Genomic DNA, 144,179 nt, shown 5'->3' with positions numbered 1-144,179 from the left:
GAGAGAAGTACTAGAAAATTCTGAAACAGAAAACCATTCCCCTTTGCTTGAAATGATAGTTTTTTTTTCTTTAACATCATTAGTTCTTACAAAAATTAACTTGTTTTCCCAAATAAAACCTTTGTTAAATCTAAGTTTTTTCAACAGACCTTTGAGACTCTCAATGAATGAAAATGTAGGGCACAGTTATGCCGAATCTAATACTTTCACAGCTCTTTTTCCATTTTTCCTTCAACTTTTAAGCTCAGGGGTACATGTTCAGGATGTGTGGGTTTGTTACATAGGTATACGTGTGCTGTGGTGGTTTGTTGCACCTATCAACCCATAACCTAGGTATTAAGCCCAGCATCCCTTGGCTATTCCTCCTGATGATCTCCTTCCCACTACCCCCACCTCTGATAGGCCCCAGTGTGTGTTGTTCCCCCCATGTGCCCATGTGTTCTCTTCATTCAGTTCCCACTTATAAGTGAGAACATGCAGTGTTTGGTTTTCTGTTCCTGTGTTAGTTTGCTGAAGATAAAGGCTTCCAGCTCCATCCATGTGCTGGCAAAGGACATTTTCTCTTCCTTTTCTTGGCTTTTTATGGCTGCATAATATTACACGGTGTATATGTACTAGTCTATCATTGGTGGCCATTTGAGTTGATTCCATGTCTTTGGTATTGTGAATAGTGTTGCAATAAATATACACATGCAGGTATCTTTATAATAGAATGATTTATATTCATTTGGGTATATGACTGTCATGGGATTGCTGGGTCAAATGGCATTTCTGCCTTTAGATCTTTGAGAAATCACCACACTGTCTTCCACAATGGTTGAACTAATTTACACCTCCACCAACAGTGTAAAAGTGTTCCTTTTTCCCAGCAACCTCGCCAGCATGTGTTGTTTCTGGACTTTGTAATAATTGCCATTCTGACTGGCATGAGATGGTATCTCATTGTGATTTCTATTTGCATTTCTCCAATGATCACTGATGTTGAGCTTTTTTTTGTTCGTTGGCCACATGAATGTCTTCTTTCAAGAAGTGTTTGTTCATGTCCTTTGCCCAGTTTGTAATAGAGTTGTTTGTTTTTTTCTTGTAAATTTGTTTAAGTTCCTTGCAGACTCTGGATATTATACCTTTGTCAGATGGATAGATTGAAAAAAAAAAAAAAACATTTCTGCCATTCTGTAGGTTGTCTGTTCACTCTGATGATAGTTTTTTGCTTTGTTTTTGTTTTTGGGTTTTTTTTGGTTTTTTGCTATGCAGAAACTCTTTAGTTTAATTAGATCTCATTTGAAATGAAAAAAACGCCAAAAGCAATTGCAACAAAAGCAAAATTTAGTCATGAAATCTTTGCCTGGGCCTATGTCCTGAATGGCATATAGCCTAGGTTGTCTTCCAGAGTTTTTATGGTTTTGGATTTTACATTTAAGTCTCTAATCCATCTTAAGTTAATTTTTGTATATGTGAGGAAGGTGTCCAGTTTTAATTTTCTGCATATGTCTAACCAGTTCTCCCAGCACCATTTGTTAAATAGGGAATCCTTTCCCCATACCTTCTTTTTGTCAGATTTGTCAAAGATCAGATGGTTGTAGGTGTGTGGTCTTAATTCTGAGTTCTCTATTCTGTTCCATTGGTCTCTGTGTCTGTTTTTGTACAAGTATCATACTATTTTGGTTACTGTAGCCTTGCAGTATAGTGTAAAGTTGGGTAGTGTAATGCCTCCAGCTTTGTTCTTTTTGCTTAGGATTGTCTTGTCTATAGGAGTTTGTTGTTGTTGTTGTTCCATATGAATTTTAAAATAGTTTCTTCTAATTCCATGAAGAGTGTCAATGGTAATTTAATAAGAATAGCATTGAATCTACAAATTACTTTTAGCAGTATGGACATTTTCACGATATTGATTCTTCCCATCCAAGTGCATGAAATATTTTTCCATTTGTTTGTGTCCTCTCTGATTTCCTTGAGCAGTGGTTTATATTTCTCATTGAAGAGGTTCTTTACTTGCCTTGTTAGCTGTATTCCTAGGTATTTTATTCTTTTTGTAGTGACTGTGAATGGGAGTTTATTCATGATTTGGCTCCCTGCTTGCCTGTTGTTGGTATATAGGAATGCTAGCAATTTTTGAGCATTGATTTTGTATCCTGAGAGTTTGCTTATCAGCTTAAGAAGCTTTTGGGCTGAGACAATGGGATTTTCTAAAAACAAGATTATGTCATCTGCAAACAAAGACAATTTGACTTCCTCTCTCCCTATTTGAATATGCTTTATTTCTTTCCATTGCCTGATTGCCCTGGCCATGACTTCCAGTACTATGTTGAATAGGAGTAGTGAGAGAGGGCATCCTTGTCTTATGCCAGTTTTCAAGGGGAATGCTTCCAGCTTTTTTCCATTCAGTATGATATTGGCTGTGGGCTTGTCCTATATGGCCCTTATTATTTTGAGGTGTGTTCCTTCAATACCTAATTTATTGAGAGTTTTTAACATGAAAGGATGTTGAATTTTATCAAAGGCCTTTTCTGCTTCTATTGAGATAATCACGTGGTTTTTGTCTTTAGTTCTGTTCATGTGACGAATCACATTTATTGATTTGCATATGTTGAGGTAACCTTGCATCCCAGGGATGAAGCCAACTTGATTGTGATGGATAAGCTTTTTGATGTGCTGCTGGATTTGGTTTGCCAGTATTTTATTGAAGATTTTGGCATCAATGTTTATCAGGGATGTTGGCCTGAAGTTTTCTTTCTTCGTTGCATCTCTGCCGGGTTTTGGTATCAGGATGACGCTGGCCTCATAAAATGAGTTAGGAACGAGTCCCTTCTTTTCCAGTTTTTGGAATAGTTTTAGTAGAAATGGTACCAGTTCTCAGTTCTTCTTTTTTTCCTCTGGTATAATTCAGCTGTGAATCTGTCTGGTCCTGGGCTTTTTTTTTTTTTTTTTTTTTTTTGGTTGTTAGGCTATTTATTACTACCTCAATTTCAGAACTTGTTATTGGTCTATTCAGGGATTCATTTTCTTCCCGGTTCAGTGTTGGGAGGGTGTATGTATTCAGGAATTTATCAGTTTCTTCTTGATTTTCTAGTTTATGTGCAGAGAGGTATTTATAGTATTCTCTGATGGTTGTATGTCTGTGGCAACAATAGTGATATCTCGTTTATCATTTCTGACTGTGTCTGTTTCATTTTTCTCTTTTTCTTATTAGTCTAGTGAGTGGTCATTTTTTTTTTCTTCAAAAAAAGCAGCTTCGGGATTCATTGATTTTTGAAGGGGTTTTCATGTCTATCTCCTTCAGTTCTGCTCTGATCTTGGTTATTTCTTGTCTTCTGCTATCTTTGAGGTTTGTTTGCTCCTGGTCCTCTAGTTCTTTTAGTTGTATTGTTAGGTTAATTTAAGATCTTCCTAGCTTTTTGATGTGGGCATTTAGTGCTATAAATTTACCTCTTAACACTGATTTAGCTGCATCCCAGATATTACAGTACATTTTCTCTGTTCGCATTAGTTTCAAAGAACTTCTTGATTTCTACCTTAATTTCATTATTTACCCAAGAGTCATTCAGGAGCAAGTTGTTCAATTTCCATGTAGTTTTGTGGTTTTGAGTGAATTTCTTAGTCTTGAGTTCTAATTTGATTGCACTGTAGTCTGTGAAACTGTTTGCTATAATTTCAGTCCTTTTGCATTTGCTGAGGAGTGTTTTATTTCTAATTATGTGACCAGTTTTACAGTAAGTGCCACGTGATGATGAGAAGAATGTATATTCTGTTGTTTAGGGGTAGGGAGTTCTGTAGATATCTATCAGGTCTGCTTGATCCAGAGCTAAGTTCAGGTCCTGAATATCTTTGTTAATTTTCTGTCTCAATAATCTGTCTAACATTGTCAGTGGGGTGTTAAAGTCTCTCACCATTATTGGGTGTGAGTCTAAGTCTCTTTGTAGGTCTCTAAGATCTTGTTTTATGAATCTGGGTGCTCCTGTATTAGGTGCTTATATATTTAGGATACTTAATTCTTCTTGTTGCATTCAACCTTTTGCCATTGTGTAATGTCCTTCTTTGTGTTTTTTTAATCTTTGTTGGTTTAAAGTCTGTTTTTTTTCAGAAACTAGCATTGTAATCTCTGCTTTTTTCTGTTTTTCATTTGCTTAGTAAGTTTTCCTTTATCTCTTTATTTTGAACCTATGTGTGTCTTTGCACATGAGATGGGTCTCTTGAAGACAGCATACCTATGGGTCTTAACTCTTTATGCAGCTTGCCATACTGTGTCTTTTAACTGGGGCATTTAGCCAATTTACATTTAAGGTTAGTAGTGTTATGTGTGAGTTTGATCCTGTCATCATGATGCTAGTTGGTTGTTTTGCAGACTTGTTTATGTGGTTGCTTCATACTGTCCCTTGTCTGTGTACTTCAGTGTGTTTTTGTAGTGCCTAGTAACAGTTTTTTCTTTCCATATTTAGTGCTTCCTTCAGGAGCTCTTGCAAGGCAGGCCTGGTGGTGATGAACTCTCTCAACATTTGCTTGTCTGAAAAGAATCTTATTTCTCCTTCATTTGTGAAGTTTAGTTTGACTAGATATGAAATTTAGCCCCCAGTCTTCTCTGGTTTGTAGGGTTTCCACTGAGAGGTCCACTCCTAGTCTGATGGGTTTCCTTTTGTAAGTGACCTGGTCTTTCTCTCTTTTTCTTTCATTTCAACCTTGGAGAATCTGATGATTATGTGTCTTGGGGTTCATCTTCTTGTGGATTATCTTATGGGGGTTGTCTGCATTTCCTGAATTTGAGTGTTGGCCTGTCTTGCTAGGTTGGAGAATTTCTCCTGGATGATATCCTGAAGTATGTTTTCTAATTTGGCCCATTTTCCCCATCTCTCTAAACTGGCTATTCTGATTAGCAGCTCCTGTCATGATTCTTAACTTCTTTGCATTAGGTTACAACCTGATCCTTTAGCTCAGTGAAGTTCACTATTACCCGCCTTCTGATGCCTAATCCTGTCAATTCAGCCATCTCAGCCTCACACCAATTCTGTGCCCTTCCTGGAGAGGTGTTGTAGTCATCTGGAGAAGAACCATTCTGGCTTTTTGAGTTTTCAACATTTTTGTGTTGATTCTTTCTTGTCTTTGTGGGCTTATCTACCTTAGATTTTTGAGGTTGCTGACCTTTGAATGGGGTTTTTGTGGGGTCTTTTTTGATGTTGTTGTTGTTTCCTGTTTATTTGTTTGTTTCTCTTTTAATAGTCAAGCCACTCTTCTGTAGGGCTGCTGTGGTTTGCTGGGGGATTGTTTCAAACCCTAGTTGCCTCAGTTTACCCTTACCTGGAGGTATTACCAGTGAAGACTGTGAAACAGTAAAGATAGCAGCCTGCTCCTTTCTCTTGGAGCTCCATCCCAGGGAGGGACTGACCTATTGCGGGCTTAGACACTTCTGTAGGAGGTGTCTGGAGACTCCTATTTGGAGGTCTCACTCAGCCAGGAGGGACGGGATTAGGAAACCGCTTAAAGAAGCAGCCTGCCTGATTATTGGTAGAGTAGGTGTGCTGCGTTGTGGAGAACCCTTTCTAATATAGATTGCCTGGACTCTCAACAGCCAGCAGGCTGGAAAGGTTGAGTCAATTGAACTGCATGGACCTCAACCACCCCTCCTCCCAGGACCTCCATCCCAAGGAGATACCAAAATTCTGTCCATATAACCCTGACTGGACTTGCTGAAATTCCCACAGGGAGGCCCCACCCAGTGAGGAGGGATGGATTGGGGTCCCACTTAAAGAAGTCTGGCCACAATCTGGCACAGCAGCTGTGCTGCATTGTGGGGGATTTCTCATCATCAGGACCACCTGGACTCCCCAGACCCAGCAGGCTAGAATAGCTGAGTTGGCCTAACCACAAAAATGGTGGCCACCCCTTCCCCCTGGAACTGATTCATCTCAAGGAATCTCCAGTCTGCTGCACTGGTGGGCTGGAATTTCAAGCCAGTGGATCCTAACTTGTGGGGTGCCATAGAAGTAGGGCCTGCAGAACAAGGCTGCTTGGCTCCCTGGATTCAGCCCTCTTCTTAGGAGAATGTACAGGTGGAACTCTGGCCTTGCCAGGATCCCTGGGGCTGGAGTCTATAACACTCTTGGGTCTCTGTTTGAGCCCAAGTGACTGATCTGCTAAGACTCCACACAGCTCTGTGTATCAGACCCAAGGCCCTGGTGGTGAGGGCTCACAAGGGGATCTTCTAACCTGTGGGATTGCAAAGATCTATTGGTTTCTGCATGGTTTCTGAGTTTGAAAACATAGAACCTAAGAGAAAAAAAAGAAGGATGGGGAAGACAAGGTATAACACAATGGTTCAGACAAAGTCAGAATTTTTTTTTTAAATCCAATCCAATGAGAACAGATAGCCCCAAATTAATCAAATTTAGACAGATATTAAAGCATTGAGAACTTTAAAGTTATCAAATTTAGATAGGTATTAGAGCATCAAATACAGTCCCATGAAGCCCCAGCTGAGTGGTAGATGCAGGCTCCTGGAGAGGATTTATAGAAAGAGGTAGTTGGGGAGTGGCTGATGGGTTTGCTCTGCAATTCTTTCTTAGGTTTCCCAATTCATTACCCTCCCCACTCTGATCCCCATTTAGGAACTCTCTGTGAAGAGCTTGGGCAGGAAAGATAACCCATGGTTTTCATTTCACCTTTGGGGACATTGGAAATATGTTGCAATGAAAAAAAAAAAAAAAAACAGAACAGCTAATCAGGGGACCTGGTCCTAGACCCACATCTGCAATTGACCAGCTCGATGATCCTTAGCAAGGTACTAACCTCACTGTCCTAATGTTCTATAAAAGGTACTAACCTGAGACAGGGGCACACTGTCCCCACTTGTGAAATGATGGGATTGAACTAGCTGACCTTTAAGGTCAGTTTTTGCCCTGACCTTCAATAAATCAAACCTGATAAAAAGAAAATAGTTAAGTCCCTAGGTTTAACCAAGATCTCTAGAATCTAGCTTTTCTTTTCTCCTTTTTTTGTCTAGACAGTTTATTTTTATAAAACAGGATAGAATCTGATTCCATAATGTGTACTTTGGTGGAAAGCTTTTTATGCCAACCTGCTGTCTCCCATTATATTTATAGAGCAAGCCTTGAAGTCTACATTTATCCTGATGAATGGAGTTTCTGCCAAAGCTAAGAGTAGCGACTTGATGTACAACAGCAGAGGCACAAGAACTACCTTTTAGCTCTTGCTAAGACTTGCCCTGTGGGTAACCTGACTGGGATCATTTCAGAAAGTCTGTGGGGCTAGGTCAAAAGAGGAAATGTGGAGGGAAGGATTGCCGCCTCTCTAATTCCCTGCCATTTCTCTTGTCTATTAACCCCATTCCTTCTGAAAGGGAGGCCTGGGAGGATAGGAAGTGTGGGAAGAGTTCTGAGAACCAGGATGTGAGAAGAATCTTCTTGCCATTGGAGCCTGAACCTGCAAAGTATATCATCCTTGATGTCCACACATCTAAGGGACTCTGCCTTTCTAAAATGCAGGAGCTAGGCTAGTGTAGAATGCATTATTGCAAGCAAAAATAAATTTTTGCAATGTAATTTTGATGTACAATATCTAAGGATTATTTTGGCTTCACAATAGCTAGGAATAAGGGTGTGCTCATTTTTTGGATTCCCACTTTGCTGGTGCCCTGGTTTCTTCTGTGGACAGTTTGCCTACTCTTTTGCGTGATTTAATTCTAGTATCTCACTCACACGCACTTCTACATCTGCAAACACACTTGGGGGATTTAACGCCTTGCCGCAGGATTTTCCTTCTCTTGAAAGTCTGCTTCTCAGGCTCCATGAGATTTTCCAGGTTCTTCCCTGGACTGCCAAGTCCTACCTCTCACACACCCAAGTCCCCAGAACCCTGTCCATACGTCTTTCCTGTTGATCCTCTTACCTAAAGACTGAAAACCATCTAAGTTAGGTTCTCTGCCACCAGCACAGTGACTGTGGGCTTTGACCAGTAAGTAAATGAAAAGGAAATAACAAAACTCGAGGGAGTGAGAGAAGGGAAATTGCAAACATTTGGAATGCAGAGTGTTTATCTTCTCTGATTCTTCTAAGACCATTGTACTTATCCTCATTTTATTTTATGGCTGTCATTTTTCTTCAGCAAACGATGACTGAAAGTTAATGGAAGAAATCTTATAATCCCAACACTTTGGGAGGCTGAGGTGGTGGGTGGATCACCTGAGGTCAGGAGTTCAAGACAAGCCTGACCAACATGGTGAAACCTCATCTCTACTAAAAATACAAAAATCAGCCAGGTGTGGTCATATGCCCCTGTAATCCCAGCTACTCAGGAGGCCGAGACAGGAGAATCGCCTGAACCTGGGAGGTTGCAATGAGCCAAGGTCACGCCACTGAACTCCAGCCTGGGTGACAGAATGAGATTCCATAAAAAAAAAAAAAAAAAAAAAAAGAAAGAAAGAAAGAAAGAGGAAGGAAGGAAGGAAGGAAGGAAGGAAGGAAGGAAGGAAGGAAGGAAGGAAGGAAGGAAGGAGAAATCTATAAATCAAAAACACACAAATAAGTGTCAAGAGCATGCAACTGAGACTGCATCTCTAGAATCTGATGATTCCTTTGAAAACTGTTCCTAGCAGATGCTTTTTAGATGCAGTGGCTCAGCCAGACCGTGGCACTTAAAGCACCTCTCTTTGTGCATGAAATGTCCATCCACATGGGTCAGCAAGGTATCTCTGAAGAAGAGAGGCACAGGTCCACAGACCAGATCAACGTAAATTAATCTGCAGGAAAACCGCAAAGTCAGAAGAAAAAGAAAGAAGCTGGAATTTCAGGAAGAGGTTTCTTCACTAAGGAGGTAAGTCACTGAGTCTAGAAGTCCGTTATTCTGTATCATTTTGAGACCTGCAACTGTGAATATGTCTAAGGACTCTGGAGGTTGTAATTAGCATAAGTGTTTACATAAACAGCAAACAGGACTTCCTCTTGCTGGAAATAGAATATTCTGTGTATCCACCCTTATGTCAGGAGTGAGAGGAAAAAAAGAGAAAAGAGAGGTAGAAAAAGTAAATATCCAAGAAACACAGCCACATGCTGTGATGCTTGAAAATAAAGCAAAAATATTGACTCCATATTAATCAACTGGAGGGACAGCCACGTATGTGTGTGTATGTTATGGTTGCTGCACTTTGAAAAGCAGGAGTGGAGGGGAAGTGTCACTTTAGATAACTGCAATTTAAGCAAAACAACAGCTTAATAAAGTGTCAGCAGCTCCCTCACAGTTTAAAATCAGATGGGCTTTGCTACCCAGGAAAAAGGAGAATTGTTAGACCCACTGTGATTTGGAGAGACTGTCCTCACCCTTTACTGAATCATTAAAACTCTGAAAAGCATAAATAATTATAAAGTCCATAAACTGCAGTGCTGTATGTCTCATTTGGTCAGCAGTACAAAACTATCATCAGTTTTAAATTATAATACATGTTTTTATATATGGGCAAACTTTGAACAAGGTTTTAGCCGGACTTTTGCAATCTTTTCACAATAGAGTATCCCTGAGGCTAACAAGGTGGCTCACTTTTCAAGGTCAGACTGTGAATCATATATACGTGTTTTAACCGCTCTCCTTTAAATAGAGATACCTCAAGTATTTTTATCTTAATGTTGTGTACTTCTTTCCGTTAACATGTGATTGTTACTGCATCCTAGCATTTTATTTCAAAAGTAAGCTCTTATCAGACGATTGCAGAAATAACATAATAAAACAACATTGTGTCCATCGTGGCTAATTAACAAAGTTGCAGATCCTAACACACCAAAGCTCTGTTTCAAATTGAAAGAGCAAATTCATCTCCCTTATCTTCACTTTTTACTCTGGAAGGTACTGCCAGCAAAGCCCAATTCTTTATATGCCCACACCCTTTATGTCAAAGGAGGAGTAGGTCAGTAAAAATTAATTAAAAGAGTTACTTAAGCAGAAAAGAGAACGTTACCAGTCAATTTCCCACTTCTTGGAGAAAGCCTCATCTCAGGCCATGGTGTCTCCTGAACAAGCGGCTCTATTTTGTGATTTAACAGTAGGGTATTTCTTAGCTTATTCCATCTGCATCCATTTTCACAATGACTGAACAAATGCAATTAGCTTGCAGTGAGCCAAGTAATGGTTTTCTTAAAGGATTAGGAGCACTTTCTTAGACTTTAATGTGTACAGATGTCTGCGGCAGCTTCTTCCCACCAGGCTGTCGTAAGCAGCGGGCACATGTCTTTTCCAGAGTACCAAAGCAAAAGTCTTGCCACAAGAACACAGTACCCTGGGCTTGAAGAACCAGTTGAGAATATAGATGGGGAGAAGCTGGTTTCCCTGCTATTTTCAGCTTGGAAACTCTATCTGGAACAAAGAAACTAACACCCATGACGTACCTACTGAATGGTGAGCATTGCACTGGTGTGTTTGCATACATTATGCCAACATTCTAGGACTGCACTTCCACCAGAACACAGACCTCACCTGTCTTGCTCACCACTGTATCCCAATGCACATGAGAGGCACACAAAAGGTGTTTTGTTTTGTTTTGTTTTGAGGGCTAACTGAACACCCCTAGGAGTCATCTCCATCCTAGGTAGACTTCAGGTATCTTCTCACTGTCAGCTGATCCTAAAAATCAGCTGACTTCTCAGGAATCATCATACCTAGAATGCTCTGAAGACCCAAAAGTAATATCTCTAAGACTTTCAGATTTAAGGGAAGTGGAAAACGTTTTAATGGGTATATTTAATTCACTGACCAAAGCAGAGACCACAAGTTGGTACCACATAGATGGATTCAAAAGTATTCAAATGAGACTATTAACCTAACCTAGACAAACAGTCCTCCATTCTAACTAATTAAATTAGCTAGCACCATTCTCTAAAGTTATTAATAATTCAGTATTATTCACCTATATTTTATCAATATTTGCCTTCAGTGACAAATATTTGAGAATCTACCACGTGTGTGTTAGGCAATATACTAGAGATGGTGGAGATTCCAAGCTGAAACAGGCATCATCACAATTAACCAATCAACAAGCAGTAAGATTCCTACTTTCCAGTCCACTGATAACTATATTTCATCAGATCTAAGACACGTCCCGTCAATTGTAAGACACTTTCTGATTTCAGATATGGTAGAATGTGAATTATGCTACAGACATCCCTCTGAGATATTGCAGGTTCAATTCCAGACCACTACAGTAAAGTGAATATTGTAATAAACCAGGTTACACAAAAGATTTCACTTCCCAGTGAATATAAAAGTTATAATTACACTGTACTGTAGTCTATTAAGTATATAATAGCATTATGTCTTTAAAAAAATGAACACACCTTTTTTTTTTTTTTTTTTTTTTTTTTGAGATGGAGTCTCACTCTGTCACCCAGGATGGAGTGTAGTGGCATGATCTCCGCTCACTGCAACCTCTGCCTCCCGGTTTCATGCCATTCTCCTTCCTCAGCCTCCCAAGTAGCTGGGACTACAGGCGCCTGCCACCACGCCTGGCTAATTTTTTGTATTTTTAGTAGAGACGGGATTTCAGCGTGTTAGCCAGGGTGGTCTCGATCTCCTGACCTCGTGATCCACCCACCTCGGCCTCCCAAAGTGCTAGGATAACAGGCATGAGCCCAGCCGCACATACCTTAATTTAAAATACTTTATTGCTAAAAATGCTAACGATTATTTGAGCCTCCAGCAAGTCAAAATCATTTTGCTGGTGGAGGGCTTTGCCTCCATGTTGATGACTGCTGACTGATCAGGGTGGTGGTTTCTGAAGGTTCAGGTGGTTGTGGCAATTTCTGAAAATAAGACAACAATGAAGTTTTCTGCAATGATTGATTCTTCCTTTCATGGAAGAGTTCTCTGTAGCATGCAATTTACCCACAGTAGAACTTTCAAAATTGGAGTCAATTGTCTCAAGCTCCTGCTTTATCAACTAAGTTTGTTTAATATTCTAAATACTCTGTTGTCATTTCAACAGAACTGAAGGCATCTTCACCAGGAGCAGATTTCATCTCAAGAGAACACTTTATTTGCAAATCCATACGAAGCAACTCCACATCCATTCAAGTTTTATCAGCAGATTGTAGCAATTCAATCCCATCTTCAGGGTCCACTTCTAATTCTAATTCTCTTGCTGTTTCCACCACATCTGCAGTTTCTTCCTCCACTGCAGTCTTGAACCCCTCCAAGTCATCCGTGAGGGTTGGAATCAACTTCTTCCAAACTCCTACTAATGTTGATATTTGGACCACCTCCCATAAATCACAAATGATCTTAATGGCATCTAGAAGGTGAATCCTTTCCAGAAGGCTTTTCAATTTACTTTGCCCAGATCCATCAGTAGAATCACTATCCATAGCACTTATAATTTTATGAAATGTATTTCTTAAATAATAATACTCAAAAGGCAAAGTTACTCCTTGATCCATGGGCTGCAGAATGAATATTATCTTCACGGGCATGAAAACAACATTAATCTTCTTCTATATCACCATCAGAGCTCTTGGGTGACCAGGTGCATTGTAAATCTGCAGTAATATTTTGAAAGAAATCTTTGTTTCTGAGAAGTAGGTCTCAACAGTGGGTGTAGATCTCAACAGTAAATCATGCTATAAACAGATGAGTTGTCATCCAGGCTTTCTTGTTCCCTTTATGAAGCACAGGCAGAATAGGTTTAGCACAATTCTTAAGGGCTCTACAATGTTCCAAATGGTAAATAAACATTGGCTTCAACCTAAAGTCACCAGCTGCATTAGCCCCTAACAAAAAAGTCAGCCTGTCCTTTGAAGGTTTGAAACCAGGCACTGACTTCTCTAGTTGTGAAAATCCAAGATGGCATCTTCCTCCAATAGAAGGCTGTTTCATCTACATTGAAAATCTGTTGTTTAGTGTAACCACCTTCACCAATTGTCTTAGCTAGATCTAGATAACTTGCTGCAGCTTTTCCATCAGCTCTTCCTTCTTCACCTTGCACGTTTCTGTTCTGGGGATGGTTTCTTTCCTTAAACCTCATAAGCCAATCTCTGCCACCTTTCAACTTTTGTTCTGCAGCTTCCTCAACTGTCTCAGACTTCATAGAACTGAAGAGAGTTATGGCCTTGCTCTGGATTAGATTCTGGCTTAAGGGAACATGGTGGCTGCTGGGATCTTCTATCCAGACCACTCAAACTTTCTCCATCTCAGCAATAAGGCTGTTTCATTTTCTTGTCATTCATGTGCTCACTGCAGTAGCACTTTCAATTTCCTCCGAGAACTCTTCCTTTGCATTCACTACTTGGCTATTTGGTGCAAGAGGCCCAGTTTTTGGCCTGAGTTTCTGACATGCCTTCCTCACTAAGCATAATCATTTCTGGCTTTTGATTGAAAGTGACAGATGTGCAACTCTCCCTTTCATTTGAACACTTATAGGCCATTGTAGAGTTATTAACTGACCTAATTTCAATATTTTTGTGTCTTAGGGAATAGGGAGGCTCAAAGAAAGGGAGAGAGATAGGGGAACAGCCAGTGAATGGAGCAGTCAGAACACACAAGAGTTATTTTTTTTGAGTTATTGATTTTGAGTTATTAAATTTACTGTCATATGGGTATGGTTTATGGTAATCCAACAGAATTGCAATAGTAACATCAAAATCAATGATGACAGATCACCATAACAGGTATAATGATAATGAAAAAGCTTGAAATACTGGAAGAATTACCAAAATGTGATACAGAGACACATGTTGTTGGAAAAAAATGTTACCAAGAGAGTTGCTTCATGCCTGGTTACCACCAACCTTCCATTTGCAAAAAACACACTATCTAAAAGCACACTGAGGTGAAGGAGAACAAGTATGCCTGTATTGTTAACACTCCTTGCATTTAGTTCTGCTCTGCTCTTACTTCTGTCATCACTACACTGCTGCTGAGTCACACATGGGAAAGAAAGAAGAAATCTGAAAGTGCCTGATGGTTTAGGATAGAAGTGGGACAGTTTCCATCAGAAGAAATGTGGTAGTCTAGACTACCCATTAAACTCTCCATCCCAAGCCTCAGTATCCTTCTCCTACCACAATATACTGTATCACCTTCACTTGAATACATGCTTCACACACATGCACAATTTAATTTAAATGGAATTGACAGTAAAAATACATTTTTAATGACAAAGTGAAATGATATGAGAATTGACTGCAAAATGTTTATGCTTATATGTGATTTGGCAGACACATAAGTAAATTCAATTGTTACACATGAAAAAGAATGATGCTTTTTTCATAATCACTATTGTTTATGATTTTGTAGCTCAGAAGAACTTGACCAAACAACTTATTTTTTTTAAAAAAATGGAATTAAGGCTGGGCACAATGCCTCATGCCTATAATCCCAGCACTTTGGGAGGCCAAGGCGGGCAGATCACGTGAAGTAGGGAGTTCAAGACCAGCCTGACCAACATGGAGAAACCCCGTCTCTACTAAAAATACAAAAATAACCAGGTGTGGTGGCACATGCCTGTAATCCCAGCTACTCAGGAGGCTGAGGCAGGAGAATCGCTTGAACCCAGGAAGCAGAGGTGGTAGTGAGCCGAGATCATGCCATTGCACTCCAGCCTGGGCAACAAGAGTAAAACTCCGTCACCACAACAACAACAACAACAAAACGAAATTAAAAGTAATCTTTCTTTAAATCATTTTTATCATTTTTGGTACTTTGGGGATAAAAAAAAAAAAGTTCACCATTGCTAAGTAGATTTTTCCATACAAATAAATGAAGAATTTGTAATAACTTCTAATATTGAACCTTGAAGAATTTTTAAGGTATAGAAACTTGATCAGTAAAAAAACAAACAAAAAAAAAAGTTGTATTTCTCTGAAAGTTGTCTTTTTTTGTAAAGTTATCACAAAAAGATACTCAAATAGGAATAGATACTCAAATAGGCATTACAGGTTTATATATATATGCCTATTCCTGTGATACTCAAATAGTATCTATTTGATAGGAAGATATTCAAATAGGAAAGATACTCGACTAGCATATATATAAACCCCAGAACCATCAGCCTCCCAAAAGAGGCAGGGTGGATGCTGGGTTTCATAGCACCTGGCATGTAATAAACTCTTAATAAACGTATTAATTGAATAAATGAATCAATAAGTGACTTGCACAGCCATGTAAGGAGAAGCTGTGGATAACAGTCATAAGCAAAGGATAACAAGTCCAGGATATAGAATGTTGAGGGTAGCTATACAAAACCACAGCTTAGTCCTAATTATACTCCAATGTTCCTACCAAAGGAAAATAAACAAATGCATATGAAGACAAAAAAAAAAAAAAAAAAAAGGAGGCTCGAAAGGATGTATTAGCTGAGAACAAAGTGGCTAAGATGAAAGTCGTTGTGTATTTCTGGGAAGGGTCATGAGCGGGTTTATTCTAATCTGGAGAGCCAGACAGAGTTTGCATGTTCACACAGAAAAGGAAGGCAAACCCAAGCAGAATACGGATGTGCTTTCTCATGTGGGAATTTTCAGAGCTGCAAAGGCCAGGTATGATTCTGTTGGCCTCCCCCTGGGGATTCTGCAAGACGCAAACAAAGCTCATGTCGGGTACAGGGACTTAGAGGCCTTCATGGTGTACTCCTTGAAGAGTGTGCAGTCCACAGGCAGATGGTGCCAGAGGCAGATCTGAAGCCCATGTGTCCTGAATCCTTATCCAGGGCTGTTGTCCTAAAATGTGTTGCTTGCCTGAGTCTTCTGCAGGAAAACCAAGGGCATGACTGTACGACTCAAGTCCTGAAAATAATTGAAATACTGGCTGAAGGCAAACAGAACAGTCTTTGCATCAAGATTTGTCATTTAGCCCTGTCACAGTTCCTCATCGAAATGAGAGGAGCAGATTCTGATACTGAATATTCTTGCCCACTGCAGCAGAAGCTGCCCCCAGTGAGAGACGGGAGGGAGGAGGGGGCAGCCTAGGAATCCTTGCTTTGGCTAATGCGATGCCACAGCGGCTCAGCGGCTGCAGAACTGCTGAGCTGGTTTTTACTTTGCCTCAGGTGTCACTGACAACATTGTCGGTTAGGCAGAGATTGCTGAATCTTTATTCCTGGCAATGAGGCGAGAAATAGAAAGTGCACAGCTGGATTTTCTGATCACAGGTTGGGTTTGCGAGGCTTAGGGTTGGGGAGGGAGGGAGTCATCTTTTAATGTGCTAACTGAACAGTCAAGCTGGAAGTCAAAATCTATAAAACTCGAAGAGGGAATCCCATATTTTGTCTGCTGCCAGCTTTCAGATAGGGCTGTTCTTTAAAAGAAATAGCAATTTTCTTTTAGGGAATTCTATGAAATAAACAAGAACCCCCTCAAAAGTGAAAATCATCGGACTTAAATAATTTAAATACAAATCCTGTCTTCTCTTTATAGCTAGTCTATACATTTCTTGGGAGAAGGGATCTTGTCCACCTTTTTATTCTTTGTAGCACAATTTATGATGCCATGCACACAGCAGGAAATGAATGCATAGTTTTGGAAAGAATGAAGAAATACAGACCTAACACCACTCAACTCTCCATCAAGCAGAAATGTACAGGCCCAAAAAGGAGGCATAAAATCAATATATAAATTTATAAATGAATAAAAAGTTTGCAGCCAATATATTAGAAAGGAAATACCCCTACTAGATAGTGCAAGGACTTTAGAGTAAGAGGACCTGGGTTCAAATCCTGACTCTACTACCTCTCTCTGTGATCATCAGGAAATTATTTCAATTCTTAAGCCTGAATTATTAACTTTTCAGGGTTATCATGATCCTCTGAAAGCAGGAGTCAGATCATGTCACTCCTCTGCTCCAACACCTCCCTTCAATGGCTTCCCAGCTCATGTAAAGTAAAAAGCAATGTCCTTGCAAGAACTTAGAAGGTTCCACAGGATCTGTCCACTCCCCACCCTCCTTACCTCTCTGACTTCATCTGTTGTGTCTCTCCCACCTGAGGACTGTGTCAGCCACACTGGGGCACAAGCCAGCACATTTTGTTCACCCCGACTTCACCCTTCTTCCTTTCTCTTGGTCAGTACCCTACTTCTGCTGGGTCACCCATCTACCAATAGACTTGGGTTGGGTGTGGCTTTCTGGTAGACCACCAGAGGTTGAGAAGGTACAATCTGGCAATGTGAGGAAGTTAATTCCACATAAGGTGGCCTTTCACCAATGCAAAAGAGAATATGGGAGGGAGCCAGGCTGATAAACCCCTGCCTTTTGTGAATATACCAAGATACAGTTCCTCCTTGCCATCCTTCCCTAAGACTCTGACAAGCCAAAGAAGATGCAACCTGCTGTGCCTATTGGCAGCTCATGATGCTGCAGCCAACTCAATGTACATCACATTGCTTTACATCTCTCTCTCTCTCTTTTTTTTTTTTTTTTTCCCATGGAGTCTTGCTGCATCACCCAGGCTAGAGTGCAGTGGCGCGATCTCAGCTCACTGCAACCTCCACCTCCCGGGTTCAAGCAATTCTGCCTCAGTCTCCCAGCCTCACATCTCTTATCTCTCTCCTCTTCTTTCTATATTCTCCAAGTCCAGCCTTGCACCTCCCAAATCCTTGCTTCAACCTCTTCCTCCTAAAGGGTAGAGCTAGCATTGATCGTATCTTATTGATTTGTAATATTTCATTATTTTACGTCTTCTTCCTAGAATGTAAGTTCAATGGGGGCAGAGATTTCATCTATTTTATTCACAGCAGAATGAATAGTACCTGGAACTCAATCAATATTTATAGAATGAATAGATGAGTTTTTAGTACGATATCCAGCACTGTACCTGGCACTTAGGAATTGCCCACTAAATGGAGATTTTCACTGTTATTCTTATTATCTACAATCTTTAGGATAAGCTGTACTATGTACTATGTATTTTACACAAAAATAAGTTTTTCTAGGAACAATATTAAAGACATGTATAGTGTAATATTTTATAATAACATTTCAAGACATTTTCTGGATTTGACTTTTTTTTTTTGTTTTTGCTTAATACTAATTATACTCCAATGTCCTTACCAATGGGAAATAAACAAATACATATGACAAAAAAAATAGAGGAATAAAAGGAATAGAGGATGTAGGCAAAACAGCAAAGAGGAGCAGAAAGAAGAAGCTAAGAAGGTAGAAAGATGTAGGATCTGTGAGGGAAGAACATTTCTGGATGCTGCAGCAATATATAAAACAAAGGAGTAAAGGACATAGAGAAGGAAGGGCTATCAGAGAAAGAGGAGAGAGACAAAGACAATTAATAATTAATTACATATTTTTGCAATGTTGTCTCCAACCTTATAGCTTTGAGACTGCAATTAGAGTACTTAAAAAGCTAGCTTTCCTTTCCTTGCATATATTTTTTTCCTAGCATGTTGCCAACAAGCTGTGGCAACTGCCTTGACTTCATTCCCATGGGTCATAAGAGACCTACTTTCTCAGAGATTCATATTTCAAACATTCCCTTGGAGTTTCTAATATAAAAAAATTTTCTCTTTATGATTATATATCTGGAAAATTCAAAAGAATCAAAGGAAAAGATACTATAACACTGAGAGAATTTAGTAAGGGAGCAATTTTTAGAATTAACAGAGAAAAATAAATGCTCATCATATGTTGTAAACAAAAACCAGTAAGAAGATAGAAGACCACATCTGTGGTAGCAAAAATGAGAAGGAAATACTTAGGTATGAATCTTACAAAGAAGTACCCAAAACCTACATGAAGAAAACCAAAAAACACTCATGAGAGTGGCAGAAAAGTAGACTTGAACAAAGGGAAAGACACTCCATGTCCTTGGATAGGAAGACTCAGCATAAAAAAAAAAAAGAAAGAAATCAGCATTCACTAAGCTAATATATAAATGTAATAGCAATACAAAGTTGAAATATTCCCAGGGTTTTACCTGGGCCAGACAGGCTAATTATATAGAATTTATTTGGATTAACATACAAGTAAGTATAGCAGCTTAAGAAAGGAGAGGAATGGCAGGGAGAGTGGTGGAAAGACCTCTCAGATGTTAAAACATCCTACAAAGCTGCCATCATTTCAAAAGCTTTATATTAGTGCTTAAATAGGTACACATGATTCAGAATATAAAATCTAGAAACAGACTTATGTGATTGTTAAAATGTAGTATACAATAAAGTCAACATCTTAAGTCAGCAGGGAAAAGATAGACTCTTTCACAGGTGATGTTAGGATAACTGGATAGCCATACGGAAGAAAATAAAATGGAATCTTTACTCGTGCTGTATGATAGGATAAATTTCAAATGGTATGTATTTCAATGTAAAAACAAAACCAAACCATAAGGCACTAGAAGGAAATGTGGCTGAATTCCTCTTTATCCTGTGAATGAGGAAAACTTTCCTAATTATGACTTGAAATCTGAAGCATTAAGTATAACACTTGATTAATTTGATCACTAAAAAACCTTTTGTATGAAAAAGAAACAGCATAAGCAAAGTAGAAAAGGGAAATAATAAACTAAGAAAAAATACATGTATCAAAAGTCAATAAACAACATAAAAGAGATTCTAAAAAGAGAAAAAAAGGTTCACAACTTGACCAACAGTAGTCTAGAAATATGAGCAGATAGTTTATTATAAGAATTAATGTGACTGATTTTAGACAAATGGTGCTCAACCTCACTTATAATAAAGGAAATTAATATTATACTAAGATGCCACTGGATTTAAATGCATCAAATATGATTGAATTTATATGTTCATAATGATACATACGGGCAACAAAATCTTCATTGATCAACCTTGGAGGTTGCTTGAGAGCCAATTCATTATTGTGAAAATCGTAAGTAAAAAGAATCAAGCACTTGTCGTGCCTTTCCTAAATGGACTGTCCCTCAGTGTAGTCAAAGAGGTGGTAAGGGGAGCTTTCTTTTTATATTTATTTATTTATTAGTTGTTCCAGCTAATAAATAAAGAATGATAAAATTTAAATACCTATCACCATTTTGCAGCCCCTAACAGAATTCATGCCTTAGAAAAACTCAAATTACACAATACATGCTGCTTTCGCTTGGCTATCCCACTTCTATGCTCTTATCCAATGATACACTGCTAAAAATATGGAAATATATAGGCGATTCATTGCAGCACTATTTGTGAGACTGCATAAAACTTGGAACAATCCAAATGTCTGTCAATCAGGTACAAGGTGAATTAACTGGGGTGCATATACAAAGTATTAGGGTAGTATGCAGCTGTTAAAAAAGACTAAGAAAGATTTCCATTATGAAGTGATCTCCAAGATTTATGGTCAAATGAGAAAAGCAAGATGGAGAATAGTAAATACAGTAGTCTAAGACAGAAGGGGGATTGAACATTTATATAGAATTTGCTTAAAATTTAAAGTAAAAGAAGATAATTTGTTTTAGTGGTTGCCTTATCGAAAGAAAAGGGAATAAAATAGAAGGGACAGGAATAGAAGCCGGACTTCTTTGAATAAATCTTATCTTGTAGTTTTAACTTTAGAACATGATTAGAAAACAAAATTAATTTCTAAAAAAGCAATCTCTAAAAATCAAAGATAAAGTGAACTAAATGAACTTAAGTGGCATCCAGTTGATAGCAAAACCACAAAGAGGAACTATTCCAAATGCCGTTAAAACACATTTCCAACTGTACATCTCCAGCGACAAATCTGTAAGGCAAAAATAACTTTGGACACATTTTAAACTGTTTTCAGTAAACATATTGCTCCCACAAGTTTTGATATTGCGACATGAAACTTATGTCTGTGTGTCTTATGGGATAATGCAAATGAGTCATTACTTTGGTGTCACCAAGAACCTGAAATTTTAGCATAGAAAAAAATACAATTGTAAGATTGATGAAGCTAAGTAAAAACTCTGTGGTCCTAACTTTGAACTGTAAGCTTCAGGACATACACCAGATAAAGTTTATCTTAAACAGCAAATAAACAAACAAACAACCAAAAAAAAATGTTTTGTCTCTGTCTGTTGCAAGTCCTAGAATCAATGACCAGCCCAGTAGCAATAAACATCTCTAACATCCAGGTTTTGTCTTGACATTGCATTTCCCATTAAAACAAATATGTGCTCCTTGGAGAATGAGCTCTTCCAGGCCTGGGGTAGACATGTATAAGAAGAGTCTGGAACTTTGTGTTATGCCAGAAAGGAAGGAAGCCATTAAAAACTGCTAGGGAGCTATCAAAAAGACACAGGAGCCAAGAGGAAACAACCAAATATCCATCAACCAATGGATGGATAAATAAAAAGTGGTACATCCACAGAATGGAATATTAACTGGAAATGAGAAGAAATGAAATATTGATACATGCTACAATGTAGAGGACCCTTGAAAACATTTTACTAAATGAAAGCAGCCAGGCACAAAAGACCACATACTATATTATTCAATGTATATGAATTATCCAGAACAGGCTCGTCTGTGGATCTAGAAAGTGGATTAGTGGTTGCCTAGGTCTGGGGGTGGGGTGCAGGGACAGAAGAGGTAGGTGGAGGGAAATGGGGAATGACTGCTGGTGGGTACAAGGTTTCTTTTGGGGATGACAAAAATGTTCTAAAATTAATTGAGGTGATGGCTGTACAACTCTGTGAATATACCAAAAACCACTGAATTGTGCCCTTTAAATGAGTGTTTGTACTGTATGTGAATTATATATCTCAATAAAACTGTTGAAAAATATTCAGGGGCCAACCTGCCCAAAGATGGCAAATTTGATCCTGAACATGTCAAATATGCTTACATCCCTAAGTTCACAATTATACTAAAAGAAAAAAATCCTGATTATCTTTAGAGAATGTCTAGAAACAAACTCATTATTAAAATCAGTACATGCTATGATTTGAACATAAGTATCCCCCAAAATGCATACATGGGAACCTAAGACCTAGTGTGATAACAGTATTAAGAAGTTGGCCTTTGGGAGGTGATTAGATCGTGAGGGCTCTGCCCTCATGAATGGGATTAGAACCCTTATGAAAGGGCTCTGGGGAACTAGCCAGGCCTTTGGCCCTTCCGTCTCTCCTGCCACATGAAAATATAGTATCGGTCACCTCTAGCAACAAGGCTCTATCTTAGAAGCAGAAAACAGGCCCTCATCAAACATCAAAACTGCAGGTGCCTTGATCCTGGACTTCCAGTATCCAAAACGGTGAGAAATGAGTGTCTGTTCTTTATCAATCACCCAGTCTCACGTGTTTTGTTATAGCAGCCTGGAATGGGCTAAGATAGTAAGTAAACAGAAAAATCCAAGCGTTTATTGTGCCTTTCCTAAATGAACTGTCCTGGAGGGTATTAAATAGGTGACTGGTGGAAACTTTTTCTTTATGGAAATAATTCAGCTAGTGAATGAAGCGTGAAGAGTTAGGCCATCACCATTTTGCAGTCCCTTATAAATTAATGGATTTAGTCAATCAGGGATTGTTTCTCTGTGGCTCTCAGGCCAACAATGGAGTTTCTGTTTTTAAAGAGTGGTGAAATAAAACAAAAAAGAATACACAGCAGAGACCACAGGTGGTGTATTAGTTCATTCTCACACTGCTATAAGAACTGCCTGAGACTGGGTAATTCATAAAGAAAAGAGGTTTAATTGACTCACAGTTCTGCATGGCTGGGGAGGCCTCAGGAAACTTACAATCATAGTGGAAGGCAACAGGGCCTCAAGGCACTCTCTTCACAAGGTAGCAGGAAGCAGAATGCTGAGTGAAGCGAGGAAGAGCCCCTTATAAAACCATCCATTCTTGTGAGAGCTCACTCACTATCATGAGAAGAGCATGGGGGAACCACCCTCACTATTCAATTACCTCTACCTGGTCTCTCCCTGAACACATGGGCATTATGGGGATTGCAATTCCAGATGAGATTTGAGTGGGGACACAAAGCCTAACCATATCAGATGGCTTGAAAAACCAGAATATCTACCATCTGGCTCTGTACCAAAGCATCCTGCCATCTTCAGTGCTCACCCGCCAGGTCCAACCTCACAAGGAGCTGCGAGACATCCTAATGACTTTCAGTGGAACGACGTGCAGCCCAGCACAGAGCTACCTTGTCAGTCACCCAACACCATCACCATGGCCAGTGGTCAAAGACAAAACATAGAGATACAAAAGGACGATGTCCTCACCTCAAAAGGGACCCACAATGTGGCAGGATTCCTGCCATGGAGCTGCCATGGGATCCGACAGAAGCTGGTCTCCAGCAGAGGCCACATCCCCACCTAGCCCCGTGCCTTCCACCGTGTGTCTTCCTGATCTCTCCTCCTCCTGAGACTTCTGCCTTCATGAATCCCTCATGTAGTCTTCCCCAGCTCCAGTTCTGCTTCTGGGGAACTAAACTTAAGGCCCTGGCATCAGAGTGAGAGGGCCCAGGGGTTGGGAGATCTTTTGGTGCCCGTGGCCCCTTCATAGCATGGAGGCATCTGCCAAATTCCACCAGTGCAGCAGGTTCTGATTTCACCCCTGTCTCAGGGTCTCCAGCTTGACTTCTCCCCTCCCAGAAGTCACTTCGTGGTTTTGACATCAGGGACATGGGGGCAGCCCCAGAAGTGAAGCAAGAGAACTGGCAACACTGTCAGGCAGGTTCCAGGGACATGACTCCACCCACCCTTCTCTACCAAGCAGTGGCAGCAACACAGATTCCAGAGGGACACCGACCTGTCTTATTCCCAGTGGATTTCTTTCCTGCTGCACTCCTCCTTTCCTCCGCCATACACAACTTCTCCATCCATCTCAATGTGCACCGTGTCTGGGGATGCCTGGGGCTCATTATAGGACCTACTCAAGTCCTTGTCAGCAAGCCTCTCTAACGTGGCAGAGGGGAGAAAAAAGAAAGAAAAAGAAAGGGAAAAAATTATTACTGCTTTAAGACTCACAGGAAAAAAAAAAACAAAAACATGTTTCCCCACTAGATTTCACATGGCTAAGTTTTAGCTCTCATTTCTCTCTTGGAGAAATGGAAAGAAAGGTGTTTTTTTGTTTTTTGCTTTTTTCCTTATTTTGTGAGAGTCTGGAGAGAGAGGCAACATTTTATTGGTGGTTTGTACATTTTAGCTCTGTGTGGGTTCCTTGCTCAACTGATGGCCCAAAGAGTCATCAGTGAGGGGGAGAGTACGCAAACCACTTTGCCTTTGATCATTTTGCAGCACGTCTGGGCAAAACCACGCTTGCAATGTATTAATGATTTCTGCACGTTTGCAGAGCAGATGGTTTTTAAGGGTATATGTGCGCTCTTGGAGGCCTGCTCCCTGCTGAACACTGCTGCTCAAGTTCTACTAGGCATCTCGGATTCCAGAGTAAAAAGACCTCACAAAACCTCTCTATCCAACCAGCTTTCCAAGGCGAAGCTTTGAGTTGTCTCCGGGGGTCAAATGTCTTCCATGTAAGAACATATTTCAGAATATTCAACCAGAACTCTACCTTAAGTAGACTTAGAATGTATTTTCCAATATAGCTGCAGTGTCGGGGAAGCAGCATTCTCTCTTCTATTTAGTACTTGTCCCACCCAGGGTTTCAACTTCCTGCAGGTCATCCTAGGGTTGACACAATTTGAGTCGTGTTTTCTATTTCTTATTTTCTATGGACACAGTTTTCATTTTTTGACCTATTTTTGATCCTATTTTCCAATCTGGCCTGTCACGTTCATTCCATTCGTGTTTGTGAAAATGTGCCGCTTGTCTAGTCCTCCTAGATGACACGCTGAAAGGTGAGCAAGTCAAATAGGAAGGCAACTGAGTGCACACCTGAATAGAACACAGGCAGGCCTGATTCTGACATGAGACTTTTCCAAAGGATGATGGTGTTACCCTGGTGGAAGATGTCTGAGTTAGCAGGGAATCCACATGGGTCTGCAGCAACCTCAATTCTTGCCTCCTCAGAAGAAAGAATTTGGCCAAGCGCAGTGGCTCACACTTGTAATCCTAGCACTTTGGGAGGTCGAGGAGGGCAGATCATGAGGTCAGAAGATCGAGACCATCCTGGCCAACATGGTGAAATCCCATCTCTACTAAAAATACAAAAGTTAGCTGGATATGGTGGCACACGCCTGTAGTCCCAGGTACTTAGGAGGTTGAGGCAGGAGAATCGCTTAAATCTGAGAGGCAGAGGTTGCAGTGAGCTGAGATCGCACCACTGCACTCCAGCCTGGGTGACAGAGCAAGACTCTGTCTCAAAAAAAAAAGAAAGAAAGAAAAGAAAAGAAAGAATTTGACTGAGAGGCATAAGGTAGAAAAATAAACCAAGGAAGTTTCAGAGCAAGAGTGGAAGCTTATTTAAAAAGGTTTTAGAACAGGAAAGACAGGAAAGTAGCTTGGAAGAAACCCAAGCAGGTGTCTTGAAGAACAAGTGCAGTGTTTAACCTTGATCCTAGGGCCTTATAGGCCGATCCCTTTCCCACAATTCTTCCCTTAGGGTGGGCTGCCTGCACACGCAGTGCCCCTCTTGCCCTTGGGAAGTGAGCACCCGCAGTGTGTTTAGGAAGCTGTGCACATGCCCGTCCGAGGCTTTCTTCCCTTTTCCTGTGGGGTGCCCTCGGAAGGTCATACTCTGCCATTTTGTCTCTTATTGCACATGCCCAGGAGAAGTTGCTTCTCCCTGGTGTCTGCATTCAATGAATACGTTAGTGCAACAGGTGTGGGCCAGCAGGAAATGGCCTCTCCCTGGCACAGGCGACCAATTTGTCACTTTCAGAGAGGCAATGTGATCATTGCTGAACCATTACCCAATATTCCCAGTGGATGGGAGAGCCCTCTTCTGCCCTGCTCATGCCATCTGACAACCTGTAACAATGGGGGAGGTGAAAAAGAGTGACCCCACTAGACTGTAGCTTTGGGAAAGCATATGGCTTTATAAGGGAGATGGCACTGTGGCGGTTTTGAGTGATGGACGTGATTTCAACAGGTAGAAATGGGAAGGGCATGGTGGGAAATGTCTTTTGCGGAGGGAACTGCCTGTGCAAAGGTGAAAGGCAGGGAAGAATGGCCATATTCCCTGGATGAGAATCAGCCCAGTGTGAACTCAAGTCCAGAGCATGGATGGTAAGCAAGCGGGACAGTAGAAGCAGGTCCACACCAGATCAGAAGAGTCCTGAGAGGTGGGCCAGTGCTGTCACTGTTAAACATCCAGGAGCCACTACAGAGCGTTCAGCCAGAGAGTGGCTGGACTAGAGGTAGTCTGTGTTTGACTGTGAGGCCTTCCTTAACAAAGTGCCACAGACCATGTGGCTCAAACACAAATTTATTTTCTCACAGTTCTGGAGGCTGGAAGTCTAATATCGAAGCGTCACTAGGTCTTGTTTCTTCTGAGGCCTCTGTCCTCGGCCTGTAGATAGCCGTCTTCTCCCTGTGTCTTTCCATGGTCTATCCCTGTGTGTGTCTGTGTCCTAATCACCTCTTACTATTAAGGACACCGGTCAGATTGGATTAGGGCCCACCCCAAAGACCTCATTTAAATTTAATTACCTCTTTAAAGACCCTACCTGCAACTACAGTAACATTCTGAGTTACTGGGTTAGAAAGTCAACGAATGCATTTGGAGGGACACAATTCCACCTATAACATGGTGTATGTTTTTTAAAAATGCACTTAAAGAAGATGCAGACAACAGAGAAGGAGGCAATGGCACCACGGAGTCCACTGGGGTCTGGCACGATGAGTCCAAGAAGAAGCAATAAACAAACAGAGAATGAGGACTTCAGAGATTTTGTGAAGATGGATGTTTAGAACTCAGCACCTGATGGGTGCTTCGGGTGTGGGAGGGAAGAACTAAAGATAATTTCATTGGAATTCCACAAGTCAGCTTGAACCTGGCACAGACTTTTGCAGAACAATAGTTTATCAATAAATAGGAAGGGAAGGATGAATGGATCCATGGGAGAGCTGACTTGGGCAGGGACTAGGTGGGAAGCATACTAGCTCTCAACAGTACTTTGGTATTGCTTGAATTTATTCAAAAAACCAAATTCAATTCAAAAAATCAAAACCAAAATAAAAAATAATAAATAATTGTGGAACTTCAAGGGGTTTGCCATTCTGGGCTAGTTTTTCATGTCACTGGACTCTCTCCCTAAACCCTAGGCATGTTTGTTGAGGACCCCATCTGAGAAATCATGCCAGAGTAGAAATTGCAGTTGTCTAAGGTGAGGTCAACTGCTAGAAAGAAAAGAAGTAGAAATTCATGGGAACCACAGCAAAACAGTTATTTATGGAGAGCAATTTGATATAAAGAGGATTAACCCTGGGCTCTTCCAAGAAGATTCAGCTATTGAGGTCCATCTCACCTCCCAACAAAGCCCACTACAAGGGGCTTCGGGTTGTTAAACTGATTGAATGAGATGACTCCTACAAAGTGCTTAGCACCACACCTAGTGCAGAGAACGTGCCCAGCAAGTGTTAGCTACTGTTGTGGCACTAATAAAGTCCTGTCATGCATTACATTTTGGGGACCTCCTCGGTGAGTTACGTGGAGCAGAGGGTGCAGCCATTCTTGGTCACTGCCCCACAGCTCTTCCCCGTATTACTTACCAGCAGAACCTCAGCTATGTCCAGGGACTGGAAGGCCTTGAGCTTCTGGGGTCTGAGCTCCCCGTCTAGCCCCAGGGTGAATTGGGATTGGTCTCGCCAGTCATAGTCATTTTACTTCTCTTATTGGTGGTGGCTAGTTTAAGATTGTGTGATGGTTACTGTTATGTGTCAACTTGACCGTGCCATGAGGCATCTGGATATTTGGGTAAACTTTATTTCTGGGTGTGTCTATGATGGTGTTTCCAGGTGAGATTAGCATGGAAATTGGTAGCGTGAAGCAGATTGCCCTCTCCAATGTGAATGGGCCTCATCCAATCTGTTGAAGGCCTGATTAGAACAAAAGACTGAGCAAGAGGGAATTTGCTCTCTCTGCCTGCCTGACTTTGGGCTGGGATGTCTGTCTTCTGCCTTTGGACTCATGCTAGAACTTAATATCATTAGCTCTCCTGAATCCCAGGCCTTTGCACTGCAGATCTGGGGAAATTTCAGCCTCTATAATCATGTAAGCCAATTCCTTATTTTACACACACACACACTCACATGTATGTATATAAATATATCTATCTCCTATTGGTTCGGTTTCTCGGGAGAACCCAGACTAATACAGCTTGGAAAGAGGTCACAGTCATGGTCAAGGGCAGTGGAAGTGAGAATCTGCCAGGGAACTTCTGGGAAATTATCCCTTGCTCTTAAAAAGGGACAGAGATGTTGTCATCTACATGGCATGCCTGGAATTGTGGTCGCCATCTCTGCATCATGAGAGAAGCCAACCCTAAAAGGATAAATCAAGCCAACGAGGATCTCAGAGAGAGGAGGGGGAGGAACTGAGGTTTAGAGGATTTTGTTGAACTGCTGAGTTAACCAAGCCTGGTACTGGCCGATCTCTGAACTTCTTGTTAAGGAAATAATGAATGACCTTAGCTTCTTTTTACCTGGTCTATTACTTACATCCAAAAGCACCCTAACTGGCAAAACATTGTTTGGTTCTTGTGAAAAGTTTTGGCTCCTCATCTGGTGCACCTGTCACTGTTTTCTTCATCCAGACTTGGGGTAGAGTTTTAGGGGAGTCCCTGTGCAGGGGCCTAAAAACCAGCATTCTTCCCACAAGAGCATGTTACATATCCCTGAAGCATTTTCCTCCAGGAAAAAACTTGGGCAAACAAGTAGAATTTCCTGGTGGCCAAAGCCCATGTGTTTCACACTGAATTCTTCCCAAGTTAAGCCTTCTGTTCTCTCATAACTGCACTGCTTTTGCTTGGAGTCTTTTCAATGTTTTCAGCATCCTGGTGCTCATGTTTTCAGCATCCTGGTGTTCACGTTTCTAAACCCCAATACAGAATTCCAACCGTGGGCTCATCAGCTTTCTCCAGACTATTTTCTTTGTGCTTGCCAGGATTCTTTTCTGAGATGAGTCAGAATGTTTTTTCTACTGATAAAGAAACAAGTCAGCCTCACTGCCCCACAACCCTGGGCTGTCTGCCATTCTTCGATCCAATCTCCCCCAATGGACTTGAAATAGTAGCAATCATGACAATGCCTTACATTGCATTACATATTTCTCAATAGTTTACAAAGCATTTTCACACATGCCATCTAATTTACTCCTTGCAACAATGGATGAGATGAGTAGAGCAGACGTAATTATTCCTATTTTACAGAAGAAGAAGCACAGATAGAGAGAAGAGCTGGTTGGGCCAAGGTCAAACGGCAGATAGCTGGCCCAAGTAGAAATCAAGTTCAGAGTTAACCAGAGTTTCTCCCCGTCTAATCCAATTCCACTCCACACATACTTAACCAGCCTTCCCCTTGTGCTCAGCACTTTGGGGCTTGCCTGAGACAATTGTGGAGGGTGAGGATTAATGTTCATTTCCCTGCTTAAAAGAAATAGAAGGAAGCCAAACTGACATCAAACAGCAGTGGCTGGAATCAAGGAGCCTCTCACCTTGCCTTGGTTGTGTGAATTTAATGTGATTCCGGGAATTTATATATTCTATGCTTTCTTCTATTTGGAAAAGCCACTTTGGGTTTGTTTTTCCTTGAACTGTGTGTCAGGAATGAAAAGCAGGATGCAGAGGATGTTCAGTGCCTATGAAGCTGGGCAATGCCTGTGCTCAGCACGGACAGCAGAGGCCAGCAGGGACCAGCGAGGACAGTCACGCAGGAAGGGGCAAAGGTTCACCATGGGGAAACCAGTGCTTACGTGGGGAGCTGAATAAAAAACTAAAGATACTAGCTACATTTACCCAATGTTTATTGTGCTCCAGGTGTTCCAGTTAGTTATCAATGAGCAACACAATACCCCCAAATATAGTGCCTTAAAATCACAACCGGCTCGGCGTGGTGGCTCATGCCTGTAATCCCAGCACTTTGAGAGGCCAAAGCGGGTGGATCACCTGAGGTCAAGAGTTCAAGACCAGCCTGGCCAACATGGTGAAACCCTGGCACTACTAAAAATACAAAAATTAGCCAGGCGTGGTGGCACATGCCTGTAATCCTGGCTACTCAGGAGGCTGAGGCAGGAGAATTGCTTGAACCTGGGAGATGGAGGTTGCAATGAGCTGAGATCATGCCACTGCATTCCAGCCTGGGCAACAGAGCGAGACTCTGAAAACACACACACACACACACACACACACACACGCACACAACCATGTGTCAATGTGTCATTTCTGAGCTGGCTGGGGAGGTTCTGCTGACCTAGGCCAGGCTCGGGATTCTCAGCTTGGCTCGCTCATGTGTCTGCAGTCCGCTGGCAGGATGGCTTCGCACAGGCATCCTTGTGAACCTAGAACTTGGCCAACCTCCTTCCAAGTCAGAGACCTCAACACAGCATTGCACAAGGAAAAAGGAGGGTCAAGGACAGCCCTGGCCCTGCCTGCTTCAGTGAGGCATGGAGGTAGCCAGGTTTGGGGTACATAACAGAGTGAACACGTCATAGTGGAATAGTCCTTCCACTGCATGAAAGGGTGACACAAGGCCATCAAGCCCCAGAAAGAAGAAAAGGCTCTAAGCAGGTCCCTTGTTTTTCCCAGTGCTCAGAAAGACACAGATGATAGCCATGGTGAATGCTCCAGAGTCTTCCAGAGTCCTTGTACTAAGCTAAAACTAGGTGAAAATTCTTACAGGCTGTGTTTTTTGTTTGTTTGTTTTGTTATTTTATTTTTGTTTTTATTTTTTATGTTTATTTTATTTTATTTTTTATTTATTTATTTTTTTGAGACAGAGATTCACTCTGTTGCCCAGGCTGAAGTGCAATGGCACAATCTCTGCTCACTACAACCTCCACCTCCTGGGTACAAGTAATTCTCCTGCCTCAGCCTCCTCAGTAGCTGGGATTATAGATGTGTGCCACCAAGCCTGGCTAATTTTTGTATTTTTAGTGGAGATGTTTGTTTTATTTTTAACATTTTAGGCATTTACCTCATAATGGAGTGGAAGGCCTCTTTAAATGGTATTTCAAACATCAAACTAAACTGCCTGTCTCCTGGGCAATGGGGTGGGGTGGGGGTGCTGCTCTGAGCCTGGCCCCCTGAGTACCTCTGCCCATCTTCGGGACCAAGCCTCTGCCAGGGTTTCCCCCATCCACTCTGAGGCAAAAGCACTGTAGCCCAGGAACCCAGCATTGTTCCTCCCTCAGATGCTCAGTCAAAGCCAGAAGCAGGAAGCAGGAAGTGAGAAGCCAGAAGCAGGAAGTGGGAAGTGGGAAACAGGAAGCAGCTTTTTGTGATATTTCAAGAGTCCTTCCTCTAAGGCCCAGGGCCTGGAGGACGGCTGAGGGCCCAGGGAACTTTCGTCTGGCCATGGCCCTTAAGATGATGGATATAAAGAACCCTTCCCTTGGGGTTCAACTGTAGAGAATATTTCTGGAAACTGTTGATCAGGGTGTTGATCTCTGGTATTAAAGAAATAGTAATGTGAGAAAAGAAAAAATATTGGGGAGCCATTGTAGAAATGATGTTAATAAATGAAATGCTGCAATTGAATAACACTTAGGCACATTTTGAAAAGTCAACTTAACTTTGAGACAAGTTTTCTTCCATTACAGGAATTATAAATGGCTCATACAAGTCCCTTCCTTCTGGTGTTTTGGTTGGGTAGCATGGCGTAAAAAACAACTAGGCAGACATTAGCCTGTAATCAACATGGAGTGGACACCCCATGGTGACATTTTATCTAATATGATACTTGTATGCCTTCCTATCTGTAGTTGATGTGTCCTAGGAAAATTGAGTGCAAATAAAAATTTCCAAAGCCATATGGTATTTTACATGTCCTTTAAGGTCTGTCTCTAATGTATGCATTCTAAAAAAGGAGATATTGTACTCAAGGGGGTGAAAATTTGAATGAGAGTGTGTGTGCAACAAATGATACTCTTTTATATATCTTTTGTATATCATTTCATGTATTAGTAAAAAATATACAAACAATACATAAATAGGTACACAGTATGTCTTCAATATTAAAATTTCATTGGGGGAGTGATTAGGACAAAAATGTCTAAAAAGCCTTGCTATTGGGGAGGGAAGTAATGAGGAAAGAAATATTGAGAAATACTACTCCAAATGGACACTTTTTTGAAGCTCTTCTATTTTGAAGTGTCACCTTCTGATTAATTTTTAAAACAGAAATCTGGATTTTCACATATTGTGCTTGCTTAACGTAAGACAGATCTACAGAAAGTCCATTACTGCCAGAAGGCAATATTCATCCATCTTAGCCATGACATGGAGGCCCCCAGGAGAGTCTTCCAGCAGGAAATTTGTGCCATGCTATTATAAAATAATAAGGTGCTTATTGTCTACAGCTTGTGGAAACAGTCTCATTATTATTTTATGGCCAGATCTCTTTGGTAATAATAGTACTGATAATTACAAGACCACAATTCATCAAATCAAGACTCCACTGATTGTAAGATGTATCATTAAAATTTGACACAATGACACATTAAAATTTGACACAGATGCCATAGGCGGTCAGATGCACTGAAGAAATGTTAAATTGTGGAAAAAAATGCATCTTAGGATTGATGAATACAGAATTAATAGCTGAAAATCACAGCCTTCTCTATGTGCCAAGCAAGACCTGATCAAACACTTTAAACAGTGATGCCTATTACATGCAGCAATGTCTATTATTAACTCCAGTTTACAAAGGAGGACAGTTGAGATTCAGAGAGGTTTACTAACTTGCTGAAGATTGCATAGCTCCAAAATGGTGGAGGAAGGACTCAACTTGAAGGCCTCAGGATTCTAATGTCTCAGCCTTCTGGTGAACACAAGGTTGTATCTTTCTCAACCCCTGTTCTGTTTCCCCTGCTACTTAGAGAATAAAATTCACCTCAGTGCTTCTAAGGTACAAGTTTCTAGAAAGTGCACAAAATGAAATGCTTATAGCATTTAAATTGATGAGGGGGATGTTAGTTTTTTAAAAGGTTGTTATATAAATAATACTTTTGATAATGGGGCACCCTCCTGACGTGGTGAAAAGTTAAGAAATCTTGAGCCAGGAAAACTTGGGTTTGATTCTTTTTTTATTCTATATATAATAATTGTACATCTTTATGGGATACAGAGAAATATTTCAATACATGTATACAGTGTGTAATGATCACATCAGTGTAATTAGCATATCCATTATCTCAAACATTTATCATTTCTTCATATCATGAACATTCAAAATCCTTGCTTCTACTAATTCGAAAATATACAATAAATTTTTGTTAACTATAGTCACCCTACAGCAATATAGAACACTAGAACTTATTCTATCTAGCTGTAATTTTGTATCCATTAACCAGACCCTCCCTATTTCCCTCTCCCCATTACCCTTCCCAACCTCTGATACTCACACTTCTACTCTCTACTTTCATGAACTCAAATTTTTTATTAACTCCACATGTAAGTGAGAACATGTGGTACATATCTTCCTGTGCCTGACATTTCACTTAACATTATGGTCCCCAAGCTCATCCATTTGCCATGAATTACAAGATTTTATTCTTTTGAAATGGCTGAATAATATTCCACTGTGTATATATACAGATTTTCTTTATCCAATTGTCTGTTGATGGACACTTAGGTTGATTCTATGTCTTTGCTATTGCAAATAGTGCTGCAGTAAACATGGGGATGCAGTTAAGATACCTTTGATATGCTAATTTCCTTTAGAGTGTGTGTGTGTGTGTGTGTGTGTATGTGTGTGTGTGTGTTTAAAGACCTGATCTCACTATCACCCAGGCTGGAGTGCAGTGGCATAATATGGCTCACTGCAGCCTTGACCTCCTACGCTAAAGCAATCCTCCCACCTCAGCCCCCCAAGTAGTTGGGACTACAGGCGCATACCACCATGCCTGCTTAATTTTTGTATTCTTTGTAGATACAGGGTTTTGCCATGTTGCCCAGGCTGATCTCGAACTCCTGAAATCAAGCAATCTGTGATTTTTTTCTTTTGGATAAACACCCAGTAGTAGGATTGCTAGATTGTATGGTAGTTCTGTTCTTGTTTTTTTGATATCCCCACACTGTTTTCTATAATGGCTATACTAATTTGCATTCCCACCAACAGTATATAAGAATTCCCTTTCCTCTGAATCCTCACCAACATTTATTATTTTTTGGTTTTTTGATAACAGCTATTCTACCTGGGGAGAGATGATATGTTGTTGTGGTTTTGATTTGCATTTTCCCCATAATTAGTGATATTTAACATTTTTGCATATATTTGCTACCCATTTATATGTCGTCTTTTGAGAAATATCTATTCAGATCCTTTGCCCACTTTTTAATCAGATTATTTGTTTTGTTTTTGTGCTGTTGAGTTATTTGAGTTCCTTGTAGATTCTGGATATTAGTCCTTTGTTGGATGAATAGTTTGCAAATATTTTCTCCCATTTTGCAGGATGTCATTTCACTCTCAGTGGTTTTCTTTGCTGTGCAGAAGCTTTTTAGTTTAATGTAGTCCTATTTGTTTATTTTGGTTTTGTTGCCTGTTCTTTCGAAGTCTCAACCATAAGATCTTAACCTAGATCAATGTCCTGAAACTCTGGACATTGTTTTCTTCTCGTAGTTTGGTAGTTTCAGGTCTTTCATTTAAGTTTTTAACCCATTTTGAGTTCATTTTTGTATATGACAATAGATAGGGGTCTAATTTCATTTTTCTGCATATGGATATCCAGTTTTCCCAGCACCATTTATTGAAGAGGGTGCCCTTTCTTCAATGTATGCTCTTGGTACCTTTGTTGAAAATCAGTTGATTGTAAATATGTGGATTTATTTCTGGATTTTGTTCCATTGGCCTATGTGTCTGTTTTTATACCAATACTGTGCTATTTTGGTTACTATAGTTTTATATGAAGTCAGGTAGTCTAATGCCTCTAGCTTTATTGTTTTTGATCAGTATTACTTTGGGTGCTTGGGGTCTTTTGTGGTTTCATACAAGTTTTAGGATTTTTTTTCCATTTCTATGAAGAATGTCATTAGTGTATTGATAAGGATTGCATTGAATCTGTAGATTGCTTTGGGTAGTATGGTCATTGTAACAATATTAATGTTTTCAATCCATGAGCATGAAGTGTATTTTCATTTGTGTGTGTCCTCTTCGATTTCTTTCATCAGTGTTTTGTAGTTTTCCTTGTAGAAGTCCTTCACATCCTTGGTTAAATTTATTAATAGGTATTTTATTTTATTTTTTGTAGCTATCATGAATAGGATTGCTTTCTTGATTTCTCTTTCAGCCAGTTCATTACTCTCATATAAAAATGCTAATGATTTTTAATGTTGATTTTGTATCATGCAACTTTACTAATGTATTTGTCAGTTCTGAATTTTCTGGTGCAGCCTTTTGGTTATATAAGATCATGTCATCTGCAAAAATGGACAATTTGGCGTCTTCTTTTCCAATTTGGAGGCCTTTTTTTTTTTTTAAATTTCTCTTGTCTAATTGCTCTACTAAGGCTTCCAGTACTATATCAAATAAGAGTGGTGAAAAGAGTGGTGAAACTGGGCATCCTTGTCTTGTTCCAGTTCTTAAAGGAGGGGCTGTCAGCTTTTTCCCACTCAGTGGGAAATGATGTTGCTGTGCGTTTGTTGTATATGACCTTTAGTGTGTTGAGGAATGTTCCTTTTATGCCTAATTTGTTCAGAGTTTTTAATAACAAAGGGATGTTGAATTTTATCAAATGTTCTCTCTGCATCTGTTGTGATCATACGGTTTTTGTTTATTCTGTTGATGTGGTAGACCACCTTTATCGATTTACAAACGTTGAGCTATGATTGCATCCCTGGGATAAATCTCACTTGACCATGGCATATCATCTTTTGGATGTGGTGTTGGATTCAATTTGCTAGTGTTTTGTTCAGGATTTTTACATCTCTGTTTATTAAAGAGACTAGCTTATACTTTTGGGTTTTTTGTTGTGTCCTTGTCTGGCTTTAGTATCAGAGCAATACTAGCCTTTATAGAAAGAATTATGGAGAATTCCCTGTTTTTCAGCTTTTTAGAATAGTTTGGAAATTGGTATTAATTCTTCTTTAAAAATTCGGTAGAATTCAGTAGTAAAACCATCCAGTCTTGGGGTTTTCTTTGTTGGGAGGCTTTTTGTCACCAATTCTATCTTGTTACTTGTTGTTGATCTATTCAGCTTTCTGTGTCTTCCTGGCTCAATCTTTGTAGGTTATGAGTTCAGGAATTTATCCATTTTTTCTAGGTTTTCCAGTTTGTAGATGTATCGTTGTTCATAGCAGTCCCTAGTAATTCTCTGTATTTCTGGGTATGTCTCTTTTTGTTTGAGAGCTGTAATGTCTCTTTTCTGTTTCTGATTTTCTTTATTTAGATCTTGCCTCTTTCTTCTTAGTTAGCCTGGCTAGCAGTTTATTGATTTTCTTTATCTTTTCAAGAAACTAACTTTTCATTTTGTTGAATTCTTTCTATTTTTAAAGTCCCTTTCATTTAGTTCTCCTCTGACATTTATTATTTCTTTCTTTCTTTCTAATAATTTGGGGTTTGGTTGCTTCTTTTCTAGATCCTTTTGGGGCATCATTAGGTTGTTTATTTGAAATCTTTTTACTTTTTGATGCAGGCACTTATTGTTATAAACTTTCCTCTGGGCCCTGCTTTTGTTGTATCCATTAGGTTTTGGTATATTGTGTTTTCATTTTCATTTGTTTCACAAAATTTTAAAATTTCCTTTTAAATTTCTTCAGTGACCCAGTGGTCAATCAGAATCATGTCATTTAATTTTCATGTATTGTTCTGGTTTCCCAAGTTCGCCTTGTTATTGATCTCTAGTTTTATTCCATTGTGGTCAGGGAAAATGCTTGATATGACTTCAGATTTTACACATTTGTTGAGACTTGTTTTGTAGGCTAACATATGGTTTATTTTAGAGAATGTCTATGTGTTGAGGACACATAGACTATGTGTTGAGGAAGATTGTGTATTCTGCAGCTGTTGGATGAAATGTCTACGAATTTTTTTAGGTCCATTGGTCTATAGTGTAGATTAAGTCCAATGTTTTGTTGTTGATTTTTCTGTCTATATCAGGGGTGTCCAATATTTTGACTTCCCTGGGCCACACTAAAAGAAGAAGAATTGTCTTGGGCCACACATAAAATTCACTAACACTAATGATTGCTGATAAGCTCAGAAAAAGAAAATGTCCATGCATAAATCTCATGTTTTAAGAAACTTTATGAATTTGTATTGGGCCACATTCAAAGCCATCCTGGGCTGGCTTCTGCCCACAGGCCACGTGTTGGACAATCTTGATCTAGATAATCTGTCCAATGCTGAAACCAGGGTGTTGAAATCCCCAACTATTATTGTATTGAGTCTATCTCTTTCTTTAGCTTTAATAACATTTACTTCATAAATCTGGGTGCTCTGGTGTTGGGTGCATATATCCTTATAATTGTCATATCCTCTTGCTGAATTGATCCCTTTATCATTATATAATTACCTTCTTTGTCTTTTTTTATTATTTTTTATTTTTCTTTTGTGATAATGGTATGGTTTCATATATATATATATACACTTTAAGTTCTAGGGTACATGTGCACAACGTGAAGTTTTCACATGTTTGTAGATGGTTGTAGAAGTGTGGTATTATTTCTGTGGGGCTCTGTTCTGTTCCATTGGTCTATATCTCTGTTTTGGTACCAGTACCATGCTGTTTTGGTTACTGTAGCCTTGTAGTACAGTTTGAAGTCAGGTAGCGTGATGCCTCCAGCTTTGTTCTTTTGGCTTAGGATTGTCTTGGCAATGCGGGCTCTTTTTTGGTTCCATATGAACTTTAAAGTAGTTTTTTTCCAATTCTGTGAAGAACGTCATTGGTAGCTTAATAGGGATGGCATTGAATCTATAAATTACCTTGGACAGTATGGCCATTTTCACGATCTTGATTCTTCCTATCCATGAGCATGGAATGTTCTTCCATTTGTTTGTGTCCTCTTTTATTTCATTGAGCAGTGGTTTGTAGTTCTCCTTGAAGAGGTCCTTCACATCCCTTGTAAGTCAGATTCCTAGGTATTTTATTCTCTTTGAAGCAACTGTGAATGGGAGTTCACTCATGATTTGGCTCTCTGTTTGTTATGGGTATATAAGAATGCTTGTGATTTTTGCACATTAATTTTGTATCCCGAGACTTTGCTGAAGTTGCTTATCAGCTTAAGGAGATTTTGGGCTGAGACAGTGGAGTTTTCTAAATATTCAATCATGTCATCTTCAAACAGGGACGATTTGACTTTCTCTTTCCCTAATTGAATACTCTTTATTTCTTTCTTCTGCCTGATTGCCCTGGCCAGAACTTCCAACACTATGTTGAGTAGGAGTGGCGAGAGAGGCCATCCCTGTCTTGTGCCAGTTTTCAAAGGGAATGCTTCCAGGTTTGCCCATTCAGTATGATATTGGCTGTGGGTTTATCATAAATAGCTCTTATTATTTTGAGATACATTCCATCAATACCGAACTTATTGAGAGTTTTTAGCATGAAGGGCTGTGGAATTTTGTCAAAGGTCTTTTCTGCATCTATTGAGATAATCGTGTGGTTTTTGTCTTTGGTTCTGTTTATATGCTGGATTATGTTTCTTGATTTGCATATGTTAAACCAGCCTTGCATCCCAGGGATGAAGCCCACTTGATCATGGTGGATAAACTTTTTGATGTGTTGCTGGATTCAGTTGGCCAGTATTTTATTGAGGATTTTTGCATCGATGTTCATCAGGGATATTGGTCTAAAATTCTCTCTTTTTTTGTTGTGTCTCTGCTAGGCTTTCATGTCAGGATGATGTTTGCCTCATAAAATGAGTTAGGGAGGATTCCCTCTTTTTCTATTGATTGGAATAGTTTCAGAAGGAATGGTACCAGCTCCTCCTTGTACCTCTGGTGGAATTCGACTCTGAATCCATCTGGTCCTGGACTTTTTTTCATTGGTAGGCTATTAATTATTGCCTAAATTTCAGAGCCTGTTATTGGTCGATTCAGAGATTCATCTTCTTCCTGGTTTAGTCTTGGGGAGGTGTATGTGTCCAGGAATTCATCCACTTCTTCTAGATTTTCTAGTTTATTTGCGTAGAGGTGTTTATAGTATTCTCTGATGGTAGTTTGTATTTCTGTGGGGTCAGTGTTGATATCCCCTTTATCATTTTTTATTGCATCTATTTGATTCTTCTCTCTTTTCTTTTTTATTAGTCTTGCTAGCAGTCTATCAATTTTGTTGATCTTTTGAAAAAAAAAAAAAAGCTCCTGGATTCATTGATTTTTTTGAATGGTTTTTTGTGTCTCTATCTCCTTCAGTTCTGCACTGATCTTAGTTATTTCTTGCCTTCTGCTAGCTTTTGAGTGTGTTTGCTCTTGCTTCTCTGGTTCTTTTAATTGTGATGTTAGGGCATCAATTTTAGATCTCTCCTGCTTTCTCTTGTGAGCATTTAGTGCTATACATTTCCCTCTACACACTGCTTTAAATGTGTCCCAGAGATTCTGGTATGTTGTGTCTTTGTTCTCATTGATTTCAAAGAACATCTTTATTTCTGCCTTCATTTTGTTATGTACTCAGTAGTCATTCAGGAGCAGGTTGTTCAGTTTCCATGTAGTTGAGCAGTTTTGAGTGAGTTTCTTAATCCTGAGTTATAGTTTGATTGCACTGTGGTCTGAGAGACAGTTTGTTGTAATTTCTGTTCTTTTACATTTGCTGAGGAGTGCTTTACTTCCAACTATGTGGTGAATTTTGGAATAAGTGTGATGTGGTGCTGAGAAGAATGTATATTCTGTTGATTTGGAGCGAAGAGTTCTGTAGATGTCTATTAGGTCCACCTGTTGCAGAGCTGAGTTCAATTCCTGGATATCCTTGTTAACTTTCTGTCTCGTTGATCTGTCTAATGTTGACAGTGGGGTGTTAAAGTCTCCCACTATTATTGTGTGGGAGTCTAAGTCTCTGTGTAAGTCTCTAAGGACTTGCTTTATGAATCTGGGTGCTCCTATATTGAGTGCATGTATATTTAGGTTAGTTAGCTCTTCTTGTTGAATTGATCGCTTTACCATTATGTAATGGCCTTCATTGTCTCTTTTGATCTTTTTTGGTTTAAAGTCTGTTTTATCAGAGATTAGGATTGCAACCCCTGCCTTTTTTTGTTTTCCATTTGCTTGGTAGATCTTCCTCCATCCCTTTATTTTGAGCCTATGTGTGTCTCTGCACATGAGATGGGTCTCCTGAATACAGCACACTGATCGGTCTTGACTCTTTATCCAATTTGCCAGTCTGTGTCTTTTAATTGGAGCATTTAGCTGATTTACATTTAAGGTTAATATTGTTATGTGAGAATTTGATCTTGTCATTATGATGTTAGCTGGTTATTTTGCTCGTTAGTTGATACAGTTTCTTCCTAGCATCAATGGTCTTTACAATTTGACATGTTTTTGCAGTGGCTGGTACCGGTTGTTCCTTTCCATGTTTAGTGCTTCCTTCAGGAGCTCTTGTAGGGCAGGCCCAGTGGTGACAAAATCTCTCAGCATTTGCTTGTCTGTAAAGGATTTTATTTCTCTTTCACTTATGAAACTTAGTTTGGCTAGATATGAAATTCTGGGTTGAAAATTCTTTTCTTTAAGAATGTTGAATATTGGTCCCCACTCTATTCTGGCTTGTAGAGTTTCTGCCGAGAGATCCACTGTTAGTCTGATGGGCTTCCCTTTGTGGGTAACTGACCCTTCTCTCTGGCTGCTCTTAATGTTTTTCCCTTCATTTCAACTTTGGTGAATCTGACAATTATATGTCATGGAGTTGCTCTTCTCGAGGAGTATCTCTGTGGTGTTCTCTGTATTTCCTGAATTTGAATGTTGTCCTGCCTTGCTAGGTTGGGGAAGTTCTCCTGGATAATATCCTGTGGTGTTTTCCAACTTGGTTCCATTCTCCCCGTCACTTTCAGGTACACCAATCAGATGTAGATTTGGTCTTTTCACATGGTCCCATATTTCTTGGAGGCTTTGTTCATTTCTTTTTGCTCTTTTTTCTCTAAACTTCTCTTCTCACTTCATTTCATTCATTTGATCTTCAATCACTGATACCCTTTCTTCCAGTTGATCGAGTCGGCTACTGAAGCTTGTTCATGCATCCTATAGTTCTCATGTTATGGTTTTCAGCTCTATGAGGTCATTTAAGGACTTCTCTACGTTGGTTATTCTAGTTAGCCATTTGTCTAATCTTTTTTCAAGGTTTTTAGCTTCTTTGCAATGGGTTTGATCTTCTTTCTTTAGCTCAGAGAAGTTTGATCATCTGAAGCCTTCTTCTCTCAACTTGTCAAAGTCATTCTCCATCCAGCTTTGTTCCCTTGCTGGTGAGGAGCTGCATTCCTTTGGAATGGGAGAAGTGCTCTGATTTTTAGAATTTTCAGCTTTTCTGCTCTGTTTTTTCCCCATCTTTGTGGTTTTATCTAACTTTGGTCTTTGATGATGGTGATGTACAGATGGGGTTTTGGTGTGGATGTTCTTTCTGTTTGTTAGTTTTCCTTCTAACAGTCAGGACCCTCAGCTGCAGGTCTGTTAGAGTTTGCTGGAGGTCCACTCCAGACCCTGTTTGCCTGGGTATCAGCAGCGGGGGCTGCAGAAGAGTGAATATTGCCGAACAGCAAATGTTGCTTCCTGATCATTCCTCTGGAAGCTTCGTCTCAGAGGGGTACCCAGCTGTGTGAGGTGTCAGTCTGCTCCCACTGGGGGGTGCTGCCCAGTTAGGCTACTCGGGGGTCAAGGACCCACTTGAAGAGGCAGTCTGTCCATTCTTAGATCTCAAACTCCATGCTGGGAGAGCCACTACTCTCTTCAAAACCTGTCAGACAGGGACATTTAAATCTGCAGAGGTTTCTGCTGTCTTTTGTTTGGCTATGCCCTGACCCCAGAGGTGGAGTCTACAAAGGCAGGCAGGCCTCCTTGAGCTACAGTGGGTTCCACCTAGTTCGAACTTCCTGGCCACTTTGTTTACCTACCTACTCAAGCCTCAGCAATGGTGGTGCCCCTCCCCCAGCCTCACTGCCGCCTTGCAGTTAGATCTCAGACTGCTGTGCTAGCAATGAGAGGGGCCCCATGGGCATGGGACCCTCCAAGCCAGGCACAGGATATAATCTCCTGGTGTGCTGTTTGCTAAGACCCTTGGAAAAGCACAGTATTAGGGTGGGAGCAACCCGATTTTCCAAGTGCTGTGTGTCATGGTTTCCCTTGGCTAAGAAAGGGAATTCCCTCACCCCTTGTGCTTCCCACGTGAGGCAAAGCCTCACCCTGCTTCAGTTCTTGCTCAGTTGGCTGCACCCACTGTCCTGCACCCACTGTCCGACATGCCCCAGTGAGATGAACCCAGTACCTCAGTTGGAAATGCAGAAATCACCCGTCTTCTGTGTCGCTCATGCTAAGAGCTGTAGTCTGGAGCTATTCCTATTCGGCCATCTTGGAACCACTCTCCCTTCTTTGTCTTTTTTATGTTTTATGGCTTAAAATCTTTTTTGTCTGATATAATAGAGTAGCTACTCCTGCAAACTTTTGGTTTTCATTTGCATGGAATACTTTTTTCCCATCCCTTTACTTTTGTCTATGTGTGTCTTTATGGGTGATATTTCTTTATTGTATGCAGCATACAGCCGAATCTTGTTTTTTTAAAACCCATTCAGGGAGGCAGTGGCAAGATGGTTGAACAGTAACAGCTCTGGTCTGCAGCTCCCAGCAAGACCAACGCAGAAGGTGGGTGATTTCTGTATTTCCAACTGAGGTACCCAGTTCATCTCACTGGGACTGGTAAGGCAGTGGGTGCAGACCACAGAGGGCAAGCAGAAGCATGGTGGGGTATCACCTCACCTGGGAAGTGCAAGGAGCCAGGGGACCTCCCTTCCCTAGTCAAGGGAAGCCTTGAGGGGCTGTGCTGTCTGGCCCAGATACTACACTTTTCCCATGGTTTTTGCAATCCGCAGATCAGGAGATTCCCTCGTGTGCCCATACCACCAGGGCCCTGGGTTTCAAACACAAAACTGGGCAGCTATTTGGGCAGGCACAAAGCTAGCTGCAGGAGCTTTTTTTGTACCTCAGTGGCACCTGGAACCCCAGCAAGACAGAACCATTCACTCCCCTGGAAAGGGGGCTGAAGCCAGGAAGCCAAGTGGTCTCGCTCAGTGGGCCCCACTCCCACGGAGCCCAGCAAGCTAAGAACCACTGGCTTGAAATGTTCACTGCCAGCACAGCAGTCTGAAGTTGATCTGGGATGAACCAGCTTGGTGCGGGGAGGGGTATCTGCCATTACTGAAACTTCAGTAGACTGTTTTTCCCTGGCAGTGCTAAGGAGGTTGGGAGGTTTGGACTGGGTGGAATTCATCACAGCATGGCAAAGTGGCTGTGACCAGACTGCCTCTCTGGATTCCTCCTCACTGGGCATAGCATCTCTGAAAGAAAGACAGCAACCCAGTCATGGGCTTATGGATAGAACTCCCAACTCTCTGAGACAGAGCACCTGGGGGAAGGGGGGGTTGTGGGTGCAGCTTCAGTGGACTTAAACATTCCTGCCTGATGGCTCTGAAAAAAATCACTTGATCCTGACAAGGAGGATTCTCCCAGCACAGTGCTCAAGCTCTGCTAAGGGACAGACTGCCTCCTCAAGTGGGTCCCTGACCTCCATGCCTCCTGACTGGGAGAGACCTCCCAACAGGGGTCTACAGACACCTCATACAGGAGAGCTCCAGATGGCATTAGACCAGTGCTCCTCTGGGACAAAGCTTCCAGAGGAATGAACAGGCAGCAATATTTGCTGTTCTACAGGCTCCACTGGTGATACCCAGGTGAACAGGGTCTAGAGTGGACCTCTAGCCAACTGCAGGAGATCTACAGAAGAGGAGGCTGACTGTTAGAAGAAAAACTAACAAACAGAAAGCAACAACATCAATATCAACAGTAAGGACTCCCACACAAAAACCCCATGCAAAAGTCATCAGCCTCGAAAATCAAAGGTAGATAAATCTACAAAGATGAGGAAAAACCAGTGAAAAATGCCAAAAATTCCAAAAACCAGAATGCCTCTTCTCCTCCAAATGATCGCAACTCCTCTCCAGCAAGGGCACAAAACTGGACAGAGAATGAGATTGACAAATTGACAGAAGTAGGCTTCAGAAGGTTGGTAATAACAAACTCCTCTGAGCTAAAGGAGCATGTTCTAACCCAATACAAGAAAGCTAAGAACCTTGAGAAAGGTCATTTAAGGTCTTCTATATGCTTGTTTATTCCAGTTAGCCATTCATCTAATCTTTTTTCAAGGTTTTTAGCTTGTTTGCGGTGGGTTCGAACTTCCTCCTTTAGCTCGGAGAAGTTTGTTATTACTTATCATCTGAAGCCTTCTCTCATCTCGTCAAAGTCATTCTCTATCCAGCTTTGTTCCATTGCTGGCAAGGAGCTGCATTCCTTTGGAGGAGAAGAGGCACTCTGATTTTTAAAATTTTCAGCTTTTCTGCTCTGTTTTTTCTCTATCTTTGTGGTTTTATCTACCTTTGGTCTTTGATGATGGTGACATACAGATGGGGTTTTGGTGTGGATGTCCTTTCTGTTTGTTAGTTTTCCTTCTAACAGTCAGGACCCTCAGCTGCAGGTCTGTTGGAGTTTGCTGGAGGTCCACTCCAGATCCTGTTTGCCTGGATATCAACAGCTGAGGCTGCAGAACCACAAATATTGCAGAATGGCAAATGTTGCTGTGTGATCATTCCTCTGGAAGCTTCATCTCAGAGGGGCACCTGGCTGTATGAGGTGTCAGTTGGCCCCTACTGGGAAGTGCCTCCCAGTTAGGCTACTCGGGGGTCAGGGACCTACCTGAGGAGGCAGAATGTCCATTCTCAGGTCTCAAACTTCATGCTGTGAGAATCACTACTCTCTTCAAAGCTGTCAGACAGGGACGTTTAAGTCTGCAGAAGTTTCTGCTGCCTTTTGTTCAGCTATGCCCTGCCCCCAGAGATGGAGTCTACAGAGGCAGGCAGGCCTCCTTCAGCTGTGGTGGGCTCCACCCAGTTTGAGCTTCCCGGCCACTTGGTTTACTTACTCAAGCCTCAGCAATGGCATATGCCCCTCCCCCAGCCTCACTGCCGCCTTGCAGTTCGATCTCAGACTGCTGTGCTAGCAGTGAGCAAGGCTCTGTGGGTGTGGGACCCTCTGAGCCAGGTGTGGGATAAATCTTCTGGTGTGCCATTTGCTAAGACTATTGGAAAAGTGCAGTATTAGGGTGAGAGTGTCCCAGTTTTCCAAGTACCATCTGTCACAGCTTCCCTTGACTAGGAAAGGGAATTTCCAGACCCCTTGCGCTTCCCAGGTGAGGTGATGCCCCACCCTGCTTTGATTCACACTCTGTGGGCTGCACCCGCTGCCCAACAAGCCCCAGTGAGATGAACCCAGTACCTCAGTTAGAAATGCAGAAATCACCTGTCTTCTGCATCGTTCATGCTGGGAGCTATAGACTGGAGCTGGACAGCATGCAGGTGTGCAGTGGCCTGATTACTGGAGGGGTGGGATGCTGCTGGTGGCAGCAGCCCTGGGCCGGTGGCCCCCAGGCTCTGGAGAGCATGCACTTGGGCTCCCTCTGTTCTGACAGTAGCCTTCCTGGTGTGCTGCACTGCCTGTTGTCTGTGTGGCAACAGGACACTGCATGGGCTAAAGTGCTGAGGATCCAGTCAAACCACTGGATCCAGATGGTGTTGCGATGCTAAAGACCTCTGGGTGGACATGGGGGCAGCTCATGGGGGGCTCCATGGATGCAGAAATGCAGGGGATATTGAGCTCCAGGGCAGAATGTAGGCTGGTGGAGGCTGGACTCTCAAAATGATGCCATGGCGTAGCAGCTTGGGTCTTAGGGGGTGAGAAGGACCCAGCGTTTCCTCTCGAGGACAATGCAGTCATGCACACTCCAGGCAGCTCCCTGTACTAGTCCCAGGGCCTGTGAGGGCCAAGGGGCTCTCTCATGGCCAGTACTGCAGGAGTCTGTGGTGGGAATGTGGACTGTTGGGAATCTCTTGCTTATCTTTTCCCCACAATGGGGAGTTCCTTCTGGCTTTACACCAATCTTAAGTGGGCCGGCTGTTTTGCTTTCCCCACCTCCATGCCTCAAAGTGTCTCTGCCACTTCCCTGCTGAATTCCAGCATATTATCCTAGATGCACTGTTTGATGTGTGGTTATCTATTTGCTGTTTTGGTCGTTCTTTGTGGAGGAGGCAAGTTCTGGGTGCCTCTATTCCTGCTCCAAGAATTTCTTATCTTCTCTGGACCCGTATGCTATTTTCATGGCAAAAGGCAGAAGAGCATTAGGTTTGATTCTGTCTCTTCCACTGACCAGCTGTGAGAATGTGGGTGGAAGTTTACCTTTGTGAATCCTGGTTTCCTCCCTCAGGAGCCTCTTGCAGGTGGAGGTGTGTGAAACTCGACCAGATTACATGTAAAGCAGCCTGCTGTTTGCTGCCCCTTTCCTATGTATTTGTTTGTTTTCTGAGTTGTCTGTTTTTGAGTCTTTGGATACTACATTTACTTAAAGTGATTATACCCAGACTCATCAGCTCCTTTCCTCTTATAAGCTGGAGTTTAATGTTTATCTGGAGTTGGAAAGAAGCTGATGCCTCATAAATTCAAGCTCTGATCATCTTATAGCTTCATTAATACTTTCCTGAAGGATGAGATGATAAACCTACACTTCTGATAGGTTTACAGCTTTATGCTTGGGGGCTAGTGTCAGGGGGGAGATGTTCTATTTTTCTCTCTTTTTTTTTTTCCTTTGTTTTGATTGTTGTTCTGTAAAGGATCTTGGCTGTCCAGAGCATATTTCACTCATTTGGCTGGGATACTTTCTGAATGGTATAGAGATAACCAATTGTAGAGTTTTTATGGAAACTGAAGATTTTGCCTCCCTCAAGAATATTATAATCTTAACTTATTGTTTGAGGCTCCATTGCTTTTGAATAAATACAGAATGTATTTTCTCTTCCCCTATTCAAGTGGGCAGTGTTTTAAATGGACTGTAACAGGAGCTTTCTCTGTTTGCATTGAGAGCCATCTCAAGTCTACATCCAGAAAACCTAATAAAAATTTGAGCTGCAAACAACTCGGTGGAAGCAGAAGAATGAAAGAAGTTGTTTGATGAGGATTTTGCAGAATGATGGCACAAGGCTGTTGCTTGCAGAAGGACTTAGCAATTTCTCAGGAAGGAGGAGTTTGCTCCTGCCCACTCCAGTCAGTCAATTCGGAGGGTTCAGATGATCATTAATTCCTCTTGCAAAACTATCCCACACAGGTGAGGTGGCACATCCTTCTACACAGGCCTCACTTTGGGTGCATTTCTAGTAAATTTTCCTTTCCCCTAACTCAGTGTGATATAAAGCTGTTCAAAATTATTATAAACAAAACCAAAACAAAACAACTGAAAATCTCATCAGAGTAGATGTCTCCCGGAGCTTATACAGTAATATTTATCATTTTGCCAATTTCTGGACGGGAAAAAATTCTACATGTGTTAACTATACATTGTGTCATAAATCAAAAGCGGGTGTTTTCTTTATAAGATTTCTCCATTGTTTTAGTTGACTGGAGCACATATTATCAATTGAACCAGTAGATTTTGGCTAGTAGATGAGATGGTGTGTCAGTTCTGTTTCTTGTTGGTGTTTGGTATTATGGTGGTCTTTGATATGGAAAACCATTCCTTCACTTTACCCAACTTGTGATTCCTTAGTACCTACGCCAGCTGTATTGTTTACAAGAGCTGACTACTAGTGCCTCTTACCAACACTGTTTTCAGTGACATCATTTTGGTAGCCCGAAATCATTTATGAGTGGAGTGTTTACACCACAGAAATTGGCAAACTCTACAAATCAGGGCTCTCCCCCGTATCCCTGACCCCCAGAGAGCTAATTGCTAAACAATTACAGACCCCCAGTGCCGCTGGCAGTCAATTCTCAATGCCTCAAACCCTAGAAGACAGAGGACTAGTGTTGGACAGAAAGTCACCATCCAGGAAATTGATCTGGGTCTTTACCAGCAGATAAGTAAGCTGAGCATTCCTACTGTCACTGCCTCTGCCTGCCACCATGCAGCTGTAAGTAGCTCTGCCTGAGTGTGTGTATACCTGTGTGTGTATTTATGTGGAAGGCCTGTGTGTGTGCCTGTGTTTTTGTGTGGATTCAGGCACGTGACTGTGTGCATGCATGTGTGCAGATGTATGCCTCTGTGTGCCCATGTGTGTGCATGTGTGTACCTATATGTGTGCATGTATACCTACATGTGTGCATGTGTATGTGCATGCATGCCCTGTAGCTCCTGCAAGCAATTGTCTGAAGCAGCCTCTGTCCTCTGCCACACATTTTTTCTTTCTGCCTGACACATCTTTCCCTTCCTCCTCAGCCCATCAGAACAGAGCTAGGCATTCACTAGCCTGGGCAATCAGCTGCTCAGAGCCTTGCATACAGTGGAAACCTGAGGAATGGTTCTTTCTAGAAGAACGTGAGAATCAGGGGCAACTCCTACCACATCTTTTCCCTTCTCTTGTCTGCCTCTCCTTCCTTACCTTTCAAATTCACATTTGGGAATCTTTAAAGAAAAAAAGATGCCTGGACTGGGAAGCTTGTGGGAATGAGGAAGGAGGGAGAGCCATTGCTGCCTGTTTGCCCAGCAGTGGTAGAGAGTTTGTAGACTGGCCATGGATGTCAGAGTCTGGGGGCTTCTCTAGGATCTTCCGAAGGGCCTCTCCCTTCTCACCAGTGAAAACCTAGACTGATCTCCAGGACCTGAGCCTTTGTGATAGCTCTTGGGTTTTGTCAGGCCTCTGCAGCTACTGTTGAGCCCATTAGGGGCAGCAGCCTGAGTCACCACTCAGAGTTAGAGATGAGGGCCAGAGCCCTGGCCTTCTCTCTGTGCCTGACATGTGCTCACAGTTTGCCTGTATTGTTCTATAGTCTTTAAACATAATAGCTTCTTTAAACAAGCGCCCACTGAAGCAGGCCCCTCATATTCCCATTTCACTCTTGCAGAAACTGAGGTATGAATAGGTGAAGTAACCCCAAATCTTACAGCCAGCAAGTGGCAGAAGCAGAATTGGAAGCCAAAGTTCCAGGTTCTCAGCTAAATCTCTAATCTGCGACTCAAGGGCCAGAAGCAATGTTTCCGTTTATTGGCTAGTTTCTGTAATTTCTAATGTGAATGTCTCTTCAATCAGTTTTGTGTCTTAAATGTAACCACAGAAATCCAAACTTCCCAGGCTAAGCTGGGGATCTTGGTGTGGAGTCCACTCCTGCTGTGGGGCCTCTAACTCTTGCTCCACTCTATGTCCTGACTTGGTTGCAACCAGGGGATGGCTCCCTGGGCAGACTCAACAGGTTAAAGCTGGAGGAGCCATCCATCTCTGAACACAGCCCCTTGCTGTACCCGGGGGGAATCGAAAGCTGACAGAGTAAGAGATTCATCAAGGTAGAATGCTGGATTCAGGCTCCGCCAACCCGGCCTAGGCCCATCTCCTGTTCATCCCTCCACGTGAGGGTGCAGACTAGGCTCTGCTGGCGGGTGGAGAGTGGGTGCATGGGAGCCCCTAGATGGGGACAGATCATTGCTGTTGGCCACTGGGAGGAGCTGCAGCAAGAAGCACAGAAGCATGTCTTAGAATCATTCCAGGGCATGGTGGAGCTGCAGATAGATACCCACGTAAGCGCGGGCATTGGCAAAGTGATGTGAACACTGGGGCTGGGGTCTCTCTGTCCTCCCCAAAGACCCGAGACCTCACAGAACTATGATAAGCCTAGAGGAAGACTTATTTTTATTTCATTTTTTTTCTTTTTTACCTCTAAGGTGATGCCTTGTGCAAAGCTGGTGCTCAAAATATATGATTATGGATGGATAGATCAACAAACACACAAACAGCAACAATGCTGGTTGCTCGGCCCTTTTGCTCTCTTCACTGGCTTCTTTTTCCAGAGCGTGCATCTTCTGACAGGTCTAAAGTGATCAAATGGGACCTCCGTTCTATTCCTTTCATTCACTGTAATCATGTGTTTGGGCACGGCTGTCATTTTACTGCCTGCTAGGAAAAGGGAATATGCTTGAATTTTATACGTTTCTGAATTTCATAAATTTTTTATTTTTAGAGGTGCTCCAGGCTGACTCCACACCTCCCAGTGAATGACAATTGTTCTAAAGGTGGACGTTCTTATTTAAGATTTTCATCAGGAAAAGTACTCTTTGTAGTAAACAAGAACACTCATGCAATTGGATTCACGGAGAAATGTTTGTTTTTCTCCCACTTGTTTAGTGTTGCTGGTGTTAGATCAAGTCTAGCCTTTACTGTTCCATTAAAAAATGACCATTTGTGATTACATACTTACAAAACTATATTCAGAAGGATATGTTTCAGATATTACATTTTTTCTAACAGTTCATTTCAGTTTTGAATAGAAGCCTTAAAATAGTTGGCCGGGCGCGGTGGCTCACACATGTAATCCCAGTACTTTGGGAGGCCAAGGTGGGCAGATCACGAGGTCAGGAGATCAAGACCACCCTGGCTAACACGGTGAAAGCCCGTCTCTACTAAAAACACAAAAAATTAGCCGGGCGTGGTGGTGGGCATCTGTAGTCCCAGCTACTCAGGAGGCTGAGGCAGGAGAAGGGCGTGAACCCGGGAGGGGGAGGCTGCAGGGAGCTGAGATCGCGCCACCGCACTCCAGCCTGGGTGTCAGAGTGAGACTCCATTTTAAAAATAAATAAATAAATAAATAATTGAAAAAGAAAAGGTTAAAAATAAATCATGGAAAATCATAAAGTGATTCATTATCTGAAATACTTTCTGAGTACAAAGCACTTTGTTTCCACTTCTTTGCTGGTACCTGCAAGTGAGCTAAAATGTGAAGGAAGGCATTTGTGATCTGATTTTGTGTCTACAAATGTCTAAGCCTAACCTTGAGCTGCTGCCTTTGTTGTTGTGTGAAGTGATGCAGCAAAGCAGGGGCTGGCAAACCTTCTGCAAAGGGCCAATCAATTTATTTTACTTTGGGGGCCAAATGTGTCTGCTACGACTCCTCAACCCCTCCATTGTAGCCGAAAAGCAGCCATGAATAGTATGTAAAGAAATGGGCATGACTGTGTTCCAATAAAACTTTACACAAATAGGCACCAGGTCAGACCTGCCTTGCAGGCTGCTGTTTACCAACCCTGTAGTAAACAATACTCAAATGTACTCTAGTTGAGAATCAAATGAAAATTAGTGATAATGGTACAGTACAGCTAGAACATTATTATTTCTGACACAGCAATAACGTGCCACGTATATAAAATGCTTCAACACAAATATGGGCAGATTATATTAACAGGTTGTATTGGCAATCACCATCCAAGTAGTGACCCCTGACCTGTGACTTCTCCTGTCATCTACAATCATTTAAAAAGCTGTCAAACCACTGGGGTGAGAGTGGTAAGATGTGAAATCTTCCCTTTGTCACCCTAATGATGAATTTCTACCTAGTCAGTTGGAACAGCAATACCATACATTTGAGTTGATAATATGGCAAAAAAAAAAAAAAAAAAAAAAAAATTCATGGGGCTGCCCACGAAAATCCTATCTGTTTAGGAGATACAGGCAATATAAATGAAAGAAAAAGCTCCTAATAATAATTACCAAACCTGAAATCAAGGTAGAGGAAGACGCTTGCCCATGAAGATGTTTTAAGTCTGAATGTCCAGAAACAAGAGTCAGCCAGGTCGAAAGGTTGAAGAAGTCTGACCAAGTCTTCTCATTCCTAATCCATTCATGGAAGCAGAGAAGTCTGTTATTTCAGGCCTCGGGCTGACAGCTCCCAGGGCTTGCCCTTCCATTCTGTCCTTTACACCGCATCTCGGATATCCCAAAACTGAAACTCGACTTGGTGTGTGCCCTGCCTGCTGGCCTTTTCCTCCTTAAAGGAGAGTAACAGTGGGCAAGAGGCAGCAGCCTCCACTGGCAGCATCACAACTGACCCCAGCCAAGAAGGACACCATGACATTCATGCTCTTCTCGTGCCTTTCAGGGGAATCCATAAATCAGACCCATTCATGGCCACCTGGGAAAACACCAGGAGCTGTTTGTAATCACAGCACACGAACACAACACCATCAGTCAATGTCTTCTCCTCAACTGTGATCAAAATTAATTTAAAGAGATTTAACTTTAAAAAGGAACATTGATGCGATGTTCATAAATCAATGAGCTAAATATTAGTCCTCATAACTGTTATAAAATCAGTTAACGATCCTTTCTGCTGTAAGCACAATTCTTAATCATTAGCACCATTACACATAGCTTCTCTTGAAATGCATCACCCAATACATCACAACACACAGTACTCACTCTCTAAGCAATCACGTGAAAGAATAAGGAGATATCAGTAATTCAAAACTGAAGCAGGCTTCTGACTTCCTAGTAGGCAATAGTCCCCTAGAAACTATAGATTATGTGATGTTCAGCAGTTCTCAAGCTTTAGCATGTATTCGAAACACCAGGAGGGCTTATGAAAACACAGATTGCTGGGGCCCAGCCCAGAGTTTCAGATTTAGTAGATCTATGGTAGGGTAAGAACTTGGATCTCTTTACAGCCTCTCAGTGGTGCAGATGCTACTGCTCCAGGACCACACAAAGAACCACTGTTCTAGAGAAGGGGCCTACACACTTTCTCTAGAGGGTCAAATTAATACTTCTGCTTTACAGCCCATGCCACCTCCATTGCAACTACTCTGTTCTGCTCTTGTAACACAAAAGCAGCCATAGATCATACTTAAGTGAGTGATGTGGCTGTGTTCCATTAGAACATTATTTACAAAAATAGGCGTGGACTGGACATGTCCTTTAGCCACAGTTTACTGACACCTGCGAGAGAGAATGAAGGACTGTCTTCAGAAGACTTGCCTCATCTCTCTGGCATGAATAACTGAAAGGGATAAAGTGTTGCAAGCCAGCCTCTCCCTACCCCAAATTTCTTTCTGAAAGATCTTACCTGCACATAACATAAAGCATGAATGCCATGGCACCTGACTTTTATCTTTTAAAATGTGTTCCAAGGAACTGTCCAGAAACAACACATTATATTAATATCAGAAAGCTTTAGAAACTGGATCACTATTCAGCATTTCAGTCTGTTTTAGAGGAGAATACCAGAAGCCTACCTCTGTCACTTGTCACCATGTACTGTGTCGGCCTCCAATAGACTAGAGTATAAGCTCTGAGAGAGCTGAAACTTTATCTTCACTTTATAGAAAGGTGCCTGGACAAAGGAAGGTGCTCGAAAATATTTTGTTGAATAAAAGAAAGTATGAAATCAACAAATCTGTTCCTGGCCTTTAGATTTCTAGATTTACCTTCAGAGCCTGGTAGCCAACTGTGCCTCCCTCCTCTCCATCACTACAGCCCTGGGACCGTAGGAACAGAAAAGAGACCAGGAGGGAGGCTCAGGGTCAGCGGATGTCTACCAAGACCACCACACTTGGGCTGATGATAAGGACAGACTTCCTTTGAGTCTCTCAGTTCCTGTACTTTGCTGTTTGGACCCTCAAGGACCACTCAGCTCTCCAGACACCTACGTGAAAGTTGGAAGTGGAAACAAACACCAGGGAACTGAGATCAAACAAAGCAGAGAGCCTAGGGCTGTTGATGGAAAGAGCTGGCTCCATGAGACAGGCAGACTTTAGTATCAGAAAGGCCAGCAAGGTAGGTAGGAGTTGAGGAGGAAAGGAGATGGAAAGCAAAACTTCCTGTTTTAATGAATTTGTTCGAACAGAGCAACCTAAGTGTCCATCGACAGATGAATAAAGAAAATGTGACATCTGTGCACAATGGAAAACTATTGGGCCAAACACTGCAAGACCCCACTTACATGAGCAAGCCAAAACAGTCAAACTCATAGAAACAGAGTAAAATGGTGGTACCAAAGGCTGGGAGAGGGGAAGACGTATCTCTTGGTATATTTCACAGTTTGCAAGACGAATACATTCTAGAGATCTGCTACACAGAGCCGTGCCTGTAGTTAGCAATACAGTATTATTCACTTAAAGATTTGTTAAGAGGGTAGATGTCTCATTAAGTGTTCTTACCACCATAATAGAGAAAAATCCATTAGAGGCTCTGCTTTTTATGTGCAGTTTGCAAGTTAGAAAGGAGAAAAACTAGAACTGAGGTCTGAAAATCAGATTAGCAAGAGAATTTATATAAGATATAATCTGTGATGATGAACTAAATTAGTACGAGTTCATTTTGCAGCTGAAGTCTTTAACAATAGGCACAATTTATGAACACTATTCCCTACAAGGGGGAGGTTTAGGAACAGATGCAATTATCTTAAATGTGTTTTACAACTTGGAGTTACACAAGGTATGAGGTTAAGGGGTTACATTCCCAATGGGTAAAGATAGGCTCTGGGGTAAAACACTGGATAATAGGAGTGCCCTCATCTCTTGAAATCAAATTTCAGAAAAACTTGGCAGGAAGATCAGTAACTTATGATCGATAACAGAGGCTAGTCAAATGTGACAGGGCTACTTGGTTAGCTCACTAAGTCGTAAAAGTTCTCTCCACTTCAGCTTACACCCAGGAAGGTCTTGTACAGGATAGCACCTGAATCACAGTAGGTTCAGGCCCAAGAATGTTGCACGCTCTCTGCACCAGGTCTGGAATGGAGATCCAGAAGAGAGGAAAGTCATAGCTGAGCATGTCAGTCAGGGTGCTCCAGAGAAACAGAACCAATAGGGGGTGTGTGTGTGTGTGTGTCTGTGTGTGTGTGTCTGTGTGTGTGTGTCTGTCTGTGTGTCTGTGTGTGTGTGTCTGTGTGTGTGTGTGTCTGTATTGTGTGTCGATGTGTGTGTGTGTGTGTTGGTCTGTGTGTGTGTCTCTGTCTGTGTGTGTGTGTGTGTGTGTGTGTGTCTGTGTCGTGTGTCTGTGTGTGTGTGTGAGTGAAGAGACAAAGATTAGTTTGGGAGTTGGTTCCTGGGGTGGGGCGCCTACATTCAGTCTTTTTTCTACTAAGTTCTTCACCTAATTGGACGAGGCTCACCCACACTATATCAAGTGCTCTGCTTTACTCAAAGTTCACCAATTTCAGTGTCTATCACATCTAAAAAAGAGCTTCACAGATACATCTAGAATAATGTTTGACCCAATACCTGTGCCCCATAGCCCATCCAAGCTGACACATGAAATGAACCATCACATTGAGTCATCCACCAGCAGCGTCCTAGGAGAGGTCGTTTATTGGTGTTTCCAGAGCTTCCCTAGTTTTCTTTCTTTCTGAGGCTGCCAGAGTCCTCTCCTTAATTCTGTGAGCCCCTCCAGTACCCTGTAAATATTCCAACAAGAACTTGGAGTTGGTTTCTCCTTCTGAAACAAAAAGAGAAGGGAAAAGAAAAGGAGAATAACAACATTCTTAAGGGACAGAGGAACAGTAAATAAGCCAAACCCAAACTAAGCCTGACCCAGCATGTTATTCCCCAATATTTGTGCTGAGGGATGTCATGTTAAGCTATACCTTTGCCACAACCTTGCCTGGAATGCTAAGTGTAGCTTTTCTTTACCCAAATGCCCTGTGGTCCTTTGTTAAGGCCATGAATAGTCATGTTGTAAGTCTCCAGTGAGCTACTGAAATTGTATATTTTCTTTTATTTTTTCCATGGTCAAAGGCATTTTATTAATTTGTGTCAGAGAAAAGCTTGTGGATGGTGCCCCAGAGGGTCCCTCCAAACCTGAAGGATGGCTTTGGGATTTGTTCTTATCTGGATTAATAGCAATCATATTTCCCAAGCTTGGACCTTTTCTAAAATTGAGCAAGAACAGAGCGGGCTTTTCTGCAAATATACTGAGGACTAGGATCTAACAGAAGTCATTATTTACAACCCTCTCAAGCCTGCAAAGTCACACACACATACTTCACCCTGAATGGAATAATTAATCAATTATAGGAAATCACTTGCTGAGAAGGAAGATGGTCTAAAAAGAAAATCAAGTAATTTCAGCAGGAAAAAAAAGGCTCTAAATTTTTTTAAGGAAATTACTTGCCATCTCTAACCCTACAACAGTGAGAGCCAATAAAGCTGAGATGGCAAGAGCCCAGGGGTATCTTCCAGACTCATGCCCAGGCATAGGTTTGTTAGTATAGACTCAACAATTATTGGGGAACTTTAAGGTATGATACAAAGAATTTAGCCCATGTTCATATTTAGTCCTATTTTAGAGCTGAACTCACCAATAAATTAACTTAAATCTAATAAAGTGGCCATGCTTAAAAACCCTTTCTATCATGAGGTGATCAGGTTGACATCTTCAGTGATTAGACATGTTAATAACATGTACCCTTAACATAATGTGATTAAAAAAAAAAAAAAAAAGGTCGCTATGGTCTTCCTTCCAAAAACCTGTAACTCCTGTTTTTAACTATGAGAAAAACATCAAACACAAATTAAGGGACAATTTACAAAACAAGATAGCTAAAAAGAATCCTTGTCTGTCTTTGTCTGGAAGTCTGGAGGAACGTACAACAGAATGTTACAAGTGGTCAACTTTACGTGCTGGTAGGATTGCTGATAAGTGGTGACTTGCTTTTTCCTTTGGACGTTAATCTGTTATTTAGATTTTCCAAAGTGTATTATTTTTGTATTTTTTAAAAAACGTATTCATAAAAATTAATTCTTTCTTGAATGTAGTCAAAACATCCACATGGCCAGTGACAGAAGATACAACATGCTCCTTTGGAGGAAAAAATAACTCAGGCCAACAGCCTCTTCTTCGAGACCTTCTTCACTTCAAAGCCTGTGAAAACAGCCTTTCTAAAAAATGGTGTCACTAATGCTATCAAAACTCTTGAGATTGCCAAAACTACATTTAGGAGGCATATAGTACAGCACAAGGGCTGAGTGGTTCCCAGACAATGGGGGCTGCTGCTGTCCCTGGGGAGGACAAAACCCATGCATTCTTCCCATCTGAAGGGGTTAGCCCTGCACCTGTGAGTGTGCCTAGAAGAGGGGAGTCAAGAGCCCACCCGCTGAGCAGGCCACTGCAGGGGTGACGCCCACTCACCTTGCAGCCCCTGCCTATTGCAGGGCTGACATCCCCACTGCCTACAGGGTGGAGGTTGTTTCCTTAGTACAAGTCCTTTTTTATTCTTCATCTTAAATTAATAAGTGTCCAAGGAATGAACTAGCACAGCAGTTTTCAAAGTGTGGTCTAGGACCCCTGGAAGTTCTCTAGATGCATTCAGGGTGTTTAGGAGGTCAAAACTGTTTATGATACTAAAATGTTCTTTGCTGTTTTTCACTCTCATTCTTTCTCCAGTATATAGTGGGGTTTTTCAGGGCCTACACAAATGGCTATGGCAACAGACCACAGAAGCAAAGGCTGCCTTCTGTCAGCCAGTCTTAAGGTGGCACTTCCAGACCTTCCATTGCCTTTCTACACACAGCCTGCCTGCAAGTCAGCCTGGAAGAATTGGGATTTAGAAACCGTGGGCCACTGTCCCTCTTGTCTTCTCTAGTCCTCCCTGTGAAGGCCCACCTCCTGCTGCCTGTCAGCTGGAAGGCTGCCGTCCACACTCCCTATCCATGAGACCTGCCCATTGTCTTCCACAAACAAGTGGGAATCTCTGATTGTTCTAGAACATTCACCATGTTCTGCTTTGTAATATATGTCTACTTTGCTGTTTCTCTAAAATCTCTAACAACAAGTTATGTGCTTTTAGATCTGGGTTTAGTTCTTTAAAGTTTACAAAGCATTCTCAACAGGCCATCACACGTACTTCTTATATGCCTTCCAGAGGGGTGCACTATTGTGCCTGTCTTAAGGGAAAGGTGCTGAGACTCTGAGAGGGTGCAGTTTTCCCAAGGTAACACATGCGATGTGTGGTCAGGCTAGGGCTCAAACCTAGGTCTCCAGACCTAGAAGCTCTGTCATTTATAGATTGTACTTCCTCAACTGATCCCACATGAAAAGTCTGAGCAGAGCCCCATGGTCCTGGTAGAGGTGACCCCCCTCACCACACTTCTGATATTTGTTGTCTCACTTAATATGACATTCTCACACCTGAAGAGCCTTTTGAAAGGTTTTTATGCATTTTTAAGAGTAACAGAGTAAATCAATGTCCTAGTACCACCAAATTCTGTATCGTTTCTTTTTTTTTTTTTTAAAGGTAAAAAAATGTTGTTCTTCAATTTCAAATTTCAAGCTCCTTTGAGATTATTTTATCTTGCTGAAAGCCCCTTTATTCTTGATGTTTGTCATGTTTATCTTTTAGACTTAGAGCAATTCATATACCTTTCTAAAAAAATGTTATACAAGAAGATAAATGCTAAGACATAATATTGAATAACTATTTAAATCCTCAAGTAAGATAGGTGTTGTGGCCTCCAATATGGAAATGTAATTACAGAATGTGTAAGTAGCTTGCACAGATCAAATAATGACTCAATGCAAGAGCTAGACATAAAATTATCCTTACCACTCCCCATTTCTCTGCTAAAACACATTTTTTAAATAAATAACTTACAAAGCATTTGAAATTGCCTAGAAAGTCAATATTCATGGTTGTATTACTGTCATCTTTTTTTGCAGTTTCTATTTTCTAACTTTTAAATAAAGATAAGAGGAATATTTTGCCAAGGTTCAGACTGGTTTTTTTTTTTCTTCAAATACTGTTCACTAAAGTATAACCTCATATGTGACTAAAATTGATCTCCATGCTCTTTATTAGCTGTTGAATTACTTTTGAAAAATGCCTGAAAGTGTCACTGAGTGATAAGTTGAGGCCCAATGAAATCCCAAAGATCCCTCACTTGTGTGTGTGTGTGTGCACGCACACGTATGTATATGTGTGTGTAAAATATATTCTATCATTTTTATTTGATTTTAAGATATGAATATCCTCTTCAAGTATTTTATGTTTATGTGTGTATGCAAATAAATTATATTAAAATTAATTCAAAGCCTACACTACATAGTATAATAAGAAATATCCTGGATATTACAAAGCAAAGTCAAGAATGACTGATGCTCTTCCCTTATGAGCAAAATTAACAATGGAGGAGAAATCAGAGAAATCCTGGGTCATTGTCTTCGTCCATTTTATGCTACTACAACAGAATACTGGTGACTGCATAATTTATAAAAAACAAATATTTATTTATCACAATTCTGGAGGCTGGGAAGTCCAAGGTCAAGGGTCCCGCATCTGGTGAAGGCCTTCTTGGTGTGTCATCCCATGGCGGAGGGTGGAAGGGCAAGAGAACACATGAAAGAAGAGGAAGGAGGGCTTAATTCATCCTCTTATCAGGAGCCCACTCCTGTGATAACAGCATAAATCCATTCATGAGAACAGAGCCCTCACCAGCCAGTCACTTATGAAACGCCCCGCTTCTCAACACCATTGCATTGGGGATTAAGTTTCGAACACAGGAATTCTGGGGGACACATTCAAGCCATAAAAGTAGTAAATAAGAATCCAAAATTCTCATCTATCAGACAACAGCACAAGAAGACAGGAAATAGAAACCAGCCTGGAATAAGAAAGCAATATTCATCGAAGTGATTGTTATGTGGGATTATTTTAATACACACTGGGACTATTCTTGTACTTCATGAATGCTGATAAAAAGGAACTCCCTTTGCAGTAATAACAGTACATTCTCTAGTATATTATGGCTTACAAAACACTTTTAAATGTACAACGGATAAGATAGCAAGAGCTGGTTCTCTTGGATCTCGCCACACTAGCTACCAATCCTTGCACCAAGCTTAGAAAATCCAGCTACAGATCCAGTTTCTCCACTAAAAGAGGGCAGAGAACTCCCTGTGTCTCAGGATCCTGTGGGAGGTAAATGGGGTGACACGGAGCTGTCCAAACATAATCAGATTTAGTCAAAGTCCTTCATTCTCACAACCTTCCTGGGAGAGGCATTAGCGTTCACATCTCTGACTTGCAGATAAGGAAACTGAGGCTCAAAGGTTTAGTGATGTAGCCACAGACTAAAAATACACACCTAGAGAAGAGAATCTGCATTTTCAGTTTCTTCAAATCCTTTTTCTAGTGCTTTCAGCATTCGCAATAAGTGAATTCACCACCATTTGGGATTAGAAAACAGCCTATTTACAGGCGGATCATCTGAGCTCAAGAGTTCAAGACCAGCCTGGGTAACAGGGCAAAAACCCATCTCTACCAGAAATACAAAAAATTAACTGGGCATGGTGGCATGGGCCTGTAGTTCCAGCTACTTGGGAGGCTGAGATGGGACATCACTTGAGCCTGGGAGGCAAAGATTGCAGTGAACCGAGATCATACCACTGCACTCCAGCCTGGGTGACAGACTGAGACCCCGTCTAAAAAAGAGAGAGAGAGAGAGAGAGAGAGAGAGAACAGCCTATTGAGAGAAGAAAAGAAAATGTTCCCAAAACTCTATTTAGAAGTCAGTCCACAGCTGGAGGGAATGGAACTAGGGCTTAGAAAATCCAGCTTTGGGTCCCAGGTCACACTCACCAGAGTTGCATCCCACATAAGTCCAACAATCCTTCTCTTTTCCATTTTGTTTGTTTGTTTTTGTTTTCCTTGGTGCATGGGTTAACCTGCCTTACTCCTATTGTTACTGTGAGATTCAAATAAGATTATTCATTCAACAATTCTCATCCTATCTACTGAGTATGTACATCTACATAGAACATCTACATAGTACATCTACACCACCAGTGGGTGGTGACTGACATTTATTCTCAGCATCTAGGACTGGAGGGGCTGGACACTCCCATGCATGCATGCACACACGTGTGCACACACAAAGCATTTACAAGATAAAGCAAATGTCAGAAAAGATTAGTGGCCATGTGCCATCTACATGCTACATATATTTTTCATTCTCTGTTTAGTCATCATTCGCTACTCTTCATTTAGGTAGCAGTTGTGAGAAATTAAATGTATCTATGTTCTAGAATTACATGGAGAAAATATCTGTTGAATGCTTCTTCTGTGCCCACGATGGTTTTAGGTGCTGGGAATACCTAGTGGGCAAGATGGATTAGGTTTCTCCCCTCATGGAGCTGACATTCTAGTCAGTGGAGAAAAACAATAAGCCAACAGACAGATAAATGAGGAATTTCAGATGAGGATGGAGTGCTATAAAGACAGGAAGACAGAGAGGTATGAGTTGAGTGCCCAGATTCTTCACATCTGATGGTCAAAGCAGGCCCCTTGAAAAGCTGATTCCAGAATGAGAAGGAGTTAACCACGTGAGGATCTGGAAGAGACGGTTCTCGGCAGTGGTGTTGTGGGACTTTCTCCTTAGCCTAGCTAAAAACAGGGTCCTTGTCACATAACCATGAAAGATTAGGCTCCTAGACACTTGGAAGGGTGAGGAAAATGGAGTTTATTAGGCAAAAAGGAAAAAAGGGAAACAGGGACTCTCAGCAAGAGTCCTGCTAGCCGGTTTCCCATCTCACAGATTGAATCCCAGGTTCCACCCGGGAACAGAAGACATCAGGCTCCTCTCCTCTGCAAAGGGCATAAATCTCTGTGACTCTACCCCATTCTTCCGGTGTGCAGGTAGTCAGAGTTTCTCTGGGGACCCCTTTATGCTTGGCTGTCTCAGTGGGAGTGGCTAATGCAAAGGCCCAAGGGGAAGAATTGGCTTGTCCTGCTAGAGGAACCTCAGAAAGGCCAGTGTGGCCAGAGGAGCCAAGAGGGATGAGCTCACAGTTGGGTAGGACACCTGTCATGCAGGGTCTGGTACGCCATGTGTGCTAGGGGTTGCATTTGGCTGCCCATGAAGACACCAACCACAAGGACCTCATTTAATAGAAATTTGTTTCCCACACAACAAAAGAGTCTAGAGGAGGAGTCCACAGCTCTGAAGAGCCTCCATGGACCCTCAGATTCCCACATGCCTTTGACCTTTCTGCTCTGTTACCTTTAGCATGTGATTTTCATGCCTTTGATGGCCTCACAGTTGCAATATGATTGTTCTACCTTTGGCTCTCTGTCTGAATTCAAGGTGGTACAAACGATGAAGTCATCAGAAGGAAGGGGTGTCCCCATATTAAGAATGCAAATTTCCTCCAAAACCCCTCAGCAGATTTCCATGGTCAGAACGGTGTCACTTGGCCACCCCTAGCTACAAGGGAAGCTGAAAAATAAATGTCTTTTTTTTTTTTTTTTTTGTCTGTGAAGTTCACTACCTTCTTAACAGTATTTCCTTCATTAGAAATGCTGTTGAGTAGACAGATTATTCCACACTGTAATGAGTAGCTTGGATTGTATTCTAGAGAAGAAGCTATTTGCTGGTAGGTGGGAGAATCAGGAGTTCTTTGAACACGTGAAATTAACTTGGCTGTCACACTGTCAGGAGCAGACTGTACCTGAATCACATAGCACCCAAATATAATACGTTAGTGGCAATGAATCTGTATGGGTCTGCAGCAACCTCAATTCTTGCCTCTTCAGAAGAATTCAACTGAGGGGTATAAAGCAGAAAGAGAGACTGAGGCAAGTTTTGAAGAAGAAACGTTTATTAAAAAGCTTTATATCTGGAACAAAAGGAAAGTACACTTGGAAGATGGCCAAGCAGGTAACTTTAGAGATCAGGTGCATGGTTTGACCTTTGACTTAGGGTTTTATACATTGGCATACTTCTGGGGTCTTGCGTCCCTTGTCCCCTGATTCTTCCCTTGGGGTGGGCTGACCACATGCGTAGTGACTTGCCAGCGCTTGGAAAGTGAGCAGGGGCCGTGTATTTATTGGAGGTGTACACACGCTCACTTGAGGAAATCTTCCCTTACCAGCCCAATGTTCCTAGAAGGTCATATACCAGTTAAACTCTGCCATTTTGCCTGTTGATGTGTGGCAAAGAGATCTTATCAGGAAGCTGTTGATCACCACTTTCAGGTTTTTTCTATCTCCTGGGCGACTGCCTTTCCCTGGCGCTGACTGCAACCAATTATTATTTTAGAGAAATGGTGTAACAACTTCTTGACCATCACCTGATGGTCACACAACATTTGTAGCGGTGTGGGTTGTGGGGAAGAGTCCTCTCCTGCCCTGCTCAGGCCGACTAGCTACCTACTGTAACACCACCAGAGTTTCCCAATCAGTACAACCCTGGAGAACAGGTCACAGCCAAAGATACACAACCTGTCAGACCTCAGGGCAGTCCAGGGGCCACCAGGGCCCCTCTGGAGCTCTGCTCCTTCCTGCGAAGGCTTCCCCACCCCCACCCCCCAGGGTTCCTTATCATTAGCATTTGAGTCTAAGATGCTGTCGCTCATAACATGCAACTTTGTTTTGGGTGCCACTAAGGGTAAAAACACTACCAATGAAAGGACACCACCATGTGCTCTTTCAACTTAAAATTTTCATTGTATACTTCCAAGAAATAGTTCTTGAGGCTTAAAACGTAAAGCATGAGTTTTTAATTATATAGCACCTTTGCACATACATAAAAAGGAAACTACTCATGAAATTAATCGGTTAGGTACCCTTAAACCTTCAAGAATGTGAGTGACGCGGTATCTCTTTAAAGAGGACCCCAGTATTAACTTCAGGATTCTCTTCCAAACTGCTGGCACCCACTTGCAAGTTTGGATGTGAATACAAGACAATGAGAAGCATGTCATAACTGCAGCCTGGCCAACGATCATCCTATTAGTGGTGTTGAAATGTGTGTATGGAGTGGGGAATGCAAGACCAGTGTATGCTATGTGCATTTCCACGTGTGCCCTGATGCACAAAGAGTTGCGCAGCACTGAGTTAGACAACAAATAGAGAAGCCAAGGTGGTGGTGGTGAGTGTGGAGTTCAGTGGAGGGGCAGAAAGAGAGAAATGAGGTTGCAGTTTTGGCACCGGTAAGCATCTGCAGGTGGTGATGGTGGTGAGTCTGGAGCTCAGTGCAGGGGCAGAAATAAATGGGGTTGCAGACTTGTCACCCGTAAGCATCTGCATGATAGTTGTCCACACGGGGCTCCATGTGACTATCTATGGGAAGTCTGGATACAGAAGAAGGCCAAGTAAGCCGTGGGATACTCAAATGTTTATAAATCTAGAAGAGGGCGAACCGCCAAGCTGACAGAGTGAGCAGCCAGGGTGGCCAGAGAACTGGAGGGTAAGGCAGTGATGTGGCACCTCTGGACGAGCAAAAGAGGAGGGCGATGGCCAGCTACATCAAGTGCCACTAAGAGCTCAAGTAGAATGAAAGTGGAAAATGACAGTTGGATCTGGCAGCACAGAAGTTGTAAGTGACTTCCACAAAAGGACCTCCCATGGTTGAGGACAGCGCTGCAGAGCTTGATGAAAACCAGACAAACTGGACTGGAGGGAGTGACAAGAGATGAGCTCAACCTCCTTGAACAGTTGTCAAAGGGAAAAGTACAGTCAAGAGAGGGGTTGTGTTTCCTTCGCTAGAGAGATTAATCCTGTCTGAATGCGAATCCAGCAAGGGCAGTGTGGAAGTTAACAGCAGTTGCAAAGCACTGGGGCAGGCGGGAACAACACGATCCAAGACACAAGAGCCAGGCATCAGCCACGGCAACAGGAAGATGATGGTGAAAACCAAAAGTGTCTGAGACTGGTCTCAATTTAGGAAGTTTGTTTTGCCAAGGTTGAGGATGTGCAGTGACACACCCTCAGGAGGTTCTGATGACATGTGCCCAGGGTGGCCAGGTAACAGCTTGGTTTTATACATTTGAGGGAGACATGAGACATCAATCAATACATAATATGTAGGTTGCCTCTTTAGGAGGTAAAATGTGAAGTGGGGACACCCGGGTCATAGGTACATTTAAAGGTTTTCTGATAGGCAATTGGTTGAGAGTTATCTAAACACCTGGACTCAATAGAGGGGAATGTCCGGGTTGCATTACGGAGTTCTGGAGACCAAGGTGTTATCATGCAGATGAAGCCGGGAATACACTGCAAATGTTTCTTATCAGACCTAAAGAGTCGTCTATTATAGGGTCTCCGTGCGAATATTTGTGAGGCCATGTTTGACTTCCACTTCGCAGCAAGGGCTGAACTAGTTTTTCACGACAACTTAGAAGGCCACCAGCGGAGTTGACGGTCCATCCGTTGGCTGCGGCGCTTAGAATTTTATTTCTGGTCCATACCGGAGGAGGGCAGCGCTGGCCCTCACTCGGAAAGCAGGCTCTCCCCTCGCATCCTCTTTTAACAAATTCCTGCTCTCTCGACCCCCGTCGCTGCCATCTGGGCTCGCCTTTCCGCCCTTCATTAGGCCCTGCCGTGGCGGGGGCTGAGGGCCTCAGGGGACGGTTGCGTCCCCGCCGGGACGCCCTGGCCCTAGCCCGCATGTGGGGCGCCGTCACCCCGCCGTCGCCGCATAGCCAGGAGACTGGCTGAGCGCGTTCGCTGCAGGAGGCATCGTCAGCTAGATCCTGCTTAACTTCCCGCAGCCAGCCGAGGACCCCGCCTCCCTCTGCTTCCTTCTCCCTCTCACTCCCCCACCCCTCTCTCCCTTCCCTCCGCCGCCCCCGCCGCCCCCGCCGCCCCCGCCGCCCCCGCCCTCGGCCACAGCGTCCCACGTGGCGCGGCCGGCTGCGCAAGCTCCGTATACGTGACTCGCGGCCCGGCGGGGCGGGCGGGCCGCGGTGACGTCAGTGCGCACGTCGTGGGTGGGCTTAGCTGCGCCACGTCGGCGCCCGGCGGCCGCGCCCCCTTAACGGCAGTGGCACTCTCTCGGTTCTCGCGGCCCCGGCGCCCCACGCGCGCGCACGTCGCTTTCCCGCCCGCTCGCCTCCCGGAGCTCACACCCGCGCTCACTCGCGCACTCCCGCCTGGCCCGAGAACCGCGCCGCCGCCTCGGCCCCGCGGAAGCCCCGCCGCGCCATGTCTTCGCCTCCCGAAGGGAAACTAGAGACTAAAGCTGGACACCCGCCCGCCGGTACTGACTCGTTTCCCCTTTCTCTCCACGCGCGGGTGCCGGGGGCGGGCTCGAACCCGGGGGCGCCGGGCGGGGGCTCCGCGGGGAGGGCCCCGGCGGGCGCTGAGACTTGGTCCGGGCCCTGATGTCCGCCCGAGGGGCGCGGGCCGCAGAGAGCTCGGGCGCCCAGGCCCGGGACGAGCCCGCCTGAGCTTCGGTCCGGCTTGCCGGCGGCGGAGACGCGTTTCTTCCTAAGGCGCGCGGGCCGCCGCGTACCTGTGCGATTGCGCGCGGGCTCCGGTGCCTTGGGCGAACCCAGTTGCACAACTTGTAACAAAGTTTTGGCGGATAATATTTACTTAGAAGGTACAAGTACAGATGTCTAGAAAGAAAATAACAGAAACAATGAAAAGTCAGTGGTGGTAATATCATGGTAATGATTAATTAGAGGCTGCCAGCGTTTCATACCGATTCAAGAACCAAGGAGCGGAAATAATTTTTATCATTAATCACTCAATATGACTTTCACCGCCAGTTTCTTCCACATCCAGATTTTTTTTTTTCCCCCAAAGGTGCTTTTTCTCTTTTTGAGCAAATCCTAAACTTCTGAGCCAAGGAAGTTAACGCCAGGAAAGAGCGGTCTGTCTTAGAACCTAGGGATCTAAGCAGCCTTCATGCTCCTGCGACCACCTCTTCTCTCTGGGCACGGTTCCTGTTTGCACTTTGGACTCTCTCCAGACGGGTCTGTTTCCGTTTCTACTCTCCTTTCCAGTGGCATTCGGCCCATATGGAGGGACACTGGTGAGAAGATCAAAGGCCTTGGGTCTCAGAAGCCAAGTCACCTCAATGTGTGGATGCGTGGGGTTCTTTTAGAGTCTTAATAGCACACCTTAGTGTCATAAACTCAGTCTTCTAGGAACAGAAGTCTTTGAGAAACATGGCTTCTTTTGGTGGCACATTTGTGCCATTTTCTTGTTACAATAAAGATTCCTGGCCGGGCGCGGTGGCTCACTCCTGTAATCCCAGCACTTTGGGAGGCCGAGGAGGGTGGATCACTTGAGGTCAGGAGTTCAAGACTAGCCTGGCTAACGTGGTGAAAGCCCGTCTCTACTAAAAGTACAAAAATTAGCTGGGCGTGGTGGCGGGCGCCTGTAATCCCAGCTATTCAGGAGGCCGAGGCGAAAGAATGACTTGAACCAGGGAGGCAGAGGTTGTAGTGAGCCAAGATTGAGCCAAAGCACTCCAGCCTTGGCGACAACGCGAGCGAGACTCCATCTCAAACAAACAAACAAACAAACAAACAAAAAAATTACCATTATCCTTCTCTGCTGTCCTCTACTGTAGGGCGGGAATTCCTTGCCCCAGCACAACGAATAGGAGCGGTTCTTTAAATATGTTGCAGTCCAGAGTAGGCAATATTTTTCGGTGGTAATGGAAGCTCTCTACGACAAAACTAACTGGCACTAGAAAAGAAAAATGTCTAACTGATGCCAGAGAACTTAAGAGGCATGGGTTTTAGAAAATCATTCCACTGGGTGGAAAATGGGCTTTGGGGGAATTTGTGTTGCATTGGTTTTAAGGAAAAAAGAAAAAAAAGTACCTCAAAGGGAGATTTTTTTTTAATGGGATTTCCTTTAAGGATAACTGACTTCTATTCTACCACAGCGGGTCCCTGTCCCCCATGGGGAGGAGCACCTTGATTTCCACCTGGGGCAGGGCTGCCTCCAGGAACTGCCCTGGCCCTCCGCTCTCCAGGACCTGGGTTACATTAAAGCACATCTATTGGAATGATACAGAACCAAAGTACAGTAATTAAATTGCATACAGAGCTATACCCATGGAGGATTTCTTTGTTTTGTTTTTTGTTTTGTTTTATTACTTTTTTTTTGAAACAGAGTCTCACTCTGTCACCTAGGCTGGAGTGCAGTGGCATGATCTTGGCTCACTTCTACCTCCGCCTCCTGGGTTCAAGAGATTCTCCTGTGTCAGCCTCCCGAGTAGCTGGGATTACAGGCACCTGCCACCATGCCTGGCTAATTTTTGTATTTTTAGTAGAGACCGGGTTTTGCCATGTTGGCCAGACTGGTCTCGAACTCCTGACCTCAGGTGATCCACCCGCCTCAGCCTTCCAAAGTGCCCATATGGAGATTTTTAAGGTCAGAGGTATAAACTGTACATACTCACTCCCTGGGAAAAATTTCTTGCTGGACTCTGGTTTTCTTTTGACTGCAGAGTAAACAGCTAGGCTTTGTGAATTACAGAGTAAGTAGCTTATTTACCCCTCAGGAGGGAAGAGGCAGCTTATTTGTGCTAGTGTAGCAGTGAGCTTGGGTTCTGAGTTTGAGGACATCACTTCACGCTTCACTGGGAGTCAGTTTTTCTCCTTTATGAAATGCGAGGTTTGGGCCTCGGGGCAAGTCGCAAGGAGGGGCTGCGTTTGCTGCCATGACTCTCCTGGCCCTCTTCAGCGTCAGGGTACCAGCACTGTTCATCCCACAGGTAAACTCCTCTAGTGACTTCAGGGCAGCTCCTTTAGACTTATGGGGTGAGCTCTTGGCTTGTGGCTGTCACCGTCTGTCATCTGTCTCCAAGACGATAGTTAAGAGGAGGAGCCTGACGGCAGCACCCCTCAAATGCCAGCAGCACCCCTCAAATGCACTTTCCCAGGTGTTACAGAGGACTGTGTGTGAACCTTTTTTGGCAGGAAGCTCCGGTGTTCTTGTTTAGTCTGGCATTGCCAGACAGTAGGTAGCTCTGAAGGGTAGATAGTTAAAAAAAAAAAAAAAAAAAGGCGGTCCACTGCAATAAAAGATAATCAAGGATTGCCAAGAGCACAGTTCATAAACCAAAATCACTGCCTTAAAAATGTTGAGAATGCTTTCATTAAGTGCTTAAATTGAATAACAGACTTGTGCCTCAGTGCTCAATCAGAAATAATAAAATTCTCTTACAGTGACTATCTTAATGTTCTTTTGTGTCTTCTCTTTATTGCTGTCTGGCCCATATCTCCTCCTGTACATTCCTGCAATCCCCTTGTTTTCCTTCGTGCTCTAACCTTTGCCTGTCGTCTTCTTGCTTCTGGGGTTGGGTCTTCTCCATCTCTTTATTCCCTGGGGCAGCACAAAATACTTAATAAGCGCTCCTGAGTTTCCCCAGGGCCTCTTCTCACCCCTCACTGCCCCCATAGCATACCTGGCCCACAAGTTCCTTGGCTCTGAGCGCTCTCTACTGTGCACAGGGATGCAGGTGGTCCTCTCAGCCGGTTCAGGCAGCAGACTGTGGAAACACTAATGAAGTTTGTTCAGTGTCACAATGTGCTGACACACTTCTAAGCACTTGGCACGTTTAACTCATGAAATCAGCAGTCATCTTACTGTTGAGATACCGAGCACAGTGCCATTTAAAAACGTGACCCAGAGCCGAGTGTGGTGGCTCACGCCTGTAATCCCAGCACTTTGGGAGACGCGAGTGGGGAGAGCACCTGAGGTCAGGAGTTCAAGACTAGCCTGGCCAACATGGTGAAACCCCGTCTCTACCAAAAATACAAAATTAGGTGTGGTGATGGGTGCCTGTAATCCCAGCTACTCTGGAGACTGAGGCAGGAGAATCTCTTGAACCTGGGAGACAGAGGTTGTGGTGAGCCAGGATCACGCCACTGGACTCCAGCCTGGGCGAGAAGAGCGAAAACTTAGTCTGAAAAAAAAAAAACCTTACCCAACTGTTTGGACTATCTGTTGCCAACTCGCCTGAGCTAGTGACCTAGTGGGAGCAGCTAGAAAGGCTGTTGCCTTTTGGAACTTCAGCAACCCGTCGGACGACTCTATCACTGGCCAGGTGCCTCCTCCCAAGGTGGGAGACGAATGAGGCAGTTTGTAAAGGCTTCTGAAGAGTGTTAGAGAAAGGTGCCGTGCAAATACAGGTATTGTTATTTACAAGTGATGGATGGCACTGCATCACGTCCTGGCAAATGTGCTGTCGTCTGCAGTCCTCTGTAAAAGTAATCCAGCCTTAATGATTTGAGACCTCAGCACTGCTCCTGACTACAAAATCTTTGCAGAGAAATGGGATGAGACTGCTTGTTTGATGAGTTATTGCAAATGCAGATTAGCAAAGTTAGAATTAGCGAGATTCTGTTTCATCTAACAGCAGTCATAGTATTCCATAGCAGAAAGGGGCACCTAATTATAAGCCTTGCTGTTACTCATTTCTGCCAGTCTTTGTGAGTCTGTGGCAGTGAGATGGGTAAAATTTCTTTGTTAAATACATTTTGCTGGCCCCATTCCCCTCCATTTCCCAGTGGAGCCAAAACCATGTGTCAGTAGAGTTCTCATAAATCTGCTACATGATAGCTTTGAATGTTACTAATCTTACATATGGTTTTCTTTGAAAAGCAGACTCTACATCCCCTCTCAAAGTGAATTAAATGGAAATATAAGCACAGTTGTATTTGTTTCAAGTAAAATGGAAAATAGACCATGTTACTTTTTTTAGTAACTTCAAAGTAACTTAGTTCTTATACTAATTGATCCCTCAGACATGAGTTAAGGATGCCTTTCAAAACTCGAGTGTAATTCCCCCTGAATTTTCTCCCTGAATTATCTCCCTGCAGAAAGACTTTCAGATTATCGATTGCTAGAAACGGAAGACTAATTTGTCTTCTATTAGCCCTGCGGTCACAGATTTGCTAAGCATAGTCCCAGTGTCAACCAGTCAGGACCATAGATTGAAGGGTCCAGATAAGAGGTCTGCTCTTGTTCCCAACATGCCAAGGAAAACAAGACCCCTTAGTTAGCACGGTTTTAAGAAGATTTCTGTCAAGACAGCCCCTGGCATTTCGCCTCTTCCCTAGCCTTTTTTTTTTTTTTTTTTTTTTTTCCTCCAGACAGGGTCTCACTCAGTCTTGAGTGCAGTGGCATGACCTTGGCTCACTGTCACCTTGGCCACCTGGGCTCAAGAGATCTTCTCACCTCAGTGTGCTGAGTAGCTGGGACTACAGGTGTGCACTATCATACCCAGCTAATTTGTGTACTTTATGTAGACACGAGGTTTTACTATGTTGCCTAGTCAGGTCTCAAACTCCTGGGCTCAAGCGATGCGCCCACCTTGGCCTCCCAAAGTGTTGGGACTCCAGGCATGAGCCACCACGCCCAACCTTCTCTAGCCATTTTTGGTTATCTGTGCCTTCTCATGTCTTTGGTGAGTGTCCTTTTCATTTCGACCAGTGCCCTGTGCATTCTTACTTGGTTATGTGACTGCTTTCCCCTTCCCAGCTTCAGAAATCTTTTTTGTTTCTTTTTTTTTTTTTTTTTTTTGAGATGGAGTCTCGCTCTGTCACCCAGGCTGGAGTGCAGTGGCCGGATCTCAGCTCACTGCAAGCTCCGCCTCCTGGGTTCACGCCATTCTCCTGCCTCAGCCTCCCGAGTAGCTGGGACTACAGGCGCCCGCCACCTCGCCCGGCTAGTTTTTTGTATTTTTTAGTAGAGATGGGGTTTCACCGTGTTAGCCAGGATGGTCTCGATCTCCTGACCTCGTGATCCACCCATCTCGGCCTCCCAAAGTGCTGGGATTACAGGCTTGAGCCACCGCGCCCGGCCAATCTTTTTTGTTTCTATAGAGAATATTCACTTTTGTATAAAGTACTAGATTAGGTATAGAAAATGGTACTTCGTCTTGTAACAAACAACCTAAATTCTCAGTGGCCGAACTAATCCAAGTTTATTTCTGTCCTGGGGGGAGGTCTTCTTAACAAAGAACAATTCAGAGGCCCAGACACCCCCTGCTGCATAACACTAGCTTTTCAATGTGTGGCTGCTGCAGAGGGGATGAGTGTAGGTCACCGTGCTGGGGTCTGTATGGTGTGGCCCGCAAGTGGTGTGCATCATCACATCAGTTTCCTATGGCTGCTGTACCAAATCACAATACACTTAGTGGTTTTAAATAACACAGTTTTATTATGTTACAGTTCTAGAGGTGAGACGTCCCAGATGGGTCTCACTGGGCTAAAATCAAGGTATCCACAGGGTGACTGGTTCCTTCTGGATGCTCAGGGGAGAATCCATTTTCTTGCCTTTTCCAGCTTCTAGAGGCCGCCTGCTTTCCTTGGTTCATGGCCCCTTCCTCCACAAGCCAAGGAAAGCTTCTTCAAAGGCAGCAATGACCAGTCACATCCTCACATTGCACACTCGGATCCCTGATTCTTCTGCCTCCCTCTTTCACATTTAGAGACCCTTGAGATTACATGGGCCCATCTGGGTAATCCAAAATAATCTCTTCACCTTCACAGTCTGTGATTCTAAGCACAGAATAGCAGTTTCCCTTCTTTCTTCCTCAGCTTAAGGTCAGCTGATTAGCAACTGTAATTCCATCTACAACCTTCATTTCCCCTGGCCATGTAGCCCAGCACACTTACAGGTTCCAGAGTAGGGGAACATGATGACATGATGCTGCCCACCAAAGTCACTTTTCCCCATATGGTTGGGCAGGACCCAGTTTGATGCCCCCCATCCAACTACGGGGAAGCCGGGAGTGGGACTGGCGAACACCTGACTAGTCCTTGCCTCAGCCAACTCCCAATGCCAGCTTTTTCAAAGCACCTCCAGGCAGCAGATCCTACTTTCCCCTAAACTTTCTGAAATCATCCTCCCTATACTCAAGGATATACATGTAGCTGCTCCATGTACCTCCCAGCTTGAAAGGGGCCCAGTCAGCTGTCCGGCAGGGTGCCCGTCCTGGCCCAGTCGGTACTGAATTTGTCCTTTGGGTCAAAAACCATGTCATGGATGGAACACACACTGCTGTGGAAGATAGAGTCAGGCATTACTACTTCAGAGTCAAAGCTCCATGGCCCAGGGGGGGTCCCACTATGTCTCTGAACTTCATTCTTTAACAGAGTTGCTCCATGTAATTTAAGAGCCTTCTCACCTTCACAGTCTATGATTCTGAGCACAGAATAAATAGCAGTATGAAGCCAACAAGAGTGCAAATTCAGGAATGTATCTGGGGCTCCGGCTCATTTTTTAGCACAAACCATTACTTCTAGCTTATGTGTGCACACGTGAAAGCTCCTGTAAGGGCTCCACTTGGTCTGGGGGCAAGGTTCTCATTGGGGTTTTCAATAACTTGTATCTGTTATTGGGCCAGACTGTCAGCACTCACTCTCTGCGTACGTTCTTACCGCCTCTCACCTCTTTATCCTCTCCACTTTTTAGGGTTCCCACCTTCAGGTGCATGGGCTTCCATAAACGTGAGTCTCCACTTGCCAGTGATTTTCCTCTCTCCTGGTGGAGTCATTCTTCTTAACTAAGATAAGCCATAGTCTCTTGCTCTGTTCACATTGGGAAGTTCTACCCACCTAATCTCACCAACCCCTTTGCTTACCTGCCAATACATTGCTCTACCTAAAATCCTGTGGTTTAATCATAACCTGCAGCAGTGGTGGTTTTCTGTTTTCCACCGGAACAGTCCTCAGAACCTTTCATCTCTTCTTTTAGGTAGAAGAGCTTCCCTTTGAATAATATTTCAATAACTCTTCTCAGGAAAGAACAAAGGTAGCATATACTTGCGCGTCATGCTCCAGTACCTGCAGTGAATGCTTTTGGGACATTTGTGTGAATTAACAGCCCTTCCTAGCCCCCTGCTGTAAACCGCTCCCTGGTTCATGGGACTCTTCCGGTATTTCCCCTTTCTTCTTCCCGCCGTAGCATTTTCTAGTGTGCTATTGAGCCCTAGCAGATAGCAAGCCACCAGTGACTCCGTCTTACAGCCAGGCATCCTGACACCTGAGGATGGATGCTTGGCCCAGGATCCCATGTAGTCATTTGCTTCCCTGGTGTTTGCTTACCTCCCGGATGTGACCATGGGTAAAGCTTCCTCCACTCCCCTTCCCATTTGGGCGGGCAACTGCTCTGTAGAGAGTTTTTCATTTCAAACTCACCTTCCCTTATCTAGGTAGTGTAATAACCTGGCCCTATCTGTAGGCCGTTCCTTTGAGTTACTCTCAGAAGCCATGGTGCTGTTTCCTGGAAGGAGTCTGAGCAAGGAAAGGCTTACCTATGATTAAGGGTGGAACCCAGTCTGCTGCTTGCCAGCTGTGCGATTTGGGGCCACTGGCTTCCGCTTCTCCCTGCCTCAGGATCTACTCCGTGGGGCTGCTGTACAGTGGAAAGATGCGTGGACTCCACGTGGTTAGAGCAGTGCCTGGCACAGAGTGGTGATGAAGAGAAGTTGGATCTGTAATTCTCCAGAAGCTTCCTCACTTAGGTGCTGATGTAGTGACAGAGGTCCTGGTGGTGATCAGCACCACGGTGGGCAGGTGCTTTACAGGGCATGGCCTTCATTCCCCAGCAACCCATAGGGCAGTGCTCTTTAAGGAACTGCTGTGAAGAGAGGGTGAAGAACTGGAAAAGCACCAACGATTTGAGGACTCTAGAGGCCTCTGTAAGTACTAAATGTTAAATTAAAAACCCGTTTAAGACTAGCTAACAGTCGAGCACATCCTGTGTGCCAGACCCTGTTGGAGGCATTTCATGTGTGCTAACTCATGTAATCCTCAGTTGGCCCTGAGAGAGGGGAACATTGTCACCCTTTCTTCATAGGTGGAAGACCCTGAGGCACAGAGAGCTTCAGCAACTTGCCCACACACAGCCACACACACACACACAAACACATACGTAGGCACACATGTGCACAGGCACATGCACACACAGGCAGAACTGGGATTTGAACCCAAGATTCTGGCTCCAGCATCTGTGTTCTTAGCCGCTGCACAGCATTTCTGCTAAGAGGAAGCTTATTCTTTACATTCAAAGCTCTCATTTGAATAACAACCACCACAACAAAAATCTAAGGTTTTTCTGTTTCTCCTAAAAATACTTATTTGCAAATCATTCTGCAAAGATTTCTGCAAAAGTAATTCTGCTTTTGTAGTTTTACAAATGAAGAGTTCTAGAGACAGTGATGCAACAATCACAATAAATATGTGCTGTCATATTTTTTGGCAGTATTGCAAGTTAAAATGAACCTGTCTCAGCTTTGAGTTATTATGATTATTGCCACTTTTTATTGCTACATTAATCACCAAACATACTGAGAGGGATTAATGAAGTTAATTGTTTTTAGAAACTAAATTAAATGCAAGTGCTAATGCTGGGTGACTGAGCCCTGACATTGTGTGCTTATTTCAGTGGAGGAGTGGACAGGCTGCTCTGCAGGAGCTGCGGAAGACTTGATCATTTCAAATGTCACCTTGACATTCATCATTAGTTTTCTTTGTAGTTAGTTGCACAGCTCTTTTTATTTTTACTTTATGAACACATCTGTAAGTTATAGTTTAAAAGTTTTACGTGTGCCAAGTTGAAAAGATTCAGAGATCATTTTTAAATGGGCATCTGTATTATTGGTTCATCCTGCCTTAACAAAATACCACAGACTGGGTGGCTTAAACCACAGACATTTATTTCTCCCAGCTTGGGAGGCCGAAGTCCACGATCAAGGTGTCGGCAGCCCTGCTTTCTCCTGAGGCCTCTCTCCTGGTCTTGCAGACGGCACTTTCTTGCTGTTTCCTCACAGGCCGTTTCTTTGTGTGTGCACATCCCCGGTGTCTCTCCTATAAAGACACCATTTCTATTATATTAGAGCCCTACCTCAATTCCTTATTTTAACTTGATTATCTTTTAAAGACCCTCTGTCCAAATACAATTGCAATTTAAGGGTATGTCAGGACTTCAACCTATGAATTTTGGGGGTATACTATTCAGCCCATAATAGCATCTTTCATCAATTTCTGATGAGCATGGGAAAGAGGTGGGATAGAGCGGGGAGGAAAATTAATTTTTAAAGAGCATTTAGTGGGACAGTTCTTCTAAGGTCTTCCTTGGGCCCAAAACATTCATAACTCTGAGATCCTATGCTTCAAGAGAGTGGAAAATGACCCTAAGGTGTAGATAATTGTATTTTCAGTCTCCATTTCTGATTGGGAGGCCAACTATGTAGGCTGGGAAATCTTAGATTAAAAAGCTGCCTGCAAATGGTAGTTCTCTTCTGTTTTGTCTTTGGCTTTTTGCTTTTTTAAAAAAATTGGACCTTGAAGTGAAAGGAATTCCTAGAAACCCAAAACGAAGAAAGAACTGAAATTCAGACCTTTAGCATGAGAGGTGGGCCCACAGGAGGCAGGGAATAGCCAAGGCTGGATGCTCAGAGGCCACACCCCTGGGGAAAGGGTGGAAGAGGGAAACCTGCCCAGTGGCCCTGGGAGGGCCAGGAAGCCGGGCTGTGTCAGCCTGGGCTCTACATGGGGACAGAAGTCTCCTTGAGAATTTGTAAACAAAGGTTTGCGTTTACATGAGTTCTGTTCATATTTGCACTGTTTGGCAATTTGTCTTCTGAGAAATCTGCCTTGAAAAGGATTTTCAGACACCCATACTCCTGACTTGACAAAAACACATGTAGCATCTCCCCAGAGGGTTGCTGTCATCACAGGCCCCATAAGATCCTTACTGGTAAAGCCCAGTGAAGACAGATTCCTCCTCCACAGTCTCCCAGGACAAGAGCAAGAATCCACAGACAAAAACAGACAGCAGAATTAGACTCCAGAGGACTTTAGAAAATCAAATAATTGGATATATAACTAAAATGATTATATAAAGGAATTGAACGCACAAGAAAAGAATAAGACCCCATCAGATACAGACCTAGTGAATTTGAGACAAAAGCTCTAGATTTTAAAAAAATGATTAAAAATACAATGATTAAAAATCAATTGATGGGATATAGAGCATATTTTTGAGAGAATTACTGAACAGGATTCTGTTTCCTTCTGCCCCAAGTAGAATCTCCTCTCTGTTGATAAGAGGTGCAGGCAGCGGGGAGATGTTAGTTCTAAACCCAAGCCAGCAGAGGAATGGTTTAAACACAGTTCTTCATTTTCCTTGCTCTCTTTTGCCCTTTTCTAACAGCCAGCTGCTGGGGCAGTGCTGGTCCTGGGAGCAAATGTCACCATCTCCCTCCAGTCAGGGGCTGACAGAGTCTTCCAGGGAAATGGAAGACCAGTAAACCTGAAGCATGTAAGCCCCAGGCTGCCTCTCCCATTCTCCTTCCCGTTCATCAGCGGCATAAAGAAACTTGGCCTGGACTTTTGTGACTCAGCAGGGTCCACCCCAATTTAAAATGCCAGAGGACATGGTGTGGCAAGTTGACTGTATCATGATGTTAGCCATCTTGTGGCAGAGACTTGAAGGGTAAAGCTCAGTAAGGCCTGCACCCAGAGCCTCAGGGGCCAATGACTGCAAGGAAAACAGCCCTGCTTTCTAGCCAGCACCCCACCCTCCCGAACACCTCTCTCTCAACAGTCTGAGGAGGTTTATCTCCTTTCTGCAGATGAAGCAGGGAGTCTTTGAGAATCTGAGACTCTAGTCTGAGACCACATAGCTAAGGGCGTGGAGGAACGTGCTGACCCCAAAACACATGCTGGTGGCTACCATGTGAGGCTGGCTTTTTGGATATAGGGCCAGCCAGCTTTTCCAAATTCTGTTCCATGGAACACTGTGGTCTTGATGGAGGATAACTGGTATTATACCAAAAAAAAAAAAAAAACGTTGTGTGGTCAGATAGGCTGGGGAGAGCCGGCATGCGCTATGCCTGCCGTAAGTCTTCCTCATGCAGGGTAGCACACTAAGGGCCAAGAAGGTCTCCCTTGGGGAAACCTATTTAATTTTGTTCAACCTAGCATTTCCCACTCTTATTAGATCCTAGGTCACCCTACCCCTTACAACACAGTATTAACATATTAGCCATAAAGGAATTGCAAATCAAACCACAATAAGAGACCACATCACACCCATTAGGATGGCTATAATTAAAAAGACACACAATAGCAAGTGTTGGGAACATGTGGAGAATTGGAACCCACACACTGGTGGGAATGTGAAATAGTGTGGAGGCTTTGGAAGACAGCTTGGTGGTTTTCAGAAGGATAAATTCAGAGTTACCATGTGGCCTGGCAGTTCCATTTCTCGGTATATACTCAAGGAAATGAAAACATATGTCCATACAAAAACTTGTGTGTCAGTTCTTCATAGCTGCATTGTTCATAATAGCCAAAAAAGTAGAAACAACACAAATGTCTAATTGACAAGTGGAGAGATACAATGTGATATATCCATGCAATAGAATATTATTTGACAAGAAGAGGAATGAGATACTTACATGTGCTATAACATGGAGGAACCTTGAAAATACGCTAAGTGCACGGAGCTAGTCACCAAAGGCCACATATTTTATAATTCCACTTATATCAGATGTCCAGAATAAGCACGTTCAGGTGACTGACGGCCTGGAGTTGGGAGGGGTGGAATGGAGGGTGACTGTTCATGGGTATGGGGTTTCTGTTTGGGGTGATGAAAATCTCCTAAAACTGATTATGGCAATGGTTGTACAATTCTGAATGCACTCAAAGCCATTGAATTACACCATTTAAATGAGTGAATTGTATTCTACATGACTTACGTATCAATAAAGCTGTTTTTTGAAACTAAGTTAACATTGGCCAGCAGTAGGCTTTCACAGCACAGTTTGGGTAAAGCTGCAGTAGAAGTTTTGTTGCCAATTGCCTGGGCTCTGTGAAGGCACAGTAGCTGTCCGATGTCACCCATCACCATATCACCCCATCAAAAACATCTTCGATATTTGAGAAGGTAAATTTCAGAGGGGAGGGTTGAGGTGAGCCCTTGTGTTGAGGCTGTGGAGAACTGAAAGCAGCAGCCATGCTCTTTGTGTAGTTTGTGCCCTGGTTACATGGCTGCTCTTACAAAATACTTGAAAGGTGACCAAATAGAAAAGCAAGAGCCTTGGAAAGTTTCTGAGCAGATCTATAGTAAGAGATTATGCTGAGTGCTGTATCATTTTGAATTTACCCCGACAGCCTTGACCTTCCCTAGTTAATCATTGTCATTGCCAGATTCTCCAGACTAACTTGTGGCCATTGAGCAACCAAAACCTTTCCAACTGGTCCCCCTGATCCACAGGCAGCCCCATTTCCACATTAATCCCACTCTGTCTGTTTTCATTTCAGTGAAAGCTGGTGGAATGCGAATTGTGCAGAAACACCCACATACTGGAGACACCAAAGAAGAGAAAGACAAGGATGACCAGGAATGGGAAAGCCCCAGGTGGGACGATGCTGGTGACTTGAGCATGTTTCCCAAAAACCGTATTCAGTTAAACGTTAACATTTGTTCTCTGTTCTATGATTCTGATAACTCCCGGGCTATGTGGGGCCCTGTTCTGTGTATTTTTCCCTTCCTAATCAGGGAGGAGGGGGCTTTGTTCTCAGGGGAGAAATAGAGCCCCTAGAGGTCCTCTTCCCTGACCAGTTCCCACGAGCCCACCCTGTTCCCACCCCACATCCAGGGCTGGTGCCCCGTCTGTCTGCACAGTTAGAGACCTACCTCCACCTGCCCAGGTGCCTGGGTGTAGCCAGTATACCTGCCTTCCCGGAAGCCAGGGCAGGCCAAGCCAAGCAGGAGCAACTGCCTGTGGCCCCTTCGTTTTCTGATGGTGGACACAGCTGCCCGCCACCCTCTCCCCAAGGCTAGACCACCAGAGTGGACAAAGTAGGCAAATTCTTGCACCTGTGAGTCTTTTGTACTCCAGGTTTCTGTTGTCATCCCAGAGAAACAAATACTAACAATTTCTGGGCAGTAGTTTGCAACTTAGGCTTCCATACTGAAATCACATGGAGACCCTTGAGAATTGCCACACTGGTTGAACCTCAGGGGTGGACCTGTCTGTCTGTGGAGCCGGGGCAAAAACTTCTGATTTAAGAATGGTTAAAGCATTTCCTCCCTCAGATCATCAGCCAGATCTAGAATTACAAGGCCATGCCCTTATGAGGACTGGGTGTCCTTATATGATACCTCTGCTCCCAACCCTCCTGGGGCCTGCACAGGGGTCTCCTTGCAGACCCCTCCTCCCACACTCAACACCTATTTTCCTTAAAGGTTCAGATTTCCAGTTGGGTTCAGGGAGCTTGAAAGGAATCCATTTCCCTCGACTTTGCAATATGCAAACAGGCACCACTAACACACCTCTGCAGGAACTCGTCCACATAGAAGAAAACACTAGAGCTCTCTACTTATAGCTTGTCTCCAGATGATGTCTCGGCCAGAAGAGGAGAGGGTGTGGAAAGGGAAAGAGGCTGTGGAAAGAAGCTAACCTTGATTCCTGCGGATTAGGTGCATGCTTTTATTTCATTTCATTCCAGCAATCCTGAATAGTAGGTGGTATTCTCCCCAGTTTGTGCACGAGGAAAAAGAACCCCAAAGAGGATATCAGCTTGCCCGTATCATGCATCTTGCTAGGTAATGGAGCAGGAATTGCAACCCAGTTCTCATGCAGTGTTCAGTGGGCTGGGCTTCCAAATGGGTACTTGCCAAGAGCAGGCACCCACATGAGGAAGTGGTACATGTTCTTGGTAACCCTGCCTGTCTGCTTCTAAGTAGCCTTCCCCATTGAGTATTGTCTATAAAACCTCAGACAGTATGAGTTATGGAGCGGCCATGTGAGGGAAGGACAGCATTTTGGGTGACGTTTCTGAGTGATTATTAGTGATTATTGTCCATTTTAAATCATGAGATTAGCAGTGTAAAGATTTAGTCCCAGTTCTGGTTTTAAAAGAAGGCAGTTTAAAGAAAGTGCTAGAATTTTCCGGGCATGGTGGCTCACGCCAGTAATCCCAGCACTTTGGAAGGCCGAGGTGGGTGGATCACTTGAGGTCAGGGGTGCGAGACCAGCCTGGCCAACATGGGGAAACCCCGTCTCTACTAAAATACAAAATCAGTCAGGTGTGGTGGCATGTGCCTGTAATCCCAGCTACTCGGGAGGCAGGAGAATCACCTGAACCCGGGAGGCGGAGGTTACAGTGAGCCAAGATCGTGCCACTGCACTCCAGCTGTGGCAACAGAACGAAACTCCCATCTCACAAAAAGAAAAAAAAAGAAAACACTAGAATTATTTTTCTCATTGACTGTGTTCACAAAGCTGTGTTTGGAACATAACAGCATCAGCAGCTCTCCTATAAGTTCACAGTTGTATATCTGAAAGTCTTACAGCCTGGCTTATTTTGGAATGGAGAAATTTGGGGGTTTAGGAGGATAATACTGCTTTTAGGAGAATAAAACCTTGCACATACCACATAGCACCCCCAGTGGGGTCTGAGGCAGCATATTGTAATCTGTATGTGATGTTCAAACCGAATTAGATAATTTTTTTAAATTTAGGGACTCATGTCACTTCAGGTTAAGTTTTGCCTCAGTATAACTTATTAGGAAACCTTCCATTTTCCAAGCATTCTGGAGTTTGGGAATTGAGGCTAAGAGTGTGTAAGCTTGTAGTAATTTCCCTCTAAGAAACCTAGGGTGTCGTTGCCCTTCTTCAGAACCACCTGTTTCCCTAAGGAAGAAAGAGGGCAAGAGATAACGCCTTGCCTGGAAGAAAGAGTCCTGGAAAGTTAATGAAACACATGCTTTTCTTGGTGAGTTTAAGTGGAATAAGGTCCCAACAGCTAGTTCCCTGCCTAACACAGTGTCAATACAATGAGAGGTAGGAATTTATTAGCAAGTTTAGAAATAAGGACAGAACAGTCCACTAGTTTTCTTTGTATTGATTTTTTTCATGAGTTGAAATGTAGCTTTTCTAGCAGATGAGCAATTTAAATAAATAAGCCAGAGGATGAACGGTTGAAGAAGAAAGATGGAGCACTCCAACACTGTAGATTGTAGCATCTTATTTACCTTAAAGATTTGTTCTCTATCTCTAGAGAACCAGATATTTTGAAGCAGGCCCACTGCAGGGTATGGTTTGCAAAGCACATCAGCAAGGCTTTTGTTGATATTGTTCCCTGCAGCCAAATTGCTAGGATACATTCCTGATGAGTGTGTTAGCACTTGTCCTCTTGACTTTTGGCTTGGCTGTTTACTGCTGTGGGTTAAACAACTTGACACAGCATTTACAGAATGGGGTAAGCCTGTGTATACTCTTCAGCTATTGATGTAAGGTGCCAAAATAGCCCTTTCTAACACACTCCACCAGGCCTGGTACTCTGTGTAATAGTTTACTTTTACCACCATGCACTCCCAGTCCCCATTTCTCTGGTGGGCTGATTGAATAATCATAATTAATCATCATCATCACTCATTCTTACACAGAGTGCAATGAGCTTGGCCATGTTCTAACTGCTGTGTTCATATTAATTCATTTGGTCTGTGCTACTACTCACTTTGTCATCATCCCTATCTCAGAGCCGGTTATTATTGGCCATTACTCCCATTCTGAATTACTACTCTCTCTTCAACAGCTCTGAGAGTGAAGTGACTTTTCCAAGGGCACATGGTAAGTGGCAGCGCCAGCATTCCAGCGCTGGTGGCAGTTTCCGGATTCCCTACGCTCCTCCACAAGGCTTTGCTTACCCATTGAGCTCTTGTTTTGTGCTGGGCACTTGCTAAGTGCTTCACGTTGTATTTAATGCTCACTGCACCCATAAGTTGGTATTACTGTGCCCATTATAGAGATGAAGAAAGCAAGGCTTAGGAAGGTTTCCAACCTAATGATATGTAATCAGTCATTGGCCTGGCCAGGGTTTAGCCTTGAGTCTGTCTTGATTTGGAAGCCCTTGCCGCTGATATGTCACATAAGTCCCTGGATCCACAGAGACTACAATCCTGATCTCTGTGTAAATGAAACTTATTGATTCTGGGGTTGCCCATAACCTTGTCTGTGCTCCTGAAACCCATAATCCTACCCTTTTCATGCCTCATCATCAGTAGATGCTCTAATTATCACTTTACAGTAAGGTTTCAGGGGACTGGACTGGTTTTACTTTAGGTATGGAAAAGCCTACTTACTTGCAGAATGTATAAAACACTTAATTATCCTCTTGGAAATGTCTTATGGCATATGTGACTTTCCTATCCACATTACGCTGATACTAAAATTTTATATTTTGTAATTTTGATCCCAGTGTTGTTCAGATATGAAAATGAGTACCTAACACCAAATGCCAGTTTCCTCCTTAGCCGTAGATGTACATTTGCAACACTTCCTTTTCCTTGCCAGACATTTAAGACTAGTTTTAAATTTACTGAATCATCTCTGGTGGCTTCCTTCCCCATTAATTGGAAAATCAAGTACTGATTACAGAGAAAAGGGACAAATGAAAGATTAAAGATGTTATTGTGTTGACAGGAAAAAAAAACCTGAAACTTTTACTAGTAGTTATTTTTCTTGCAATTGTTTATGCAACTCTTATTCCCTTGAATCTTGTAGCTTTCCACAGACTTAAACATAATTTCTTATGCTTCCGAGTTGTTTTGAGATGCTGTGTTAAAAAAAAAATAGAGCCAAAATGTGAAAACGCTGCCAAAGAATTTCCATCAACCTGAGTTCTAGTTACTGGTGGCTCTTCATGTCCAGGAAGAGTAATAGCCTTCATTATTATTAGCTAATACTTCCCTGTGTGGCTGCTTGGTTCCGTCTCAGAGCTGACCCAATTAAGGAAAGTGGTGGTTTTCAAGCCTTTTGTCAAGTGTCATAGATGAAGTAGCCAGTTTCATTATGTAAAGGAGAGACCGCAGACATAGAATGGACTTCAAGAGTCAGGGTTCACTACAGAAAACAGTTGAATGTCAAACAGTTACTGACATTCTGCCATAAACTGGGCTTGGTACGAGATATTAAGAAGGAATGGGTAACAGAAGGGGTAAACCAGAAAAGAACAGGTTTGGTCACTGACAAGTGGTGGATGGGAAAGGGGGGAAGGAAGGGAGAAACTGGAATGGGGAATAAGGAACAGTTCTTCCCTGAGCTTGGCTTTTTGCATAGTTCTGACCTAGAACCACGGCACTGTTTCACATACCTGACGAGTAAGCCAACAATTCACATCAACCAAGAGGTGGGAGGGACCCAAAATGGCACACAAGCACTGACGGATTGAAGGGAATGGGAAATGCAATTGCTTGATGTAACCAAATTGAGGGGGGTGGGGAGTTATTAAGTAACTTTGGAAAACAACATTTTTAAGTGGTTACTATAAGGCCGAAGACAATAAAGAACTACGCATAAATGGTGTATTTCAGTTAGTAAACAGGCTTCTTAAAGGGCATGGTTTGGCAATTCTGAAATTGCCTTATGTGAATACTAGGATTCAGCAAACAAAGAGCCAAGTTCCTCACTGTCAGAGAAAGAGGTTACAAATAGGAAAGGGAGAAGATCGAAATGAACTTGGTGCTGTTGGATGGGAACTGGAAGTATCTGTATGAACATATGGTTTGGATAGATGGACGGATGGATGGATGGTAGATACAAACATACCTATACAGATATACAGAAATGAATATGGATGAGAGGGTTAGTGTCATACCTGTATTTCCTAGCTTTGTTCACTGAGAGGGCCTGAAGAACTGACACCCATGCAGCCATAAGCATCCCTGTGGCCCAGATTGTGGTGTCTAAACACCATTCCCCAGTCAGAGGAACCAGGGTTCCTTGGAGAAGTAGTTGATTCCAGGCCACGACAGGAAAAATACTAGATGAGCCTGGAATACACTGTAGTGCCAGAACATAAGGAAGTTCTCCAGAAAGGTTTGGGGTGGGGCAGAATGTTACAGAAGCCCAGCTGAAGGATCTCCTTATATGGCCTTAGCTGGAATAATTTGCAACAAAGTCATAATATTGGGGTTTTTTTTTTTTGGTTTTTCTTTTTTTTTTGAGATGGAGTTTCACTCTTGTTGCCCATGCTGGAGTGCAGTGGTGTGATCTCAGCTCACTGCAACCTCTGCCTTCCAGTTTCAAGCAATTCTGCTGCCTTAGCCTCTGAGTAATTGGGATTACAGGCACCTGCCATCACGTCCAGCTAATTTTTTTTGTATTTTTAGTAGAGATGGATTTCACCATGTTGGCTAGGCTGGTCTCGAACTCCTGACCTTGTGATCCACCTGCCTTAGCCTGCCAAAGTGCTGGGATTACAGGCATGAGCCACCAGGCCTGGCCGATAGTGTTAGATTTTAACCGATACGGTAAAATAAATATCCATGAGTCCATACTGATATAAATAATTGAATTAATAAGCCAGGAGAACAGGTAGCTATTTTTTGTAGAAGAACTCCAGTTACTTAATGTGTAAGAAAGGAGGTAACTAGAATATCACCAGGAGGCGAACAGCACAGTAATTGTTGTAGACAAGATCCACTGATGGATGTCAGAATTAATGGGTAAAAGTTTGAGGAAAAACACGGTATTTATGTAGTCAACAGGATATTTGCATAGTCTCAAAGTATCTTCCCCAATATATTTGTTAATTACAAAACAAAATGAAAAGAGTGTCTTTACTGTGGAAGCCATGAGAAGCACATTGTGTACAGTATGAAAACGGAAACAAGGCAGAGGACCACCTTCAGCCTCAACTGGGAAAATGCAGGTTGATTGTCACAAAAAAATACTATAAAAAGCCTTTGCTGCTCTACCTGTGTCTGTGAATGACCACGAAGGTGCAACGTGTGTTTGATTTTGGGGTTACAAATAAATTTTAGCAAGTAGGCAAGTTTACAAAAATGGAATACATAAATAGTAATGATGGACTGAACTTATTGTCTCGCCCTTTATAGAACAGCTTTGCCAACCCTCATTTTAACTTAGTCTGCCTTCAAAAACTAGTCTACTACTTTATAAACAACTTAAGAAACTTACAACAGTATACTTCTAATTACCACTCTACCCACTTTGTGTTTTATCATATACTTCTACCAGTACTATAAAAAATAATGTGCTGGTGATTACTTGACTCCTGGCCCTCCAAGAAAAAAATGTTAAAAGCCCCAATTTGTAGCATTTGTTATTTTTACAGTGTGAATACTCCTACCACAGCCGCCCCTCTCCCCCCACAACCTGCTTTTTTTTGAGATAGGGTCTCATCTTGCCACTCAGGCTGGATTGCAATGGCATGATCCTGGCTCACTGCAGTCTTAACTTCCTGGGCTCAAACGGTCCTCCCATCTTTGCCTCCCAAGTAGCTAGGACTAGAGGTGTGCACCACCACACTCAGCTAATTTTTAAATTTTTTTTGTAGAGACCAGGTCTCACCACATTGCCCAGGCTGGTCTCAAATTCTCAAGCTCAAGCAATCCTCCTACCTCAGCTTCTCAAAGTGCTGGGATTACGGCATGAACCACTGCACCCAGCTACAGCCAATTTTAAACTAACAACATGACATCACTAAACATAGACTTGTGAAGGCATGTATGTGAACAGTCAGCTCTACATGCCAGTGTCAGTCAGCTCCAACACACCACTGACTACAACTTCCACTTATATTGTTATTGTTTTTAATAGTAGCCTTTTAAAGATGTTTAAAGAAAGATAGATACGAAATATCTTTTAAAGATTCATTATGTGCATCTAATGTTCATTCTGTCTGGTGTCCTTTCTTTCTTCCCACCAGGTTTCTATCTGTTTTATTCTCTTTCTGAAAATATTTGTGATAGTAAATGTCTGCTGGAGATGAATTCTTCCAGGTTTTGTCTTTCCAAAAATGTCTTCGTTTTGCTTTTACTTTTGAAAGATGTTTTCACGGCCGGGTAAGGTGGCATTCCATTTTTTCTGGCTTCCATTGTGTACAGTGAGAAGTCAGCCGTAATTCTTGTCATTTTTCTCTGTACGTAATGTTTCTGTTTACCTATTGTTACTTTCAAGATTTTCTCTTTATTTCTGTTTTTCAACAGTGTGTTTGTGATGCACCAAGTTTGGTTGTCTTTGTATGTATCTTACTTTCACTGAGTATTTTTGATCTATGATTTGGGGTCATCAGCTTGGAAAAATTGTTGGCCATTGTCTTTTCAAAAATTTCTTTGCTTCATTTTTCTCTTCTTTTTTTGAGACTCCAGTTATACCCGTATTAAACCATTTGATATGTTCACAGGCCTCAGATGCTCTGTTTTTCTCCCCTTTGCCACTGACTCCTTTTTCCTCTTTTATTTCAGTGTAGATGGTTTCTTTTGAACCTGACTCTTGTCTCTTGTGCCCAGTGTGGTGATAAGTCCAGTGAAAGAATTCTTCATCTCTGATATCCTGTTTTTCATTTCCACTTCCATTTGGCTTTTAAAAATACATAGCTTCCATTTCCATGCTGAAATTTTCTGTCTTTTCACACGTATTTTTCACAGTTATTTTAAATCTTCATCTGATGGGTCTGACATCCAGGCTTGGTCCTTTGTTCTGTTAACTGTTCCTTTACAATGGGTCACATCACTTCTTTGAGGGTCTTTTAATTTTTAACTAAAGTAAAACCTGGTGTGTAAAAGAATGACAGAGACAGAAATAACACTAGAAGCTGAAGTAAATAATATTTACATCAGTCCAGAAAACAGCATGCTTTTCTGTTCAAACCCATTCGTGTGTGTGTGTGTGTGTGTGTGTGTGTGTGAATTTAGTATTTATCGTTGAACCGGGTCTGGGCTGTGTTTCTGCTTTAGTTAGACTGAAGACTTCACAAACATCAAATTAATTGAAGGTAGGATTATAACCTTCCCACTTGTAGTGGCTTAGGATATGAGTGCCTCGAAGGTGTGTCTATTTTCCTGCCCTGCCGTTGGACTTCAGCAGGCTCTGTGTGTATGCTGAGCCTTGTGGGTAAGAGCCTTTCCATTCCCCCATCCCTTTCCAACCAAGGTGGGCCTCTGCTTAGTCCTGGGTGAGGCCTAGAGTGCCAGTGGGAATCATAGTATTTGCCTCATGTGATTATAATTCACTGGTCAATTAGACAACATGTAAAAACACCTCAACCATCTCAGTCACATATTAAGTGATAGCTGTTATTACATCTGTGGGAATTTTTAAAACTTTTTATTTTGAAATAACTTCAGACATACAGAAAAGTTGCCAAAAAAAAGTACTAAAAAAATCCCATCTACCCCTTACCATATTCCCCATATGGTAGAATTTCCTCCCATTTCTTACCCTCACATATGCCTAAATCTACATCTGTCTGTTTATACGAACTTTCTTCTGAAGAGCCCTTTTACTCTGGAATACTTTAGTGTATGTTTACTAAAAGCAAGTACTGTATAATTATCAAAATCAGGAAACTAACATTGAAACAGTAGTGTTGCCTCATCTACAGACTCTTCAGACTTGGCTCGTTTTCCCACTACTGCCACAAATTTCAGTCCAGGATAATACCTTCATTCAGTGATATCTCTTTAGTCGCCTTTAATCTAGAACAGTTGTCCAGCTTTTTAAAATATTTCATGACCTTAACATGTTTGAAGAGCATAGGTCATTTATTTGTAGGATGTTCCTCAGTTCAGTTTTTCTGATGTACCTCCACGATTGAATTCATGTCCTGCTTTAAGGGCAGGGACCGCACGAAGCGAGGTCTTGTCCTCCACTCCCCATCTCATGGCCAGTGATGCTAGCTTTGATCATTAGGTTAAGATGGTATCTGCCAAGTTTCTCCTCTATCAGTTTACTATTTTACCCTTTGTAATTCATACTTATCTCACGGGGGAATACTTTGCAACTCTATTGGTATCGTGTTTCTCATCAAACTTTCGCCTGCTACTTTGAGCACTCACTGATGATGCTTGCCTGAAACAGTGACTACTGTAGAGATACTGTATTTATTTCCCAGGGCTGCCTTAACAAAATGCCACAACCTGGGTGGCTTCAAATAACACATTTGTCATCTCAGTTCTGGAGTCCAGAAGGCTGAAAGCAAGGTGTTGGCAGGTTGGTGGCTTCTGAGAGCTGTGGGAAGCATGTGTTCCATGCTGCTCCGTTGCTGGTGGTTTCCAGCAATCTCTGGCATCCCCTGGCTTGTAGATGCGTCACTCCAGTCCTGTGCCTTTACATGGTTTCTCCCTTTGTCTCTTTACATCGTCTTTCCTCTTTGCATGTCTCTGTGTCCAAATTTCCCCTTTTCATAAGGACGCTGGTCATACTGGATTAGGATCCATCCTGATGACTTCATTTTAACTGGATTAATAAAGATCCCATTTCCAAATAAGCTCACATTCTGAAGTGCTGAGAGTTAGGATTTCAACATGCCTTTTTTGGAAGACGCAAGTCAACCCGTAGCAGATGCCAAATGGTGATCTATGGCAATTTTTAATGGTTCTCATTATTATCATTAAGATAATAAACAGAAAATTTTAAACTTCAGTGAAAAGATGGCCCAGCCATGTGCCAGCTTAAATCTCAGGCCTGTATGCCTGGAAATTTTTATCTTTGAGCCATGATTTGCATGTTTGAACTTTAAGCCGTTTGGTGAACCAATTTCGACATCACCCTTAAGTTCCAATGTCACCTTTTGTATCCAGGCTAGTTGTCAGCTGCCTTTTAAAAGGGGCGTGTCCCTGTTCTCTATGATGTGTGTGGAGATTTCAGCAGGCCAGGGATGCTGAGCGCCGGCCAGCTGTCAGCTCCAGTGTGTGTTTGTTTGTTTTTGTTTGTTTGTGTTGAGACAGAGTCTCGCTCTGTTACCCAAGCTGGAGTGCAGTGGCGTGATCTCGGCTCACTGCAACCTCCACCTCCCAGGTTCAAGTGATTCTTCTGCCTCAGCCTCCCGAGTAGCTGGGATTACAGGCTACATGCCATGCCTGGGTAATTATTGTACTTTTAGTAGAGGTGGGGTTTCACCGTGTTGGCCAGGCTAGTCTCAAACTCCTGACCTCAGCTGATTGCCTGCCTCCGCCTCCCAAAGTGTTGGGATTACAGGCATGGGCCACCGTACCGGGCTCAGCTCCAATATTGTGAGTGCCCCGTGCTGGCAGGCAGGGCCCACCACTTGCCAGCAGCAGCTGACCCAGGTGCTGGAGTGCTGTGGGCCACACAGCCCTGCCCTGGCCAAAGGCAGAGCCGCAACATGGCCTGGGCCCTGAGTGACATGGAATGTCTGTTTGAGGGGTAACTGCTTGTCACTGCTTATGGACTGAGATGCCTCTTCCAGGGAGAAGCTGTATGGAAGGCACAGCAAGACCCCCCAGAATAAAAAGCAGTCCTGATTTCATGGCAGCATAAAATAGTAACAAATAGCGCATCTGCCCTGGGAAGGAGAATCAGGAAGATTCCTGTTGCTGTTGGGCAACTCTTCCTGTCGGGTTTGTCAGACTGAGACTCAGAGACCAAGGCTGTAGGCAAAATGGGGCATTGCTGAAGTGTCACAGATTATGTGCCAGCAGGGGAGTGGTAAAAGTAAGCGTTTTGCCTGTGGCAACTTGGGCAGCAGAAAGTTGACAGAACAAGCACAAGCCCTCAAACCCCCTGACGGCAGCCGAGTCTGCTGGCAGCATCCGCTGTGTGTAAAGCCCTATGCAGGATGACATCTGCGTGAGCGAGGCTGTCCAGGGAGAGCTGGCACCTGGCAGCCTCTCCAGAGGCTGCAGGCTGTCCAATGGCAGCATCGAGATTGCCATTAGGACAAACCCACTCTCATCTCCACCCAGGTTAGAGTGGGCAGAACTTCCGGGCAGGCCGGCTGCCTCTCCGCCGAGAAGCAGCACATTTGTTTTCCTAGGGCTCCCATAACAAAGTTCCACAAACTGGGTGGTTTGAAAACAGAAATGTAGCGTCTCACAGTTGTGGAGGCCAGAAACTTGAGATCAAGGTGTCGGCAGGACCACACTCCCTTTGCAGGCGCTGGGGAAGGTCTGTCGCGGGTTCTCCCAGCTTCTGGTAGTGCTTGGCTGGTGGCAGCCTCACTCTGCTGCCTTTGCCTGACGTTCTCCCTGTGTGCCTGTGACCAAACTTCCCCTTTTTATAAAGACACCCGCCCCATTGGATTAGGGGCCTGCCCTTCTCCAGTATGACCTCTTCTTAACTAATTACATCTGCAACAACCTTGTCTAGATAAGGTCATGCCCTTAAGTACTGAAGCCTAGGATCTCAACCTATGTTTCTTGGGGAAACGTAAATTCAACCCACAACAAGCAAGCAGCACCTTGTGACACTAGGCATCAGTTGGCAGTTCCCGGCTCTGTGGGCATCCCAACAGCAAAGACAGCACGGTAATTTGTTAACTGTGATGCTTACACGGTAAATGATTCTCTCTTCCCCTGTGCCAGTGTTTCCTGTTGCCCAGGCTGAGCACTGCAGCAGCCCGCTTTCCTGGCCAGGGGCATGCTGTGTACGGTGGTGTAGCCCCAAATTTGATCACACACTCCATCAATTAAGAAAAATGTTTTCTGGCCGGGCACGGTGGCTCACGCCTGTAATCCTAGTACTTTGGGAGGCCGAGGCGGGCGGATCACGAGGTCAGGAGATCAAGACCATCCTGGCGAACATGGTGAAACCCCGTCTCTACTAAAAATACAAAAAAATTAGCTGGGCGTGGTGGCGGGCGCCTGTAGTCCCAGCTTCTAGGGAGGCTGAGGCAGGAGAATGGCGTGAACCCAGGAGGCAGCGGAGCTTGCAGTGAGCCGAGATCGCGCCACTGCACTCCAGCCTGGGCGACAGAGCGAGACTCCGTCTCAAAAAAAAAAAAAATGTTTTCTGCATGCATCCCCAATATATGTATATTCATTTTAAAAGTATAGATGTGCACTACACTGCCATTAGATAAGTTATGAAACATACACAAAATGGATGGTAAGATATTTGATAAAGATGAAATAAGCAATATTTTAAATGTCTTGCTGTTTCTAGTGACTATTATTAGCTAATCTCAAGGTCCAGATACCCTGGAGATGGGATTTCTCGTTAATAATTCAGGATGTAAATCTAAATTTCGAATGGGCTTCCAGGCAATTTTAAGTTTTGTGGGGGAGAGCTGCTGCTTGTCAGATGTGATTGGGTCGTTGACATTTGTAACATAGAGACCAGTGACAACAGGTAGGAGCGCTTCTCTTTGCTTGTGTTCACTTTTGCTTGTATTGCGATTAACTTCAGCCTCCAGAGGTTATTTTTTCAGGAATTTTGTTTAAGCCACTTGTCCATTTTGTAAAAGTCAGCTTAAATTCACTCTAAATTCAACATCTGAGCACAGTTTGAGGCACTTGGGATATATTCAGGATGATACTAGAGAATTGAACTCATTACCCCGTTAACCAGATGGAGTCATGGATATGTTGCAAGACACTGAAAGCAAGTGAAGGGCATGGAGGCCTGTGGGTGGCGGCCCCGCTGCTTCCCCGGGAGCTCTCAGGACCAGGAGGCTGGTGAGGGACAGTCTGCCTGGGGGCCACATAGTAAATAGTGGCAAAGCTTAATTCATTTTGTTTCTTTAGATAAAAAATAAATGTGAATAGAATATATCTTCATGTTTAGCTCATTTTCCCAGCTAAATAATTGCCTTCTTAAGCACAAGGGACTGCCTTAATCATAGATTAATTCATCATGGCCCAATACCACTTTTGCTGTTGTATATAATAGAAATTAAACATTTCTCCCAACACCTGTGGATATGTGTATTTTAGCATGATCAGTAGAAATTACACTGTGAGCATTTTAAGGAGTTTTGCACAGAGTAATAGCACTGTCAGGATTCCCAGTGAATGTAGCCTGATTCCTCCTCTCCTGGAGGTGGACGCCAGAGAAAGGCTTGAGGCTGGCAGGCAGTGAATCAAAGCCTCGCCACGGAGAGATGGAGCATATGGGTACCCATATGTCATGAGATCCTGGCTGAACTCCTTAGATTTGGGAATGAGAAAGAAAGTGCGGGCGGCCAGGCTTTCCTCCGGGGCCAGTGGCTGCTGGTAATAGGCTTTGAGACAGTGTTTGTACAACATCTGGCTACATAACGGATGTGGAAACCAGGTGTGATTTATGAGCTTCCGAATGGCCCCTTCCTGCTGTCTCTCCTTCCACAGGTCCCAGCCTCCTTCTAAGATTGTCATACTCCCATCTACACCGGCAGGGCTCTTTTGATCTGATGGGAGGAGGGAAGAAAGGAAATGGGGCTATCAGTTCTCCCTTCCAGGCTCTGCTCTGTGCGTCTGCACTGCAGTCAGCCTGTTGGAACGGACGGCTCTTTTGTTCTTATGGTGTGACTCAAAAGGTTGCACTATTTATCAGGAGTGTTTTCTTATTACATAAACATATGAACTGAATTTAAATCAACTCTCCAGTGCTTGGATTTTATAGAATGAAATATGTAATAATAACCACATCAAAGTAAGAGCCCTCATTGAGTTTATTACATTAAAATGACTAGGCCTGAAGTTTTTAAATCCTTTTTATCTAAATAAGCCCTGTTGACTTCAATTGTCTCAGAAGGCATAGCACTCAGAAAACACTTGGTGAATCAGTAATAATCATCTTGGACTTTGATTCTCTAAAGATAATATAGTCAATTAACTTTATTACTTCTTATTTTCCAGTTGGTGAAAAAAAGTGAATGCAGTAGTAGCCATGTTGGGGAAGAAAATTCTTTATCCTCACATGTTCTGTTGGGCCTTCCCTTCTCTCTAGGCAGGATGTTTACTTTGATTTTTGTGCACATCCCCTAAGGCAGGACTGTAGTCATTACTGTAGAATTAATATGGGCTGGAGTATCAAGGGTGGTGTTCTACTCAAGGGATTCTCATAGAATCAGCAGCTTTAGAGTTGGACGTAACCTGAGGATCACTTAATCCAGGTGCTCCTAAGTGGGGGCCTTGAGAGGTGAGATGTCAGATTTTGCTAAAGATCCAGAAGGATCTAGATACCAAAAGTGAAACATATCGGGTAGCAATCCACAAAGTGTTTTGTGTTAAAAATTAGCCCTTGTCCTCTTCTGGGCATATATCGAAAGCAACAGGGTCACCAAGAGATATTTGTACACCTGTGCTCATAGCAGCACTGTTCACAGTAGCCAAGAGGTGGAAACGACTCAACGTGCCCATCAACAGATGAATGGAGAAACAAAATGTAGGGTACACACACGCACACACACAGGAATATTATTCAACCTTAAAAAAGGGGGAAATCCTGTCATATGCCACATCATGGGGGAACCTGGAGGTCATTATGCCAAGTGAAAGAAACCAGCTACCAAAGGAAAAATACTGCATGATTCTATGTATGTGCGGTATCCAAAGTAGTCAGACTCATAGATACAGAAAGTTAGAATGGTGCTTACCAGGGACTTGGGGAAGGGGGAATGTGGATTAGTGTTTAATGTGTACAAAGTAGCAGATGTGCAAGATGAAAAAGTTCTGGAGATCTGTTTCACAACAATGTAAATAGACTTAACACTACTAAACTGTGCACTGAAAATGGTGAAGATGGCAAGTTTTGTGATATATGTTTTTTAACTATAATAAAAATATTTTTAAAACAAAAAACAAGGCCCTTGCTGCTGTGGTAAGCAGTTTGGTGGAGCCTCAGAAAGCTGAACAGCATTTCCATGTGACCTGGCAGTTCCCTTCCTAGGTATACACTCAAGAAAACTGGAAACAGGTGCTCAAACAGGAACTTGTACATGAGTGTACCTGGCAGTTCCCTTCCTAGGTATATACTCAAGAGAACTGAAAACAAGTGCTCAAACAGAAGCTTGTACGTGAATGTTCATCCCATCATTATTCACAATAGCCAAAAAATTGAAACAGCCCAAATATTCATCAGCCGATGAGTGGAGAAACAAAACATGGTATATTCATACAAAGAATGGAGTGGTTGATTAATGGTATGGTCACGGAGGAACTTTGAAAACATTGTGCTACTTAAACCAGACACCAGGCCACATACTCAACAAGGCCATTTATATGAAATATCCAGGATAAGCAAATGCATAGACACAGGCAGCAGATGACTGGTTGCCAGGGGCTGAGGAGAAAAAGGGGAATGGTGAGTGGCTGCTTAATGGGTATCGATTGCTTTTGAGGATGATGAAAGTTCTGGAATTAGATGGTGGTGGTGGTTGCATAACATAGCGAATGTATTAAAAGCCACTCAATTGTACAGTTTAAAGTGGTTAAAATGGATTTTATGTTCTATGAATATTACCTCAATAAAAAGGAATCCTTATGCCTGACAATTGGGAACCATGGCTAGGTTCAGCCCGCACATTGTCATCGCTGAGAAAGTGGAAGCTCACTGTGGTGACAGGACTTTCTGGAGGGCCATGGCTGAACTCCTCAGGGACGTCAGGCCCCTTCAGGGTTGGGGAGAGAGGCATCTCATGCAGCCAGGCTGCAGGCCCAGGCAGCAAGGACACATTGACTCTTTGAAGAAGTCTCAGGATGGGATTGACCACAGGAGAGGTAGGTCCCTGGGACTCTTCCAGGGCCACCTCTCTGCCCTCCTCCTGGAGCAGCTACCTCCACAGGCTGGCAGAGGGTTGGCCATAGCGGATCCATGCTTCATACCCAGACAAGTGGCATTGAGAGGGAGAAACAGGCATCTCCTCTTTCATCTCTTTTTAGGAGGAAGTAAAGCTTCGCCAGAAGCCCCCTAGCAAACTCATTGGCCAGAATCGGGTGATCTGACTATCCCTAAGTCAGACATTGCTACAGTTGCCTTAGATGTGTGGTTTGCAGTGGCATGGAGGTTGGGAAGTCAGGCACAAAGACCAGCACCACAGGCAGTGTGGCCGGGCAGAAGCCAGGCTCGGGAGGTCTCCTGGAGTAGTGGGGATGAGGAGGTGGCCCAGGTCTGTACAGAAAAGGAATGAAGTGCAGGGAGCACCGCTGAGCCAAATGTTAGGACCTGGAGCCTGGGCATTGAGGTTCAGGAACCCTCGCACAGGGCTTGGGATCTGAAGCCAATGTGGCTGGTAGCAAGAGATCAGAATCCAGGTCCAGGTTCTGAGGTACAACTGGCACCAGCCAAAGCCATGGAGAGATTCCTCCCTTCCCCCGCAGGACTCTCCATAGAGAAAAGATTCCCCCCCGACCAGGGCTCTCAGTAGAGAGAGATTCCCCCCGACCAGGGCTCTCGGTACAGAGAGATTCCCCCCCACCAGGGCTCTCAGTACAGAGAGATTCCTCCGACCAGGGCTCTCAGTACAGAGAGATTCCCCCCGACCAGGGCTCTCAGTACAGAAAGATTCCCCCCGCCAGGGCTCTCAGTAGAGAAAGATTCCTCCCAACCAGGGCTCTCAGTACAGAAAGATTCCCCCCACCAGGGCTCTCAGTAGAGAAAGATTCCCCCACAACAGGGCTCTCAGTGCCCCACTCTTGTAGTAGACTTGTATAGGACAGGGTTTTGTGTCCTCATAATTTTTTCAGCAGCAGCCCTTGGCTGTTTTCCCTGGCACGCACATCTGAGCACCTACTCACTGCACATGGGCATTTGCTTATTCCCCTGATGTCCGTAAGTGCCTTGTCTGTGCCGGGTACTCTCTACACAGTGGGGACACATTCGTGAGCAAAATAAAATCCCTCTTCTCACAGGGCAAGCAGGCCACTGGGAACAACAGATGATAAGCACATGGACAGCTGAAGATGAGCTGTGGCAAGTAGACTTAGCAATGCTGCAAAGAAAGCACAGAAGGCAAGGGGCAGTGAGGGGTCTTTATCTCCTGAGAACACCGCCCGTGAGGACAGCCTGATTGAATTTTTGTAACCACTGTTAATCGTAGCCAAGGCCCTCTGCAGAATGCATGTGGAAAAAGGATATGAAGACAGATGCTAGGGTAGCTGCCCCAGGACACAGCTGTGCAGTCAGTGTCCTTGTGGGCCCACAAATGCATGCAGAAGCTCGCCAGGCAGGCTCTGGCAGCACCCGGATGTCCGAGCACGTCTGCTCCACTGTTAACTTGGGGTCGCCGTAAAGATGAATTTTCTGCTAAGGGGAACCAGAGTAGCATCTCTGTTGGACATGGCTTCAGGATGTATGGGCAAGCCTGAGGCTAAGGATCCTGCAAACTAGGCACGATCAAGAGTGTTTGGTGTGCTAGTCAGAATGTGGTTGGCTGTAGTTGCCCTAGCATTCTAGGTAGGACAACCGAAGAAAGAACACTGGAGAATAGGGGATGTCTTTGGTATTCCAAGAATTTGGCAAAACCTCTAACTAGATCACTTTGAATTTATGTAAGTCAGGAATAAAGATTATAAATGACGTCTGTTGAGCATTCCTTTGTTGCAGTTTCAGAGTGATAATGAAATTTAGGGCAATTTTGGCCAATCTAAATTAAGAGAAGTAATTGCTGTTTACTTTTTGGGGGAACATCGTGGGAGGTAGGAAATGAAGGGGAGGGAAGCTAAGATGATGGAGTAGAAATATACATGTTCTGATATGGGAGCCTATTTTCAAAGATAGAGGTTGGGTATAAAGTTTGTTTGATTATAAGAACATGAATTCATTGCATTTATCTAACATTCCTACCTACAGAACAGCAGAGCATGACCTCTGTAGCTGAGGTTAACTTTCAGCTATCCTTCAGTGGGAAGTGGACATGAGGGAATTGTTTTGACATTTTTGAAACCTACACTTTTTGTGGGAAAAGTGTTGTTGATACCCTGCAATATTAAATAAGTTCTGTGGGTTGAGAAAAAAACTAGGACAATTAACAACATGGATGTTGTCAGTTAACATGCTGTTTAATTAACATGAGAAAGTTGATACCCTTTGAACCTGAAAAAACACATAGAATTTCGAGAGGTGGAAATATGGCGAATCTTTACTGATTGGGGGAACAGCATCAATGTTCATTTTGGAAAAAGCAGAATAAATGATGTCACTGATGCTGGGAATGGTGCTGGCTGGCCCTCTCCCCCTACCTACCTTTTCCTCCCCCTACCTACCTTTTCCTCTCCGCATCTCTCCCCCCAGTTCACTCACACTTTGACACAAGGGTGCCACATGGGGGTATCTCTCCAGACCTTCTTCATGGGTTAGCCCCACAGTCCAGCCCCCTGCCCAGTGCTGTGGTCATGATCAAAAGTTGTGTCTACACTTTGGGAGGCCGAGGCGGGTGGATCACAAGGTCAGGAGATCGAGACTATCCTGGCTAACATGGTGAAACCCCGTCTCTACTAAAAATACAAAAAAAAAAAAAACCAGCCGGGCGCGGTAGCGGGCGCCTGTAGTCCCAGCTACTTGGGAGGCTGAGGCGGGAGAATGGCGTGAACCGGGGGGGACTCCGTCTCAAAAAAAAAAAAAAAAAAAAAAGTTGTGTCTAAGGCAAGACATGTTTTTCATAGTGTGTGATTAATTTGAACCCAGGAGTTTGGTGATTATATCTGTTTACTTGAAATTACTGGAAGGTCAGGTTTTCTCAAGAACAATAACAAATCAGTAAAATCATCAATTAGTAGCACTGCTTTAATTTCTTAAACGCAGAATTGACTGTTTATATTTAATACATCTGTTTATATTTAATTTCCCTGAAGCTCTGAAAATAGGGCAAAATAACATAGTCTTGGTCCATCAGAGGTCTTCTTCGCTGTCTTTGTGGTCTATCCCTTGGGCTCAGTCTAAATCTTTCCCCCAGCATTTTAAGTAACTCCACACTTAAGGATTCTAAAAAGTAGCAGTGATAGCAGAAAACCTAATACAGACTAAAAATGAATGGGAAGTTCATATAAGTCAATAATAAACACATCAAATTCCCAATGGATTAAAAAGAAGATTAACAAATAATTATCAAAAGAATAAATATTTGTAAACAAATATTAGTAAATAAATACAAAAAATAAAATCTCACTTTCTGATGTCCAGAAAAAAAAGTAAGTTACGACTGCCTTCATGTTCTTTTCTTTGCCTATTAATCATAGACAGTCAGCCTGCTGTATCTGTGGGTTCCCCATCGAAGGATTCAACCCACCATAGAGTCAACCAACTGTGAACTGAAAACATTCAGGAAAAAAAATATGGATTATTGCATCTGTACTGAACATGTACAGACTTTTTTTTCTTGTCATCTTCCCTAAACAATACAGGGTAACAGCTTTTTACATAGCATTTACATCTTATTAGAAATTGTAACTAACTGGAGAGGATTTAAAGTATATGGGAGGATGTGTGGAGGTTATACACAAATACTACACTATTTTATATCAGGGACGTGAGCATCTGTAGGATTGTGGTCTCCACAGGGGTGCTGGAGCTACTCTCCCATGGATGCCAAGGGATGACTGCATAGATTGGATATCTCAATTGATACTCCCAGAAACACAGCAAATTGCCTGCAAACAGCACACCATTTTCATCCCTCAAACTCTGCTCCCCTTTCCATCTTGTTACTAGGCTCTCCTAACTTGGATACAGAGTTGTCCAAGCCAGAACCAGGGAATCAACATGTATTTCTCCCTCTCCCCAGTCCCCCACATCTAAACCCTCAGAATGAAGTCAGGCCCTTTACCATCAGGAGCAAGGCAACAGGCCCCATCCCCACCACCCTGTCACGGCCGACTGTCAGGGCTCCCTGCCTGGCACTTAGAACCAGCCAATCTAAACATCAGGTCTCAGCTCGGAAGTCAGCCCCAGGAACGCTTTCCTGACAGCCCTGCCTTCATCAGGGTGTGCTGACCCCTGTGTGTTCCCACAGGCACCTGGGACTTCCCCTCTCATGACACTGTGGTTCCACCGTGGGTAGTTCTCAGACTACAGGCTCCCCTGGGACAGTGGCCAGGTACTGTTGCCTGCTGTGTGCCAGCCACCCATTCTGACACATGGGCACATTGAGAGACCGTTCCCACGAACATCTCATGTTTCTGCACAGTCCAGGTCCTCTGAGCAAAGACATTTACAGCCAAGTTAATAATGTTTGTATAAGGAGACATTTTAGGACAATATAGCTTACAGAAGTCTCCTTTCCGCTCCCCTGAAACAGTTGCTTACATTCCAGGATCAAGCTAAGTCTCTCTCCCTCTGGATAGTGGAGAGGGAAGGTCACCAGCAGCCCTGTACAAGGTCAGTGTTCCCTAATTCTGGGGTTTCTCTTCTGTGATGATTCCACTACATGTCTAGGTAACACTTGGCCTCACCGTGTCAATACATCACTCTCTGTGGGATTGCACTTAGGCAAACTAGGAAGTGCCAAGATGTTCTTGCTGCTCTCTCTAACTCAGAGGTCTTGCACCTTCTGTTATGAACACCCATACACACGCACACACACACATCCACCCTTCCCCACACATGCACACACACACCCCCACCTTTCCACACACACATGCTACACACACACCCCACCCCTTCCCACACACATGCACACACACACACCTTCCACACACATGCACACACACACACACCCCTGTAATTCCTTCCCACACATGCACATACACCCTAATTCTTCCACAGCCACATGCACCACACACCCCCACCTTCCCACACATGCAGCCACAGCACCCCACTCCCTTCCATTAGCATTACTACATGCACATTACACCCCACTCTTCCACATGCATTACTACACCCCATCTCTTCCACATGCACACACACCCCCACCTCTTCTAATTCTTCCCACATACACACATGCATTACTACACCCCACCTTCCACACACAAAAACACACACACCCCCTTCCACACACACATGCACACATACACACCTCTTCCATACATTACACTGCATACACACCCTTCCCACACATATGCACACACACACACCTCCCACACACATGCAATACACACACACACACACCCTTCCACACACATGCACATACACACACCCTTCCACACATGCACATATTACACTCTTTCCATATTATTACATACATCTTTCCACATTACATGTACTATTTACATACATAATCCCTTTTCCATACATATTAATTCCCCCACCTTTTCCATAATCGCATACACCTCTTCTTATAATTCCATGTATTACATATGCCATCTTTCCATAGATCGTGAGCACATATTATTAACTTTTCCATAATCTATGTATTATTACATCTTAATTCTTTCCATAACTTACAAGTGCATGATCGTTAATTCTTTTCCTTACACCCATGCGGCAAGATACATATTCTTCCATGTTTACATGCGTGACATTATTACACTCCTTCCATTATTGTATTACATTATTTCATTCTTCCATATTATGCATATTACACCTCGACCTCCTTCCTACACACATTACGTGCAATACCATTACCACACCTGCACTTTCCACATTACACGCAATACACACACCCATCTTTCCACACACACACGCACGACACACCCACCTTCCACACACGTACTACACATACATACACTTCCATATTAATGCATACAGATACACCTCCAGGCACACACATGCGCATACACACCCATCTTCCACGCGGACACGACACATACCTTCCATCGCCAAGATTGCCAGATACACTTCTCTTCCATACATGCATACTACAGTGGTATTGATGTGTTAGCTGACAAGTGGGATAAAACCTCAGGCCCTTCACAGTTTTGGGTAACGAGGTGTTTAGAGGTGATGGACTTTGCCGATTGTCCATTGGGGCTAAGTTTCAAAGTGGCAGGGGCTGAAGAGCAGTCAGAACCCAGCCTCCTGCGCCAGGGCCAGCACCTTCACTGTCACATGTCTGCCTCCGCTGTGTGACCAAGGAGCCTCCCAGACTTTAATGTGCTTGCAGATCACCTGAGAATCTGGTCGGAATGCAGATTCTGCCTCAGCAGGGCTAGGGTGGGCCTGAGACTGTTTCTCCTGAGCTCCCAGAGTTCGTGGTGCTGCTTGTTCCCCACCACGCTGTGAGCAGTGCTCATCTGAGACACACGCACCATCCCAGTCTCTGCAATGCAAGTGAGGCCTACACATTTCAGAAATGTGTGAACACTGTGTTAAAGGAGGAAAATTGTTCATGAACAGTTTATTCTTTCACTGTGGGTGAGTAATGATAATTTCCTAATTGGCCACCATATTTATAAGGACTCCAGAGTATAAATGACAACTGTCCAACAGGCAGAATTTTCCCATGGGACTTGAATCTATTTTGAAAGCGTCTGTGATGTGTCCTGTTCAGTTTATGATTATGTCTCATCTTAATCGGGCCTTGGAGAATGAGAAGTTTAGAAGATTGTCCCTGGTATGACTTAAGCAATTCAGCAACATTCAGGAAGTCTAATAGCCAAATAACAGCAAATACAGCTACCTTTAGACCAGGTGCTTTACAAACTTAGTCTTATTTAGTCTTCACATCCTACAAGGTAAGTGGTGGGACTCTCTTTTATGGTCAAGGACATCTACTGAGAAAGACTAATGACATGCCTAAGGCCATTACCAAAGTAACTGACAAATAAGATGTGAATCCAAATGTGTCTGACTCCAAAGACTTCCAGTCTCCTGCCCACCGTTTCTGCTCTGTTAACTAGTCATCTTTCCCCAAAGAGTTATGGGGAAATTATTGAGAAGAAAGCCTAAAATCCTACTTCAAATATTTAAGCTGAGAGTCATCTTTTCAGCACTAGGATTGTGTTATTAGGTACTGATTTGCATCAAGCTCATTTAAGACAGAGGAGTTTCAGTGATTTTCCTTTTACCCCAATTGTCAACTGAAGCTTTGGGGCTTTACAAGACACCCCGGCAGTGTTGGAGCAGCTCTGCAGTGGCACTGGCTTCTGCAGAGGCTCCCTGCCTCCACCGGAAGGTCAGCTGCTGCCCTGGTGAGTCTTCAGATCTTGCAGGCAGGAGCCTCAGAACCAGGAACACAATTGAACTCTCAGAAATCCCTGGCCAAGCGTGCAGGAGCCCACGCACCTCAGGACTAGAGATAGCCCAAGCTCAGGACCCGATATAACTATGTCAGAGGCTAGCGATTGGAGACTTTCAAGGCACTGCAAAGAAAGGAAATTAGACTGGAAAAGTACAAATAAGAGGAAGCTGGAGCCAGGGTAAAAACCAATGACTCACCTCTACCAAATTAGTGATGACTATAAGTGGAAAAAAAATAAGCCTGAAATGGGAAGGGTGGTGCCAAATGGGCCCAAAGCAAACACAGCTGAAGAATGGAAGGTTTGTTTTCACTTTGCCAGGGATTCCAAATGTGATCAGAGATAGAAGCAAATGCAGCCGTTTCCCAGCCTTAATGAGGCCAAGCCCACGGGGTGTTGGGTCAGAGGGGAGCCTGAAGGGGAGAGAGGTGAGCAAGAAGCTCAGGTCGGCACGCAGCTGCAGAACCCCCGCCTTCTCCTCCTGGGGGGAGGAGGGAGCTACACCCCCTTGCGGCTTTTGGGTTTTCGAGAGCTTGACTCTGTCCAGATGGCTGCGTGCCCCGGTGAGAGGCCCGGGGGAGCACCAGCACTCTGCCCTCCAAGTCACTGGAGCCCTCATCCCTTAGGGACACAGAAACAGAAAGGTGGAATGTTTCCTCTGCGGCTTTAGTTTGACCCCACCCAGGCTGAGCCTTTGGTCTGTTAGTTCATTTACTGGTTATAACTTTTTGAAAATCCTGGACCACATTTATGACTCCTAAATCAAGCAATTTAGGTACACAGAGTCTGCAAGAGCCAGACTCCCCTGGTCTATCTCGAAATGTGTGTAAAGCATTTAGTCTAGGAAAGCCCTAAGCTGATGGGCCCTGGGGTGCTAGCCCATTGCTCCTGGGTGGCCCCTGGTAAATCATGAACCTTTGGTGCCTGTTTCCTCATCTGTAGCACAAGATTTGTGCATGTGTCTGTTTCTCTTACGGGATTTTTATGGAGAAAAGAAAATGAGGGGAAAATAGGAATATCTGTAAGCTTTGAAAAGAACTAAAAGCACAGCACGAGTTAATAGCAGTCCCATTTTCATGGGGTTCCTGTTATGGAGGTGGAACCTTGCTAGACTCTGAAGAAAATAAGAAAGTATAAGTCAGTCCTCAAGAACCTTCCAGAGATTGATTAATCCTCACCGAGGCCATCTGCATTCCTTTGGTGGCAGAGTAGTTCCTGGGTAGGTATTTATAAATCATTTCAGGCTTAAACAGGATTAGAGGTGCTGTGCTTTTAAATCGTTTTAATTTAGAGTTTTTACCGGAAATTATCCTATAACATTTTGAGGGTAGCACAAGGAAATAGATTGCCTTTGCTGTATGGTGCCTTGAAGACATCCCACAGGTTTACTTTTTTGCTGTATGTTTTTTCTGCACCCAAACGATGCACCATTTGTATTTTGGCATTTACTTCAATAATCTTCCAAGTAGACACCTGGCAAGTATACTTGGATAGCAAACAGTCCTCTAAGATGCAGAGCAAGATGTGCGAGTCTCCTTCTGTATCCTTAGGAGTTCTGTCAACACAGAAGGTGTCACGACTCAGCATTGTAATGAAGATGAAGATTATGGCATATAATAACATGTAGGACCGACTCAGACCGGAGATCTTTAATGAGGTAGGAGCTTGGTTTCACACGTTCTTTTGCTTTAGTATCTGGCCTGGAGCCTGTGATAGAATTTCTCCTCAGAAAGGGCTACGTGTTAATTAGTGGCTGTAGCATACTGCCTTTTTCTTTACTTAAAATGCTTAAGAACTGTTTTGTTTCTTGCCTGGGTCTTCTTAATGATTGTTTCTGTATGTTCCTCCATTCCTTCTCTGCTATTTCTTCCCCCGATATCCCAATGAAATGAGCTTCACAAGAGTAGTTTTGCTCGGATGACCCAAAGGAGCTAAGTACTATTTCCACAGTTTTGCAGCCACTGAATTGTTCTTACAAGGCATCATGCTGCAAAACAAGGACTGGCCTAGAAGACCTGAGCTGACCACTGCACTGATAGCCAGCTGAGCGGCCCTGTGCACATCAAATTATATTTACAGGATAGACTATGTGTAGGGAGTTGAATTAATTGCCATGGCTTTTACCATTCTTATCTTCTAATTTTTTTTTGACCTGATGGGCTATTATTACAGTATCTTCCGTCTCTATCAGTGTGAGTTTGTTATTGTAAGTGCTGTTTTACAGGGACTGAACATTTAGCTTTTCTTTTTTAATTGCTTACTCTTTTAGAGGAGACGGTGATGGCAAGAGGGAGGAGACATGGCAAAATACATAAGGCATATCTGTCTATATTTCTTTGGCATTGACATTTCATCAAGGGACATGACTCTGAAAGATGGCTGTCCCTTCTAATGGCTGGACTTTGCGGCTGCAGTGGCCAGAAGCATAAAGACGTGTAAAGAGGATTTTTCGGTACATCGAACACTGAATGTCTTGCTCTGCAGCTTCTGTGATTGATATTCGGTTCTGTGGGCTCCTTCCTTCCTAAGTGCAGTCTGTAAAGGATGGTGGGGAATAGTAATTTCAAGAAACATTTGGCATGAGTATCAGTCGTTGGGTGGTGGGTGTGAGAAGGGCGTTGCTGTTGGTGGGTAAAGTGTCGTCACTTAGATGTTGTCATTTTCCCCCATATAGTTTTCATTAAGGTGACATTCTTGTGGCATCTGGGTCCGGGCAGGGTATAGCAGCCAGCATCTGACCATCTGCAGTCGTGAATATATATATATATATATATGTGGCGAGAGAGAGAGTGTGTTTATTAAGTATTAACTTACACAATCACAGGGTCCCACAGTAGGCTGTCTGCAAGCTTCAGGAGCAAGAAGAGCCAGGTCCGAGTCTCAAAACTGAAGAACTTGGAGGTTGATGTTCAAGGGCAGGAAGCGTCCAGCATGAGAGAAAGACATAGGCCAAGAGGTGAGGCCAGTCTCTTGCTTCATGTTTTTCTGCCTGCTTCATATTTGCTGATGGCTGATTAGATGGTGCCCACCAGATGAAGGGTGGATCTGCCTTCTCCAGCCCACTGACTCAAATGTTAATCTCCTTTGACAACACCCTCACAGATGCACCCAGGATCAATATTGCATCCTGCAATCCAATCAAGTCGACACTCATTATTAACCACCACAAGTCCATCCCTTGTCAGCTTGAACCCATACACATTTCCTGAGATCATACATCTTCAAATAAATACAGTAATAAGGTAATAATTACACCCAACATAATACAGCTATCCTTTGTACAACCAGAAATGCACCGATCCCTAACCCAAATACTATTACATAAGGTTAACAATACTTATATGCTGATGAGGTCAATAAATCTTATGTCACATGATAAAGGAAAAGGAAATAAAATAAAGATATTTTCTTCGTACAAGCATATACATGCACAAATATGTTTTTAGCAAAAGAAGGAGGAAATACTCATGACAATTACAGTCCCCATTTCTGGAGCCGGTCACGTGGTCGTAGCTGGTATTGATGACTACCTTCTTCTACCCAGTCTGTATTCCCCTTGCCTTCAGCAAGCACCTCAGCAGGTCATGGTTTTTACCCTGGTGGAGTGACCCAAACCTTCATTCTTGAGGGGTCTGAGCCATTTGTAGTCCTGCCTGGGCTGTTGTAGTTTCCCATCGACCTAAATCACAGGGCATGGTAAGACTAAGAGATGCCCTAATAGATCTCCTGTATTCCATGCATACTCTTCCTTACCTCCGTTGTGGAGTAGTAGACTGATTTCATCTAGAGAGTCTAGGTCAATCAGCCCAGCCAACACTGAAACTCTCTTCTTAGCCTGTTGACTTAAGGTAAGAAGAGCCTAAAGTGTCCAGGCGGCAATCTTAACTCCAGTTGAATGAAATCATGGTTGTGTCTCCTGGTAGCAGCGTTCCTCCCTTTGGAACTAAGACCTCTAGGCTAGCAGAACGTAATGTTGTGGAAACAAGAAGCAAAAATTTTGCCAGTGGATCATTAGGGGTGATGGTGAATGGTGCCACTCCCACTTCCACCCCTTAATTACTGGACCCGTGAATCCTGGCTATGGGAGAAACAGTATCATATATTGGAGGCTGATTGAGAGCATACACAGCCTTCTGGAGAACTTTGCCCCAGCCCTACAAAGTATTGTCACCTAGTTGGTGTTGTAATTGTGACTTCAAAAGGCCATGGTGCCCACCCAATTAAGGGTGGGTCTGCCTTCTCCAGCCCACTGACTCAAATGTTAATCTCTTTTGACAACACCCTCACAGACAGACACACCAGGATCAATATTGCATCCTTCAATCCAATCAAGTTGACACTCAGTACTAACCGTCACAGTTAGTATAGGGGCCTACCCACAAATATCTAGACTTCAAAAGAGTGTACTTTGCATGATAGATGTGTTCCTGAAAAGTTTATTGTAAAGCACAATTTCTCTTAGTTGCATTTTATCTTCTTACCAACAGTTTCAGGGCTTATCCAGCTTCATTCTGCCCACTCTTTCTTCACCAATGGAGCTCAGTTTCTGTGTCCCCTGTCACGTTCTCATCACCTTGAAAATGGGAAATAATTGGCAGGCAACCCTAGGACACCACACTTCTAAAATTGACCACAGCTATCAGCTAAAGGGAGCAATGCTAGTATGAGGTGGGCCCACACTGAGTGAGATGGACATTAATGAAAGCAGCCCTGGGTTGATACTCACATCCTCTGCTGGAGACATTAACAGCAGTGTTTATCTCTGCTAAATCTGGGCATGGTGTATCATTGAGAGGTTTCCTGTCAGGTCCAATTTGGGATCATCAAATTAATTGTTACACGTGACAAGCTGACATGCAAAGAAAGCGATAAATACCTCAGTGCCTTGTTGGAATTCCATGGTGAGTTCCTAGGGCCGGGGGCATGAACGATAAATGAGGCTGATGGCCTCCCTGCCTACAGCAGCCTGTCCATTCTCTCTGTGGCATCGGAAAACTCACCCCTGTTTTCCTTGAGACCTTAGTTAACTCACTCACTTCCTAACAATTGTGTTAATTCTTCTTAGCATTTTTCTTTTCCTTCCGAGAGGTGCTATGTACGTAGAAATGACCCAGCAGCTTCTTCAAAAGTACCTTGCTGGGTCCTCAGGAACTGCCTGATAATTGACCCACAAGACATTACCAGTGTGCCTGCGTTTCTCAAGCTCAGAAGATTTTGCTGTAGGAACCCACTGGCAGCTCAGGCTTCTTCTACTCCATGTCCCCAAGGGTGGAATGGTGCAAAGTGTGGCCAGGAGCGGTTTAGACCCAGAGTGAGTGGCACCTGGAGGTGGGTGGGGCATCAGCCTGATGGTTGGGAAGTTGCTCCTGTTGCTGTCCTGGGCCCTGTAATCTGGCTGCCATTCCTATTACTTCACAAATACTCCCTAGTGCAGGTACAGCAGCATCCTCCCAGGGACCAAACCCAAGGGACATCAGGCTACTGTGTCTTTAACCTCTCCAACATTTTACGTTTGGGGCCTCGTCCTCTCCTCCAAAAACAGGAACTCAGCAACTGTCCACATAACTCCCTGTACTTTGGGCACAAGCAAATTTAAGTCACATTCGTGGCACAACTCTGAAAGACACAGAGACCCTTATGGCCTGCGTATCTGTATATTCATATGTGTTAATCCATTTTTGCACTATAGCAGTGTAAATACCTGAGACTGGGTAATTTATAAGAAAAGAGGTTGAATTGGCTCATGGTTCTGCAGGCTGAACAGGAAACATGGCAGCTTGTGCTTCTGTGGAGACCTCAGGGAGCTTCCAATCATGGCAGAAGGCAAAGGGGGAGCAGGCGTCTCACATGGTGCGAGCAGGAGCAAGGAGAGCAAGAGGGGAAGTATTGCACACATTTAAACAACGAGGTCTCACGAGAGCTCACTCACAACCACGAGGACTGTACCAGGGGGATGGTGCTAAACCGTTCATGAGAAATCCACCCCCATGATCCAGTCGCCTCCCACCAGGCCCAACCTCCAACCTTAGGGATTACGATTCGACATGAGGTTTGGTGGGGACACAGATCCCCATATTGCCGTGTATCTGAATATCTGTGCTTCCTCACTTTTCAAATCCTTTTGAATTTTTTTCTTTATATTTTTCCTGACTTTGTTTTTATTTGTATTACCTGTTTTCTTGCCGGAAGAAGTATGAAGTACAAATATCAAAATGTTACTTTAAATTGTAATTTTTTTAAGATTTAATAACAAGGTCTCCTGATAGGTCTGATCACTGCCATCACTTTAGAGTAGTGATGAATGTCAACAGTATTTCTAGGTATCTGCAACAACAGGAATGTGATATAAAACTATTAATATCTGTGATTTCTGTTGATGAAAAAGTTACAGGCACTGCTGATACTGCTGAGTTCACCCTGAGAAGGCATGCTAAATATAAGTCAGATGTCAGTGGAGATAAAGATGGAGGGTTGGTTGGTTGGTTTGTTGGTTGGTTTTTCCCCAGCCTAGTTCCTGGGTGTTCTGAATTTTATTTCTTGATCCATTAAATTAAGAATCTTTACCTTATACCTCCTAGATCTGTGTTATGTCAAAACATATATGTCTACTCCAATTTTTTATTACATACAACTTTCCAAAGGTGTGGATCTCAGTGTGACTCTCACGGTTCTACACCCCATATGCCCTTTCCATGTGGAAAGAACCCGCAGCCTAGTTTAAGTGATTCCATTGCAAGCCTGCATTGCTGTGAGTCCTAATTACCCTTTTCGCTGTCAAATATTAAGAGGAAATACATGGGCAGCCTGACAGGATCTTGACTGCTCCCTGATGTGCAGTTCTCAGACCTCTCTGCCTTCTTCTGTTCACCGTCCATTAGAGAACTTGCATGTTCCCACCTTTGTCATCACCCGAATGAGGAATAAACGCAGCAGCACTTGCCCAGCCCTGCTTCCCCACCAGAGCACACCAGGCGTGCCTGCTGGCTGGAGGGATGACTCCTTTCTGGTCCAGCTTCACCTCAGCCTCTGGTGGATGGAGTGCACAGGGCTTGGGGCAGGAGACTTGGGTTTGAGTCCCAGCTTTGGGACCTGCTGCATGTGTGATTGTGGAAAACACTTCAACTCTCAGGGCCTGGTCTCTTAGCTGGAAAATGGGGGGTAAAACAGTTACCCCTCTCAGATGAAAAGATACCAGCCTTGAGCAAGATAAAGCACGTTATGAATGGCTGTTGGTGGTGGTTCTCTGTTTCACTCTTCTGCCTCCCTCATTCCCTGTTCCTCCTGGGCTTGAAAATCAGTCATTGTGATCTCCTCCTCTGCTGCCCAGCCCAGTCCTGCTGTCATGCCTAGAACATAACTCCCACGAGGAAATGCTCCGACTGCCGCAGATCCTAGGCTTGGTTTGCCGCAGAACCTCTTACTGGTCACCTTGTCTCAGTCTTGCCCCAGTCCAGTTGACCTTCGATTCCGACGTTAGGTCGTCTTGCCTGGGATTCCAGTTTCCCCAGCCCGTTTACTCCCTAGGAATCAATTATGGAGCCTTTGGCTTGGGAAGGTTGCCTGCAGAGTTCACCCTGAGAGGGCATGCTAAATACCAGTCAGATGTCAACGGAGATGAAGATGTAAGGCAAATTGGTTGGCTAGTTGGTCAGCTGGTTGACTGGTTTTCCCTCAGCCTGGTTCATGGGTGCTTGTGTCATATGGAGGCCTGCACTAATGAGTAGATGCCTTGGAGTCCACCTCAGGCTTCTGCCTTCCCCACTTCAATAGGAGCCCCACCTAGATCCATTTGATATCTTGAGGTTCATTCAGATTTGATGTTTTAAAACAGGATCTACTGCTACGGAAGAAGTTGATAACCACTGAAAGAGTTCAACATTGTCATTCTGCAATTGAGTAACAGTAGCCCTGAGAAGCTGAGGGCATTCCCGCCAACTTCAAGGCTAATGTATGGTCTCACGGGGCTTCCCTTGCTCTGGTCTAGAACTCTCTCCCCTGTGCCATGTTGTTCTTATGGGCTCCTGCCCTTTGTAACCTGTCACTTAAGACCCTGCCCAGTCTCCCCCACCCCATCCAGCCCTCCTCACAGACATCACTGCCTACCTTTTCCATGAATCAGGACCTCAGAGGCCAAAATCTACTCAGCAGAATACACTCAGTCCTCAGTCCTCCTCCACACCTCTGCTGCCCTTCTTACGTGGAGGGGTCTCCCAATCCCCCCATACCCTGAATTGCACCAGTCCTTCCAGGCCCCACTGAAGTGGCTTTTTCAAAGCCTTCCGTTATGACCCCAGCCCACAGGAGCTTCTCCCATCTGAATTCTTTCTGCACATGCTGTGTGTGTCACTGTGTTAGTTTGCTAGTGTTGCCTTAACAAAGTGCCACAGACTGGGTGGATGAAGCAGCATATGTTTGCTGTCTCCAGTTCTGGAGGTTGGAAGTCCAAGACCAAGGTGTCAGCAGGGTTGGTTCCTTCTGAGGCCTCTTTCGTTGGCTTGTAGGTGGCCGTCTTCTCCCTGTGTCCTCAAATGGTCTTCCCTCTGGGCCTGTCTGTGTCCTGCTCTCCCCTTATAGGGACACCAGTCATACTGGGTGAGGGTCCACCCTAATGACCTCATTTTAACTTAATCACCTCTTTAAAGGCCCTGTCCCCAAGAAGAGTCATACTCAGAGATTCTGGGAGTTAGGACTTCAACATATGAATATGTTGCTGGGAAGGACAGGGGTGAAATTCAGCCAGAACAGCCTCTCACTTGGCACGTAGTGGTTGCCTGCCTCAAGTCTTTCCTGCCCTGCCTGGTCCTGTTTTTAAGGAAGGATTGTGTAGTATATTACTTTGTACCCACACAGTGCTTGCAAATGCTAGACACATGTCATTTTTCATTGAAAAACTAACTTACTCTTGAGTCCCAAACTTAGGTTTAATGAAGTCAGTGAATCAGCAATTCTTGAGGCTCTATTCAGAGCTCTGTGTGAGAAAGAGTAAACAGACGTCCCACCCAGAGTGAGGTGGCTGAGGTCTCATCAGGAAGATGGGGATAGACAGTTGGAGGGCGGGGTGGTGAGAAGCACCGACTCCAGGAAATAGAGGAAGTGCTGTCAGAGTTCGGAGGATTTTTAATGCCAATAGAGTAAGAGAGCGTAGAAGTCATCACTCTCGCAGAGCATAAACGCTGGAGGAGGCAGGTGCGCGTGTGTCCTCAGAGGACCAGTGTGGGGGCAGTCATAAGGAGAATCCTTCCTCAGACCAGGGTAGTGAGAGACCACCTTTGTCTCTAGTTCCACCCTGTCCGAGGCTGGCCTTCATAGAGGGTGAATGCAGACATGGATCGCTTGGCATCAGGGCAAAGTTCGAATGAAATTCTGAGGAAGGTAAAAGCTCCAGGCCACCCCAGGTGGGTAGATTTCAGCCACCAGCTGGGAGCCATGCACTACTCTTGGCCCTGCTGATCCCAGGGTCTGCTCGTACCGACCTTCCCCTTGCTGTGTACAGAAGAGCAAAACCCTTTTCTCTCCCTTCATTTCAAAACATGGAAGTGTGGACCCCCTGGCCAGATTTATTTCATGTTGACAACTTCAGATGTTTCAAGAGTTCAAGTCTTAGATTCACTGATATTTAATTAAAGACCTCAGTTGTTATTTATTAGCTGCACTGCCTTTTCTCTTTGTCCCTTCTGTCCTCACACAATACGCTCCGGGGTAAATTCATTTCAGCCACGGTTTCTCACACCGTGCCTCCGCGGACAACCTCTGAGCCCTCACCACTTTCCTGGCTCAGCTTGGTGGTGTAACTGGGCAGCTTGATGCAGATGCCCAAGATCCCTCAGTTGCCCCAAACAATTCCATTTGCCCCTCCCTTTTGTACCTGCTTCTCACTGACTCCACAGTGTCCCTTAACACCCAGTGATTGGGACTCAGGCACAGGTGCAGGGCTGAAGGACACTCCCAGCCTGCTTGCTCTGTCACCTGCAGAAGCCAGGGCACGTTCTGCCATCAGGGAACCTTCTCCGGCCACCTTCCCAGGCGCTGTGCTTCCCACCAGCCCCTCCATCAGTGTGGACCCCCATCCCTTCCTCTGCACCCTCCAGAGCACACCCATCATCCCACCACCCTTCGAGACCCAATGCCAGAGGCCTCCTGACCTCACTCAGAGCGCTCTGTGGGCCCTAAGCCCCATGAAAGGCTTCTGTGGCCCCCTCATGGTTCTATCTGTGTTGGGGCTGTGGACACGTTTCCCAGGAGGCCTCTCAGTGCAGTGGGGTGAACACAGGGAGAACAGGAGCTAAACCTGCCTCTGCCAGGGCCATCTGTGGTTTGGGTCAGATAACTGCGACTCCCTGAGTCTCAGCTTCTCATCTTGGAGATGGGCCTGTGATACCCGTTTACAGGACTTTTCAGGGGATTTGGTGCGATTGAGGCTGTGAAGGCTTCTGTATGGCCACTTGCCAAGAGCAGGCCCTCAGAAGGGCCCTAGTCACCTCTCCCTGAGGCTTTGGGGCTGGATTGTTTTGGAGCCCAGGGAAGGGGAGGGGTCATTTGCTGAGGAAGTGATTTTTCCCTGATTTGTTTCTGAAGGTGGAGGTGAGGGAAACTCCCAGGCAGCCTCTTTATGTGGGCACTGCTCCCTCATCACAGAGCCTGGCAGTCAGCCTTGAGCGGCGCCAGCATCACCTGGGGCTGGTTACACACAGATCGCTGGGCCCCTGTGTTTGAGGAAGGCTTATGTCGTACATAGAAATGTGCGTTCTGACCAGTCCCAGGTGAATCCATGCCGATGCCCTGGGTCCCAGGACTCCACTTGGAACCATTGCCCTAAAGAATACAAGAGGGGCTACAGGCTACAGTGCTCACCACTCTTCCCTTTGGGGGTATACCCTGGGACATGTTACAGGTGGGTGTCAGCCTCTGGTCCATTGCCCACATTTTACTGCCCTTGTGGAGGGTGGGAGCCCTGCTGTGCAGCAGAGTTCCAAGCCTGCTCCTTGGCTTCCTGTCGTGCGGTCAGAGGCAAGCAGCCTCTAGGATTCTCTCCTGGAAATTCATTATGCACCGTAGCTTGTGACCTGGCCTGGAGACCATGCCTCCGAGAAAGCCACACAGCCCTGTTTAACCATTTGCCAAACCCATCTGACCAGGAGGCAACCCTCTGGGCAGCGTGGTGGGATGTTTTGAACACACCCGAGCAATGAGGTTGGATTTGAAAATCCTTTCCAAGCTCTGCCCAGTGGTGGGATTGACGTACTGGGCTCCCTTACCTACCTCGTTCCTCTGGGAGTGTCCTGCGTTTGGGTCTGGCACACCACACCACGCAGTAGTCACACTGTGTGAGCGCCACAGCTGCAGCATCACATAGTCAGACTTTTATTCATCTTTCCCCAGTAACTCGCCTGGGTTTTTATAGGAATGCATGTACACGTCCTGAATAGCAAGCCTAAAAACATTTATAACGCGTACCTCATACAGCAGAACTTCAGCTATTTGTGTTAATTATAGTGAATGGTAGTCAGATGTGCTTTTTAAAAATCCAGGTTATTAAATATTTATAAAGAAATGTGGTAGTGTTACTTTCATGATCAAGCCATAGCATACACTTGTCTATTCCAGAGGTGCCAAGTGAGTTCCTCGTAGAGGAGATGTGACTGAAGGCACAAGGGAGGATTACTTGTAATGAACGTATCAATTATTTGTAGATTTAGCATCTTTTGGTTTTAATATTCTTTCTACTATCTTGTTTATGTTGCCTATAACTTTTGACCCAATGAACATGAACTTCAAATTAGTGAAATCCAATGAAATAAGGTTTTACTCTGTCAGAAAAATCACTCACCTGACAACAGGCGCAGCTGTGCTCCTGTGCTCTCGCACCCTAGTTAGAGGTGCTGAGAACGTTTCACAGCGTCCAGAGCCTTATCTGTTGACCCCAAACCCATTCCTATGTGGGCCTGCAGCGTAGGAGTCCACCTGCACAACCGCACAAGGACTCTCCCCCATTGCTTACGATGACAGAGAAAAGTGAAAGCGTGGAAACTGTTGTCATTAATGACATGGTTTCAGAGGCGCCGTGCTTTTCACACTGTACGCTATAGCCCGCTGGTGGGTCGTGAAGTCGGTTTAGTGGATGGAGATCAGCAGGGCTGGGACCATGCAGAAAACATCAGTGCATCCCAGGATACAAGGGGCAGAATTGTTTGTTTAGGGAGATGTGTGTGTGTGTGTCTGTGTGTGTCTGATATGTGTGTGTCTGATATGTGTGTATGTATATGCATGTGTGCGTGTCTGTGTGTGTCTGCATGTTTATGTGTGTGTGTGCATATGTGTCTATGTATGTCTGTATCTGTGTGTATATGTGTGTGTCTGTGTGTCTGTGTGTCTCTGTGTATGTGTGTATCTGTGTATGTGTGTGTGTGCACTTGTGCCCACTGCGTCACACTGTAAAATGATCCAGGTTTTTATTGTTGGTGATGCTGAAACTGTAGGAAAGCCATTTGATAGAAAATCTTTTAAGCAATTACAGAGTAGAGAAGAATTAATAATTTGGTTTTAAAAGTTTTGTCCTCAAAGTGATCATTTGAGTTTATATTCTCCCATGTTATTTCTCTGCTCTGACAGCATATGCCCTTTATTATCTGCCTGTTGGTGTATATGCCTGGAGTTGTAACAATGCTCAAGTTCGTATTGCCCATGGAATTCCTTTGTACTTAATATTAAAGGATGATTCAGCTCTTCAGTGTAGCATCTAACTCTTAAGAATTTCAAGCCTAAATGAGAATAGAGCCACTTGGAGGTAGTGACAGCATGGGGTAAGGCACCAAATTAAGGTGATTCATGGAGAATTTAATCTAAAAGAGAACTGGATGATGAGCAGAGCCAGTGCTCATCCAGTACCACCTATCCACCACACCACCCTTGCACCACAGCACCTGTGCATCATGTGATTTCTATGCCACACCATCTGTGTGCCATACCACCCACACACCACACCACCCATGCATCACACCACCTGTGCACCACACTGCTCACAAATCACACCACCCATGCATCACAACCATGCATCACACCACCTGTGCATCACACCACCTGTGCACCACACTGCTCACAAATCACACCACCCATGCATCACAACCATGCATCATACCACCTGTGCACCACTGTCCGTGCACTGATTGCAAATCACACCACCCATGCATCACAGCACCCGTGCATCACACCACCTGCATCATATACCGCTTCGTGCACCGCAGTGACTGTCCGTGCACTGATTGCAAATCACACCACCCATGCATCACAGCACCCGTGCATCACACCGTCTACACACCACACTGCTCACAAATCACACCACCCATGCATCACAGCACCCGTGCATCATACCACCTGCACATCACACTGCCTGTGCACCACATAGTTTATGTACCATGTCACCCATGTATCACACCACCAGCTTTCCTGTCCTCAGCTGAGTGCTGGGGCCACATTGTGGTTTTCAATATGAGTCTTTAAATTACTCAAGTTTGTGCTGCTGTTGAGAAAAGGCAGAATCCACCCTTGGGCAGTTCTCCCATTCCCGAACCCACCCACGTGTCTGCCTCTCAACACTTGCTCAGCTGACTAAGCTACACCTTTCAGATACCAGCTGAATTCTTGCTGGCCCCCCAAACCAGTGTAAACCCCTGCCCTATGCTCCTCTAGCACCTTGGCCTTCCCCTTCATAGCACTTGGCTTAAATGTAAATGCCCCGCTGATTTTTCATTATTCATTCGACATTGAGCCCCAGCCTCCTCAGACATTGCAAACTGACCGACTGACTTGGGGACAGACCCATGGCTTCCTTTTAAAGCCAGTCCTCTCTGACTTCTCCGTGTGGGTTTTGAACCTAGCCTGCCATCCTTCCCTCTTATAGTTGTGGGAATTCAGATCAAGAAAGGAGGAAGCACGTGACCAGGTTACCTAAATACGGGAGGACACAGGAGGTTCATGTTGTTCATGAAGGTGGACCTGAAGCATGCCGTGTGCATCAGGTTTTTCTGGGCTTTTCTGGAATGCTGAGCCCTTTTCTCCAGGGCAGTGCTCCCACCTACAGCATAGGATCAGGTGCACACATCTGTTGGCCTCTTCATTAGGTACAATTTAATGTGTTAAATTCGGATACAGTTTTTAGGTTAGTACAAGCATGTCCTTATCAAATCCCATCATCATTTTTGTCTCATAAACAAGAGACAAGAAATTCTTCCAGGTAAAATGTTTCTCAGTTGCCTCATCACTGATTAGGAAAGTGAGTTTGTCTTAACAAGTCTGTCTCTGATTTTCTGACAAACCAGGTAACATTTGAATAAATTCTCAAGATTGTGCCCCAGCCATATAAGGCGTTAATGCATGTGAGGTTTGGATTTGAAAGCATCAGCTGCAGTTAGGAGCCCAGGCTTTGGCGGCACACTTGTGAGTTTGGTTCCTAGCTTCTCCTCTTACTCACTGTGTAACCTTAGGCAGGTTATTCAACCTCTCTGTGCAGGTGTCCTTATCTGTAAACGGTGATTATTAATAATACTTACCTAAGCTGACTGTTGTGAAGATTACATGAGTTAATGTGTCTCCAGTATATAGAGTAGTTCTGGGCCCAGAGTCAGAAAGAAATACTAGCTATTATTAGTAGTATGTTCATGAGTACTTGATGTATCTCCGTCATTTTATAGTCAAGCACCTGGAACTAAAAGTAATCCTAACACCCTGTAAGTGGATGGCTCTGGTTAATACAGAATATGTGGGCAAAATGTGTTTATGAAGACACTTCTGCCTGTTTTTGTTGTGTACTGCTTTCCATGTTGTGCTGTTGGATGCAAATGCTGATGTGAACTGAGCTCTCTGCAGTCCAGAGGGTGGAGGTGACTGTGGCTTCTTTCTCATCTACCTAAAATGATGCATGTTCGAGAAATGCTTTGTTTCTCGGGCTCTTACATGATTCAGGGGCAGTAAATCCCCAAAGGAATGTCACTTTTGTACGGCTCATGGAACTAATGTCTCACCAAGCACACTTGGTCCAGCACACCCACCTAACCAAGGATTTCATAATTTCTGGGATTTCCCAACACATAGATATATCAAATCATAACAAAAGAAAATCAACACTCAAAGGTGTGACTGCACCTTACGTTTAAATCTGCTTCTCTCCCCGTGAAAGATGACACTGAGTAGGAAAAGAAAACTGCAGGAGGACAGAGAGCCTCTTAGACCAAAGCTGAGTTCTCCTTTCTCCATGAAAAATGCCCGTTGTCTAACAGGTTTTGCCCAGATAGTACATACCGTGGGGACATGCTGTGTGGAACTGCTTCTGTTTCATCACAAATGACAAGGCAACTGAAAGGCTGGGGCCAAATGTACAGCCTTGTCCTCACACAGCAGTGGAGAGAGCCCAGGCTTCCACCACACAGACTTGTCCTTCCAGTGACCAAATAGCACATGGCCCAATGGTGGAGAAAAAGAGGATGGAGAAATGGATTCCCTAGCCCGGGGCCTCCGCTAGATCACTGTGGCCCCTCTTTAGCCTCTGAGGTAAAACTCTTTCCAAAATGTGTAAGCCATCTTTACCTCTACATAAAATATGGAACACAATTTAAACTCTGCCTTTAATACTTGTCTCACAGCCCTCTGTAGTGTGGGCCACAGTGGGTTGATGCTAATGGAAGTTCTGCCCAAAAGGCTTCCTTATTCAAACGCACTCAGGAAATGGGTGAAATGAAGTTAATCTGGTTTCCTCAGAGCCCCAGTACACTAAGGGGCATTTCAGTCTCTCAGAGGAGGATGCAGGAAGTAGTGCTTCCAGAATTTAGTTGACCACAGGTTACTCAAATTGCATTGCAGGACGAGAGCCAGGCAGAGTGTATTTTGGGCCACAATTCTGAGGTTGTGCATCGGACAGGTGTAGGAAGACCAGAGCTTGCCAGAGAATTTGAGGACCCAGGTGCTTGTCCTGGCTCCACTTCCTCCCATTCCCATGACCACAGGGACTGTCTGCCTCTAAGCTGCTTCCTCACCTGTATGAAAAGGAGATCAGTGATGCTTGTGGGCTCCTGGCCCTGTACACTGCGCAGGAAAGACTGAGGGACCACAGGCAGTGGGCTCTGAAATCAGTGAAAGGCCGCACAAACAGAAGACAGGTGTTGGTGCTCAGTTCTGTTGACCCAGAAAAGGCGAAGATACAATTTGGGGGAAATTCCCTGATTGCATGTGTTCTGTTCTGCTTTGCCAAAGGTTTCACTTAATTGGATGAATTCAATTTTACTCTATACAGATAAGTGTATAGAGCTGACCATGGCATCTCCATGTAATCCAGGAGTAATCTTTTTACCTCCTGACAGTTTTACTGTCTTATCTGTTTCTAATCCATTTCCCTTTCTTGGCAGCAGACTGGGCGACAGCACAGAGACGCATAGGAAGTGGTGAGCGGAAAGTGCCCATGTCTCCAGGGCAAGCGAATACACATTCCAGAGCCCTCGGAAAACTGCAGAGGGCTTCATGTTTTCACAGTGAAACCCATGGTGGCAAAAGTTGAACTGATGTGAGGCTCTTTATGGTCCCTAAATCCTACTTAGTGTAATATTCATACATTTTGCTGTAGAAAAATGAATGGATTTGAATATGGGGTGCTGCCCAAGTCCCTCTAGAGCTGTTCACTAGATATGATTTTTATGACATGTTACCTTTATAAAACTTAAAAAATCCCCAATTCTGAAATCTATGTAGCCCCAAGGGCTCCAGGTAGAAGAGATCGGGGACTATGAAGGAAACTAGGGTACAAAGGCACCTGTGGAGATGAAGGTCACCAGGCTGGCCTGGTATTTGACAGGCAGGACCTCCTGTTCCCAGGTTCAGGCAAGAGGTTGCCCAGCCCTCGGGATGCTGCTCTCGGTCACAGCGTGGTGCTGTGAATTCTCCCCATCCTCACCGCTGCTGCATTTGTTGTGAAGCTACAGAGACAAGCCAGTGCCTGGCCCCCGCCAGGCTGGAGAGGCAGTGAAGGCACATCCCCCCATCGAGGCCATGTGCTCTCCTCTACGGGGGTCCCTGGGTGGGCAACCAGCCAGGGGAGGCTCCCTGTGCCCCCCACACCCAGGCTGCTGTGTACAGAAGCAATTGGCATGCACCCCAGGACACTAGCTACCGCCAAAGCCAGTAGTATTTTATGAGCCTTAAAAAATCTCGTTATACCAGTCTGTTATGAATTATTGAATTAACACTGCATATTTATAGCAACTTCTTAATAGTTTAATAATTTATTCATCCCTTATGGATCCTTTGGTATATTTCTTTTAATTGTTAGAGAAAAGAGTTTTTTTAGAGCTAACTTCACTGGACTACTTCCTCAGTGATGCTTCCGGAATACTAAAATAGAACTCTACACAGTTGTTCCAAAGCTTAAAGCACCTGATGCACAGCAAACAGACCTGCCCACACGGGAGTGGGTGACAGCCCCCTGCCTGTGCACAGGGCTGCAGCTACTCTGTAGAAGCCCACAGCCAGCCAGGCCCAGCTCTCAGCCCCAAGGCTAGCACGCTAGCGTTTCACAGCCTACGCTTGGATCGCGTGTCTTCTGAGACAGTTTAGGGACCGTATTGTTTGCATCATCCATATTGTTTCTAAAGGGAAAAACATCTTTCTGTGTCCCAACAAGTAAGCTCCCTATTTTGGGAGCACCCTTGCTTTGTAAGGTGTGTCCTGCTGCCCAGAGTGAGTCATTCCTCACAGAGCCTGCAGCTGGCTCCTGCTCCCAGGTGCTTGGTGATAAGGGGAAATCAACAGAAACTGGCTGTTTGCCAACACTCACTTGCCGATGACTAAACCCAGAAATTGTGGGGTAGCCTTAGGTAAGGAGACAAAAGTTGAAAACTTAAGACCCAGATCCTTCAGGCATTTGAGACTCTGGCTGAGGAGGCAAGGCATGCCAGATGGTCTCTGCTCAGGGTAAGGGTGCACATCTGTCTGCATGTTACTGTCCCTTTTGCATGGGTATTTTTGGTCATGAGTGGCATCGCACTTTATTAAAAAGATACGTTTTCTTTACAAGATGAGCTACCTTTGATCCTTAGTCTTTCTCTGGTTTAGGCAAGAGTCCTGCCAAGGCATCCAGCTGTTGTTGGCAGCTGCCAGGAGTTGCCGTAAAGAAGGTAGATGGGCTTTTTCCCATTAAATTTGTTAATTCAGGCTCGTGAATGTGTTCTTTGATAACACCCCATTCCTCTTTTCTGTACTGCCTCTAGCTTACTGTTTGTATCATTTAAGCTTCAACTCATGGTTCTATCACCATTCTCAAGTTTGACTTGAAAAGATCTGAAGTACCTGTTAGCCTGAGCTCCCTCTAAAGAGGGAGAAAAGCTAATCTTCCAGGTCAGTCTGGCAAAAGCTGGAGGAAGAGCCCGTTTGCCTGGGGACTCCAGATATCACCCCATAGCCAGCAGATCCAGCGCAGCCAGATTGTCAGGTCACAAAAATAAATCCACTATCTCTAATCGCTCTTTTGCAAGCCTTTGAGGCAAGCAGGGCATGAGAGTTACTTATTCCTAAGAAATGAGCAACAAACAGTCCCAGCTAAGCACCCTGGTTCATTCACTGCCTGGCCATGACCACAAACTTGGGCTAAGCTGAGGGTCACTGACCGGTGATGTCATTTGGTGCTCAGAGCATTTGTCGAGTATGTGTGTGCACCAGACCATGTGCCAGGCGCTGGGCACACAACAAATTCCACCATGGTCCTTGACCTTGAAGGGGAGTCATGCGTGCAGAAGCTTAAAGCTGTGTTGTGATAAGTGGGAAGTTCTTGTGGAAACACAGCTGGGAAAGTATAAGTCCTGCCCTTGGAGGGGCAGGAAAGTGATGGAAAGAGAACATGAGCCAGCCTTGAAATTGCTGTTTATCAGCTGGCTCAAGTATCAAGGTGGAACCAAACACAGGCAATCCGAGCATTTCTTCCATGAAAAATGAAACTTAAGAGCCCCGGAAAAGTTCAGGATCTACCAGAATTCCGTGTCTCAGCTTGGAGTGACCATGCAGCATATTTAGTCTGACATGCTTTGACAGTGAGAGAAAGCACTGCTAGTAATGACACCAGGACGGATGCCTGAACCCAGACTGTCCCGGGGAATCAGGGATATAACCACCATCCTAGGGATAACTTGAGGCCTAATTTGCTGCCCTGAATGAAGTTCATTCTCCCTCTACTGGTCAGAGAGGAGATGGCAGGGGATTGGTTGCACCCCCCCCCCCCACCTTTTTATTTATTTATTTATTTTAAGAAAATGATAGAAGACAAATACCATGTCATCTGACATTGCAATCATTATTGGAAGCTACAGTGCACAGTATGTTTGTACTTATATCCTTGAAAACCATTTTAGGGCTCACTCTCAGCCCCGTTACTGAACCATAAAGATGCTGGGTTTAAAAATATTCAAATTGGTTCCTTATTGCGGCAAATGCTGAGGAAAAGCAGCAGATTGCATCTTGAGCTTGAAAAGAACTCCTCTTTGACTTGCATTCTCTGTGATACAGCTGACTTCTTTTAAATCAGTGTTCTGAGTTAGTGCTCCCATTCCATCTTCACCTGCCTTTATTAAACAAGCAACACAGAGGCAGATGACTTCTCTGGTGCTTTATGCATGTATCTCACTTTAAAGACTGCGTTTTTTGTTTCCTTGGGAAATAAACCCTCATAGCCAACGGTTGCTTCAGGTCTTGACCAAGTACCCACATGCCCCAGCCAGATGCCATGGTTTGCCTCCTGGGTGTTCACCTCTATGTGGGCTTCTTCCCTCTGGTTTCTAAGGTGACAGCTTGTTCATCAGATGCATGGAACAGCACAGACACAGGCATTTCACACCCGGCTACTCAGAGCAGGGGCCACATGGCCCAGCTTTTCTGGGAAAGGTCTGGTTTCACACATTCTCTCTTGTGCTGGTCAGCCAGTGTGTTCTGGTTTGAGATAACAAAATGTAAAACCGTAGGGCCATCTTACCTATAGCACGTGACCCAGAGAAACAAGGGCCCTGGATTAGTTTGCAAAGCAGTTCAAGTCAGCCTTGAGTCCTGTAATGCTGCAGAGAGCCCAGCACCCTCATACCCCAGCAGGGCTGGCCCCATCTGGGTGGTCGCTCCTGGGTCTCCAGCACCTAGCACTGGGTGGTTGCTCAGTGAATATTTTACCTGATAGAAGCGCCCAGGCACAGTGGTGGTGAGCACAGATCCATGCATGCTGACTGCCATGCCCCACACATCCACGCAGCCCCTGGGGCTCCACAGTGCCAGTGAGAGCTCCCCACCAGAACCTGTGCCTCAACTGAAAATGTCCTTCCCTTCTTCCATCCCTAATAAGACTCCCCTTCCTACAGGTCCCAGCAGGTGTGAAAAGGAGAACAAAGAGCCTCCAGTTCCTCCTTTGGCCCCAACCTTAGTTTGCATTCTAATTCATTAACATTTGCAGGGCTGTCCTTAGAGATGGTGGTGGCAGTTCTCCTGAAATGTGCTTGTGTTGTTCTTGCACTTTCTGTCACTTCTCTAGTGGGTCTCAGAAGTCAGATGGGTGGACTTACCTGCCCAGCCATGTGGAAGAAGGAAGGCTGCCATGTAGATGTCTACTCATGCATACCACCTCAAAGTGAGGATTATACACTACAAATCAGTTCCCCTCTGACGTCTTAGTGGAAAGTTTCCATTGAGCCCTAATGCTCCCTAGAAGTATATCACATCCTGCCCGTGGAGGGGCCCACCCAGAGCTCCATTCTGGTTACCCTTTTCCTGCTGGAGGCCATGCCCTCCAGGTGCATCTCAGCTTGGAGAGGAGCTCTCCAGGTCGCAGCTTGCTCTGTCCATCATCCAGCATCTGCCGCCTCACTTTGTAAATAACAAGGCATATGGATGTCTTCACTGGTGAGATTTGCTGGTGGTAAAGCATGTTATCTGGCTGCCCCATGGAAAGCAAAGGAAGCTGCCTCAAGGTAGAGGACCCCCCCCCCCAGGGAACCTTTGGGAGAAGCAGGTGGGAGTGAGAGCTGTGGGCCTGGGGCCTAGTGCAGCACACACTAGACATTCCCCTTACTTCCTGCCCCTGCCCTTTCATTCCTCTCTGGAAAGGCTCATTCGCCAAGTTCACAGAGATTCTGTGGTTCCCTATATGTCCTCAGGAACAGCTGTGGGGGAGTTCTCATCCCTGATGAGGATCAGTCTTGTGGAAGTCCTTCCTGTCGATAAGGACATACTTAGTTTTCATGTGGTTGCCACGGAGACTGGCCACATCAAAACAGAGACAGCCCACGTTTCCAGAAACCCATGGTGACCTGCTTTTGCATTAGCTTCTGGGAAACCTCACAGGTGTGGCCTGATGGCCTCTTGCTATTTAGGGAGCCCTCTGGGACCAATCTTCACCTCAGTCCCTAACCCAGCGTCCTGTACAGCTTGTGAACACCAAATGCCTGTTAGTGGAGAGGAGGAAGAAGGTGACAGTGATAAGAAGCAGAGACAAGCTCTTATGTCCCTTTAGCAACTGGACAGGCAGGAAAAGTAGGAAATGCTCTAGAGATTGTGCAAATGCTTCCTTATTTTCAGGCATGCTTGATACTTATAAACACCATAGACAGACAGACAGACAGGTAAGTAGGTAGGTAGGTAGGTAGGTAGATGTGAACAAATGTGAACCTTGGAAGGGCCAGTCTTCCAATATAGATCCTTAGTGGCTCACTGGGTCCAGATTTTAAATAGAGCCAAGTGGCCATTTGCTGACTAGGAGTCATACAGGTACTCTGAATTTCCCCTAAAACCTGCACCTTTTTATCTTTGGGACTTTTAGAGCTCACCTGAACCAAACAACCAGAGCTCAGCTGTATCAGCCAATCAGAACTAAGCAAACTTCTTTTTTTTTTTTTTTTTTTTGAGACAAAGTCTCCCTCTGTCACCCAGGCTGGAGTGCAGTAGCACAATCTCGGCTCACTGCAAGCTCCGCCTCCCAGGTTCACGCCATTCTCCTGCCTCAGCCTCCCAAGTAGCTGGGACTACAGGCACCCGCCACCACGCCTGGCTAATTTTTAGTATTTTTGTAGAGACGGGGTTTCACCGTGTTAGCCAGGATGGTCTTGATCTCCTGACCTCCTGATCCGCCCTCCTCGGCCTCCCAAAGTGCTGGGATTACAGGTGTGAGCCACCGCGCCTGGCCCCATTTTTTAAATTTGAATTAACAGACCTGATTGGGAACCTGGGTAGGAACTTTTGCTCTAAAACCCAAGCGTTCCTTTGTTCTTTGGAACATACCTTCATTTTATATTGGAGGCTGTGTCTCCCTGGTTTGCAAACTGTTCACTGGCATAAAGTCTCTTTCCTCCAAATTCCTTTTTCAGAGAACTTTTGTTGACAGATAGATGATTGACTGATAGATAGAATGACATCTACATATGTATATATATATAGTATGTGTGTGAATAAATGAATGAAACCAACTAATCAATAAACCACAATAAACCTTAGGGCCCTGAATATTAATTTACCCGGGACAGACCCAGTCACTAGAGATCAGGGCATCATGAATAGTCAATATCAGGGAGTCAGTGAAGACTCTAATTAGTGGCTCACAGTGCATTTTCTCGAAACCCGAACTTTAGGGGACTTTGATGCTGGTCTATACCACAGCCTGCCCTACTGTGCTCCTACGCTATTCTAATACTCTGCAGTGTTTGCTATAAACGTGGGTGAAGGTAGGGCTGTTGGGTTGAATGTAAGTTGTCCTAACTCACTAGCTGGTTTTGAAAAGTAAACAGAATTGGTTGTGGGTTTAGTTTTCTGCCTATTTGACCCTGCTCGCTCTCTCTCTCTCTCTCTCTCTTTTTTTTTTTTTTTTTTTTTTTTTTTTGCTAAGTCTGGAAAAGGCCCAAGTCTTGGTATGATCTTAGCAGGGCTTCCAGAGCTAGCATTTCCAATCAGGTAGCAGCTGAATTTGCAGATCCAGAGACCACTGAGGCCACTTACTGTGTCAGCCTGGCTGGCTGGCGAGTAGCTGTGCTCTCAGCTCACCAACTCCCTCCCTTGCTGTGTGTGGGAAAGGTGGATTAAGGACATAATTCCTGGTGAATCCAGCCACAGAGGAATCAGAAAGCCCTCCTCCATCATGCAGTGTCCCTGACTTGAGCCCACACTGTGCGTGGTTCTCCCAGGCCATGCTTTGACTCTTGCTAGATGCATAGCTCCGTGAGTAAGAGATGCCTGGCTGGAAAGTATCCTCATTACAAGTTAACTCTGGCGTCTCTAATTCTGTTGCTGGTTCTGCATGAAAACGTCCTAGTGACAGCTGATCCCATTGAAGGTCAGCCGCCTGTGCTTCCGGAGATGGAAGTAGACTCAGACCAGATGAGATTTCTGGTATTGGATTAGTGTGTGCTGCTTTCTAATAGGAATTCCATTGACAGTTGTCTTGTTGGATTTTTTCTACCTACATGATCATTTTCCCTTTTAGAACCATCATAGTTTTATCCTATTTAAAATACATACTTTGTACTTTGAACCATGGACACCCACCTCCCAAAAATTATACCATTTATCATATGACCCTTGAGCCTGAAGATTGCATTTCAAAATATAGACAATTAATAGAGTGATTTTTAAAGCACCTGTCTAATCAGCATTAAGCAGTCACCAGCACCTTCCCATAATTGAAATTCCCAAGAATGACTCTAACACATGGACGTGTTCGGAATCAAAGATGGAACCATTTTTAGGGTAAATGTTACATCCTGAAATCAAGCAACATGTAAAGTTTTTAATACGTAGATGATCGTTATACAGACTAATCATCGTACCAGTTGTCCTCAGCCCTGCTGGACAGCCGCGCGTCTCTCCGTTGTAACGAGCTAACCATGTAATAAAGCACGGTGAGCAGGCACTTCCTAGGGCGGTGCCAGGAGCCTTTCTGAATCCTGCAAAGGACTGTGTCCAACGCCTGATCTAGCGTCTTTAGAGGTGGCCCACCTACAGCCAAGGTCTCCCAATGGTGTAGCTTTGGAGCTACACCTAGGCGGGCTTCCCCCCAGTATCTTCCACGTTGCCATGTAGTTAAATATGCACACTTTTTTTAAAATTTGCCCCTTGCCTTTAACGATAACTTACATTCTTCCTAAAAGTTATCTTCTCTGGAACATTTCATTAAGTAAAGGAAGCAGCCATTTTTGCTGCTTTATAGTGTTTGAATTGTTCAGGAGTGGAGGTGGGAGTGGAGGTGAACAGGGATTCCCACTCTTTGGTGCTGGGGGAACCTTTTCTCATAGTAATGTCCTCAAACCCTGCCCCATGGCACCGTGCAATGCTTAGAACAAAGGAGTGAGGAAACTCAAGGTGGGCACGCTGGCATTCTTCAAAGAAGCCCTGAGAAACTCTGAAATTCCCCAGACTTGAAAGAAATGAGAGAGAGAGAAAGGAAGTGTTATGCTTTAGAGGACAAAAAGCAATGACTAGACTGTCTTCACATAGGAAACTAATTCATTACTTATCGCCACTAAACATGAGCTTGTCAGTGGATGTCTATTCCAAACACAGTGAATACACTATTTTATTTAAACTCCCTATTCTACAAAGTAGGAATCATTCCCATCTTACAGATGGACACTGAGGCTTTGAGAGGCTGCTCATCTGAACTGAGATTTGACCCCAGAACCATCTGTTTTCTAAGCCCAAGCCCTCAAACGTGCCATGACACTGCTTTTGTCTGTGGTTCTGAATCGCCTCTGACTCCTGTAGAGATGGCAGCAGAATGTCTGGGATTTCTACACCAGGCCGAGGCCTCCCCCCAACCCCCTACTCCCTCCCTCACTGTCAGGAAGCGGTGCCTGGGCCGTGCCCCTCAGATGTGGTCGCTCCTGTATGTGTGATAAATTTTGAAAGTCTCAGTGGTGCAGGACCATCAGTACGTATTAAATCCATAAGATGTAAGAAGGGTAATTAACACTTCCTGCCATTATTTCCCCTTCTTTGCATCCGAGGAAAGAGGTAGAATAAGGAAGAGCAGGAGGAGGGGAGGGAGGAGCCACACGCCAGACGCTGAAGTGGTCTGGGACGGGTAGAGTGCTGGGCCCACAGGAGCTTTCTGGAGCTGTGTCTAGAGGGAAAATGAAGGTCCCCGCCTGTTTAAACTAGACGCCCAGTCTGTCGCTTTCACACTGCATGCAGAGTGTGGAACATGTCATCTACTGATGAGCCCTGTTCACCCGACACACTCAGAACTTGGGGTTTTAGCCTTTCCTAACTAAAAAAAAATCTCTGTGAAGTTTTGACATCTGGATCAACAATTAGCCAACCATCTGTGGGTGGAATGCTACCTGGAGAGAAATATTTCAGAACCCCCAAATGACAGCATCCTTCCCACACAGACCCAGACCTGGCCCAGACCCAGAAGAACAGGTTGGGGTGAGGTTTTGTCCTGAAATCACAGTGTCCTGGAAACAGTAGGTCTGAGGAAGGGGCAGATTGCTGTCGCAGCCTCTTCGCTGAGGGATTTGAAGACACTGATTCCAGTCATATGAAACTACCACCTCACTGCAAAGAAGGTGCTGTTAGACCAGTGCGAACTCAAGTATTCTACCCTAGAAGAGCACCTCTGGCTGTGCCCTTTTGAAACATTTTATAAATGTCATATACCAAATTTAGAAGGAATTAGGTTCCAGGTTATTTTCTCTTGGGTTTAGAATTGTGTTTGCAGCGCTGGAGTTGAGTTCTATATACCTTTGGTCGGACTCATGTGACAATTAGCCACTCCTGGGGAGAAGGGGCACCTCGTGTCCAGGTGCCAGCAGCCCTTGCCCGCAGTGCCTGGCCAGGTTCCATTTCTCCTCGCTGTGGCCGAGCTGGCCGGAGCCTTCACGGGCTGAGAGGACCAGCAGTGCCATCTTGTGGGAATGTTGTCAGTGCTGAAGCCAGGCTGAAGGAGGGAGACGGCTTCACCTGTCACACTCTGAAGAAGGACGTTGCCCAGAAATGCCTGGGTGCAGTCGAGTGAGACGTTTCCCTCTGCTCATCAGCCATGCTAATTATTATTTTGCTGTCCAGAAAATTAATAGCCCAAATAAATTAAGACCAAGCCAAGAAGGTATTTCAAGAACTAAAAATGCAGGAATGGATTTGTTTTCCACTCTGCAGCCTCAGGCCCAGCCCTAGATGGCACTCAGTTTGTGCCTCACTAACATCAACTTGGAACTTTTTTGGAAACCAAGCAATAACTTCTTCTGACTCTGATGGTGCTCTGTGGCCTGCCTGGATAATGGACTTCTCAGCAGCACTGTCCTCAGCATGTGAACTTTTCATGTCCCTGTACCAAAATGGGACTACAGGTATACACCAGCACACACTCACTGTTTTTAAACAGGAAATGTTTAAAAAGTCACCCCAGGTGGGACTATATTTTCCATAAACTCTGGAAGCGCAAAGCTACAGATTCCGAGCAGAGTCAAAACAAGAGTTTTGGAATTTGTTTCTAGGCTGCCCTGCAGGCTCCGTGCTTTCCTGAGGAGAGTGGATGAAGAGACTGCTTTTCCCAGTCAATGAGCGCCTGTGCTGGGCCGCAACCTAAGTCACCCCTTCATCAGTGCGTGAGAAGGGCCCCTGGCCCCAGTCACTTTGTGCGGGCAGAAGCTGATCGAGGGTGCCCCGTCCTCCCACTGCAGTGCTCTAGCGTCGTGTCCTCTCTGTTACACACGTGCTAAGCGCACACTGTGACTACCTTTCATCAGCACACAGACACGTGTTGAGCGCACACTGTGACTACCTTTCATCAGCACACAGACACGTGCTGAGCGCACACTGTGACTACCTTTCATCAGCACACAGTGGGCGAGGCCCAGGGGCCTTTTCTTCTGCACTGACAGAGGGTTTGATTCGAGGTGCAGCCCAGTTCTCAAGGTCATTACCCTGGAAGAGCAGTCTCTTTGCCTTCCCTCCTCAGGAAAGCACAGAGCCCACCAGGCAGCCCAGAAGCAAATTCTGAAACTATTTCGACCCTGTTTAGAATCTGTTGCTTTCTGCTCTGTGTGTGTGTGTGTGTGTGTGTGTACACATGTATACAGTCACCTAAGGAGGTAGGGTCTGTTGCTGTCCAGTTTTATGGACAAGGAAACTAAGCCTCAGAAAAGCCAAACACCAGCTCACCAGCTTGTCCCTGGCAGAGTCAGGATTTTAACCCGGATCATCCAACACCAGAGCCCACACTCATGGTGTCCATTTGCCACTGTCCCTCCTTTCTGTGGTTCTGAATCGTCTCTGGACCTGTCGGCTGCCTCTGGATCTGTTGGATGGTTTGAAGCCTCCCCTGCATTTTGTTCCCGAGACTGAGGAACAGGGTCATCTGAGATGGTGGAGATCTCAGCAACCCAACCGAAGAGCACAGCCCTTGTGCTTTCTCCCGGGCTCTGCCCCCAGGACCCCAAGCAAGATTCCAGCCTCTCTGAAGCACCATTTCTTCCTCCATAAAATGGAACATCGCCTGCCAAAGGAACTCAGATGAGCGAATGATTTATGTGGAAGTGCTTTGTGTGATAGTTAAATGCTAGAGACATAAGTGATCATTTTTCAGGAAAAAGAAAAATCCACTATCAAGTCAGAAAGTAAATCTTTAGGTAGATTTGAATGTATTGTACCGTCTGGTTGAATAAAGGACTCTCAGGTTACATTTAGATTGCTTACCTTAAAACTCTGTGTCTCTAAATCATATACAGAAGACAAGCTAAAACTTGAGGCAGCTAAGCCCTTTAAAATGAGGGGACTGGGCTTGGGGCCAAGATTACATGCCCTGTACGGCCCTCGTTCCAAGTCTGGTTCCCAGCACTTATCACTGTGCTACCCTCAGGCAAATGACCGGCCCTTTCTGATTTACCCTTCTAATCTGTGAAATGGACAGCTCCTGCCTCACAGGACCAAGAGAGTTAGATACAGCACTTCTAAGGGGAGCACCTAACTCAGCAGCTGGTCCATAGTACATAGTGGTGATTGGCAAACAGTAACTTTTATCACCTGAGATCATTTCTGTCCTTTAGGGAAAATAGAGCCCCAGTGGCTTATTAAAGGCCACGTGTCCCTGCCTTGTGTGTACACACTTCCCACTGATAGAGTACATTTACATGAAGAGGAGACAGCATTTGCAGAGGATAACTTGAGTAGACTTCCATGAACGCAGGTCAAAACTAACATGAAAATGATTCTGTTACATACAACTCTCCAGTAATGCCTTTGCTGCCATTTTTATTACTTTCAGCGGGATCAGAGACTTGACCAGATTCCCAGTTTCACTACTACTCCGCGCACAGGGGTGTGTGTGTGTGTGTGTGTGTGCATGTTTCTCCCCATCCCAGAATGCAACTGCGTGGTAACTAAGCTGACCCTAATCCCTACCAGGATGCTTGGGAAGGAAGAGGCTGACCAGTCAGATGCACATCGGACCCCTCGCTGTTGCACAGAATCCTATTTTGGGGTGAAGAAGGGCACTGCATTTTTCCAAGAGTGCAGAAGCTCCCCCAGGGTTAAAGGAAGAAGGGTAAGGACCCCACAAAACTAGCTATGGTGAGCCAGGCTGGAGCAGGGCAGCAGATACAAATGACTTTGTCCACAGGTTGCCTATCAGTAGCAATCCTGTTTGAAGATTATTAACAGTCGGTCCTTTTGGGACACCCGGATTCATTTTCTGGCTGACCTGCTCTCTGTAGCCCAGGAGAAAGTATTATTGCAATATCGGTGTCCTGTGGGGACTGAGTAGGTACATGTGGGGTGTCACATACAGTTCTAGGCAAAACTCTAGAAACCACACTGGAATGCAGTTGGGAGAATAGCTGAGAGAGTGAAGGAATTTGAAATCATGCCTTTGAGTCTGGGAAAGGGATGTTCTGGGGGTTTGTGGTAACCTTCTTCAAATATCAAAGGGCTGTCCTGTGGAAGAGTCGTTAGACTTGGGATGGGCGCTGGACTAAGTGCAAGAAGACAGAATCCGGGCCCCTGGGAGACATCCAGGAGGCCCCCACTGAAGGCCCTCAAGCTCTTGACTGCAAAAGGATGAAGGTGTAGATTGCAGCAGCCGTCTGTCTGGTAGGGAACCTCCTGTCCAGCCCTAACTCACAGAGCGCGTCGCTTTACCCCTCTCAGAACTGGCGCAGAAACCACGGTGTCAGAGCCCCGCGATGGCGAGGGAGGGTGTAAAGCCTTAGAACACAAACAAACGTTAAGTCTTCTCAATTTTTATATGAGTTACGTGTTGGGATGGAAGTAATTTGAATATATTGAGTTAAATAGTTGCTGTATGGGAGTTTAGGGAAGTTTTAAAACTATGAATTTGGGTTTCTCCGCCCTTTCCACATTCCTTTAAAGATGAGACCATCAAGCTCAGTGTTGATGAGATCTGCATTCCGCAGGGTTACTCCGTCACTGAGCGTCTCTGGCACTTCATCCTGCCTGTCTGCAGTCTCCACAGAGTGCCAATACGGTGTAAATCTTCTTCATTAAGAAAATTTAGAAAATAAGAAATAGTGAACTTTTGTTAAGGACAAAGGGTCCTTTTCAGAGTTTGATGTGGTCCTTACCAGATGGACAAGAGAGACCCACGTGCACGCACAGCAGGTGGCTGCTTAGTCTGGGTGTGAAAAAGCTGCAGTTTCTGCTAGTGTATAGGAAGTGTTATCTGGATTCTAATCCTGGCTAATTCTGCCTGGCTTGCAGTTCCTTTACATTTAAATAAGTGTGATTTTTGAAGTCTGGAAAGGCCTGAGGATACGGGGCAGGCAGGGTTGATAGTTTTCACTCTCTCTGTTTCCTGAGAGAAAATAATGTTGCATCTTCAAAACAGCATCTGTCAGAATGATTTTCATCAGATCAAATAAATCCTCAAAGCAGCTGTCATACTGTATAGACTTGAGAAATGCAGGTTATACTTTGCATGGAAGCCTAATGGCATTTAAAATAGGCGGGTTTTGCCTGTACAGCCTTACACCCAGACTCTTGACCGGGGTTTCTCGCTTGTGAGATTTTGTTCGAGCTACCATATCTCAAAGAGTTTAGTAACTGTTTTTACTATATGAACATCATAAATAATTATTTGCCAATTTAAGTTACTGTTAATTATAGTTGGAAAAAAGGATTGGGCTCTGAAGCCTTTGGGCCAAACGTGATGGAAACCTTCAGCAGCATACGCTGCGTCACGGGGCAAGTGACGTGAAGATACATATCGCCGCTAGACATCTTGGAAGAGGCCTGCCTTTTGCCATCTTTTCATGGGCAGCTGCCATATGTCCTTACAGCCAATTATGGCCTTTTCAGTTTTAGAGGAGAGAAGACTTTTCGGGGAGGACTTTTGGTTCATAAAGACTTTTAATGATTAATGATCAATACAGATTGATACTTACTATTCTGCGGCAGGGAAGCTTATTCTTAAAAATTAGTTGCTAAATCTAAACCACAGTACAATACCTCTTCACACTCATTAGAATAGAGCCTTTATCCAAAAAAAAACAAAATAAAACAGAAAACAACAAGTGTTGGCAGGGATATGGGGAAATAGGAACTCGTATCCATTGCTGGTGGGAATCTAAAATGCAACAGCCGCTGTGGAAAACAGGGTGGTGATTCCTCAAAAAGTTAAACACAGAATTACCATATAACCCAGCAATTCCACTTCTGAGTTACACACAAAATAATTGAAAGTAGAAACTCGAGCACATATTTATACACCCACGTCCATAGCTGCACCATTCGCAGCAGTCCAGGTGTCCATCAGCAGACAAATGCATAAGCAGAATGTGGTCTGTCCGTACAGTGGAATGTTATTCAGCCTCAAAACGGAATTCCCACACATGCTGCCACATAAATGAACCCTGACAATACTATACTAGATGGAATAAGCCAGACACAAAAAGACAAGTACTGTATGATTCCACTTAACCTGAGATCCCTAAGATAGTTAAACGCATGGTGATGGCCAGGGGCTGGGAGGAGGAGAGAATGGGGAGCTAGTGTTTAACGGGGACAGACTTTCTGTTGGGAATGATGAAAAAGTTCTGGAAATAGATAAAGGTGATGATAGCATAATATTATGAATATACTTAATGCCACTGAGCTGTATAGTTAAAAATGGCTAAAATGGTAATATTGTTTGTAATTAGTTGCTGAGCTGGCTGGGGTTTCCAAACGAAGTTAGAAGGGAGGGAGAGCTTGGACTGTCTTTAGCGATAACATTTGCCTGGAGCAGACCGGAGCTAAAGGAGACCCTTCAGTCTGGTGTCCTGTCACTTCCCACCGAGTCGCCTCTTGGGGCACGATAAGACTTTCTCATGAAATACAATTCTTGAATATTGTGTAAAAAGTGCAGTCTTAAAGCAAGGACCTCACCTGCGGAAGTGCTGGATACACAGGGTTCTTTCTTTCAGTGCCTTATTTCTTACCGGCACCAAACAGGTGGGGGCGCTGAAGAACAGCAGTGCAGGATGAAGTCTCAGGTCTTCATGTTGCTCCTCCCCAGGTTAATTGGGTGGAATGCACACTGTTATGGTTGTGCCCCCAAAAGACTGCTCTGACCTAAGCTCTGACCTAAGCCACTGAGTGACTTTCCCTGTTCCTGCTCCTCAGCTCGGAGTCAGCCCTCAAGGTGTGCACGAGGGCAAGTTCACGGCCTTTCCGTCCTGAGTCCCTTTGACTGCAGCGCCAGACCCTCAGTCTTGCCATCACTCAGCCAAGTCGCCAGCACCACATCCAGCAGAATGACTGGCCACTTTGTATAGGATGTAGCACAAAGCACACCAACCCCTGGCTCATCGCTGCACCCGGCAGGCCTCACCTCACCCCACACCACCCGATGGCTGGCAGAGGCACATTTCTTATGCTGAGCCTAGCATGATTTTCACTGACATGCCCTGTCTTTATGAGCAGAATCCAGCAAGCCACTAAAGCTCAGCAGATTCAGTCATGGCTCACCACGAAGGATCTATCCCCATAAAATTTGGGGTTTTGCAAGGACAGTGCCATCTGTGAATGCCTCCCGTGGACTCTTAGAATCTGCAACCTGCAACCACGGCCCTGGACGCTCCTGGAATGAGCTGGGACTGTGGGGGAAGCGTCATTCTTACTCCTGGGGGTCTCCTTTAGCCCCCAGAGTCTCCATGGCCATTCAGCAGTTGTGATGGGACAGTGTCCTTGAGCAGCTCATGTGGGAGTGAGGTGCTAAATGTGGGTTTAGGAAAGGAAACAGCGTGAACTGGGAGTCAGAGGCTGGGTTCTAGGCCTCAGCTTCCCTGTGTGTTTTCCAGCACTCAGACTAGAGCAGAGTGGTCATGATCTTGTATCATCACTGTTCATACACATTTCCCCTGGGACATACTCGAGGCCTGGAACGCCACCCTTGTCGTGATCAATGCAGGAGACGCCCAGAGGACATCATCTCTGAGGAGCACCGAGGGCAGGGAGGAAGGGTGGGACTGTGGCAGGTCCCTGGGTTCCAGACATCCGTCATCAGTGCACACAGGGGACCAGTGCTGGAAACAGACTCCTGATAGCCAGGTCCCCAGAGAGCCTCACGTGGTAGCTACTACATAGTGGGACTGGGCTCAACCAAGGAGCCTGTCAGGAACACCCAACATGGAGGCCTCTCCAGGCTGGCACCCTGCTGCTGTACAGCACCTCTGCGTCCAGAGTTCCATCCACCTCTGCAAAGGGTGGCCTACTCACAGCGTAGACCACCCTCATTGCTGGGATCTCCTTTAGCCCCCAGAGTCTCCATGGCCCTTCAGCAGTTGTGATGGGACAGTAATTCTGTGCGTGTGTCAGTCTTTATAAATACACACATACAGTAATACAGAATTACAAGTGATTTTAACTTTTTTTGCTTGTCTGCTTTTCAATAATGAATATGTACAGGCAGACCTCAGAGATATTGCAGGGTCTGCTCCAGACCACCATAATAAAGCTAAATATTGCGATAAAGTGAGTCCCACAAACTTTTTGGTTTCACAGTGCACATAAAAGTTTTGTTTACACTCCATTGTAGCCTATTACGTGTACAGTAGCATTACGTCTAGCATTACATCTAAAAAACAATGTGCATACCTTAATTTAAAATTAAAAAACAATTAAAAATTCTGTATGCTGATGATCATCTGAGCCTTCAGTGAGGCTCAGTTTTTTGCTGGTGGAGGGTCTTGCCTCAGTGTTGATGGCCGCTGACTGATTGGGCTGGTGGTTACGAAAGGTTGAAGTGGCTGTGGCAGTTTCTTAAAATAAGACAACAGGTCGGGTGTGGTGGTTCACGCCTGCAATCCTAGCACTTTGGGAGGTCGAGGCGGGTAGATCACTTGAGGCCAGGAGTTCAAGACCAGCCTGGCAAACATGGTGAAACCCCATCTCTACTAAAAATATAAAAATTAGCCAGCCATGGTGGTGTGCGCCTGTAATCCCAGCTACTCTGGAGGCTGAGGCATGAGAATCTTTTGAACCTGGGAGGTGGAGGTTGCAGTGAGCAGACATCGCACCACTGTATTCCAGCCTGGGCAACAGAGTGAGACTCTCTCCCTCTCTCAAAAAAAAAAGACAACAATGAAGTTTGTGAGAGAGATCAACTCTTCCTTTCAGGAAAGGTTTCTCTGCAGCATACGATGCTGTTTGATGGCATTGTACCCATGGTAGAACTTCTTTCCAAAATGGAGTCAGTCATCTCAAACCCTGCCACTGCTTTATCAATTAAATTTATGTAATATTCTATATCCTTTTTTGTTATTTCAACAGTGTTTACAGCATCTTCACCAGGTGTAGATTCCAGCTCAAGAAACCACTTTCTTTGCTCATCCATGAGAAGCAACTCCTCATCCTTGAGGAGTTTAATCACTAGATTGCAGCCATTCAGTTCCATCTTCAGGTCCACTTCTAATCCTCGTTCTCTTGCTGTTTTCACCACATCTGCAGTTACTTCCTCCAGTGAAGTCCTGAACCCCTTCAAAGTCACCCATGAGGGTTGGAATCAGCTTCTTCCAAACTCCTGTTAATATTGATATTTTGACCTCCTCCCATGAATCATGAGTGTTCTTAGTGGCATCTAAATTCTTTCCAGAAGGTTTTCAATTTACTTTGCCCAAATCCACCAGTGGAATTACTTATTTCTTTAATAAGACTTGAAAGTTGAAATTACTTCTTGATCCATGGGTTGCAGAATGAATGTTGTCTTAACAGATATGAAAACAACATTAATCTCCTCTCCTTGTATACTTGGTCTTGGGTGGCCAGGAGCATTATAAATCAGCAGTAATACTTCGAAAGGAATCTTTTTTTTGAGCAGTAGGTCTCAACAGTGGGCTTAAAATAAGCAGTAAACCTTGATGTAAACTGATGTGCCGCCATCCAGGCTCTGTCATCCCATGTATAGAGCACACACACAGTAGATTTTACATAATTCCCAAGGGCCCTAGGATGTTTGGAATGGTAAATGAGCATTGGCTTCAAATTAAAGTCATCAGCTGCATTAGTTCCTAATAAGAGTCAGCTGTCCTTGGAAGCTTTGAAACCAGTCATTGACCTCCCCTCTCTAGCTATGAAAGTCCTAGAGTACATCTTTTTCCAATAAAAGGCTGTTTTGTCAACATTGGAAATCTGTTGTTTAGTGTAGCCACTTTCATCAATGATCTTAGCTAAATCTTCTAGAGAACTTGCTGCAACTTCTTCATCAGCAGTTGCTGCTTCACCTTGCACTTTTGTCTTCTGGAGATGGCTTCTTTCCTTAAACTTCATGAACCAATCTCTGCTAGTTTCCAGCTTTTCTTCTGCAGCTTCCTCACCTCTCTTAGCCTTCATAGAACTGAAGGGAGTTAGGGCCTCGCTCTAGATTAGACTTTGGCTTAAGGGAATGTTGTGGCTTGTCTTCTATCCAGACCACTCGAACTTTCTCCATATCCACAATAATGCTCTTTTACTTCCTTGTCACTCACCCTAGTGCTCACTGGAGTAGCATTTTTAATTTTCTCCAAGAACTCTTCCTTTGCATTCACAACTTGGCTATTTGGTAGAAGAGACCAGCCTGTCTGAGCTTCCAACTTGTCTTCCTCACTAAGCTTGGTCACTTCTAGCTTTTGATTGAAAGTGACAGACATGCGACTCTTCCTTTCACTTGAACACTTCTAGGCCATTGTAGACAATTGTAGAGTTGCTAGTTGTCCTAATTTCAATATTGCTATGTCTCAGGGAGTAGGAAGGCCTGAAGAGAAGGAGAGAGACAGGGAATGGCTGGTCAGTAGAACTGTCAAAACACATGCGACAAGTGTTGATTAAGTTTACCATCTTATATGGGCACAGTTCGTGGTGCCCCAAAACAATTACAATAGTAACATCAAAGATCAATGACCGCAGAGCACCATAACAGACATAATAGTAATGAAGATGGACGCCCATAGACCTGCTTATGCAGAGTTGCCACAAACCTTCAATTCCTAAAGAAACACATTACCTGTGAACTGCAATAAGCCGATGCCATAAAACAAGGTACTTGTGTGTGTGTGTGTGTGTGTGTGTGTGTGTGTGTGTGTAGAGGGGAGGGTGTTTACCTATATATGTACATAATTACTCAAGCTTCCTCAGCCACCTTTTAGGGCTCAGTTTGATGGGGAAGCTAATTCCCTTTATTATGCATGTATTCTTACTAGATTGACTCTCTATGGATGAAATTTTTATCAAGTTTCTGGAGTGGGGTGATCTCCTGTATTTCCGCCTTTCAGAGCCTCGACAGATTAAAAAGCAAGTAAGACATGGAGACAGTGAAAGCCACTGTGCACTCCTGCTGTGGAAAGACGGCTGTGCCTTGTTGAAGATGATAGTATATGATTCGCTACCAGAGTGGGGCCATCCCTGCTTAAGGCTGTTCATAGATGTTTAAAAGAACATTCCAAAGGACTTTAAGAAACTTTGTGCTGCTATTTCTGTATTCCTTTCCAAATCTTTTATAAAATGTTAGAATTCAGACCACAGTTCCCGAGCTTTGGATGCAAACTCCTTGGCCTGAATCCCTGGAAGCCCTCCCCTGTTAGTGGCATCAGGCACCACAGCAGGGTATGCTTTAAGAATCAAAATGAATTCAGTTATACCACGTGGTGGGGCTTAAACTGGAGCTGAGCTTACTCATCTCTGGCCGGCTATTAATCCTATAGCTAAATCATATACGTAAAGGAAGGGGAAGAAAATCCAACCTTGGTAACCATACAACAAACACTAAATAAAACCAAGGTCATGTATGGGGTATCTCTGTGCTGCTTCGTAAAACTTGAAATTTCTTAATCTCGCGAAGTAACAGAAATTACTTGGGGGAATTTCAGGTGCTTTTGGTAAACTCTTTGGGGAAGTAAACAGTCAGTGAACTTTCTGAATGCTGGGACTTTTGCCTGCAGCAAAACAAAACTAAGACAAGTGGATTCCTTAAAAAGACCACCAGCAGCAGAGGAGAAGTAGAGCTGGGAAGAGACAGGCTGGGGAGCTCAAGGGATAAATTCTACCCCCTCTGCCCAGCAGGGCTGGCCTTAAGCAAAACTGAGCCAAGAGGGAGATGCTTCTTCTCCACCCACCTCCGTGAGTGGTCCAGATCGATCGTGCTGTCCCAGCTGGGCTGACCTTGTATTCACCTCCTGCTCTTGGGTGCCTGTACCTCTTGGTGGAGGCATTTTGGAAGTGCACACACCTTATCTACTACCTTAAACTGTGTCCTGATGTTTTTAAATTTTGGCACATGTAGCCATCAAAAATAAATGTACAGAAGAGTATCTAATAACATGGAGAGATGCTTACCATAGTCTTAGTTCAGAAGGCAGATTACAAAACAGTGTGACTATTTTTGTAAGAAAAAAGTTAAGAAGAAGACAAGCACGTACATCTATGCATAGAAGGAAAGCCTGGAAGGATAGCGCCGTGTTAACAGCCGTGTTTCCAGGTGGTGGACCTGCTGGTGATTTGAGCCTGTTTGGGCTTCTCTGTTTTTTCACACTGGGCTGTATTGCTTTGGTACTGTATCCGTTCCCTCAATACTCCACAGTGTGGGTGAGCTCAGTGTGAGTTAACATGTCAAGAGGTGACAAGTTTCCCAAGGACCTTATGTTTGTAATGCTCGGGGATTGATGGGGGATGGGAGGTTTGTGTTGGCTCTGGAATCTGCCTTGTGAGGATGCTGGAAGGGGAAGCCCAGGGTTGAGGAGGCAGTGAGAAAGTCTCCAAGTCCACGCCATGTAAAACTACTTCTCCCCTGCTTTAGTGAAGCGCCTGTTTCATGATCTCATTAAATCAAAAGAATTGGGCTTGCCCACAGTTAAAAGTGTTGATTTAACCAAAAAACAAAAATAGGCTAGGCACGGGGGCTCATGCCTGTAATCCCAGCACATTGGGAGGCCAAGGTGGAAGGTTGGCTTGAGACCAGGAGTTCAAGACTAGTTTGGGCAACATAGCAAGACCCTGCCTCTGCAAAGATAAAACAATTAGCCGGGTGTGATGATGCACGCCTGTTGTCCCAGCTACTCGGGAGACTGAGGCAAGAGGATCACTTGAGTCTAGGAGTGGAGGCTGCTGTGAGCTATGATCGTGGCTCTGCATTTCAGCCTGGGTGACAGAGACCCTGTCTCTAAAAAAACTACAAATAGAAAGTGCTTGTAGGCAATTCACTTGCAGTTGGCTGCAGTCTCTTTCTCTCTCGTACTCGGGGCTGAACTAGCCTCAGGAGAAGGAGGCTCCCGAGCCCCGTAGTGTGGTCATTACAACAAATAATGCAGAGGAAGAGGTTCGCTCCCCATTCCGCCTCCACGCCCTCCAGCCTGGCTCTGCCACTGTGTCCCCTTTTTTGGACTGTTTTGTTAAATCTGCCTTTTCCCTTCTTGTTTTCCAGTCCACCTAAACCCACTGTGTTCATCTCTGGGGTCATTGCCCGGGTAAGTCTGGGAGCGTCTGCAGTGGGTTTGAGGCCTTTGCATGGCAGCATGGAGTCTCCTGGTTCCTTCTGGTTTTATTAAACTCTACCTGGAATAACCCAGCACCACTGCTCATCTCATCTGTGGCCATGGCTCTCTTGGTTGCCACATTTCCCCAGAGGGTGCTTCTGCAGACCCCAGGCCAGACGCACAGTTTGGGTCACATCCTTTACCTTTCCAGAGCCGCCCTTTGGTGAGACCCAACATTGTGACTTAAGCACAGGCCTCCCACCAGTAAACCATCAGCGAACCCCCGCCAGCGAACCCCCACAGTATTGCCGTCCACAGGGCTGCTGTTCTCAGGACATTCAGTTTCTTATCAGAGGATGCCTGAAGAAAGTGCCAGCGTTGGGGACAGCCCACTGTTGGTGGAGCTGTGACCACAGCCAGCCAACCTGCCAGCCAGAGAAGTGTGGCTCCAGCCTGCTCATGTGGGCCCCACTCTGGCCACGCCCACAGTTGGCACGAAGCCCATTGATCCCTCTGGAAAATAGCGGGTCCCTCATGAGACTGGGCAGGCCGAACCTGGCTCTGTCTCGTAGGCGCCCTATGCATTTCCTTCCCGGCCAGCGCCCCAGGCCTAGCTCACAGCTGTGGTGGCACATCTGAACTTAAGATCCTGGATTTGGTTCTGTCCTGCCCCTAATGTAAATAGTCACAAATACAAATGTAGCAGAAGAAAGCCCCAGGCATCCAAGTCAGTTCTGTGGGAGTCGCGTGTTCCTGTGTCTCACGGCATGGGGCAGAGCCAGTGAGCATTCTTGCTGTCCTGCCAGCGTGTGGGCCTCAGTGCCACCTGCCATTCCCCGGTTCTGATGGCCTGGGCCCCCCACCACCCAGAGGGGACAGGCTTCCACCTTCCTTTACCCATTCACAGTCCATGCCCGCCCTGCACGGACACTGGTGGGTGCTGGCCTGGGGCTTCCTCACACATGAATCCCATGCTTCCCACAGGGAAGCTGGTGGGCGCTGGCCTGGTGCTTCCTCACATACAAACCCCATGCTTCCCGCAGGGACGCTGGTGGGCATTGACCTGGCTCTTCCTCACATACAAACCCACTGCTTCCTGCAGAGATGCTGTTGGGTGCTGGCCTGGGGACTGCCTCACCCATGAACCCCATGCATCCTGCAGAAACGCTGGTGGGCACTGGCCTGGGGCTTCCTCATCCATGAACCCCATGCTTCTTGTTGATCAACCTGAGCTTTCTGTGTATCCTGACAGGGTGACAAAGATTTCCCCCCGGCGGCCGCGCAGGTGGCTCACCAGAAGCCGCATGCCTCCATGGACAAGCATCCTTCCCCAAGAACCCAGCACATCCAGCAGCCACGCAAGTGAGCCTGGACCCCACCAGCCTCCCCCGCGGCCCCGGCTCTTCTGTACTTGGTATTTCCCTGACAGAGAAAACCAGCACTTTCTCCCAAATCCTGCTCTGCTGGGAAATCTAAGGCAAAACCAAGTGCTCTGTCGTTTGCCTTACATTTCCGTATTTAAAACTAGAAACCGCTCCAGCCCAAACCTTGTTTATGGGGAGTCCGGTTGAATGTCGTTTGAGGATGATTGTGCCCCTAGAGGTGCCATTAGCAGAATTTGCCAAGATCTGAGAAAAACTTTTAGCTTTAGTTCTATTTCAGCAGTCGCCTGACGTCCTTGTCTGTGGTCTTAAAAACAAGAAGGCACACATTTGAGAGGATGAGATTAAGGTTAGGGGAGAAGCTCGGCCATTGCACGCTTTTTAGTATTGGGACAGTAAAATCTTAACACCTGCGGGAAAGTAAGAAATAAGGGAATGAGTTTGGGCGGCCCCTCAGAAAGACCGTTAGAGGCAGGGAAGAGCAACGCCAAATTTCCCTCCCTTGTGAGATGGGGGATCCTGTGCAGGCTGAGGAGGCACCCATGAGAAAAGCCAAAAAAGCTGAGCGAGACTCCGTCTCAAAAAAAAAAAAAAAAATAAAAAATAAAAGCATGCATCTTAGAAATAGCTCCTCAATTCCAAGAGTCAACATGCCAAAACATGAGGCTGGAGGCAGGTAGCTCCAAGGGCGGACTTCTGGTATGAGATCTCGGCATGGCAAGCCCAGCATCGCCTCAGCCTAGACAGGCTCCACCAGGAGATCAAGCAAAGCTGGCCTTAAGGAATCACCTCCTGAGCCACTTCAGAGTTCTGGGAGTGGCCACGGACCAGGGTGGAGGAATAGACTTCTACTTCATTCTGGGACACTTGAGCCAGGGAGTTGAAAGCTTGGAAAGAGCAGATAAGAAACCTGCCCCTTGTCTCCCTAGGGACGTGAGACACCACATTCCATTTGTGCTAGAAAAACCTGTCCACTGATGGGTCTAACTGTTCCAAACACCTCCCACCCCATGTGCACAGCTGCCTGGGCCCGTCATCACTTGGGTGCGTCACGTTGTCCTCCGATTTTTAGATGAATTTCCTGTCTAGAGATGTCCTAGTCTGCTCACTGGCTGGTGGCAGTAGAGTACCCTGCATCTCCGAAAAGCCAGAGGGTTCGCCTAGTCAGATGAAACTCCAGAACAGTGCTTGCAGAGGGCCTGACCGTCCTGCTCACCCACAGCCAATCTGCTGCAGGCCAGCAACCATGCCGTGAGCACCTGCCAACCACCAGCCTTTCTGGTACTGTTCAGTTCACATCTGCCTGCTGGTGAGGGCAGAGGCAGACCTGGTCAGACCCAGCGCCCATCCTCCCTGAGGGAGCACAGCACAGCCTCACACTTGAAAGGCAGTGTTTGGTTTCCCATCTAATCAACTTAAGGGAAGCCGGCGTGTACCCTTCAAGACCCTGTCGCCACCTATTTCCTCATCAGTTTGGTATAAACTGAGGGTGGCTTTTAGAGACCCAAACTTGGTCAGCAGCGCTACCATGGAACACCCCAGCAAGCACCTCCCAGCCTGCCTTTTGGAGTAGCACCCAGGAGGGGATGCTGCGCTCCAGCAACACCAGGTCAGGCCCGTGCAGACCCCTGCCCCTGCCGCTGCAGAAATCCAGAAGCATGCTGAATGCTTCTCAGTCTTCAGCCGGATGGAGGGCTGTGATTTCCAGAGCTGTGCTTTTTATGTACTTTTAGCTAGATCTGGCATGCATCTGTGGGCTTTAGATCATTAAATCCAAACTGTTTGCCTAAGTGAGTTTATCAGTTGTTAACTTCAAGAATATTGATGATTTATAATAAAGCTCCTGCATTTCTCTCCAGCTTTGTTTTTTCTTGTAGATCAGAGATTCCCTTTTATATTTTACCGGGGTTGCCAGATGGTTTCAATAGAAGTACAAATACCCATACATGTGTACATGGTGGGCGTTTTCAAAACCTGTTTTCCAGATACAAAAGTCGAACTCTTGGACACTTGGTGACTCGAGTCTAATTATCTACTTAAAATGTCATAACATGGAAAAGCTTAATACCATTGATTAAAGCATATTACTTGGGCCCAGCAGCTGGCCTGTGCCAGGTAGGCCCTTTGGGAACAGATGTAAGAGAGAATGATTAATAGTAAGCCCAGGGGTGACGGTGAGCAGCTTTTGATGTACAAGACGTTTGCCTTAATCAGAAGGTCTCCTGTAACCCTTGTGAGAAAATAATCACAACTATTACACTGGCGATCCAGAATCAAATCGGAATTTGAGTGGGAGGGGCCTGAGGTTTTCTCACCCAGGGCTGTATTTGTCAGAGAGCACCAGAGGGAGCACCAGGGGCCGCATTCACAGCCCCAGCTTGGGTGTAGCTGGAGTCTACACCTCCAACAACCCTGG

General features: G+C 44.3%; 1 protein-coding gene and 1 long non-coding RNA gene across 4 annotated transcripts; one reads left to right on the top strand and one right to left on the bottom strand.

Moving 5' to 3' along the window:
- Positions 1-46,167: 46,167 nt before the first annotated feature.
- LOC108586239 lies at positions 46,168-54,794 on the bottom strand. Its single transcript, XR_002522433.2, has 2 exons — positions 51,668-54,794; positions 46,168-50,072 (listed from the first exon to the last, which is right to left on the bottom strand). It is a non-coding gene; the product is annotated as an uncharacterized LOC108586239 (long non-coding RNA).
- Positions 54,795-65,640: 10,846 nt separating this feature from the next.
- DAP (death associated protein) lies at positions 65,641-143,621 on the top strand. Of its 3 annotated transcripts, none has more exons than XM_017959448.3 (4): positions 65,641-65,920; positions 78,966-79,062; positions 130,849-130,987; positions 140,330-140,358. In XM_017959448.3, exons 1-4 carry the CDS (start codon positions 65,866-65,868, stop codon positions 140,336-140,338), a joined length of 300 nt encoding a protein of 99 aa, XP_017814937.2. In that variant the 5' UTR covers positions 65,641-65,865; the 3' UTR covers positions 140,339-140,358. The 3 variants fall into 3 exon arrangements, with proteins under 3 accessions (XP_017814937.2, XP_031521951.1, XP_003899551.1); XM_003899502.4 differs by lacking the exon at positions 130,849-130,987 and adding an exon at positions 141,634-143,621 and having other exon boundaries at positions 65,660-65,920; positions 140,330-140,372; XM_031666091.1 differs by lacking the exons at positions 130,849-130,987; positions 140,330-140,358 and adding an exon at positions 82,248-84,695 and having other exon boundaries at positions 65,642-65,920.
- Positions 143,622-144,179: the final 558 nt, after the last annotated feature.

Source organism: Papio anubis, chromosome 5 (assembly GCF_008728515.1).
Source record: "Papio anubis isolate 15944 chromosome 5, Panubis1.0, whole genome shotgun sequence".
In the NCBI taxonomy this organism is placed as follows: domain Eukaryota; kingdom Metazoa; phylum Chordata; class Mammalia; order Primates; family Cercopithecidae; genus Papio; species Papio anubis.
The sequence above is the reverse complement of the archived record's forward strand: the minus strand, read 5'-3'. Positions and strand labels throughout refer to the sequence as shown.

What these genes read in the sequence shown, in the direction of transcription:
- DAP (XM_003899502.4), top strand. Translation starts at nt 65,866, where the DNA reads ATGTCTTCGCCTCCCGAAGGGAAACTAGAGACTAAAGCTGGACACCCG. An exon ending in AGCTGGACACCCGCCCGCCG is followed by an intron (nt 65,921 to 78,965) that starts GTACTGACTCGT and finishes TTTTCATTTCAG; the next exon opens with TGAAAGCTGGTGGAATGCGA. An exon ending in CAGGAATGGGAAAGCCCCAG is followed by an intron (nt 79,063 to 140,329) that starts GTGGGACGATGC and finishes CTTGTTTTCCAG; the next exon opens with TCCACCTAAACCCACTGTGT.